The 118,141-nt window shown below is 31.3% G+C and overlaps 10 protein-coding genes across 16 annotated transcripts; 3 read left to right on the top strand and 7 right to left on the bottom strand.

Moving 5' to 3' along the window:
• Positions 1-8,203: 8,203 nt before the first annotated feature.
• On the top strand, positions 8,204-12,645 carry LOC107427145 (phosphatidylinositol N-acetylglucosaminyltransferase subunit A). Its single transcript, XM_048477372.2, has 9 exons — positions 8,204-8,591; positions 8,942-9,134; positions 9,459-10,031; positions 10,761-10,915; positions 11,051-11,141; positions 11,297-11,413; positions 11,511-11,614; positions 11,841-11,931; positions 12,052-12,645. Exons 2-9 carry the CDS (start codon positions 9,012-9,014, stop codon positions 12,106-12,108), a joined length of 1,311 nt encoding a protein of 436 aa, XP_048333329.2. The 5' UTR covers positions 8,204-8,591; positions 8,942-9,011; the 3' UTR covers positions 12,109-12,645.
• On the top strand, positions 12,493-13,546 carry LOC125421194 (uncharacterized). The gene has a single exon (XM_048469294.2). The coding sequence runs from the start codon at positions 12,493-12,495 to the stop codon at positions 13,393-13,395; it is 903 nt and encodes a 300-aa protein (XP_048325251.2). The 3' UTR covers positions 13,396-13,546.
• A 601-nt stretch (positions 13,547-14,147) lies between these two features.
• On the bottom strand, positions 14,148-17,853 carry LOC107427245 (leucine-rich repeat receptor-like protein kinase TDR). Its single transcript, XM_016037621.4, has 2 exons — positions 14,938-17,853; positions 14,148-14,591 (listed from the first exon to the last, which is right to left on the bottom strand). Exons 1-2 carry the CDS (start codon positions 17,486-17,488, stop codon positions 14,284-14,286), a joined length of 2,859 nt encoding a protein of 952 aa, XP_015893107.2. The 5' UTR covers positions 17,489-17,853; the 3' UTR covers positions 14,148-14,283.
• An 8,419-nt stretch (positions 17,854-26,272) lies between these two features.
• Positions 26,273-51,222, bottom strand: LOC107427222 (protein ENHANCED DISEASE RESISTANCE 2). 3 transcript variants are annotated; one of them, XM_025069956.3, is made up of 22 exons: positions 50,667-51,221; positions 49,302-49,376; positions 49,035-49,088; positions 48,025-48,090; positions 47,750-47,808; positions 46,754-46,830; positions 46,374-46,499; positions 45,307-45,341; positions 45,043-45,143; positions 44,895-44,966; positions 43,309-43,373; positions 42,281-42,352; positions 40,910-41,080; positions 40,133-40,329; positions 39,945-40,011; positions 34,114-34,289; positions 32,491-32,592; positions 31,112-31,159; positions 29,852-29,995; positions 29,661-29,756; positions 28,238-28,339; positions 26,273-26,553 (listed from the first exon to the last, which is right to left on the bottom strand). In XM_025069956.3, the coding sequence occupies exons 1-22, from the start codon at positions 50,889-50,891 to the stop codon at positions 26,461-26,463; spliced, it is 2,223 nt and encodes a 740-aa protein (XP_024925724.2). In that variant the 5' UTR covers positions 50,892-51,221; the 3' UTR covers positions 26,273-26,460. The 3 variants fall into 3 exon arrangements, with proteins under 3 accessions (XP_024925724.2, XP_015893082.2, XP_048328771.2); XM_016037596.4 differs by having other exon boundaries at positions 44,871-44,966; positions 50,667-51,219; XM_048472814.2 differs by lacking the exons at positions 26,273-26,553; positions 28,238-28,339 and having other exon boundaries at positions 29,852-29,945; positions 44,871-44,966; positions 50,667-51,222.
• A 1,895-nt stretch (positions 51,223-53,117) lies between these two features.
• LOC107427160 (uncharacterized) lies at positions 53,118-57,184 on the bottom strand. 2 transcript variants are annotated; one of them, XM_016037513.4, is made up of 4 exons: positions 56,997-57,184; positions 56,782-56,864; positions 56,183-56,612; positions 53,118-53,725 (listed from the first exon to the last, which is right to left on the bottom strand). In XM_016037513.4, exons 3-4 carry the CDS (start codon positions 56,363-56,365, stop codon positions 53,468-53,470), a joined length of 441 nt encoding a protein of 146 aa, XP_015892999.2. In that variant the 5' UTR covers positions 56,366-56,612; positions 56,782-56,864; positions 56,997-57,184; the 3' UTR covers positions 53,118-53,467. The 2 variants fall into 2 exon arrangements, with proteins under 2 accessions (XP_015892999.2, XP_048323433.2); XM_048467476.2 differs by having other exon boundaries at positions 56,782-56,880.
• A 12,224-nt stretch (positions 57,185-69,408) lies between these two features.
• LOC107427212 (uncharacterized) lies at positions 69,409-70,787 on the top strand. The gene has a single exon (XM_048474783.2). It carries the CDS (start codon positions 69,605-69,607, stop codon positions 70,235-70,237), a length of 633 nt encoding a protein of 210 aa, XP_048330740.2. The 5' UTR covers positions 69,409-69,604; the 3' UTR covers positions 70,238-70,787.
• Positions 70,440-75,557, bottom strand: LOC107427200 (sugar carrier protein A). 2 transcript variants are annotated; one of them, XM_016037564.4, is made up of 5 exons: positions 75,400-75,557; positions 74,896-75,097; positions 73,338-73,657; positions 72,554-73,180; positions 70,440-72,178 (listed from the first exon to the last, which is right to left on the bottom strand). In XM_016037564.4, exons 2-5 carry the CDS (start codon positions 75,038-75,040, stop codon positions 71,732-71,734), a joined length of 1,539 nt encoding a protein of 512 aa, XP_015893050.2. In that variant the 5' UTR covers positions 75,041-75,097; positions 75,400-75,557; the 3' UTR covers positions 70,440-71,731. The 2 variants fall into 2 exon arrangements, with proteins under 2 accessions (XP_015893050.2, XP_060674034.1); XM_060818051.1 differs by lacking the exon at positions 75,400-75,557 and having other exon boundaries at positions 74,896-75,393.
• A 6,836-nt stretch (positions 75,558-82,393) lies between these two features.
• LOC107427278 (adenylate kinase 5, chloroplastic) lies at positions 82,394-92,169 on the bottom strand. The gene is made up of 19 exons (XM_016037661.4): positions 91,842-92,169; positions 91,634-91,735; positions 90,488-90,616; positions 90,272-90,406; positions 89,514-89,660; positions 89,091-89,165; positions 88,895-88,988; positions 88,671-88,723; positions 88,420-88,548; positions 87,295-87,330; positions 87,100-87,180; positions 86,874-87,012; positions 85,634-85,713; positions 85,443-85,508; positions 84,323-84,352; positions 84,127-84,236; positions 83,360-83,497; positions 82,888-82,917; positions 82,394-82,814 (listed from the first exon to the last, which is right to left on the bottom strand). The coding sequence occupies exons 1-19, from the start codon at positions 92,043-92,045 to the stop codon at positions 82,790-82,792; spliced, it is 1,803 nt and encodes a 600-aa protein (XP_015893147.2). The 5' UTR covers positions 92,046-92,169; the 3' UTR covers positions 82,394-82,789.
• A 2,308-nt stretch (positions 92,170-94,477) lies between these two features.
• On the bottom strand, positions 94,478-97,231 carry LOC107427238 (transmembrane 9 superfamily member 11). Its single transcript, XM_016037614.4, has one exon. The coding sequence runs from the start codon at positions 96,805-96,807 to the stop codon at positions 94,834-94,836; it is 1,974 nt and encodes a 657-aa protein (XP_015893100.2). The 5' UTR covers positions 96,808-97,231; the 3' UTR covers positions 94,478-94,833.
• A 2,825-nt stretch (positions 97,232-100,056) lies between these two features.
• LOC107427271 (uncharacterized) lies at positions 100,057-105,470 on the bottom strand. Of its 3 annotated transcripts, none has more exons than XM_060818503.1 (8): positions 105,076-105,470; positions 104,524-104,665; positions 103,117-104,089; positions 102,562-102,653; positions 102,317-102,391; positions 101,633-101,694; positions 101,462-101,531; positions 100,057-101,102 (listed from the first exon to the last, which is right to left on the bottom strand). In XM_060818503.1, the coding sequence occupies exons 1-8, from the start codon at positions 105,267-105,269 to the stop codon at positions 100,323-100,325; spliced, it is 2,388 nt and encodes a 795-aa protein (XP_060674486.1). In that variant the 5' UTR covers positions 105,270-105,470; the 3' UTR covers positions 100,057-100,322. The 3 variants fall into 3 exon arrangements, with proteins under 3 accessions (XP_060674486.1, XP_060674489.1, XP_048333167.2); XM_060818506.1 differs by lacking the exon at positions 105,076-105,470 and adding an exon at positions 104,892-105,033 and having other exon boundaries at positions 104,524-104,667; XM_048477210.2 differs by lacking the exon at positions 104,524-104,665 and having other exon boundaries at positions 103,117-103,905; positions 105,077-105,470.
• Positions 105,471-118,141: the final 12,671 nt, after the last annotated feature.

Genomic DNA, 118,141 nt, shown 5'->3' on the forward strand with positions numbered 1-118,141 from the left:
GCTACCAATACCCAATCCAGTAGGGGAGGATATTTCCATGGATTTCATAGAAGGGTTGCCATGCACGAAAGGTAAAACAACTTTCTTGTTGGTGGTGGATCAACTTTCCAAGTATGCTCATTTTGTTTCTCTTTCTCATCCTTATACAGCTGCTTTTGTGGCACAAATTTTCTTTGATCATATTTTTAAGTTACATGGGATTCCTTGAACGATTTTTATGATCGTGATCCAACATTCACAAGTTTATTTTTGAAGGAATTATTTCATCTTAATGGTACTGACTTTAACTTCAGTTGTGCATATCATCCATAGACTGATGGGCAAAATGAGGTGGTGAACAAAACTTTAGAAATGTATTTAAGATGTTTAACCAGTTCACAACCGAAGAATTGGGTCAGATGGCCTTCTTGGGCTGAATATTATTATAACACTAGCTGGCATTCATCAATAAAGAGAGCTCCTTTTGAAGTTGTCTATGGACAAAAGCCTCCTATGCTGTTAACTTATCTTCTAGGAATAGCCAAAGTGGAAGCTATGGAACGAGAATTGCTAGAAAGGGATCAATTGTTTAAGGATTTAAAGAATAATTTAAAAGCAGCTCAAGCAAGGATGAAGAAATTCTATGATGCTCATCATCTAGAAAAAGGATTTGATGTTGGTGATTAGGTTTATCTTAAATTGCAGCCATATCACCAAACTTCTATTGCTTTGAGGAAGAATGCCAAAATAGCTGCTAGATATTTTGGACCATTCAAAGTGCTTCAAAGAATTGTTTCAGTTGCTTACAAGCTGGAAATGCCACCAGGATCAAGAATACATCCAGTTTTTCTTATGCGTCAGCAAAAAAAGAAATTAGGTGACAAGGTTATGGTACATCCTCAATTATCGTTAGTACAAGATGGAGACAATCACTTGATGCCCAGGGCACAAGCAATTTTGGATCATCGTTTGCGCAAGAAAAGACAAGAAGTTTTGGTTCACTGGCAAGGTCTTTCTCTAGTTGAAGCAACATGGGAAGATTTTGATTCCTTGAAACTTCAATTTCCATATTATATCCTTGGGGACAAGGATGCTTTTTAAGAGGGAAGGATTGTTATGGAGCCATAAAAGACTTAGTCTTTAGGAGATCTAGTCAGAGATCTAGTCAAAGTGAGTTGTTAGCTAGTCTAATTTGTCAGTTGCATATTTTTAGCATTTATTGTTCCTACTTTTTGGTAGTCGTTTTCCTACTTTTTAGCTATAGATTGTTGAACCACTTGTATTTAAGTTAGACCCTAGATTGAAATAAAGGTAGGAAATAATTCATATTACTATTTTTGAATAGTTGGAGGCCTTGTTCCCTCGAAATAACCACAACAAAGTTTGTTTTTTTTTTTTCTTAGTTTTCCTTAAAATCTATTTCACTATCCCAATCGCACGACCTCAAGTTTTTGAAAACAAATTTGGCTAATTTTTTATTTTTTTTTTCTCTTCATTGAATATAAAACACAACTCCAGTAATCAAAATTAGCAACGAAATAGCAATTCCAATAGAAAAATTTCATCGAACTCGTGGCCGCCAACAAAAAAATAAATGTCCAGTTTTTTTTTTTGTTTTTGTTTTTATTCCGTAAATCCTTCTTGTCTTTTTTTTTTCTTTTTTTTGTGTTCAAGCCAAAAGAACAAGCTTTATAAAACTAAAGAAATCCCAATCGCATCAAACTTCAATGAAAATAGACCAATCCGTTGACCTCAAGTGTTTGAAAACTAATTCGGCTAATTTTGTTTTTCTCTTCACTAAATATAAAACACAACTCCAGTAACAAAAATTAGCAACCAAATAGCAATTCCAATAGAAAAATTTCACCAAACCCGTGGCCTCCAACAAAAAAATAAATGTGCAGTTTTTTTTTTTTTTTTAAAATTCTGCAAACCCTTCTTCTTCTTCTTCTTTTTGAGTTCAAGCAAAAAGAACATGCTTTATCAAGCAAAGACTGGGACTGTACCATGTGCTGGGAGCCTCTCTCTCTCAAATTCAAAAATTCAATTTTGCATCCAATTTCTCTTCAATCTTTCTTTTAAATTCAATCTCTCTCCCCATCTAAGTTTTTTTTTTATTTGTGCATGGAACTTAAGAGGTTGATCAAAAATGCTATTTCCAATTTGGATTATGTATTTTGAATATTGAGACTACTTTTTCTTCTAAGATTAGGATTTTGGGGATTTTCCATAAGAGAAAGTTCAATCTATGCCCAATCGATTCATCACTTAAAAGCCGAGGAGAAGAAGAAAACAAAGAACGCCATCTTTTCCAAGCCTTAGAATATTGTCCTAAACAAAGCTGACAAATGGAGTCGGCAGATCATGCATAAAATGATCAAAAAGTCACTCAGATTCCTAGCATCAACTCCTAGACCCCAACAACTAGATGAACAAGCTCATATGCGAGAAATCCAAGGGTTGAAAGGCATGCTAAGGAGAACTTGAGGATAGAGGTGATGATGGCAAAGGATGGAGGAGATTCGGTACGAGATGAGGAGAGCAGTGAAGAGCAGAAAAGTTGATGATGGTCTTGAAGGAACACAAAGAGGAGAAAAAGACAAAAAATGACATAGTTTAGGGAAGGAGAAAGAGATAGAGAAAGAGAACCTATTTTTTTCTATAATTTTTTAAAATCGGTTAAAAGGAAGAAGAAGAAGATAGAGGAAGAAGATAAAGATAAAATGTTGATTATAACCCTGACTTAATAGTGCATATTCATTTCACTTAACAACCAAAGCTAGACAAAATATAGATTAAGGAGTATGATGCAAAATATATGTGAGTTTAGGGTGTATAGATAGTGAATGTTAAATTCAGAGTGCAATTTGCAAATCTCCTGTAATTTTAAGGGGCATCACTGTAAAAAAAACCTTAAAAATAAATTATTGATCTAATGAAAACATAATATTTAAAGTTACTTAGGTTTCCAAATGAAAAAAACAAATAAATAAAGTTACTAGATTATCATTTTGAGTGTAAAATAGTATTGTTGAGATGAATACAATTAAATGAACTGATTTAATCATCTCATCAACATTATCCTCAACATTGAAAACTTTTCTTTTCTTATATTTCAATTGTGCACTATGAGTTGATACTTGAGATAGGTTCTCAGAAATACCATTTTGTCTAGATAATCATCCATGCAATCAAAGTTCTCCAAAGCGACTTCATTTTGCGACAATAATTGATGGATATCTTCAATAATTTCATAATCATCACCAATTCTAGTTTCCCACCATTTATGTTTACTTTTTGCACTTTCTACAACATCACCTATTGCCCTATGTTTTGGAAAAAGCTCAACCAATTTCTTATAATTAACAATAGATGCATTTAGTCATTTTTTAAAATTAGGATTTGCTTATTTGGATAAAATAAAACAATTAAATCAGTTACATAAAACAATACACAAATATAAAATTATATGTTGCAATACAATATATATATATATATATATATAGAGTAAACTTATAAAAATACCTTTAACAAAATCTCCCAAACTTCAGGCCTAATAGTCCAAATGTTTGTCTCTAGGTTCCAAGCAAAGCCACTTAAACCTCCCTTGTGGAAGAAGTCATAACATTCATTAAAATTAGTTTTAAAACCTTTTAGACAATTTTTCACTTTATCCTTACTAATATCCAATCCAAGTTTTTAACACACTTCTACAAGAATATTTTCATTTGCCTTTGATATAAAATTTCTATCAATCTTATTTCATTTGATATGTTATGTATGCAATGCATCAATAAGATGATCACCATTTGTGGTGTCCATAAAAATCTATCCCTTTTAGTTGTATCATTATTATCTGTTTTCTTTCCCATTGGTGATCACCTTAATACCTTAAAAATAATTCCAAACAAAACAAAATAAAACAAAAAAAATTTAAATATGATACTATAATTATGTAGGCTCCTATATACTAAAAACAATTGATGACTGAGTGTTGGCTGGATAATTAGGCTTAGTTGAACTTACTATAATTTGAAAACATTTTTTTATGTACACCAAAAGCCCTCTCAATTGCATTGCACAGTGATGCATGATGAAGGTTGAATAACTCTCGAGGATTTTCTAGTAGATGTGAAGAATACTCTTTGAAATGATAATGAATTCCTCTATATGGTACGCTAAGTCCACTATTTAACATGTGTCCAACATCAACTAGATAGTATTTTTCTATTAAAAAAAACCAGAATTACTATATAGTACTTTTTCCAATTGTATAACAAAGCTTTATCTTAAATTTTCCAATTAAAATATACCACTAGGAATTATCAATTTATCTTCTCTTGTTAGTGCATTTTCCATAATCCTTGAATAAGATGTAATCCCTTCCCATCCAGATAATACATATGTAAACCTCAAGTCAAATGAACATGCAACTAAAACATTCAAAACTAAGTAACCTTTCTACCATGGTACCTTTGTGCAACCTCTTTTGAAACTTTTACACCAAAATATGTTCCATCAATTGCCCTAACACAATTCTATCATATTAGTAAATATAATAGTGTATATAGAAATAGATTTAAATATAGATTTATTAAAAAGCTAAATATATGTACCATGAAATATGGAAAGAATCTATAGCTACTTTTTACTTATGGAGAAACTTGCAATTTAGTAAGTTGACAAAGAAATTGTTCTTCTAAAGAAATAATTGAATGCAAAACTCTCTAAAAATAACAATTAATGGTTTCACTGAAGTAGTAAAAGAAAAAAGATATGGTGCGATTCTTCATGTTATGTGATAATATGTAAAGAAATTTAGCAACTTGTTATTCAATTGTCACCAATTTCATATGTTAAAGGCCACCATATTCTTCTAGAATTTTATATACATTTTTAAATGCTTCGGGCCCATACAAATAATGTTTTAACATATTTCATTAGTTTGAAGTTGGTTCATTAGTTTATTACATACTTTCTGTTTATAAATCTTTGATTATTTAATTGGTCAAGCTACATGTTTTCTACGTTCACGAATTAACCAATGAAAAATAATACATATTACTTGTACAGAATCTAATTGATGGCTTCACTTCCATATTTACAATAAAATCTTCTTTTGCCTATTTTCTTGATCATCCATCTACCTATGAAAATTTGCCTAATATTATACTAGCATCTTTTTGACATTTTAAGCTATTGAAAAAAAGTATGTGTTAAACTAAATTGTGCTTAAATATTAATATTATATCGTCATTGAGTAATATAATATTATATATATATATATATATATATATATATATATATATATATGTATATATATCATACATAGAAGTTAAGGTAATGTCGATACAAAAACTGATCTATTATGAACATTTGAAGACACTACAATTTGCTTTGAGTAAAGCACGCGTTGATGCAATGTGATCATCCAAGTTCACAACCTTCCTTACTCTATACAAAAAAATAAAAAATAAAAAAATTGTTAGCACATGGATCAATTATGAGAAAATACACAAAGTAGAATAGGCAACATAATCAAATTTATAACACTTAATGCACCCTAAATAAGTAAATTATACCAATAGATGATTCTGCTAAAATGATAAGTCTCCATGGTCAATAAATTTTTATTTGATATTTTATTTAAATTGTTCAACTTTACTTTGTTTAAATTTACTAATATAAATTAAAACCCTAGTTTTAATAGGTTTTATAAACAACATTTTAAAGATCAACTTTCATAGAAAAGCTAACTTAACAACCTCATGGAAAATGTAACATCTTAGAACCTTTTATGAATGGCTTAAATTCAATGTGGCAATTAAACATATACATCACTGAAAATTATAGCAAACTCTTTCATTCTATAGATCGTGGAGCATCGTTACTGAACATATATGTGTACCAAAACTCACGCATAAAACATAATCAAATAACACAAAAATAGATTTTCAAATGAAAATTTTGATTAGGATAAATAATCTTTTGCAGATACTAGTATTCCAAATTTCCAATAATGTAATAACCAAGCACAATGACATTTTAATAATTTGTGAAAAAAAATAATTTAAAAAGAGCACTACAATGAAAAGATAAAGTTGCATTACAAATTATATATATATATATATATACATATATATTATATTTCTTTCTTAAATTTGGTTATCAGGGGCAATGTGGTTTATCCCCTTATTTCAAATGATCTTCTGTGATAGAATAAAGTCATATATATATATATATATATATATATATATATATACTTCTTTCTCAAGTTTGGTTATCAAAGGTTCAAATGCATGACAAAAAATAATATCTCAAGTTTAGTTATCAAAGGTTCAAATGCATGACAAAAAATAATAATAATAATAATAAAAGCTAAATACCCATGACCCAATCATCCAGCAAGCCATTGCCAATTATCCATAGATTTCAAAGCAAGTGATAAGCTATCAATATTACAGCTCTCATGCCGCCAACCATCTAAACTTTCAAAAGCAAGTGATAAATATAGCTATCAATATTGTTCATACCATTTATTATCTAAAAATATTTAAACGTATATAAAAGATTTCTTGATGAATGAAAAGGAATTTTAAAAATAAGTGGTATGTAAAAGATTATATTTCAAAGAATGAAAAAAGATAGATAATTCATGTATCAATAAAGAACGAAAAACAATACCTAGTGCTAAACAAGGATGTGGAAACTAGGTTAACTGGCTTTGATTTTGGACGGCAAGATCAAGAACGGATTGTTTTATAGTTTTGGGTGATTTAATAATTAGCTTACATATAAAAATAAAGGTTAGGATATAGAAGGTAATAAATATTGTTACATAATAGAAATAACAGTGATTTTATGGTGTTTAAAAAAATTATTAAAATCTATTCCTTTCCATCCGTTTTGAGTCAGTTTTGAGTGGAAAACAATACACGTAAAAATGAAAGAGCCAATTTCTCTCCTTTCCTTCATTTTCTTCTCCTTTCCTTCCCTTCTATTCCTTCAATCCAAACATAGAGTTAGATCTCGTTTGGCGACCTGTATTAGGTCGTATTAAGAGATTTTATTATATTATTTTATCCAATAGTATTTGGTAATGCAAATGGCTGACTAATGTAATAAATATCCTTATCATTTTTCAATAAGGTCCATAATGGATAACTAATACATCTCAAATGGTTGGTGTTAAATTATATAAAGCTTCCACACAAGAGAAAAGCCGAAGCACTTTCGGGCCATTATGATTTGATGTAAGATATCTTAATGTTGATCGGCAATGACATAAGCAATTAAGACAATGGAGACATAGGCATCGGCTGTTGTGTTAATGGTGGAATTGGTGTAAAAGGTTCCAATAAGTAGGGGAAGTGAGTTTCAAAATGGGGTTTTCAAGCCGTTTTGTATAAAATTGTAGATCAGATTTGAGTATTTATTTATTATTTATTTTTTTTTGTTTGGAGATTTGGATTGGATTATTGCAAGAATAATAACCGAGTTATTTGAATTGGTGGTGACAAGCGTGATACGCGATTGACATGGTCCTTTTTTTTTATTTTATTTTAGGTAAAAATAGGCTTTGCAAAGATTTTCTTTCTTGTACATCCATAGCTAGATCTCAACTCCCTTAGCTTCTGTAACATGGAATCTCTTCTATTCAAGTGACCTTCCTTTCAAATGAAGCTTTGCAAGATAGAGAAACTTCGGTCACCGAATTCCTTATGAAGCTTTTTATTTTTATTTATTTATTTATTTATTTTGGTAAAGTCCCTTCGCATGAAGCTTAGCAAGATAAAAACTTCAACTATTGAATATCTTATAAAACTTTTTTTTTTTTTTTTGGCCTTTTTGGTTGCCAAAGTCCAACACCATGAAATTATCATCAAACTTTACCCAAAAAATAAGGAAGTATTAATAAAAGCTATATGAATAATAAATAGGACAGAAATAATAATAATAATAATTTTATTGTAATAATAAAATATATAAATTTGGATATCATTAAATATGGATATGTTTATTTTAATACAAATATAATATGATGCATCACAATATCAGACATTATATATAGTATTAAAATATACAAATCATTTGAATACAATGAATTCTAATCTATACAATATTATATATCAAATACGAGACCATATATTTTTATATTATTTTTATTTTTTTTAACATATTTATGGTAGGTTTTTTTAGTTGTTGCTTGGAATGATTAAAAACAAAAAGAAAAAAACCGTCCCATACGATGCTTTGGAAAGTTTTGTATAGTCTTACCTTTCCATTTGTGCCAAAAGTGTTAATTATGGAAATAAAATATAAAACACAAAATCATTGAATCTTCATGTGGTAGTTCGCATAGCATCACTACCTCTCACCTTGGCCGTTGATCCAAATTAATCCAGCGGCCTCACCATCTCCGGCCGTCTTCTCTGCTTGTCCAGCCACTGTAGATAATACTTCAGCCTTTTTGTTCACCAATTCAGCGACAGCAAAGCTGATTGATAACCAGAGCCTTCCCTTACCTCCTCACCTGCATCGACACCTAATCTCCCAATTCTACTTCTCAAACCCTTTTACTTGATTAACCCTCCTCCGTCTTTTACTTGAAGGTATTTTCTTTGTTTGTTTGTTTGTGTTATTTTTATTTTATAGGATTGAATGTAGTATGTAGTATGATCTTTATAGAAATTAATGCAGTAGAATTTGGTAAAAGCCATTGATTGCACCACCTGTCCCGGTTAATTTTCAATTGTTGTATTCATCACAATGCAGTGTCCTTCCTCTGTATTGTTTGTTGCAGTTTTCCAGTTTTTGACTGTTTGTGTGTGTTTGGATCCACGAAACTTAGGATTGACCTTTATTTCTGAGATGGGTTTTCCTCCTTTACATTTTGGTAACAAGAAACTTGGGATTTATTTAAAACTAACTGACTATTATTTGTTGTTTTCTTGAAAACCAGATAACTAGAGCTAAGATTTAATGGAAAAGTTGTAAACAAAACTCTGTTTGAAGGCTGTTGGGATAATCTAATGGGTGACCAGAAGAAAAGGCATAGAATTCTGATGGTCTCGGATTTTTTCTACCCCAACTTTGGTGGCGTGGAAAATCACATCTACTATCTCTCTCAATGCCTGCTGAAGCTTGGTCACAAGGTCTGAGAATAGACAAGATCTTTCAGTTTGTTTACGTGCTGAGTGCTTTTATTCTGTTTTAAGTATACAAGTAATTTGTCTGTGTATTTGCACACATTCTTGTGTATATGATATAGCCACTTGTTTGTAGGTTAGTGCGTTGAAAGAATAATTTTGGACTTGCTTACTGTCTTTTCCATTTTTTATTGCTTTGCTATGAAAACCAAGTGGATGTGCCAGCTTGCTGTTTATGTAGTAATAGGTGCCTCATGATCAGGTTGAGGTCCCCGTAAAGGTTTTCAAGAAGATGATATTTATGGACCTAATATCTGTTGGATTGTTCAGGTGGTAGTTATGACTCATGCTTATGGAACTCGTTCTGGGGTGAGATATATGACTGGTGGACTGAAAGTTTACTACTTACCATGGAAACCCTTCCTTATGCAGAATACATTACCAACTTTCTATGGGACTCTACCGATTATTAGGACTATCCTTATTCGAGAAAAGATATCGTTGGTACATGGGCATCAGGCTTTCTCAACACTTTGTCATGAAGCTTTGATGCATGCTCGAACTATGGGGTATAAGGTTGTGTTTACTGATCATTCACTCTATGGTTTTGCTGATGTGGGGAGCATCCACATGAACAAGGTATTGCAGTTTACTTTAGCGGATGTAAGTCAGGCCATCTGTGTCTCTCATACAAGTAAAGAAAACACAGTGCTACGATCAGGTTTGCCACCAGAAAAGGTTTTTGTAATACCTAATGCTGTTGATACAGCAATGTTCAAGCCTGCTCCACTGAGACCAAGTGGTAATGAAATTATTATCATCGTTATAAGTAGATTGGTTTACCGGAAGGGTGCGGATCTGCTGGTTGAAGTTATTCCAGAAGTCTGCCGTCTATATCCCAATGTGAGTTATGAAGCACCATATTGCTTATGCAATTTTGATTGACACTCGTTGGCATGTAGTGTATGTTTGGTTATCTTCCTTGATGTGGAATCAGAATGAACTATGCTTTTAATCCATTGCAAATCATGTTTGGAGGTCATATGTTGTATGTCATTAAATGTTTTTAAGCTATAGGATGGTAATTCTAAGGTAGCAGCCTCTATTACATTGTATTAAAGTTACATGAGGTAAGGTACCAAAATTTATTTGAACAAGAAAGCGAGGAAGTCTGAAAGTTAGGTATGGATATAAGAAAATTGATACTCTAAATTGATTTCTTCCATTTTATTGATTAATCAGGTATTATATTCTTGTGGATGTATGACTTATTGTTAGAGATTTGTTTACTTGTTGCAACATGCTCTGTTTGCAATTTAGCTTTTGCTTCTATGTTTCTATTTGTCTAGTTGAATATTTTATGATATTCTGATTATTTAGTGAAAATATTGCATTTCTTAAGGTTTTCAAACTGCTTATGGTGGACGTTGATATTTGTCAAGGATATTAATGTATATATCATGATGTTCTCTTGATATATTCATATCTTTCAGTGATAGCATGTATATAGCCTAATGAAGATGCTCTCCTTGTTACTAAAGAAAAGAATGATTCAGGATACTTTAATTTATTAACATCATGGGATGTGATAATTTTCATGGCTTCTCATCTCATTCAGAAATGTATGATAAGGTTCGTTTCATTGTTGGGGGAGATGGACCTAAACGTGTGCGGTTAGAAGAGATGAGGGAGAAACATTCTCTTCAAGATCGAGTTGAAATGTTGGGTGCTGTACCACATGCCCTAGTGCGATCTGTCCTTATTTCTGGCCATATATTCTTAAACAGGTACTTAAATATGGGATACATTATAATTTTGTTTGTTGTAATCTCAAATGCATACATGAATGATTTCTTTTGTACCAAGACACGGTTGTTTTAGGGTTTTCATTTCTGTTGGATCCTGTTTATTGCCTGTTGCAGTTCTTTAACAGAGGCCTTTTGCATAGCCATATTAGAGGCTGCTAGTTGTGGATTATTGACAGTTAGTACACGCGTAGGAGGTGTCCCAGAGGTGTGTAATATGAAACATTCTCCTCTTAGCTTGTTAACAATGTAAATTTGCTTCTTTACGTTCAACTTTGTGGAAATTACATGTTTCTTAAAATAACCTAACATCCAGGAATGTCCTTACATAGTTTATATAGCTAATCCCCTGACTGGCTGTAGGTTCTACCAGATGATATGATTGTACTAGCTAAACCAGATCCTGGTGATATGGTACAAGCAATCAAGAAGGCAATATCTATACTTCCCAAGATTGATCCGCAAATCATGCACAACCGTGTGAGTATATTTTATGGTATAAACAAATCTTTATGAATGTGTCAACTACTTGAACATTGGTTAGTTATGCTCTCTTTGATTCTATAATTGCTTCTAGATGAAAGAACTCTACAATTGGCATGATGTTGCCCGAAGGACAGAGATTGTGTATGATCGTGCTTTGAAATGCTCAAATCAAAATCTTCTAGAACGACTTTCACGGTAGGCTATTGAAAGTTAGATGCTCAAATAGATGTCTGTTATGGGAACCAGCTCTTGTATATGGATTTTTATTATGATCACTACCTGTACTTAAAAACAAAATAATCTAGACAGCATCTTATTTCCTTTATTTCATAATACCCTTGGTCACATAAACTTCCTGATACATTTATCTTGATGCTAGAGGAGTTTGGAAAAGTTGCTAATTACATAGAATATGGAATAGGTACCTTTCATGTGGAGCATGGGCAGGGAAGCTTTTTTGCTTGGTTATGATCATTGATTTTTTGCTGTGGCGTCTACTGCAAATATGGCAGGTAGTTCTATATATATATATATATATATATATATATGTATATATATGTATGTATGTATACTGACTTTCAATATCTACTTATTTTTGCCCAACTAATCTCTCCTTTGAAAATCCCCATTAGCCTGCAGGGAATATAGAAGAGGTGCCTGATTTTACTATATCCCATGATCAAGACTAAGGAATCTTGAAGCATTCAATCATAAACAAAAGCTTTAACTGATATGTTTCATCTTCCAAGTGCTCATGATTTTTCTTTTTTTCTTTTTTTTCTCTTTTTCTTATTTCTAGTTCTGTAAATTTTTTTTAATTCTTCTTTTTTGTGTATTATTTATTTTTTTTATATATTTCTTTTTGTGTTTGTAATGAATTGTAATCCAAGATAGGACAGTGAATGAAAATGGAATTTCTCAAAAGTTTGAGATCCAGGATTTTCTATGTATTTAAGTCCAATTAAAATTAAATAAAAAAATATTTTTTAAAATAATATAAAAAAATGAAAGTTTTAAATAATTAATATATCATGTAGTAATGATGGTAAGCAAAGTCTCCCACGGACACAACCATGCGGATGAGCTCCATAAACATGGCGGCCATGCATGAACCACCGGCTCTGGCCCACTCCACCAAGCCAATGGTGGCATTCACGACGCCTCCCAACTACGCCACCAGGCTTTCCAACCTCCTCTCCCTCAATGGCTTCGTCCCACTCTCTTCCCCAACTCTCGTCGTCGAGCCCACTCCCTCCACCATCTCCGCTCTCAAACCCTACCTCTCTCCCCACTCCCTCCGCCATTTCTCCGCCATTGCCTTCACTTCCCGGACCTCAATCACCGCGCTTTGTCACGCCATCACTGCTATCGAAGAACCTCCTCTGTCCCCTTCCGGCGATGCATTTACCATCGCTGCACTGGGCAAGGACTCGGAGCTCATCGACAGCGACTTCGTGGCTAAACTGTGCTCGAATTCGAACCGGATTAGAATCCTGGTCCCTCCGAAGGCCACGCCGAGCGGCCTTGTGAAGGCTCTAGGAGAGGGGATTGGCCGGAGGGTTCTGTGTCCGATACCGGTGGTGGTGGGGCTGGAAGAGCCTCCGGTGGTTCCGGATTTTCTGAGGGAGCTGGAGTCAAACGGTTGGGTTCCGGTTAGAGTGAATGCGTACGAGACACGGTGGGCGGGGGAAGAGTGTGCGAAGGAAGTGGTGCAGAGATTGGAGGAGGGAGAGTTGGACGCCATAGTGTTCACCAGCACAGCTGAGGTGGAGGGGCTGTTGAAGGGCTTGAAGCAATTCAGACTGGATTGGAAGACGGTGAAGCAGAGGTGGCCAGAACTGGTAGTGGCGGCTCATGGTCCTGTGACGGCGGCCGGAGCGGAGAGGCTCGGTGTTGGAGTTGAATTGGTGAGTGATAGGTTTGATAGCTTTGAGGGTGTTGTTAAGGCTCTTGGTTTGAAGTTCAACTCCAGTTGAAATGGTTTAGTTGTATTTGGTTGTTCAAACTCTGTTGAATTGTCAACAGAATGTATATTTTGTGATCATAATGTTGCAAAGAATGACAAATTCTTTATTCATTTTGTAGAACCAAGTTCTATTTTATTGGATTTCGCTTTGTAATTCTTTCTGCACACTTTGCAGCTAGTTTTCTGAATCAGTTTTGGGAGCTTTTTTGTGAATTTGACAATGATTCAGAACATGGGTCAAATAGTAAGCAGAAGTTAGAGCAGCTAATGATCTGTTTTAAATTGCTATGTTTTTTATTCCTACAATTACCATTAATTTTCTAGTGGTATTTAAAAGAGGTTTTAGTACCCAATTTCTGTTACATGACTTGGGTATTCATGGAAATATGGAATGGACTGCATCTCAATAATCTCTTCTGGAGTTTGCTATTTTTTCTTGTAAACCTGATTCATTTGATTATTTTTTAGTACAGTAATGATTTTTCGATCTCGACTTTGATTTTTCATGGGTGAAGGTAGGACTTTTCTGAAAGCTGTTAGGGACTGGAAAGTGATTCAGATATGGTGCAGGAAATAAGCTCCTAATCACTGTAAAAGCTTTTGCTTCAAACAGAGTTTTTTATTTTTTCTTGCAGCCATTAAATTTCCTACTGGATTTAAAATACACAAACTTACGTGGAACAAGTATAAAACAGAACAATTATAAAATATGACATAAACAAAGCTATTAAACAAATTAACTACAAAATTACCCCAAAAAAAAAAAACAAATCAACTACAAACAACCAGTGTTATAAGTTAACTATTTGCTGTATATGTTATGCCTCCGTATATATATATATATATATATAGCAATGTGCAGCCAAAATCAAAGCCCTGCTGCTTCAAAAAGTTTCAGTTACTTTCTTTGTGGCTTTAACCCTGATAGAAGTTTCAATGCATCTTCCATGGTTGGCCTATCATATGACCTGCTTTGAGTACAAAGAAAAGCAACTTCAAGTACTAGTTTGATCTCCTCCTGCACTGAATTGCTAGAACCTACTTCATTCTCACTGTAAATATCTGTCAAAAGAACTTCCTTTGGCTTGCCCTGCACACTTGCCCCTGCATTTGTCAACCTGCCGTTCGTTAGAATTTCCAGTATGATCTCCCCAAAGCTGTATATATCCATGCATAGCTCCTCCTTTATGGCACTGCTGAATTCACCTGATAAAAGAAATTGAAACGAATTTATAGAAATTATTTCTGATTCTCCAAAAAAGACTAGGAAGGAAAGCTCAAATTATTTTTTTCCCAAGTATTACTGCACTTCCACTGTAGGCAAAAGAGACGAATTATTTCTGTGGTTTAGATAACAGAACTAATTTTCTATTTTTGCTTTGTATTAAAATCTTGGTGATTTTTTAAGGAATTCTCTATACTTTGGCAATAGAACTATTGATGGGAAAACTTAATTTGTCTATTTGAGATTAAGAAAGAGAAGTTTTGAGAGTAAAGCACCTACTGATATTTGTATATTAAGTTCATGAAGGAACATAATTGTTAACCGTACCTGTTTCTCTCTTGGAAGATGAAGCTGGTAATGAGCCCTCTAGCAGATATTTGAATCCAAATTCTGCTAAATGGGGTTCCATATTTTCATCAAAGACTATGTTGCTTGATTTCAAATCTCCATGTGGAATTGCAGGATAGCAGTCATGGTGAAGGAAGCATAATCCCCTTGCAATGCCCATCACAATTTTGTATTTGGCTGCCCATTCCCTTCTCATTCCAATCCTCTCAGACAGACTTCCATTGGGCAGATAATCATACAAGAGATAAGCCAGATGCTTGTTGTAGCAAAGTCCCAGTAATCTTGCCAAGTTCTTATGCCTAACATTTCCTATTTGGGTAATAAATTCTGACATATCCCTCATCTTCTTCGCTTCCCATTCGATCTTCTTCACTGAAACTGTTATTCCTGTAGGCAGAACTGCTTTGCATACTGAACCCGATGGTGATGGCATGGCATCCACTGATTCTGTAGAACTGAAGCTCCTCAAAACATCATTCACTGTAAATCGAGGAAGTCCACTATAGGAGATCATATTCCATTGACCTTGCTTGGCTCTTCGAAAATAAAACACGGCCAGTATGGACAATGCTGTGAACATGACCACACCGGCACACAGTAGAACAACCCATATAAGCTTCCCAGTGCCTTTGCTTCCAAATATTGCTATTGAACCAGAACATGATTGCAGAGGTGAACCACATAGCTTTGGATTTCCAGTAAATGCACTGCTACCCATTGTTTTAAATAACCTTTCAGAGGGAATTGAACCAGAGATATCATTGAAGGACACATTCAGAAGTTGTAAGCTTGAAGAATATCTGAACTTTGCTGGTATTGGTCCACTAAAACTATTGTGGGACAAGTCTATGACACCAAGAGCAGGAAGACTTGCAAGCTCTTCAGGTATCTGACCTGATAAATTGTTGTTTGCTAAAGCAATACTCTCAAGACTTTGGCATTTGGAAATACTTATTGGTAGAGCTCCAAATAAATTGTTCATGCTCAGTTCAATCACAGAAATGGATTTACATACTTGGAATGGAGGAAGTGGGCCCGAGATACCACAAGAAGATGCTGAAAAATTCTGAAGAAGTGGCGAAGTCCATGTTTTTGCTGGAATTATCCCACCTAACTGTGGATTACCAGAGATGTTAAAGTATTGAAGATTGTAAGCTTGAGATAAATCTGATGGGATCCCTCCGGTAAACTGATTCCTGGATAGGTCGACATATGTGATATCAGGAAGATGACTAAATTTTAAGGGGATCTCACCTGAGAACGAGTTATCTTCGAGTCTAAGACGAACAAGTGAAGAACAATTTGAGAGAGATGGAGAAAGACCACCAGTAAAGTTATTAGAAAACAGGATCAACTTAAACAGCATACCGTTTACACAGATATCTGGTGGAATTTTGCCAACGAAAGTGTTTGTGGAAACATCCACCCATTTGAGTTTGGAGTTCCTGCCCAAGCCCTCTGGTAGCATCCCATTGAAGTAGTTGTTCCATATTAGAAGAGTTTCCAGAGATGGAAGCTCTGCAATTCCTTGAGGAACCGTGCCATTCATGTTGTTGTACATAAGACTCAACAGTCTCAGATTTTTCAACTCTGAAAAGCTGTCAGGGATTGGCCCAGAGATTAGGTTGTCAGAAAGATCCAAGCTTGCAAGACTCCCAATTCTGCCAAAATCTTCTGGTATGAACCCAGTGAGCTGGTTTCTGAAGAGAAACAGTGACTCAAGCTTGGTGAGATTGCTGAGTTCCTTTGGTATTGAGCCAGAGAGGTTTGCATCAGCAATATCAAGATACTGAAGCTCGCTCATGTTGCCCAATTGCCAAGGAATGCTTCCCTGGTAAGAGTTGTAGCCAATCTCCATGTGTGTGATTGTTTTGAGCTTCCCCAGTTCTGATGGTATGCTTCCACTAAGTAAATTCCCAGCAAGATGAAGGAACTCAAGGCTCTTAAAAGAACCATATTCTGATGGGATTGGTCCCCTGAAATAACTCCCAGCTAAATTGAGAACCTTAAGCTTTTCAAGCTGTGAAAAATCTACAGGCAATGGACCTGAAAAGCTGTTGCTGAAAGCATCAAGCACAACCAGGTTGTGAAGTCCAGAGGCACCAGCAGGGAAGTGGCCAGAAAAATTGTTTCTGCTAATATCCAAGGTTCTAAGACTGCTGAGGTTGAAAATTCCCAAAGGAATCTGACCAGAGAATGAGTTGTAACTCAGGTTGAGATCAACAAGCTCAGTAAAGGCATTGAACTGCTTCCCAGACATTGCACCACCAAGATTCTTCATGGACAAGTCTAAACCGATGACACTGGTAGAATTTAGATTACAAGTGACACCAGACCAAGAACAAGCATAGATTTTCCCAGATGGGTTTGCTCCAGAAGGCACAGACCAGTCACTCAGACTTTCTTGATCATCTATAAACTCAGATTTTAAGCTCAGAAGGGCTTCTGAGTAGATATCAACTGCAGAAACCGCTAGAAAGAAAATTGAAGCAGCAAGAAGTTGAGAGTACAAACAATGGAAAATCTCCATTGGAACTTGCAGCGAAGAAAGAGGGACAATTTAGAGACACCCAGGTTAAGAAAATTGTGTCAGATTATAACAAGGTGTATAATTGTTTTGCTGACTGAGGCCATGCATGGGGACTAGGGAAATGGTGCACAAAAGGAGGGGGAATGAGTGTTCATGATTAGTTGATATGAGAATACTATTGGGTTGCTTTTGGGAGCAAGAAGGGTCCTTTGTGTGTTTGTTTATTTGGATGGTGTTGGCCATTAGGGAATAAAGTTTTCACATCAAAGAGCATCTTTTCCTTCTTTTTTTCCTTTTGAGAATCCAATAACCTAGCTGCTGTGGCTAAATTTTTGAATTGGAATTTGGACAGTGTGTGGGACATAAACCAAAATCATCAATATCCATGTTTATGTTATACAAATAATAAAGGTGTCTTGTGTGGTCACTTTCGGTTTGATGGGTTAAAGCAAATTGCTGAATTTCAAGGTGGCTTGTTTTTGTCACAAATATAAACATGCATATAATATAATATAATATAATATAATATATATATATAAATAATATAATATAATTTTGCTAATGTAGGCAAGGTCCTCTACTGAGCTGTGGACAAAATTGAAGAGGCTAAGAAAGAATGGAAATTTTTTCTTCCAAATTCTCACAATGTGGAGAGGCATGTATAGTCCACCAATTACGGAAGACTTCACACGTACCCATCTTACGATGAGCATCTAAATTCACGTAATAAAATTATATCTATATATATATACTATGAATATATGCTTATAAATTTTGCTGGGGATATATATAAATGCGTGTATATATAGAAAATTAAATGATAATAGTTATGTGGAAGTGCTCTTAACTGTTTTCTTTCGAGTTTTAAGTAAGTCCTCATTAAGTTAAACCTTTTGTAATAATCATGGTGCATAATGGTTTTGCATTAAAAATAATGTGAAGGGAATCTTAAGTCATGATTATGGTACCAGTGAAAAGATCAGGTTAGTATACCATGGAGAATAGAGGCATTGTGTTAATCATGACATTCATTCCTTTTTGCTGTTTCCTTCCTATACTGCAACAAAAATTTCTTAAGTAGGCTTACATAATACGTTCAAAGAGCATAGAGAAGAAAATATAATATATATATATATAAGTTTTTCTAAACTGGTTTTAGCTGTCAGTCACATAATGATGTTGAATTGGATTACCTTGCTACTCAAATTTTACATTCTCTCTTATAAATTTACTAGAAGCTGAAGAAATATTCCTAACAGAAAAGAATTAAGCTGAAGAAATTCATAATAAGGAGGAAAAAAAAAAAAAAAAAAAAGAATTAAGCCCTGTTTATAAGATGCTATTACTGGCTTTTCAAACTCAAAAGCAATGTTTTAAAAGTGTTTGGACAGCTTTCTAAAAAATGTAGAGACATTCTTATTTTGTAAGCAAATTAAATAAAGGTAAATTATAAGGACAAAATTAGGCGTTTGTGGGGGATTCAATTAGCTTATGAAATGACAGAAGCAGGTGCAGAGAAGGTAAAGGGAAAAAGACAAGACGTATTGATAAAAAAGAAGTCGCCTTTATCTCTATCATATATGATGAGCAGAGCCTTTTGTGTCCCTGAAGGACCTAAAATCTTGACCATAGCAGTGATTCCTTACCTTAGTTCGTGGGTTTCTTTTTTTTCTTTTTTTTTTTTTTTTTTTTACTTTTATTTATTTATTTATTTATTTATGTTCTTTTGGGAAGAAGAGGAAGGTGAGCTTGCTGTACAAGATTTCACCTTTTTTGGTCATTTCATCTTTTATTTCACACTTGTCTCCATTTCTTTCGGTTGAAGTGGATTGTGTTCATCAACAAGTCACTTTTTATGTGCTTAGTTAATCCTCATCAGTCACCATATACTTCAAAGTGCTTCAAGGTAATGAATATATACTCTTTATCTGATCCTTACTGCTATTTTGATTTTTCTTTTTTTCCTTTTTTCTTCTTTAAAATATGGTTTTCAATTGAATTTTTATTATTTATTTGAATGATTTATAATGAATTGGAACACTAGTTGAAGGACCTTGGAAATAGATTTTTGTCAGGGCAATCAAAATTGGACTGTCAAGTTTGTACATGGTGTATTTTAAACTTTTAATGACCTACATTTCATCTATATAGGATTATAATACATGCTTTATTTTTCATGGCTCAAAAATACTATTGAATTAGGAACATCATGTTACGATGCAATAATATTCATTGTGCTACTATAAATCATAAGACTCAAAGCTATGACAAGGTCATGACAAAGACTTCTCCTAACATGGATGAACATACTAAAAATGTTGGTAATATTTCTAGGAATTATATTGTTTCACAAACCGATCCAAAAAAATTTATTAAAAGGGATATTGAATTTGACAAAGAAAAAGAAAAGGCAACAAAATGCTCTTCGACATGTTAAAGACCTGTGCCTTTTATTTTGAAATTAACAGACACCACTTATGTTTTAGACAATTAACGGTCATATACATGCTTCTAATGTGATGATAGCTAGTTAAACATGTTGAAGGAAAAAGGAAAAATATGGAAAAAGCAAAAAAGGAGAGGAAAGTTTATTTGTCCAATGCAAAGAGGATTGAAGGAGAGAAAGGGTTGTAAGGAGGAGGAAAAAGGAAAGTGAAAAAAGGGGGTTGCATGAAAGTGACTTTTCAGTGTTTCCTTGTTCATATTGATCCATCCCTGGTTTTAGATTCACAAACTTTTACCAAATTTCTAACCAACCAAAACAGTACTGACCAAGAAAAAAACTTCTTAGACATTGATGCAGACTTGGGCAATGCTTACCAAGGATTTTCAAAGATTTTAATTCCAGAAATTACCACTCAACTTGTACCATATTTTCAAGGGGAAATACCATTTACCTCCTATGAGACTTGCTATAATTACACATGGACCAATTACCCCAAAATAATAATAATAATAATAATAATAATTACACATAGACCTCAGTAAATTGTTTTTCATCACTTACATTTCCCCTCGACTATCCATGTTAGTCAAAATAACGGTCAAAGGGTATAATAACATAGTTTCATTTTGAGTAATATCATTGATTTGCTTTGCGGTTTATTATAATACACAGACCTTAGCAAAATTGTTTTTGATCACTTACTTTCCTTGCACAAATTTTTCAAGGGTTTAGGGGATATGTTTTTTTATGATGGATTTGTTTGTTGCACATATTCCAAACCCTTTTCTACTATTGTTTAATTACACCCTTCAACTAAAAATATTAGCAGAAATTCTTGGATACACACAGTATACCAAGTTGTATTACATGAGGATGCATATAGCCAACAAAGAAGTTCCATGTGTCTCACCTAATCCCATTAATTTAATAAAAAATCCACCTTCTTCTCTTCTTCTTCTTCTTCTTTTTTTTTTTTTCAATAATTTAATTTAAGCGGTATTAACAAAAAAACAGTATTCTTTTCTTTCCAAAAAACTAAACTCTACATTCAAGTCATGATTCTCCTCTTTCAATATTCTTTTAAATAATCAAACTTTTTTGTCTATCTTTCTTTGACAAATAAATTTATGCTTTTATATGTTTTATTTACCAAACTAAAAATGAAATTTAATAAATCTTCAAACATATTTACAAATCTGATTCTCATGTTCATAAAGAAACGAGGAACAAAGAAAAAGAGCACAATTTGAAAACACTAAACAACAGTGGGCATTGAAAAAGAATTAATAAAAACCGATCTGAAATTCATTAACAACCCTAGACTCCAAAATAATCTTCATCCAGTTGGTGATTGGTTTGGAGGAGAGTAGTTCTCTACTTTTTCTACTATCGAGGAGAACAAAAAGTGAGAGGAAAGAAGATAAAAGAAAAAATAAAATAAAATAAAACAAATATAGGTGGAGTATACATGTGGAGAGGCTGGGGTGGATTATTTTAAATGACTTCTCACATAGAAATTAGAACCTTAAAATTGCTCCCTTCCACTACCAAAAATGATCAATGACTCGTAATCTTCCATTTTAAAAGAAGTGGAAACATTAAAAAAAAAAAATGAATAAATTGGATAAATAACCTGAGAGGTACGTGATTAAAAATAATTTTATTAAAATCTATATGAAATTATGGCAAATCTTGGAGGAGACCAATGATATCTTTCTATTTTCCAAATCCATTGCCTTTAAACTTGAGGAATATATTCACACTCGAACTTTTTGAGCTGTATAAAATAGATATAAATAGACCATGATAATGACTAATGGCTAGTGATAAAACCAGCTTTTTATATAGTACTACTAATGCTTATTATGCCCTTTTCCCTTATTTGGTAGCTTCACAAATGAAGCTTACATGCATGCTTTGGAAACCTGACATGCATCGACCCCCTCTATCAAAATCTTCTTTTTTTAAATATATATATATTTTTATAAATTTATGGAAGTTGGATACATTAGACAAGTCATTAGCAGTATATATGGCAGTGAAAAGTAATGGTATTTATAGCATACAGAAGTAGACAAAAGAAGCTTGTCCTTTTATTAGTACCAGTGCAGACCAACGAAGAAAGGTTATTAATTTATGGGTTCTTCTGCTTCTTTTTTTTTTTTTTAATAAAAATAAGAATTATGGTTCCCCAGCTAAATTGTAAAACTTGGGCCACATTTTCATATGCAAGTGTGGTTTTAGGTTTTATGAGAAACAGAACAAGTTATGGTTTTAATCCCTCTTAATTCAATTTTGGTTTTAATCATCACGTGAATGGGAACCTGTTCTGCTCTATTTTCTGATTCAGAGGATTCCCGTGAGTCTTATTTAAATTAATACACTGAGGATGAGGACGGACACCTTCTACACTCAAAGCCAATGTCAGACGAACACTTGCATATTTTAACATCTCGTGACCCTATATAAATAATTAAAATTCCAATTTTTTTTTTTTAAAATCTTATAAAATCTACCAATGGAAAATAAATAAATAAATAAAATTATGACTTATTTTCATTCCTAAAAAAAAAAAAAAAAAAAAAATTACACTTCTCAACTGTTGCACATTTTGCATTTTGTATCTCTAGCTAAACTAGAAAAACTCTCACATTTATCCTTCCAAGCTATTGGATTTTCGTTTGTTAAGTGCAATCATGCATTTCTGACATAGGAATATGAAGAAAATTAATCAACCAAACACAGCTCATCTAATTTTATTTAGAAATCATTTTCTTATACTTTTTATTATATTTCCGTGCTATCCATAATTTTGTCAAATTTATTAGTGAAAATTGCATAATTAAACTAACCTAATATTATAAAAAAAAAATTAAAAAAAAGAACATAGTTTTGAAGGTAATAGAAGAATTTTTGTAGTTTGGAAAATAAAGTGCACCAGTATGGTAGTTCGGAAGATAAAGTGCTTTCAAACTCTATAAAATAAATAAGTTCAATGTCCTTATATTATTCTTGGTTTTTTTTTTTTTTTCTATGATTATTTTTGCTTCCAATTTTAATTTTTTTTTTGATAGTTTTCTATTATCTTTAATTGTATTTTTTTAACCAAAAAGATAATGATCGTTGGACTTTATAGTTTTATTATCAAGATTTATTCTTTTATTAATTATTAGATTATTTCAATAAATATGATTTGAAAATGCATTAGTAGTCTAAATGGTTACATATGAGATTTGTATTGCCTTTATAATATCAATGATTCATTAGACCCATTTAAATTTCTAATTCTTTTTTTAAGATCTTTTAAAGACTAATAAAAAATAATCCTTATGATTTTATCATCAAATCCACAATGTAAATTTAAGTATATATATCATAAGAATTCTCAAGTTAGGACTATCATAAAAAAAAAAAAAAAAATTATCATAGCCTTCTATAATGGCCTTTGGTGATTTAATTAAAAATGTATTTACGATTTAATAAATTATTGATATACTTTTAAACCTTAACAATTTAAAAAGTAATAATAAAAATAATAACTAAATTTAGTTATATCAATATACTATAAAATATTTAGATTAGAATGCATTAATAATTGTTATGATTAAAAATTAAAAATCTAAATGAGATATAATGATGTTAAGCACTTTTCATATACATATATTTTATTTAATAGCTTCATAAGAAGTGTTGTCATTTCCATCGGTCTTTTGCTTCATTAATCAATAAAAACTATAGGATGATATACATGTAACATTGCAACTACCCGTCACATATATCACCCTTGATCAATCACTTTATACCTTGGGATTGGGGAATGAAGAGTGGGGTTATATGTAAAAGTTGTAGGGTTTGATTTGAAAACCTGGTTCCGAAATATTACTGTGATTATTATTATTATTATTATTTTGCCTAATTAATTGGATAAATTTTAAACTTTAAACAGACAATCATTCCCGAATACAATGAAGAAAAAATAGTAAAGAATTTCAAAGTAATTTCCGAAACACAGTTGTAAAATGACCGCACGCCTACCCATGTGGGCGTGAGCTCGATCAGAAAAAACACATCTTTTTAGGAAAAGAAATAAACTTGAACTGGATTCCCATTACAGTCAAAAGAGAATTGAAAGTAGCTAATGGTTGTTTTCTTCTTTTTTTTTTTTTTTTGCCTTTGTTTTTTTGGCTTAAAAAAGGTAATCTTTGATTTGATATCACACTAATCTAAACATTATATAGAAAGTAAAATTATTCAAGCAAAATAAAAAATATATATATATATATAGAAAGTACAATTAGAAATATTTAACTATATTATATAAGATAAACGTTTATGTTCTATTCTTTTTAAGAAATGTGGGGATCACCAATCAAAAAGACTATTTTAGTTTAGATGGATTAAGATAATGCTGTGAATAATTTTTATTTTGAAGGATAATTTGGACCTTTTTGGGTCAATACCTAGAAGGGTGTAACATTTAGTCAAAATTATTAGTGGTGCACAAAATGAGCCAAATTAGGTTTAAGAGTTCTATAAACAAAGACATCAATCATGGAGCAACATATATAAACAATAAAGCAAAGATTTGAAATTGGGTGGAGTTAGTAAAGTGATTGAAAAAAGGGGACCCTCTTCATTTCCTTCTCTTGATAATAGACGATTCTATCAGATTTACTGTTTTTTATATGCTTTTTTTTTTTTTAATCAAGAAAGGACTATATATTACAACAACAACTTGGCCACAAAATGCATGATTGAATGTTTAATTATGCTTTGTTTTTTATGTTTGTCTCAAAATATCCGAAACAAAAATTATATATCAATTTAAAAAAAAAAAGAAAAAAAGAAAAAGAAAGAAAGGTAGCACAACCAATCGGTGATTAAAATAAGTTCTTAAGAAGAGCCTATATAAGTTATGAAATTAAAAAACATAGTAGCACAAATATATGAGATCATTGCCTGGTTTTTTAATATTAAAGTGGGGATCCAAAGTCTGGACCTTTAATAAAGAAATCAGTGGTTGTCATTACGAATTTCATAACATATTAGCATATAAACTATGGGATTGTAGCCTAGGTTTTCGGATATTGAAGTAGAGGAGGATTCATAGTCTGAACCTTTGTTAGAGAAAATAGTAGAAATTAGTGGTTGTCACTTGTCATCAGGATGTCCCTACAGGGACATTGTTTTATTATTTTTGGTTATAATTTAAAATAATTTTCTTATCTTGTCTTTCAAACCCTATAACAATAATTTTCTTATGTCAAACTCTAAAACCTCTCAAATATAAATGTCAAAATTTACCAACTAATTCAAATATCATTTGATTGGATTATCACTCGACCATTATTATATAGTTAAATTTCATTATTATATGGTTAAACAAAATATGGATACATCAAGGTTATTTTCAGAAGTCACAGGAAATTTCTGACCTCTTGACAACAATAAAAGAATATAAAAGCCTACAATGATACTGTCGATAAGAATATTACCATAAATGGAACCTTAAAAAGGCAGTGTTCAATTTATTTTTATTTTTGTTTTTTTGGTAAAACAAAAAGAAGTGTTTTCAAGGATCGATTGAAGAAATAAGTAGCTGTCTTAAATGTCACTGAAAGCTTAAAATGCATCATCAAGGTTATCACAAAGCTTAATTATAAAAACTATGGGCATGCTTGTTCGTTAGTCAGCAATAATGGGATAAAACAATTATCTATTAAAAGCTGTGTAAAGAAGATGACGATCCAAACCTTTTGTTTTTTTTTTTTTTTTCATAATAATAATAATAATAATAATCTTACCAATGCCCTCTTTCTCTTCAATCTTTACTTTCTATTTTCAGGAAAGGACTTCCATGTGGAGCAGCTAGATTATGAAAATGGAAAAAGACATATTATCTACCATGCTGCTAATTTCAAGAGGCAACTACCAAATTCTACGTACTAGATGCTCAAGGCCAACCATCTATGACCTTTTGCTTCCTTTATGTTGCATACTCAGAAAATGGAAAAATAAAAAAACAAGAAAATAATAATAAATTTAAATTGCTTATTACGAAATTCTGCTAGTGTTTCTCTGCTAAAGTAAATACTACAAAATGCAACTTATCCAAGTTAATCAAAATCCAAGAGTATAACCCACTTTAATACAAGCAAATCAAGATTTGACATTATTATTATAAAAAAATAAAAAAAAATAAAAATAGAATAAGCCTCAAATCCCACCTCACTTCTACCTACCTTCTTGAGATGATGAAGCAAATTTAAATCCAAGGACGAACCCATGCTTGATTCTCGCACAATGTTAGAGATACAAGTTGAATAATCAAACAAGAATTTTGGAGAGGAAAAAAAGAGAGGCTTTTTTATCATATATATAACTTGTAACATGCATGTCACATCCATCAATGAAAACCTTACAATCTATATTAGACCGTTGAAAATCATTGGAATATATGGACCCATTCACAGGTGGCTACTGTAACCAAGACAAAGAAAATTTCTATACGAGGTTAAAAACAACTTCAAACCTTGAATTGTACAGCCAAATCAGGCTTAACACGACTTAATCGGACTGTCCCAAGAATGTATTCGGGCAACTCTGCCTCTTCCTTTGCCTGCATCACAATAGGTATTAACATTTTCTGGTAAACTATATGCACATATAATTATATATATATATATATATATATTGCGGTGACTAATTAGGAAATCCAACTCAAAGGGGAGAATGAATTGAGAGAATTTGAAAATGCACACTGCTACAAAAATTAGGAATATGTGAAGCTTCTCGCGTATTTTACTTTCTTTTAAAAGATCAAAGAGATAAAAGATCAAAGAGAGGAAAATGAGAGCTTAACATCTTGCTGTATATTATATAACTACCAAACTAACTCCTGCTTAAAGGATTTAATAAAAAGGAGAAAAAAAATAGACCGATGAGGATAAACCACATAAAATTTGGAAATGCACACTTCTACAATAATTTCGAATATACGCATGCAATACACCAACCTTGTAAACAATTCTTAGTTGAGTTTCTAACCATCAGGCCACAAATGGATTTTTCAAATAATAGGGCCCATATTGAGATTGCTACAAAATTGGTGGCACACTAGTGTTGTTAACCCTCTTTGAGAAACTCAAATGTAATGCGGTGATCTTTGTGCCAAATCCTTGATCCTTTTCCTAAAAGCCTAAACTATTGGGAAGAGGCAACATTAGATACGTAAATCATGCAAAGGCATAGGCATAGTCAAGAGCGTACAAAGTGTGTTACCCAAAAAATAAAATAAAATAAAATTGGCATTAGAGTAAAAAGAGGCTAGAATAATTTGTAAAGGGTGTGCTTCCAAGCAGACAAAAATGCTGGTGGATCCTTTGGACTGGTCCCAAGAAGACACATGCAAGTTGCAGAGGGTGCACTTAAGTACTACTGATAAAACATCAAGGTGTAAAAGAATCCCACAAGGAGCTTGGTGAAATGTATAGTTTGATATCACACAAGAACTAACCCTTAATATGGTATGTGAGCTTAATGTTGCCTCTTCCAAACAACCCAAGCTTTTGGAATGAATATTAAGGGCATTATTTCAACCTGAGGCATTTCTTCTTCATAAGTGGTGGTCTTTAGCTCAGCTCATTAGCAGAGGCTTGCTACCAAATCTTTAAAAAAGCAAACGAATGCTTTTTGATCGTTAACAAAAGAGAATGAGTGAGATGAGCGAGAGTATTTGCTTTTCCCAAGCAAATGCTCTCTTTAAATGTAGAAGGTGATACACTTGCTGTTCTTTTTTACCGCGCGCAAGAGGAGTAATTTTAAAATTACATGGGAATTTGGACAAATTATGCTCCTCTGCACTTCTTAACAATTTAGACTTGTGGAGTTGATGGTAACTTCAACAAAGGAAAAAGAAAGGAAAACGAAAGACTGCAAGAGCACTGTATTACTAGCTTAAAGAAATATATTAAATTATATGAAGGAAACACAGGAACATATGTATATATAATATATAACCAACCTCGAGAAAAGAAAACATTATGGTGAATATGCAACAATTACATACTATTTCATGTATACAACAACATTTTTGATATAAGACTGAACACTTGAGAGTTATGACTTTTAATCTAATCAAATAAGCAGTCAAATATGGCTGTTTCATAAATTGTGAAAGAACTGAAACATCTATCACTGGTTTGTCAGTAAGAAGCACTTGCAACTAGAAGTCCACGCCCAAACAAGAGTAAATGTTGAAAAAAGAATAGATACATTTCAATAACATGTAGAAAGAAACAAACCTCTATCAAAATTGCCAGGTCAACTACTATGCTTGTGACATATCCCAAGACAAGGCCAATAACACCTCTTGCAACAGATGACGATCCAATATCCACATTGATCTGCAAAATTTAGGACTGGGATGTAATTAAGCATTTTAAGGGAAAAAAATCAAGTAGGCAGCAGATCAAGCATAACTATGCTGACTAGCAATTAGAAATTATGGATAAAAATTAGGCAGGAAATACATCTCTTGGCCTAACATTTCTCATCTTATCTGCGATATTTTTGCATAATTGACTAAACATACATGCTCAAGAGGTCAACTAATGAAAAAGCAAATGACTAATACCAAAACCACACCAGATTAGGATTTCACATCCAGCATCTTAAGCTGAGTGCAACACAAGTGAAAATATTATAGACACCACAAACTCAAGATATGCATCACTTACATCCTAATTTCCAAAAGCCTGCAATATTAATAGTTTTTCTCCATTAAATTGTAATAGCGATTTTTTTTTTTTTTTTTTTTTTTTTTTTTGGGTTAAAGAAAATTTATTTTTACAGTCCCCAACAAAAATAACAAAATTCAATGTCTTTCTAAGATTTCATATTAATACTACATAAACAAACAAGCAAAAAGACTTGATTCTTTTTTAACGTCTCAAAAATAACTCGATGATAATAAAAGTGTTAAGTGAACATTAATATAAAGTCGCCCCACCTTATGAATAGCTTAAGCTTTTGGGAACAATAGTATTTGAACATTTTATCAAAGCTAGAGATCTAAAATGTCATGGATTTAAAGCTATCAAGCAAATAAAAAAACACATGTAAGGCCTCGTTTGAGCCCAAAAGAGAACCAACCTACAGGTGAGACAAAGTGTTAAGGAATATATAAATATAAAATTTGTCCACCTCCCAAAAGCTTAAGTTTTGGAATAGTGGTAATTCAACATAACATCAAACCCATAGATCTATCAATGTCGTTCAAAAAACAATAAGGCCCAGTTTGAGCCAAGATGGTCTGACCTACAGATGAGGAGTTGTCTTAAGAAAATATAAATATAAACTTGACCAACCTCCTAATAACTAGCTTAAGCTTTTGGAAATACAGTAGCATATGAACAAAGAATAATACATTGCATCATAGAAGATCCTCCAAATCATGTCTTAAAAGAACTCTTAAAATTCCTATTTAAAATTAATAAGAATAAGCAGTTTAATTGACATAACAACCAAAAAGCTGCAAGAATAGAGAGAGACAGAGAGACAGAGAGACAGAGAGACAGAGAGACAGAGATGATGGAAGAAAGGAGAGGATGGCAATTGAAAATTGACTGTTTTCCATTCTAATTGCCAATTCTCTTAGTTTTACACAAAACATACATTGAAACACACTTAAATTTCCCTAATATCATACTATTTGAGATACCATACCTCCAGAAAATTGTCTTGTCTGAGGTAGTTGCAAGTTACAGCTTTCCCAAGCAGGCAAGCTTTTGATCCAACAGCACGCTTGACCATCCAATATCCCTGTAGCATTAATTAACCAATAGCAACTTAATGTCAATAGGGGGAAAAAGCTACTAGCCACACTGCTCTGCATTTAAACTGTAGAAATACCATACCTCAACAATACTTGGAATTAGTTTGAATCTTGAATCTCGATACAAGTCACTTCCATTGACGAATTTTGCCAACAAAGAATCTGGATTTAAAGGTCTGTCCGCAGCATAGTAAAGGATCAAATTGTAATTTGGCTTAGCTGGAACCTGATATGATAACCAGACAAATTCTGACCACCATAAAATGCTAACAAGAAATCATGTTACTAAGAAAATCCTAAGATATAACATAGTTAAAATTTTCTCAGTGCCATTCACGAGAAAAATGTTTAGAGGGCATAGCTGTTCAAACACTTGTTTCATGTTTCAACCCTACATCTCTTGCTATTCCCAAAACCTATTATTATGAAGCAGATAGCGGAACATTAAATTACTTCATATGATGTGTCAAGTGTGTTGTGTTTGTGTTAACTTGACATGCGCGTTGGTGTCCACTTCCTAATGTTGAACTTTTGGCTTTAGCAGTAACTTTACATGATATCAAAACATCAATTGTCTGTCTAATTTTGTGTTTAAATCCTAGTGATCTTGCTTTCCATCCCATTATTAGACACTTTCTATCTCTGAGGATATGTTTGGCCCACTATGTTCCGTTATCGGATAGACATGCATGTAGAAGGATGTAAACTGTGTTAAATATGTTGCATTGTGTTGACTTGATTTACACAGTTGTGTTCACTTCCAATTAAACTTTGGGATTAACAGTAGCCTAATACCCTTGAAATTTAATTCAGTCATCTGTTAGGTTTAGGAACATTTTTGCTCAACAATGGAGGCATCCTCATAATTAGCTTTGACAGAACTCTGCAGCAATCAATTGTGAAAATTATAACACAATTACAAAAGTAATCTGCTTATATATGTTGCATTGTGTTGACTTGATTTACACAGTTGTGTTCACTTCCAATTAAACTTTGGGATTAACAGTAGCCTAATACCCTTGAAATTTAATTCAGTCATCTGTTAGGTTTAGGAGCATTTTTGCTCAACAATGGAGGCATCCTAATAATTAGCTTTGACAGAACTCTGCAGCAATCAATTGTGAAAATTATAACACAATTACAAAAGTAATCTGCTTATACTTTATTAAACAGGAAGACTAATTCCCAGTTAATATTCTGATGATTGTTATGATACTAATATATATACATATATATAAAGTTGACCCACTTCGCAAGAATTTAAACCATTTGGGAATACCGGTAGTTTAACAATGGTAACATATTTCACATGAAATGAGATTAAGGCAACTAATGGACATACCATGAGATTAATGACAAGCATGAATGGAAGCCTCTTCCCTGCTTCAGACTAAAATTAAGAAGTGGTTAGACACATAATAAAAATGATTGAGAACTTAAAAACTTAATCATGAAGAGGAACATGCCATATTTTTAGACATCATTTGTAATATTGTTAAACATACATCATTTGTAATATTGTTAAACATAACTAGGGATGCACACAGATAACACGCACACAAATTTTCTTTTAACTTCCAAAGGACCAAATTTTTTTTATTTTTAAAGTAGGTACAAAATTGAAAAGATTAAGAAGTCCTCTGAATATTTATTAAACATAAAAGAAGACTTCAATCCATCATAAAATTCAACACTTAAGAGAACCAAAAAATAATAATAACAAAAAGAGAGTAAAGAGGAGATAGGTGATTATAACCAAAAAAATGCCAAGTAACTCCTTAGCATAATCTATTCAGAACTAACACCATACACTAAGATTTAAATACGAAATGCACTTCTATGAACTGACCATGTTACAAGCACTCAGGTATAGGTATGAGTGTCAGATTCCAGTTTCAGGTGGACGAATTAGTTCATCTCTACACAAGGTCTTAGCTGGAAAGAATACACATTATGGATGCCAGAACTTGGACATGGCATATATACAATAATAATATAAAAGTAGAATTTTATGTTACTAATTTAGTTATTTTTGATAGATTTGTTATCCAGCATATATACAATAATAATATAAAAGTAGAATTTTATGTTATCTAATTTAGTTATTTTTGATAGATTTGTTATCCAACTTATATATATGCCTTGTAAAAGTAGACAACAATAGAACTATTTTTGCATGTATATGTTACATCTAAAATTGTATGAAACAAAGGTTCATTTCAGAATTGTGCTTGGCGTGAATAACTAAGCACAAAATGGGTCATTAATATGACTTCTGCCGCCAAGAGAAGGCCAATTATGACTGAGGGAGTTATCAGCCACACCAAGATCACTATCTAAATAAATATAAGCATTTTTTCCCCCTCCTTTAGAACCGGCTATGGAGTTCAAAACAAAATTTACCTCACACATTAGAAAATCAAAAGAATAAGAAGAATGCACCTTCTGATCTCTATTGTGCTCTATCATAATGAAAAGGTTTACTACTCATGTTTAATGTAGAAAAGCAAAATAAGGGTCATGATATACCAATGTCACCTAGGAAATTAAATCCAGATGGTAATCCAAACCATCAAACACTACTGTAGAATGTTTAATTAATAGGAGCTCAGTTTGCAATATTGTACATCATAGAAAAGATATCTGTAAAATTTAAATGTCACATTTTACCATATCATATTATCTTCAGGAAATTTATGAAGATGATATAAGCAGTTCTACCTGAACAATACACTTAGGATGGAGTGCAATGCTATCTATGCATCTATCAGCTTTTAACCAATCAACTGCCAGGAGCTTGAGAAGGGAATCTCCTCCCGTTACCTGAAAAGGTCACAAGTATTAACTAAATATCCAAGAAATTGTACATACAATAATAGAGACTTAATAGAGGACTAAATGTCAATAGTTTGTATGTATGCAATGGAAAAGAATGGAACAACAAAAAAATTAAGGGAAACCAAAGTAAAAGAAACCACAAGGTTCTGACTGTTCTGATATAAATTTTTAATGTGTCCTTAGATACTAAGAATGACTTCTATCCACCAAAACATCTTCAATTTTCTTTTACTAGACCATACTAGTCATAAGAGGATGGATGGCATTAGGAAATTTCTAGATTAAAAATTCAGCAAACATAAAATTAACTACAAGGGTACATATCAAATTAACTAGAAGGTTACACATGACTACAATAACAAGCAATCAACTCCATATCCTATATATTGCCTATGGCCCAGATTTAGACAAAACTAACAAAACTCAACCTATTAAATTACAAGAAGGAATATAAAAACTATAACTCAGAATTCAGAATCAGGATTAAGAATCAGTTTTCATCCCCAAGCATAAAAGTAGAAAGGAATGAAACATGATGGGTTGATCTTGAATGGAAAACTCACTTTTTGCCTTCAGATTACTAGAAACAGTTGTATCCTCTAGTACAAATTACATAGCATACCAGGAAACAGCTTTAGGCTCATCCTCTGATTAATCTTACTTTCTCAAAGTAGAATTAACTAGTTTATGCTAAAATAGTATCTCCACAAGTAGAAATTTTTATCTTAATTGAAGGACAGTTTGCAACTATGCTTGTCAAATTCAGAAGGAGATATGACGAGAGAGCTCTAACCACCATTATCGCTTGACAATGACATGGACAAAAAACAAGATTAAAATCTCTTAGGAAAAAATGAAAGAAAAATTTAAGGTAAAGGTTAGTAAAGCAGTATTAAAACCATTGTTGTCTTCACTCTATTTTTTCATAATAAAACAGACAGCAAGGGTTTCACTGTCTCTTTTCTAATGTTGTTTGGACTGCCTTTAATCTCTAAAGTGAAAGCGTTAGAAAAGAAAACAAATCATTCATCTAGTGTTAGTCCTTGAACCTGAAAACTTTTTGTGTTTCTTTTCCCCTAATCTTCCACTTGAGAGTTTTATGCATGATAGCATGTAGATTATTAACAAGTACAGAACAGTTTGCAGATCACAATCATGATGACTTCTTTGTGCATATGCTTGGAAAGGAATTAGCCAAGTCTTTTTATCAGCTGAAGCATTCACTGCATGAGATTTAAACTACTTTTTTGGGTTCTTTACATTTGGGTGGCCAATGACATAACGATCTACCTAAATACCAGGATATGTGGTGTCTTCAAACCTCTAATTTTTGTTCTCTCTTATTTGATTCTTGAAGCTTTCAAATTTTTACTCACAATGGAGGAATGAAAATGAGTATAAGCATGTAAAATTATATAATACTTAAAATATTTACATAGATGAACATGGCCGTCTATGCAAGTAAGAACAATTTTGGAAAAAAAAATAAAAAAATGTAACACCCACCTTTGAATGGTCTTTTAGGTAATTCTTTCCTCTGATCATAAATCCCTTACCACTTGGTGCAGTCCAGCAGTTCACGTCAGTCTCATCCTTTCCTTTGTGTAGGGAACCATTGAACTGGCTTGAATCAATTACTATAGGATTTGCATGTGGATCCAATTCCTTATTTGCATCTGGTGCTGAAACACAGAAGGACAAAGTAATAACATACTATTAGTGTTGGAAGATTCTGTACATATGTGTTTGATTATGTGTTTTTTTTTTTAGGTAGTTATGAGCTGTACAGATATTTAGGAATCAGTTTTATTTTATTTTATTTATATTCAGAATTAAGGGGATTTATTACCTATTATGTATCCTAGAAAAGGTTATAAAACCTAATGTACAGAAACATAATAAAATATCCCATTATTCACATGGGATATTCACATTTTTCTGTTTCTATTTTATATGGTATCAGAGCAGGTTAAACCTATCTGTGAAAAAGTGCGGCGGCGTGAACAGTACCCTCGTAAACAGTAATCTTACGTGAACAGTAACCCAGCGTAAACAGTATCCTCGCGTAAACAGTACTTTCTGCGTTTCTGCACTAAAAATGTCCAAAATCACATCCAATTTTCAGCCCCAATCTTCTCAATCTGAGCCTCAGATTGCCCGGAATTTACCTGAAAATCACCCTTTTCAGATCACTACAATCCGACTAAATGGTGACAATTTTCTCCGGTGGTCACAATCTGTTCGCATGTATATCAGAGGAAGAGGAAAAATTGACTATATCACAGGAAACACAAAGAAGCCCGATGTGAATGATCCAGCCTATGCTATTTGGGATGCTGAAAACTCCATGGTAATGACATGGTTGGTTAATTCTATGGCTGAAGAGATAGGGGCAATTATCTCTGCTATTCTACAGCCAAGGAATTATGGGATAATGTCTCACAGATGTACTCAGATTTAGAGAATCAATCCCAAGTTTACGAATTAACTCTACAACTTGGAGATATTCGCCAAGGTGAGGACTCTGTGACTAAATATTTTAATTCTCTTAAGAGAATTTGGCAGGACCTGGATTTATTCAACGATTATGAGTGGAAGTCACCTGATGACTGCAATTACTACAAGAAGATGGTGAATGTTGGCCGAGTCTTCAAGTTTCTTGCAGGTTTAAATGTTGAATTTGATGAGGTTCGTGGCCGGGTTATTGGCAGGAACCCTTTGCCCCCAATTGGTGAGGTATTTGCAGAAGTACGTAGAGAAGAGAGCCGGAGACAAGTGATGCTCATGAAGAATACTGCAAGTACAACCGGACTTGTGGAAGGATCAGCCCTAATTATATCCGAAGCCCAAGTCAGTCGAAAGTCATTCCAAAATCAGCGGGTTGGAGACAAGTATAACCTACGCTGTGATTACTGTGGGAAACCTCGCCATACTCGAGAGAATTGCTACAAGTTGCACGGTAGACCACCCATTGGAAGGATGAGCAAATCTGGTGAACAGCGTTTACCCTTAGCAAACGAGGCAGAATCATCTGAACAACTAGATCATCTTCTTAAACTTCTAAAATCTTATTCGTCACCTAATACTCCTGTCGGGTCTATGGCACAAACAGGTAGCAATTCTTTGGCACTCTCAGTTCTAGGAAAATCATATCCTTGGATCATAGATTCAGGGGCCTCTGATCATATGACAAGTTACTCTAACCTGTTCAGTTCCTATTATCCTTGTTCTGGTATTGAAAAAGTGAGAATAGCTGATGGTAGTTTGTCATCTATTACAGGAAAGGGAAACATTAAAATTTCTGAAAAAATTACTCTAAAATCTGTTTTACATGTTCCAAAACTTGCCTGCAATCTTCTTTCTGTCAACAAACTATCTAAAGATACTAATTGCTCCATTCTCTTCTTTCCTTCCATTTGTATTTTTCAGGACCAGAACTGATGGTAGTTTGTCATCTATTACAGGAAAGGGAAACATTAAAATTTCTGAAAAAATTACTCTAAAATCTGTTTTACATGTTCCAAAACTTGCCTGCAATCTTCTTTCTGTCAACAAACTATCTAAAGATACTAATTGCTCCATTCTCTTCTTTCCTTCCATTTGTATTTTTCAGGACCAGAACTCGGGGAAGATGATTGGAACTGCTAGAGAGATAAATGGGCTCTACTACTTTGATGAAACCGCTACTGTAATAAAAAAGTTCATGGCCTAAGTAGTACTAGTTCAAACCCTGTCTATGATCAAGTTATATTATGGCATAAAAGATTAGGACATCCTAGTTTTCCATATCTTAAATATTTATTTCCTAAATTATTTAAAGGAATTGATTGTTCGAAACTTCATTGTGAGTCTTGTCATTTGGCTAAAGATCATCGAGTTTCATTTCCAATAAAATCTTATCTTGCTTCAAAACCATTTTATTTGTTTCATAGTGATTGTTTGGGGTCCTTCTAAGGTTACTACACTTTCTGGCTAAAAATGGTTTGTAACTTTTATTGATGACCATACAAGGGTGTGTTGGGTTTACTTGTTGGCAAAGAAATCAGAGGTTGAACAAAGATTTAAAGAATTTTTCCTAATGATTGAAAATCAATTTCAAACCAAGATTGGTATTTTAAGATCAGATAATGAGACTGAATACTTTAATAAATATTTAGGAGCATTTCTGACCCAAAAAGGTATTATTCATCAATCAACTTGTCGTGATACACCACAACAGAATGGAATTACTGAAAGAAAAAATAGACACCTTCTTGAGGTAGCTAGAGCCATCATGTTTTCTATGAATGTACCTAAATATCTATGGGGAAATGCAATCCTAACTGCTTGTTATCTAATAAATAGAATGCCATCTAAAGTTTTCAAATATGGAAACACCTTTACAGATTCTGAAAAACTTTTTTCCCACATCTCGGATAACTGTAGATCTTCCTTTAAAAGTGCTTGGTTGTGTTTGTTATGTGTATATACCAAATGTTTTTCGCTCTAAACTAGATCCTAAAGCTGAAAAATGTGTTTTCCTTGGTTATGCGTCTAATAAAAAAGGATACAAATGCTTTAATCCAGTTACACAAAAGTTTTTTGAGAGTATGGATGTACACTTTGTTGAGGACCAACTTTTCTTTCAAAAAAATTCTCTTCAGGGGGAGAACATAACAAAGGAAGATAATTTTTGGGAAAGTTTACCTATTCCAGAAAAATTTATACCTTTAATTATTTCTGATAAGCAAATACCAGAAACAATTGCTGAAAGAATGGAACCGAGTGATAGTACCCTTAATCTAAATTTGCCAGATATTACATTATCAAAAACAGAGGGAGAAATACTACAAACAGATAACAATTCTCATCCTGAACTTCAGTTTTATACCAGGAAGAGGTTTCATAAAGGTACTACTGTTCCAATTGTTCCTCTAGCAGAAGTCCAATCCAATTTGCCGAGTGAAGGTCCTATAACTCAAAGTAAGCCTTCTTCTACTCATATTCCATCTCTTTCTAATAATTTGCCTAATCCATCATCCTCAGATCTTGATCTCCCAATTGCATTAAGAAAAGGTATCCGAGCTTGTACAAAACATCCTATTGCAAAATACTTGTCATATGAAAGATTATCACATACTCATAAAGCATTTGTGTCTAGGATTTCTAATCTGTATGTGCCAAGAACTGTTCAGGAAGCATTAGATGATTCGAAGTGGAGGTTAGCTGTGATGGAAGAGATGAATGCTCTCGAGAAAAATAATACGTGGAGTATCACTGATCTACCTCATGACAAGAAAACAATTGGGTGCAAATGGATGTTTACAGTGAAGCGCAAAGCTGATGGAAGTGTGGAAAGATACAAAGCAAGACTCGTAGCAAAAGGATTTACCCAAACTCATGGTATAGACTACCAAGAAACTTTTGCTCCTGTTGCTAAAATTAACTCCATCAGAATACTTCTTTCTCTTGCAGTAAATTTCAATTGGCCACTTCGTCAGTTTGATGTCAAAAATGCTTTCTTGAACGGAGACCTAAAGAAAGAAATATATATGGACCTACCACCCGGATTTGAAGAAAGTCTTGGAAGAGGCAAAGTTTGCAGTTTAAAAAAATCCTTATATGGGTTGAAACAATCACCAAGAGCTTGGTTTGAACGATTTGGGGATGTAGTAAGGAGGCACGGATTCTCACAAAGCCAAGCTGATCATACTTTATTTTTCAAGCACTCCACCGAGAGTAAGATAGAGGTTCTGATAGTGTGTGTAGATGATATTATAATAATTGGAAATGATCTGTTCGAGATTAACAAGCTGAAGAATAAGCTTGAGGTTGAACTTGACATTAAAGACCTCGGAAAGCTTAGGTATTTTCTAGGGATGGAGTTTGCAAGGTCCAAGGAGGGAATTTTCATCAACCAACGAAAATACATTCTTGATTTGCTCAAAGAAACAGGGATGACAGGTTGTAAAGTTACAGAAACTCCAATAGACCCAAATGTGAAGCTAAATGCAGCAACAACACTGAGGTGGTTGATCGAGAACACTATCAAAGATTAGTGGGAAGGCTAATCTATCTATCGCACACAAGACCTGATATAGCTTTTGCAGTAAGTGTAGTAAGCCAATTTATGCATTCACCTGGATCTACTCATTTTGAAGCTGTGTTCAGGATTTTGAGATATCTAAAAGGAACTCCGGGAAAAAGACTTTTGTTCAAAAATAGGGGTCATCTCCAAGTTGAAGCCTACACAGATGCAGATTGGGCAGGTGATATAAATGATAGAAGATCTACCTCAGGCTACTGCACTTTGATAGGAGGGAATTTGGTCACTTGGAGAAGCAAAAAACAGAATGTTGTAACAAGGAGTAGTGCAGAGGCAGAATTCCACTCCGTTGCACATACCTTTTGTGAAGTGTTATGGATCAAAAGACTCCTAGAAGAGTTGAAGATTCCTACACCAGCACCTATTAAAGTCTACTGTGATAACAAGGCAGCTATTTCCATAGCTCATAATCCAGTTCTACACGATAGAACAAAACATGTAGAAGTGGATAAACATTTCATCAAGGAGAAGATAGACAGCAGTGTGATATGTATGTCTTACATACCCACCATGAGCCAAGCAGCGGATGTTCTTACCAAAGGACTTCCTAGAGGGCAGTATGAGAACTTAGTTAGCAAGCTTGCCATGAGTGATATATTCATGCCAGCTTGAGGGGGAGTGTTGGAAGATTCTCTACATATGTGTTTGATTATGTGTTTTTTTTTTTTTAGGTAGTTATGAGCTGTACAGATATTTAAGAATCAGTTTTATTTTATTTTATTTATATTTAGAATTAAGGGGATTTATTACCTATTATGTATCCTAGAAAAGGTTATAAAACCTAATGTACAGAAGCATAATAAAATATCCCATTATTCACATTTTTCTGTTTCTATTTTATAATTAGATTTGAGCATCAGAGGTAATGAAATAAAATAAATAATAAACTTCTCATTTTCTCACCAGGATAATATCTAGTTACATGCTATGTTAAAATAAAAATAGCGTAAAGTTTATGTTAAAAAATTAAAATAAATAAATAAATAAATAAACCTTGTTAGTTACCAACCACTCACAATTAGGAAGTGGACCTAATCATGTATATGAAGCCACATATAAGGGCCAAAAAACACTCTTGAATTCTCCTCCTCGTGTGCAAGCAACAAAGAATTAGAAACTATTGTGGATCTTACATGTGTAGCACAAATAAATGAAATTCAAACAACTTGTTTCTAAAGGACCATTGATGGTGACAATGGAAAATGCGACAACAGTTCAGTGCATAGTTAGAAGAACGGAATAATTAGCAAACCTGAAGTTTTCTTCAGAGCCAAGCTTGAGATGGCCCACGAAACATTCTTCAGCTTCACCCTAGCATCCTAATTAACAATGGGGATAGGTATTAAATTTTGAAATTCCACAACAAGAATGCTACAAAAAGGCAAGCTGTATTACTTAGACACTCTCTACTGAGTTACAGAAAAAAATAAGGGAGATAACCTTCTTGTCTGTTACTTCATTTTCGTCACTATCTTCCTCTTCTGATGATGAATCTGTAGCATCAAAGAATTGATCCTGCACTTCTGCATCCTCATATTCTCCATTGGAAACAGAAACTTCAGAGACTTTTGAATGGACAACTGTAGCGGCAGATTCAAATTTGAGTGGAGGGTTTGCTGCAATGAATTCCTTAAGTCCTGAAAATTAATGACAAGGAATCATAAATGTCTCTGGAATAGAGGTTTACAAAATAAATAAATTTGGGAAAATTTGCTCTGATACCAATTTTGGCATTGGAAGGCACTCTCATACCAAGTTTTACTGCTTGCACTCTACCATTTTTTAAGGCAAAGCTCAAGGAAACAGTATGTTCTAAATTCCAAAAAGTTGAAGTAAGGATCGAATACTTATCCATCAAAAATTGCAGAACACTCAACCTTGAAGGCCAAGGATAGATGGAGATTGAGGGATTAAGATATACAGACGGGCAAAGTTCATGGAGATAGAAAGAAGGCAACTACTTTAATGGTGAATAAATAGCCAGTTTCACATATTGGTTTCAAGAGTTGATTGGCTTTCATGAGACCTGCTTGTTGCTTGATTTACTCGCAAATTAACACAATATAGGATAGCAGAAACTAGATTGATGGTGAACTTATAAATAGTTTTGAAAGTAGGATGGTTTTATTGTTGATAAAGCTTTAATTTGACAGTTTGTCAATTGGTTTAGTTGTGAATGAAAGAGAAGCATGAAGAAATGAATAGTTAATTCCTCACCTGCCACTTGGCACAATAATGCATAAGGCACACTCTTTTCAAACTTTGAGCAGTGATTTTTCTTCCATCTAAACCAGCCTGCTGAATGTATCTCTAGCGTTTGTGTCACAACACACCTTGGAGTATGTGAACCCATTGATGTGTTCAAATCTCTGATTTCCCAAGTTGATGCTAAAATGCAAATTAGAAATATTAAAATGAAAAACTCAGTGAGGGCTCATCTGCATTGTTTAAATTCAAGGAGATGCTCAATTTTCATTAGTGAAAAAGATATCAAGAATAAAAGATTTATGTAGTACTACATAAAATAATCTGAATGATAAAGGTACCAAGGTAAGCATGTCATCCTAGCAATGGAAAACAAACATACTAATTGTTTGATTACGTTTCTGGTATTAGATTTCGCATTTTTTTTTACCCCTCTTTTTCCTTCTCTTAAAGCTTTGTACTTTAGTGGTTTAAAATTAAGCTTTTAATTCTAATGATGGTTGGACTTCTCACCTAATTATAAGCTTGAAGAAAAAAATCAGAAACCTAAAGTTGAAAATATTTCAAATCATTTTAAACACCTATTATAATACATAAATATACAGTAATTCCCTTATCCAAGACATTTTTTATTCAGTATTATCTGGACAATATCACACCAGATGTGAAGCTGCGTTATACAAAAATTTACACACCATGCCAAATCTAGTGTGGCATTGTCCTGGACAATCTGGTCAAGAAATTTCTAGATTAGAGAAATTGTGTATATATCAACCATTCTCCCATAAGGACATCCTGGATCTGGTGGGATGTATACCCGCACCGCAAAACCATCAAGACGTCCTAATAGGAGAATGGCTATATATGTTTATATACATATAGTTCTAGTCTCCCAGATGATGGAGCCCAAAATAACCTTGGCCACACATGTCATGCAATAAGTTGCAAGACGTTGTGTTGCCCAAGATATCCTAGGCTCCATTGCCAGTAGAATATTTCCCTATATATATATATATGTCAAATTTTGATTTGTTGGGAACTTATTGACATGGTTGTCACTTGCGCAACTAGGCTTTTAGTTTGAATTATTCATTGATGTGGCACACTTAACACTTAAGCACATTCTCATCTTACGTTGGGAATACATTCCCAACAGAAACATAACTCTCTCTCTCTACACATCAATATATAAATATATATACTTACAATATGAATAAATTATAAACTAAGGTAACAATTTATTATTCATATATAATTATTGAAAAATAATTCTGCAAAAAATTAAAAACCAAAAACATTAACATTACTAAAAGAATTCATGGTTGCTGGTTAAAGAATCTGCGGTTAAGAAAGTTTCGCATTTGAGCAAATGAAATTTCTTACGATTAATTTTGGTACGGCGATATCCAGATCTCGGAGGCTTCTTCTTATGTATGGCCGGAAATTGCAAGATTGCTGCATGAATAGTAGCATAGCATATATCAAACAGCATACTAGGGAAAACAGGTTGTTTTCTTGTAACGAAATACAACAAAAAGGTTCTTTACCAAAAAATATACAACAAAGGTTCATATTGCTTTGGGCAACTGGCATTAGAAATCCTTATGTTAAACATTTTGTAAAGTGTGTAAGACTTCATAAGAAACAATAAAGAACCAATTAACTGCCGCCACATGAGTAATATACATTATGTCGTGAACTAAAACCAGTAAAAAGCACTACATTGTCTTTCACTCACATTTTCAAAATGCATCGTATTACATCATAAATCATTAAAGTGATATGTAATTTGTCTCACAGAAGCATTTTAAATACAGCACCATATTACATATATTATTTACTCAAAACCAACTGACTTGCAGAAAGCTACCATATCTAGGATATTTAAAAAAAAAAAAAAATGAAAATGTTGAATATTTTAAAGAATATCTATTAGACTCAGTAACTACTCATTACCATCATTTTCTCACTTTTTACTTCTTTTCCCCTTCTCATATTTTCGTGGTACATGTGCTACAAATGAAACCCATAAACACGGGGACCAAGTAAACAATTAGGCTCTAATATGGATTTAAGTTACCATTACCCCCAAAAGGGACCAAGTAAACAATTAGGCTCTGATAAAGAATTTACCATTACTCCCAAAAGCTTAAATTGTGATGAAGTGAGCCAAACATGCAAATCAATCTAACATATTAGGCACTTAAAACTTTATGCTTAAGTTAATTTGGGAAAATTTTCTCGCTCATTAGAGGATTTCTCATCCTCTGATTTGCAGGTTTAACTTTTATTAGTTAAAATTTAAATATCAAATAAAAACATATATCTTATTGTGCAAAAAATTTTCATTAATAAGACGATAAAGAACAAGCAATTCCAGCAAATTTATAACAATAATCATATTCTCTTACTATATGTTCCATCTTGTCCACGAAACCATTGCCTAGAGAAGACAAAATCTCTTTTGGATTGCCACCTGTAAAACATATTATAGCGACTGGAATAACAGTGCACTAAGAAAACAAAAGGAATAAAGACCAACTTTACAATGCAAATAACAATTATCATGAACTAATGTGTAGTGAATTGAAAGACTGATGAATATAATTATTACCAAAAAAACTTAGCATTAAGCTACCATCAATTCTAAAAGCTTAAGTTGTTAAAAAGTAGACCAACACACATTGAACACTTTGTCTCACTTATAGACCCATCCAATAACCAATATAAATCAGGTTTTACACACATCAAACAACACATTACCATAAATAAGGCTGCCAAAAATTGACTAGAAGACCAAATAGACAACCTTGGCTTTATTACCATGTTAAGGCACAGTCAAACACAAAATCATAACATTTTATGACAATATTATATACTAGGTAGCAGTGGTAGATGCACATGTTTAAAAATAGATACACATGTTTTAACTTTTTAGCAAACCCTACATTAGTTTTGTCAACTAAAAATATATCCTAAACAAACATAATAAGGAATTTCTTCTTCAATATGCCTACCACCCAGAAATTCCATCCACCAAAATTTTCAAAAATACAAATCTAGAGCCACTTCAGGGTGTAAGCCTTGCATGGATTTGAAAAAGTTGATAAGTTTTTTAATTCATTGAACCTTTCATATGGAGTAAAAATTGTTCATCTATGCATCACCCTTCACAGGCAACAGAAAGTATATTTTGAGAGGATTGAATAAAATTTTACTTGGATAAGTGATAAAATAATTTTCAAAAACTACTTTTGTAGCTATTCAAAATTTAATTAGTTTTTTTTTTTTTTTTAAGTTATAATATTCATATTTCAAAGCATCATGATCAAATATTAACTTAAGTTGGTTTTCTTTATATTAATTTTTAAATGAATAACATTTTGCTAATGAAAATTTAAAATATAAAATACTGTAGCATAGAAAATAAATTGGATTGATTAAAAATATGTAAAAATAGCAAATAAACTCTCTAAATAAGTAAAATAGTTCTAAACAGTTTATTTTATTATTACTTAAAATATGTGTTTATACAGATTTCTTCAAATAAAAGAATTTCAGAAGGGAAATGAAGATGTAGGGAAGGGGGAGAACAGGCAAGTTACCCCCCTTGGGCCCTCTGTATATACGCCCATGCCTTTTAACAAATAAAAAACAAGATAAGGATAAACCTAATGCAAATTATCAAAGTGCAACCATAAAACACTTATATACAGTGCTTCAGTTGTCTGAAACAATGGATTAAGCAGTAAGGTACAATGAAAATGGAGCTAAAGATGAGTATGAACAGCTCTCCTCCTTTTCCCAGTGGTACATATGAAATAATCTGACATGCAAAGCAACTCTAAATTGACAAGAAAGAAACAAGAGTGTCAAAAAAATGACAACTACATAGCACATATTTGTACAACCATTTGACAGATTATTCATTTAACTAAACTCATAGACATGCAACCATTTCTAATAGAATTACCGAGTAACGTATTTAGGATCATACGTCCCATAGACAACATCATAGTGCCCATCACAAGGATCTACCATCTCCAAATCACCAGTCAGCATATCCCACCTGTGAAAACAAGATTATTAGAGAATTTAAAGTTGTTTGACCATTTAACCATTTAACCATTCTGAAGTTGACTTACTCATATCTCTGATGTCGTTCAAGGCTTAAAAGCACTTCAAAAGTAGTGTCTGCACTTGCATCCACAACACTAACAGCCTTCACAAGAACACCTTTACCAATCTGAACAGTGAATTGTTAATACTGCAGGATCTTGGACTCATGTAACATTTCGTAAAAAGCTATAATTTTAATTGGTAGAAAAGGGAAAATATTTGAAATTTTTCAGCAGGAAATTTCACATTTTAGATAATACATCAAATTCAAAGTAGTCTGCGATGGATACCTGGGACTCAGCAACATCTTCAAAGATTCTAACACCTGCAAGATTAAAAAGGATAAGTACTAGAAAACCCTAAGCAATATGTCTTAGCATACAGCTAGGCACAAGAGTTTTCCAGTCTTGTCACATGTTCATTGAGGACCAGTATCAAAGCCCTTATAGTGAATCGCTCTAGTTATTCATTACATCCTGGATTACTTATTACAACTCCTTCATCCATAGTTTCAAATAAATGACCTCTCTGCGCCCTGCTCCAACTTACCCTCTCCATTCCCTGCTCCAACCTACCATACAGACATGCATGCTTTCAACAGCTAACATCAAGTCTGGACAAATCTTCCCATATAGAAATTGATGCTAAATCTTTTTTCAATCCCCGTTTGGAAATTGAAAGATCATTTATTATGACCTGCTTGAGACCTCTAATAATCTTAGGACTGTAGGTCTCTTCACACACACACCACACCCCCCCAAAAAAACAACAACACATGACATGAAATGAAAACTTTCAAATCATCAAATTTGAAACACTTCTGTAAAACCTCCTAAATTAGAGAAAAGAAAAGTCAACTTAAGATTATCTTAAAATTATAGATCTACAACATTTTCTAAAAGATATCATAGGACAACTATATTTTATCCAAACATAACAGAAAGCAAGAAAAACAAATGATAGATTAAACAGCATCAAATTAGATATAGATTCTAAAACCTTTTCCACATATTATTTTCACCCAAAAAAGAATCACCACAAAAAAAAAAAAAAAAAAAAAAAAAATTAATATGAATATATCTAATATTACTAACTTCAAATTAATTTGGCAAACTTATGAACCTTGGAAGAGAGCCAGAGCCACCCCCCGTCTTGACAATGTAATATGACAGTTTGAGCATTATAGTCAATCCTATAAGATGAGGCATCATCTTGTAAACCATTTGACACCGTTATTCGTAATTAATAGTACCATGCTCAACAACAGAATGAAAGATAAAACAAAAACAATAGAAACACTCATACCATTAAGAGCAGAGGCAATAGATATTTTCATAGTCAAGATCAAGAAAAATACCATTTATTGTTTGAACACATTTCCACTCATGTGCCTCAGTTGCATCACTAACGTCCCTCTCATAGTACCTATCTGACTGAGCATTAGCAACCACGTTTGTGACATGGCGCAAAAGGGACTCTGGGCCTGTAACAGGAATGAGAATATCTTACTAGATGTAGATTTTAGGGAAACAATGTTTTTAAGTCCTGGAATGTAAAATTTTACCTTTATGATGCATTCAATTTTACAAATTGTACATATGTAAGGATGAGTGCCAATAGGTATAAGCAAGCACCAAACATATGTAAATGGAAAAAGTTATCAACATAAGCATAAGTAGGGACCTTGACAATACATCCAAGATAACTTCATGGTCAAATATGTACATGCTGTCTTACCTTGCCCAATTCTTATAAGTTTCTTCAACCCATATGCATAGCGCCTTACTCTAGGTCGATGTCTATCCAGATTGATCCTTCCAATGAAAATTTTCAAGACTTGTTAGACATTATAGTTGCTCAATGTGCCATTGATGTAGGACAGATAGGGAAAGAAAGAAAATAGAAAAGAAATAGATAGGATCCTAGTATCACACTAGAATGATTTTAGGAATCACTCCCAAATCCTTAGGCATCACACCTAAGTTTGTTTTGCATCACACAAAACCAGAGAAAATAATCTCATAAAATTCTTGTAATATTGATTAACTTTTCCAAGAATTACAAAGAACCCTATTTATATTAAAAATCATCTAATAACATTAGGAAACTAAAATAATAGGAAACCTAGTTAAATAAGGAAACTAATAACATTAAGAAACTGAAAATAATAGGAAACCTAATTAAATAATAAAATACTCTAATTAAAAATAGGAAACTAAATTAATCTACTAAAATCCTTGAAGATCCCAAATAAGCCCATCTTGTCCTAGATCATGCCAAATTAATGTTTGGGCCTTAGAATCTGTTTTTCCTCTTCTCTGATAAGTTTTCAGAGGTTGTTTCCATCTTGCATCAGCCATCCTTCAAACTACACTCAATGAAGAGAATTTAACCAAGCAGATGAAATGAAAAATTTATTACCCCAGCATAAAAAAATTTAAAAAAATAAAAATAAAAATAAAATTAATTCAGAGGTCAGTACCAAAATCAAAATTTCGCATCTGAGTAGAGTTTCATAATTATATTTAAATTGAATTCAGCAGACTTTGCAGATCATTTCTCAATATACACATTGGTTTTTCGGAAAAGACCACCAAATCATTTAATTGTATTTTCCCCTCAAACCTCAATAACATGGTTCAGAGACTGTTACATTAAATGAGCAAAGAAGTTTTACTGGTTGAGTTACCAAAGCATGTAAAATAATATCATAAATTAAGGTAAACAGCATACTCAGCCTCCATGTTCAATTTGGTTCTGGTGCCACCTCCTCTTTGAAGCTCATACTCAGCCTGACACACAGGTTCCAAGTATATTATATTAATTAAAAACTAGGAAAATTTTGTAATAGATATTTGCAGCAATACATATTTACCAATTTAAAAACAAAGTTCCAATTTTATATCACAAGAGCCTTAAAATAGTTAACTTAGGATTGCAAAAATAAATTCCCTCAAAGAAAGCATTTCTAGGGTTTCATAATTTTCTCAGTAAAAAATATCCTGTACCTGTTGCTTGGCCTGATCAAATGCTTCCATCCATTTCCGTGCTTCTCCGGCCGTACCACAAGCAATCTTTAGAAAACAACCAATTGTGAATAATCTCATTAATTGAACCAAAATGGAATATGAACTTCAAAAGAGAGCCAATATCATGTGGACTGTCCATCCAGTTGGACAAACTAGAATGTTTCACCCATTCCATTCATTGAAGGTGCAAAATATCATGTAACTATAGATTCTACAGCTCCTTCCTTTTCTTATATGACAAAAGTTTGTCTTTTTAAAAGACACCAAAAGGGGGCTTAACTCGAGTTACCAAGAACAAATAAGCACAGAAAAATTATAAAAACTAATAAAATAGTACAATCCAAAATGGGTTAAAGGAAGAGGTGGAACAAATAAAGGCTCAAAAAGAAATGCATCCCCAATAAGGAATCTCGGTCATAGAATGGTTCACTTCCTCAATATTCCTACTATATCTTCCCCTCCAAGTTAAGGGCAAAAGTCCACTTCTAATGCTTATCATATCGATATAATTATCCTGCAGCTTAGCAAATTCTTAATACACTAGATAAATCATATTGTAGCTTGCAGTATAACAGGCTATCCATGTTTCAAGGTTCATTCCACATTTGTTGACATACAGGAAGAACATTTGTGAACAGACAGCTCAACCCAAGCCCAAAAAATAGAAGATATGCAAATAAGTTGTACTGCAGTATAGAGGCTAAAAGTACTCTCTTTATAGGTTGAGCTTTACGTGCCTTGTATTTTTCCCAAACTACTAGAGTTGTAATATTAGCCTTCACTAAAAAAATAATCAAACAAAAGAAAAATGAAAATAATAGTAACCAAAATTCTAAAATAAAGTCTATAAAGAACAACTTTTCTTATCTTGAAATCCTAAGATGACAGATAATATACAAAGCAAAAAATGGTTTTCCATATGCAATAGAATGAAGAATTAATACTCTAGCTATACCTACCCAACAAAAGAATTTGAAACTATAACTTACCTCTCCCCTTTTTGTTTCATCCAAACGATTGTAGAATCGTAGAACGTATAAATCCTACAAGGAATATGTTAAAAAAGCTTTAGCTTTTGTTATCTCCTCAAGAACATAAGACCATATACACAATTTGCATCAATTTTAAGAATACAAATCGTAGCAAAATACAAAGAAATATCGAACAATAATCTGGTGCATCCTCACAAGAACCAAAAAACAAGCTTAGACATCTACTAAAAGGTAGAGATGATAGTAAATTTACAAGGGGCTTACACTAATGTTGAACCTTCGACGTCCTAGCTCTTCCACCATAAATGTGGGCCCGATAACACCTCTCCTGATAGGATCCTGGCCAGAAAAATATGAACTAAAAGTAAATATTCATTGAAAGTCAAACTTAAGGAAAAACCATATGTTGTATAACACAGTAAGAGGAATAGAGAGAAGACAGAAACCCTTAGAACAACAAAAACATCAAATCTAACACGCTTAAAATGTAAAATAACATAATGTCCCCAAAAAAGAATGCCATGTTCATTTAGTCCAAAATATACCCAAGATGTCTATGGTAAACATTATGAAGTCAATTGAGGAATCTTAGATATGTATGCCCCAATATGTACCCAAGTGCTTCAAAGACGTTTCACCCAAAAAAAAAAAAAAAAAAAAAAAAAGTGCATCAAAGACGTGCAGTATGCTTTGTAACTTGTAACTTTATTCACCCAAATCAACCCTAAACTAAATGAGACTCATCTATAGTCTATTGCGAACCCACATAATACTTGGATCACCAAAATCTATAATACAGGGGAAGAAAAAACAGAATACTTCTTACCCTGCTACATCAATTACTTACTAAAATTAAATCACACAAAGAACTTACAAGGAAATTAAGTAGATATCATAACTGTCACCTTCTTAAACTCTCCACTTGAGAATAATAGAAATGAGAGAAAGTGAAATAATAACATAACATACATATCCATTTGGACAACAACATTGCTAGAGATACCAGAATTATTTACCAAATGACATGGCAAAATGATGTGGCGACACTTAAAGCTTCCATTGGATTTCACTTATTCAGTCTTAGGGGTTTCACAAATCCATATTTAGTATATGAATTTTCAAACCACTAATATATGGCTACATTATATTTGCCACATCATTTGGTAAATAAATGTTTTGCTAATCAAATCCTCATATGTCTTCTCGTATCCAATTGCAACATTTTACATGTACAAGCAATCCATCTTTTCTTTTCTTTTTTTCTTTTTTTAATTCAGTGCTTCAACACATTTCCCTCGTGATTTATGCTTCCAAAATGATACGTAAAAAAAAAAAAAAAAAAAAAAAAAAAAAAAAAAAAATTCACTTTTTCTTTTCCTAAACCGGAAAATTCCTTTGCGATTCCATTTTTCAACCCCCAAAAAATAAACAAATAAATAACACTCATCTCAACTCTCGCATTCAATACGTTTCGATTGGAATTATCAATTTCCCAAATGACAAAATATCAAACACACATTCATTCATGTTCATCCATATTTATTATATGAATGCATGAGCTAACAAACATCAAAACAGGGGAAACAAAATGGAGTAAAAGCGCTGAAAAAACGGAGGACGTTAGCTTACAATGCCAGGATTCTCATGAGGATCGCGCTTGTACATCTCGACGTACTTGCCTCGAATGAATAGGAATCGGAGGTGACAGAAATCATGCCCAATGGAATTCACGCCCAAATGGTAAACCCATCCAAAATATTCAAATATATTTCTCTCATCTCCTCCTCCTCCTCCGCTGTTCTGCGACCCCTCCGATCTCTCGCTCCCTCCCTTCTTCAACGACGCCGCTTCCATTGTCGTAGATTACTATATTATTATTATTAGAATAATAATCTCCCACCTCCTATCTCTGGATTCAAAGCTCTTACTTCAATCTCCGCCCCCAAAAAAAAAAAAAAAAAAAAAAAAATTAAATGAATACAGAGAGACAGAGACAAGAGGCAGATGAAGAAAGGGAAGGGGGAGGATGGAGACTCTGCTCCAACATTCAAGCCCTTTTTCTTCTTCTTTTTTTTTTTTTTTTTTTTTTTTTGGTCTATTTTTGGTTAGTGTTTCTCCATCGTTTTTCTTTTTTTCTTTTTTTTTTTTTTTAACTTCCAACCGGGAAAGTTGGTCGACGCAGATTGAGATCTGAATCGTACACGTTGTCTTATATCCCAATGATTTTGCCTATCTCCTCTTTTTTTTTATTTTTTAGGGAGTATTTATTTTTACTTGTTTTTGGGTCATTGGTTTTGGGGTCAACATGCAAATGGCCTTCGCAACGTCCACGTAAGTAACATTTCGGACAACGAAAGAAAGAAATTAAAAAAATAAAAAAATTGGGACAAGGTGGTAGTTAAAAGTACACTGCCATAATTCAAATAGTCCAAATACCTTCTTAGATTCGTCGCCACGTGGTGGAATGTTGCGTCAGCATGGCCCATTGGCGATTTTCAGGCTTGGAGAATGGGAATATGGTGACCCATCCATCATCATGATACAGAAAGTTTTTGTGCCTCGATTTTATTCGTCTTTTTTGCACATTTTGATTAAATTCTTTGGATTTTTTTTTTTTTTTTGGGGTTAATTTTTTTATTAAAGGACCAAAAAAGCTCTAGAAGACAAAACTTATTTATCATTGGATAAGTTATTCTTTTTCTTTTGATTTTTAAAGGCCCAAAACTAATTTCCATATCTGGTTGAAAAACCCGTACCATACAAAGTGTTAGGCCTGCAGTTATTTGAAAGTAAATTTTCAAAAACAAATATAAAAAATAAAAAATAAACCAAAAAATTTGTTTTGAATTTTATTCAAAAACTCTAATTATGAAAGAACAATTTGTTTAAAGAACTATCCTATTTGATCCGTTGAGTTTCTTCGCGTTGTTCCACCATGTATTTCCAAACCATGTTAAATTTGATTCTGTAAAACGGCAGAAAACTGTCCAACTTAATTTCATAAAACAATTTCTTTTTAATTATTTTGCAAACCATTTCCAGAAATACAACTCAAAAAAAAAAAAAAAAAAGTCAACAATAGGCCCATAATTTTTTTTCCATGGATATCAAAGGTTTTCAGAAAGATGTACATACGATGGTCACAGTGATTTTAAAAGGGTGGTAAGAACATGAAGAACAAAACTTTATCGAAGCTTCTTCGGTAATATAAAAGCCAGCTTTTATGGATTAAGGAGAACAAACCCAACTTGATTGCGAGCCCCAAAATTTTTAAAAAAAAAAAAAAAAAAAAAGAGAGAGAGGTGGAGAGAGAGAGACAGCAAACCCAAATTTCGATCTCATGGTTGATGCTAAGATACCCATCCAAGGGAAAAAAAAAAAAAAAAGTAAAATAAAATAAATAATGAACAAAATCCATTCAGAATTAAATCTATCATCCAGTAATGAGAAAACATTTCATCAAAAACCTAAAAAGAAATGTGAAAACATTATCAATTAGTGCGTTTATGGGCCAACTGGACATTCTCTATACCTGAAGTTCTCATACCTTCCTTCTACCTTAGCCCTTCCAACTTAAATTATCGTTTTCCATTATTTTAGTTCCACTTCTAAGCTTTTGTTTGTTCCAAACCACAAATTATGGGTAATAATAGCTACCTTTCATCATGTTGAACATTGAAATCAACTCTCTTTGAAGCAAATAAATAAATGAATAAATAAAAAAACCAACTTTCTACCCGTATTAAATTTTCATGGTCATATCACCTTAAACAGTGCCTTTTTTCTCTGCCCCACTTTTGTTCAGTGGGCATGTGGAACAGTGTTTCCACAGCACTTTTGCACCCTTCATAACTGGTAATGAGAAAGAAAGCTTTTGACCAAACAAAATGAATGAACCTTAATTGACTGGTAGATAAATATTATAGCTCTCATAAAGTATATATTGTACTCAATCAAAACCAATGAATACAAACTCTAGAACTTGCCCAATTCATAAGATATTTTAGTTAACCGTAATTGACTGGTAGATAAATATTATAGCTCTCATAAAGTATATATTGTAATCAATCAAAACCAATGAATACAAACTCTAGAACTTGCCCAATTCATAAGATATTTTAGTTGTTTTGTAATGAGGAGATGAAATAAAATTGGAATTCCAAGAACTTTTCTCACGTATACCCACAAAATTATCCTAAAAACAAATGGACAAAGCTCATCTTTTGTTTCTGTTAACTGGCTAAGAAATAAAGGAGTCTAGATCCATCATTCAGGTAACAGCTCTAAAAGAATGATGTACTAATTCACTAAAATTCCATACCACTTATCGTCACCTAATACTGTGACAGAACATACAAGCAATCCAACAACATAGTAAATACCAACAGATGAAACCTGATGCAAAACAAACAGCTATGACAGAATAACTGTCAAGTCTGTTTTCCTTCTTGATCCGAATCATATTCGTCGTCATCATCATCATCATCCTCATTAAAATTAAATATGCTGCTTCGAGGTAATCTACTGAGTTCATTTCTAGAATCCTCTTCACTAAGAAAGTCCAACCCAAATTTTACATCACGGTGTTTAACAAGAAGCCATCGCAGCAAACGATCTTCCTTGTTCAGGTAATGCAGCTCTTTGTTGATGTTGGGCGTAGCCATCATAGTCATCTGCATAAGTTGGCCCTATACCATATACAAACAAAACAAAAATGTGTTTCATTTACTCAATTAAAGGAAAGTTCCAATCAGCTCATAAGAAACATAGACTCTGTAAGAAACTGAAGGACAACACAAATGAAATAGGGATGAGAAGACCAAACATCCAATGTGAAATGATCATTTTATGAGACATTGAAACTCCCTATTATCATATTGTTTTCCCTTACAAGTTACATATACATACAATACACGTACATAAATATGCGTGCATAATGTCTAAAGGAAAAAAGGACAAAAGAAGAAGCATGTATGGTTTTTTTACATATTTAACCGCAAAAGTAAACATATAATATATGTATATATATATGTATGTATGTCTGTATATACTTTAAGGGTAGCATGCATTAAGTATCACATAAAACAGTGAATATATCTATTGCCAGGAACAGGTTATATCTTCTTTAAATGCTAATCACAGAAGTGTTATCATAACGTAATGAATAAGAAATTTCTTCAAACTACCTACCACACAAAGCCAAATGCACCCATAAGAACCAATATTCTTGAATTTCAAATATAATATTCAACTAATGTTTTACCAGCAACAAGAACAAACTACCAAATGTCAGCAATTTCTCCATGCAAAATGTTTCTTTCATGCTTATGTTTCATCTTTATGAATGTAATCTATAAAATCTAACAATGCATGAGCATCATGAAATTATACTCCATATGCTTTATCAATTTGGAATTTGTGACAAATTTCAAAGCTCTCTAGAAGTATATTTCTGCCTTCTCCATATTCAATCTGCAACAACATTGATTTTCATAAGAAAGTACAATTTGTCAATTTGCCATGGAGGGTTAAGCTCCATTTCAAAATATGTTCAATTTCATTTTTCAAATTTGCCTCTCAATGCAGAAGCATGAAATATGACTAGTTGACCACAGACCATAATTTCCTCTTAAATTCAGTTTAGACAATAATTTTAAAACAACAAAGAGCCCAAACAAGATCATATGAAAAAACCTCATGGGATCACCCTTGGAACAAACCTAAGAATTGTCAAAGGATTAAGAATATCTGAATTAACAGAGCGAGATACTTTCCTCAAATTCATATGTACTAATTTCATTTTATCATTATATATTCTTAATCATTACTTTATGATTAAGGTGTTTGAAATTTTGAAAGCTTTAAAAGTAGGGAGCAGAGTTCGCATAAAAGTCAGATAAGAGAATTCATGAATATTAAAGTTGGTACTTTCTATAAATCTTGAAAATGGTCCAACCCATGAACATCAAATAGTCAGCAAAAAATATCCATCCACGATCTGAACAGAATTACAAAGACTTGGATCATTATTTCTCATTTACAATTTTTCTTTTACCCTTCTTTGGGCTTCAACATCAACATGAATTTCAACTTCCAGAGAAACTATAGATGGAAAAAATTAACAGTGGTTTTGAGTCCCCATGAATGCCCACTCCTGAAGGAACAGCTATAGATGTTGAATTTGTGGGCAGAGATGAGTATAGGACAGCTACAGAAGTTAAATTAGTAGAAGGAACGTTCAAGATGCCAAGAAAGGTATTGGCATGGATGGGGAACAAGAATTTGGGTAAGGATGGAGAAGGTCTAACTTGCTTTCCATGTCCCATTGCCATTCCTAAGCACAATGTTATAAACCTAATTGAAAGAATGACAATATAATCTCAACTTCTTTGATTGTTACCCATCTCTATCACAATCTAAACAATGACAGTTGCTTTTCCTTTTATTAAATATCAATAATTGTTCATACTCTTGAAATATATCTCAAGAAACCAACTTTTAGAGCCACATAAAATGAAATCATTAGCACAAGAACTTCTGCAAGAATGCAAGTTTCAATCAAAGCATCATCTCCATTTGACATTGTAGCAACAAATTGCAACAACTTCCAACTATCTATGATAGTTCAAGGAACATAGATTTTTGGTGGGTTTATATACATACATACATATATAACACAATAATATAATTCAACGCCATTCCTTAGAATTTTCGCTTCTTGCTTCCATTAGAAATTCAGAGTCTTACTATAAAAAGCTAAAAAAAGCAGCGTATTGGAAAATACAAATTTTCAGGATGTGGGATTGGTTTTTGCACATTCCTTATGCCTCTTTTTCACTGACTAATAATAACCCATTTTAAGATATTTCTCTATCAAATTATTGCATGTTGCAATAGAAGATGACAAATCTAACATGACCATAATCTTCTTCATATCATCACCAATCAAATAAAAATTGCAAATGTAAAGCGCATTAAAAAAAAAACTTTATCCCCTATTTTGTAACAAGGCTGGCATAAAGAGAAAAGTAAAAGCAAAAGAAAATGTTTAAATATCCCATGGAAAGCCAGAACGAAATCTGAAGCGGCAAAGTAGAGAGAAGTATCAACTGGAATGAAAGAAAAATTTTGTAAAAAGGACTAACCTGATAATATCTTCCATCAAGTTTCTTGATACCGTAACCCAACTGAACTTGTCCAAAGGACTTAATCTCGGTGAGAACTCCATTTCGTTTGTAAACATGTTTGCCTACTCTGGATGCTAACTCGATCATGGACTCCTTCCTCACATGGGGTTTCAGCAGAAGCATACAATCATATAGCGGCATTTTTCTTCTTTCTTCTTCTTCTTCCACAGTCTAATAATTCCACTCAGAAATATACATATATATATATATATATATATATAAGAGGGTCAGCGATTAGAAGCAAAACGGAGAACAATGATTAATAAAACGACTGTCTACTTCATCTTCAGAGCGGTTTTAAGCTGGGCTCTCGAGCCGGTGGTCGGCGGTTCGTCCTGGGCACGCGTCAGTATCTGTTCTCTAGTGTAGGTTTTGTTTTGGGCTTCCGCTAAAAAGAATAAGAAAAAAAAGATAATTAAAAAAAAAAAAAATATATATATATATATATAGAGACAGGACAGGACTGCCATAGAGTGACACAGTCCTCATAACAACGAGCCGTTTTGTTGAGACATCCACTAATCAAAAACGCACCGTTTAAAAAAATAAATAAATACCGTTGAATCCTTCTTTCCTCTTTTCTGTCTTCCTTCCCTCGTATTGTGTCAGTCAAGAGGGACTTAGTTTGTCCCTGTATCCTCTTAAAAACCACAAAACTAACCCAATATTAAGGATTCAATTTTTCATTTTCTAAGCAATCAAACAACAAGCTCAATATAATCATTTAAAAACAAAAATAAAATAAAAAAAGAACAAACGAGAAATCACATACCAATGGTGGCGAGTGTGCAGTGGCTGAGAGTGAAAAGTGGTGGCGAGCTGGTGGGTTAAGCTTTCTGCACTTCAAATTTTAGGGATTTTACGAAGGAATGTGGAGAGAGGAAGGTCTTAAGCTTTCTGCACTTAGGGATTTTATTAAGGAAGGAAAACAGGAAAGAGGAAGAGGAAGGAAGGATTCAACATTATTTTTCTCTTTTTTTTCTTTTTTTTATTTAATGAGTGTTTAAAAACGTTTTTCCCTTTTTTTTAAAAAAACGGCGCGTTTTGATTGATTAGTGGATGTCTCAACAAAACGGCCGTGAGGGTGTGCTTTTTCGTGCTTAACGCCAACCCGCTTCGTCATAGCAGTCTGTATGTATAGATATATATATATTTTTTTATATTTTGCCCAAATTATTCTATTAAAAGCCCTGGTAGGTATAACTGTTCCCATAAATTTGCTTTAATTTTTTTTTTTTTTTTTTTTACTTGTCAATTTGCCATTACCCCTAATTTCTCTGCTTTTTAGCCGAAAGAATAGAAACTTTTGTATTATGTTCGTCTAGAAGTAATTTCTAAAAATTACCTTAATTGATTTTTCAAGAATAATTTAATTGATTTTTTTTAATAATCATCAAACGGGTAATTTTAGAATCATCAAAAATTATATTTTTCAATCAAACATTATATGTAGTATTTTTATTTATTTGGATATGATTTTAGCATTTTCAAAATCATTACAAAAGGATCCAAAGAAAAATTTATATCAATAACAAAATAATTTTGGTCCCACTTTTCATCTAATTCCATTTGGATCTTTAAAATTAATTTTTTTATATTGATATTCTTGTTCTCAAAAATCCTATAAATTGATCCAATTCGGTTAAAACGGATGAAAACCATTAAATATAAATTATGTGCAGTGCATGTGACCTCTAAATATGATTTTTTTGCTTTATTTTTTAAATTTCTTTAATTTAAAAATTTTCAAAAAAATTAAGATTTCAAAAAATAACATATGTTCAAAAAAATTAAAAAGTCTAAAAAAATTCCAATTGCACGATAAAAATTACTAGATGTTCAAAAAAAATTTGAGATCGTAAAAAAACTACTAGATGGTTAAAAACAATTCAGGTGTCTAGAAAATACTAAATATTAAAAAAAATTATGAGAGCCTAAAAAATATCAAATGTTAAAAAAAAAAAAAAAACTAAGAACCAAAAAAATCAAATAATAAAACAATTTTGAGAGTACAATAAAAATATCATACGGTAAAAAAATTCTAAGTTCTTCAAAAAAATATCAAATATTTAAAAAAATTTGAGAGATCAAAAAAATAACATTTAGAAAAAATTTTTAAAAACATGATAAAAAAATATCAGATATTTAAAAAATACTTTAAGAACTCGATAAAAATATTATATATTCAAATAATTCTGAAAGCACAAAAAAAAAATCAGATGGTTAAAAAAATATTTTGATTACCTAAAAAAAATTGGAGAATCCAAAAAAATACTTTATACCCAAAAGCATATTAGATGGTTAAAAAATTTTGAGAACATAATAAAAATATCTTATGATAAATAAATTTTGAGATCTAAAAAAATACTAAAAGGTTAAAAAAACTTTTGAATGCCCAAAAAAAAAAATAACAGATAGTAAAGAAAAATTCCTTAAGTTCGATAAAAATACTAAATATTTTATGGATTTTCAGAATTTTTTTAAACATCCGATTTTTATAACTCTCATAATTTTTTTTACCACTTAATATTTTTTCTGGCACTCGAAATTTTTCTAACCAATTGATTTTTGTTAGGCTCTCAGAAATTTTTTTTGAATATATGGTATTTTTCAAGTTTTTCGAAATAATTTTTACCATATGATATTTTTTTAAACACTGTGAATTTTTTTAACCATCTGATTTTTTTTAGCTCTCAAATTTTTTTTAAAACATTTTGTATTTTTTTCAATCTCTAAAAATTTTTTTTACTATCTGATTTTTTTAGGCACTCAAAATTTTTTTAATCACTTGGTATTTTCTTGAGCTCTCAATTTTTTTTTTTGAATATCTGATATTTCTTTTGATCTCGCTGATTTTTTTATTGAACATCTAATATTTTTTTGGGTTTTTAGAATTGTTTTAAACATTTGGTATTATTTTGAACTCTCAAAAAATTTTTTATTATTTAATATTATTTTCTCCGAGTTTTCAAATTTTTTTTGAACACCTGGTACTTTTTATTATGCACTCGGAAATTCTTTTACCATCTAGTATTTCTTTGGGCTCTTGGATTTTTTTTTAACATCTGATTTTTTTTTTAATTTTTTTTTTTTTGAATTCTCAATTTTTTTGAATTTTTTAAATGGAAAAATCTGAAAAATAAATTTTTAAAAAAAATCATATTTAGGAGTCACATGCACCACACATAACTCGTATTTGATGGTTCCATCAATTTTAATTAGGTTAGACTAATTTATAAGAATTTTAAAAACAAAGGTATCAATGTGATAACATTAATTTTAGAGCCTCCAAAAACAAATTAAATTATTTTAGAAGGTATTAAAGTGTAACTATCCTTAAAGAATATCTTTAGTGATGCCGCATAATTAATTCCTAGGGAGAAAAAGGCAAAACCTAACCAAGTTCTCTTTGTGCAACTGAATTTTTGTTTGGTATTTTTTATTTTTTTTTTATATATATTGAAGGTTGGAAAATTCATATTTGGATCAATAAAAGATATACGGACAAAGAGAACAATTTTAAATTGTATGGAGTTGTGTTACCAAATAACTTAAATATGTTTGATATTTCCAACCTGAACATTTTTTAAAATGTTGAATGGTTTGAGCCAAACATGCTTTGAATGTTCAATTATACGATATTTAATGGTGCAAGGAGGAATTTTAATCATGCAAATAGAAGCTCACTCTTCATCTTTTTTTTCTTTTTTCTTTTTTTTAAACAAAAATTTTAAATGATATCTTCAAATAATAAGGTTTCTTTTATTTTGTAGTTCAATTTATCATGTTATTCACCTTTTTCTCCTTCAGCTTAAAAATATTGATAACATCATTTATATTATAAATTTTTATATAATTTTGAAAAATAAAATATTTTTTAAATGGTATTCCGCTAATGGTTTGAGATATATCGAAAATATATTAAAATACTTTAAAAACACAAAATAGAAACTTAAAATAATTAAATTCTCATTTTTGAAAGGAAAATTATTGAACCTATTTTAGCATTTTTTTTTTTTTAAATGTTTGGTTATGGGTACATAGTCAATTTTTTTTTTCTATTTTTTTTAATTATATTGAAAGTAGAGGAGTTCAACATAGGTATATTGAAGGTAGCGCTTTTGCTATTAGGTTTTCCTTATGGATTTTTTTATTTTTTCCATTTTAGAAAAAGGGATTTAAGCTTATTATTATTATTATATGTTTATAAGGTGAGTCTATTGATAAAACCATTGATACTATAATCCTATAGGTCCTGGGTTACGTAATTATTTTTTAAACAAATGTAATAAAAGTTCAAATCTCAAAGAAAAATAAAATGGTATCCACCATTATCTCTAGAGTTTGTGGTTTGACCGTTAATTTCGATTAACTAATTTGTTTAGTATATATCTTTGAAGATAGACTAGTAGTAAAGTAATTATTTCTCGAACAAATATGCTAAAAGTTCAAATCTCTACCACTCATATATAAGGGAAAATTTCCTTAAAAAAATATAAGAGAAAAAACAATCAGTTAAGTATAATAAAAGAGTGGATGACTTTAAGATTTTATTTGAAAAGTATTAAAATTAGTAAGAATTTGATATTCTTTGGTAAAATAAATTTCTCATGTGTTCGGACGATTTTAATTAGGATCCATTTGGATAAGAGTAAAGTTTATGAAAATCTAATCTCCTTGAAAAAAATAATAATATTTTTTTGCTTAGATATTTATTTTGAGATGAAAATGTGTAAAACCAAAGAATTAGATTCATAACTCTATAGAAAAATTGTTACCATCCATAAAAGTATTATTTTAAAAATTCAAGAAAAAATAGTTTTAGAATTATTTTAGAATTACTGGTTGGTCCTTTTTAGGGGTGGTATTTTAGAATTATTTTCTCTCCACTTGTACCATTAAAATCATTACAATCATTTTATAAAGATTTGGAATCCCTATAATTTGATTTCTTAGTTTTCTTAGCATAATTCTTTTTAAATTTACTTATCTATTTAAAAATTTATTTATCCATATTTAAATTATATAAAAATAAATCAATCAATAATATATTAATACATGTCTTTTAATAAATATTTTTATGGACATTTTGGTACCTAATGGACTACTATTTTATTTTGCATCCCAACCTTTAAAAATTTCCATGTTGTTATTATTTTTCTCTAATTTTGGTTAGCATTCAAAATTTGGATGATAACACCCACATTGCATGTACAAATTAGGTTAGGATCCTCTCTTCATTTAAACTTTATTTAAGAGCATCTCTAATGGTTTTTTTTCTTGCTAGATTCTTTTTGCTACATTAGAAAAATAGACAAATATTCAAAAAAAAAAAAAAAAAAAAGAAGAAGAAGAAGAAAACTTCAATAGATCTATCTAAACACCTTATTAAGCTGATATGCTAAAAAAATTAAATGCAATCAAAATGATACCTTTTTTTTGAAGATTCTGTCAGACATTATAAAATTTCTATAAAAGTAAAACTTTTCCTTAAAAATTCAGTTTTTTTCAAAAATGAAAAAAACTTAATAAAATATATATAATTAATTAATATCCGTAAATAGTCTTATATACATTGTCATTGAACATTAATTTTAAAATTAATTGTATATTTATCCCAACTAGATTTAAATGAGGTTAATTTTTATGTTACATAGACAACAATTCACATTGAATATTGGAGATGTTTTCCAAAAAAATATTTGATGACATATGTCAATTAACAATTGTGTGGTTTGATGAAATAATTCAAATAGTAAGAAACAACTCTTGACATTCAACATGCAATCAATCATGTTTGTCAGCATTTTCACACCCCACTCAATAGAATTTTCAAGCAATTAAATGTATGTTAAGATATGTTTTTGGAATCATAGACTATGGTTTATGTTTTTTAAAGCTAAGTTCAAATTTATTTCAAAGATGCTCTGATGCTGACTTGGCTGGTTGTCTTTTAACAAGAAGAAGTACCACTAGTTTCTGCATTTATTTTGAAGCTAACTTAATCTGCTGGTCTTCCAAAAAGCAATCCATCATTGCTCGTTCAAGTACAGAAGCCGAATATAGAGTCATGGCCTCCAGTGCAGCTGAACTCACATGGATTTCATACTTGTTGCAAGAAATTGGATTCTTTTATACAAAACTAATCAAATTGTACTGTGACAATATAAGTGCTTTTCATCTTACAATCAATCTTCTTTTCCATAATAGAACCTAACACATCTAGTTAGACTATCACTTTGTTAGAGAGAAGGTTGCATCAGGAGATTTAAAACACTCAGTATTTATCATCTGCTCACCAAGTTGCAAATTTATTTACAAAACCTCTCAATTGTCTTCAATTTGTTCATTTTCGAGACAAACTAAGAGTTCATAATATGCCACTTGTCGGTTTAAGGGGGGGATGATAAGCTAAAAGCATCATGTCTTAAGCTATGTCATCACATTCAAGCCAATCCATCAGGTATAAAGACCAGCAAGAAGTTGTTATAGATAAGGCATCTCCGAGTGATAAAAGGCATTTTCAAGTGATAAAGTTGTGAGTGATAAGGCATCCCCTAGTGATAAAGCTGCCAATGCTAAGGTTGATGTAGCCATGAGTGCTAAGGTTGATATAACAAAGTGATCATTTTGTATAACTAATATTTATCTCTATACAGTACAAATAATGTTGTAAATGTTACCTTTAATATATATGTTGTGTATACTTATAAATGATAAGCTAGATGCATCATGTCTTAAAGCCATATATCATCACACTCAAGCTAATCTATCAAGTATAAAGCCTAGCAAGAAGTTGTTATAGATAAGGCATCTTCAAGTGATAAAGCTATGAGTGCTAAGGTTGATATAGCCATGAATGCTAAGGTTAATGTAACAAAGAGATCATTTTGCATAACTAATATGTTTCTGTTATATGTATAAATAATGTTGTAAAGGTTACCTTTAATATACAAGTTAAGTATACATCTTTTGTCATTTTGATATAAGATTTATTTCCTACTATTTCAATTATTTTATCATGGTATCAGAGCTAGAAAAAGCTTCAAAGCTCAACTTGAATGTAGCTTCTGAAGTTGAGCCAAAATTAACTACCTAATCATTTCATCAATATTCTAATTTAATATCCTTATCAATGTTCTAGTTTGATATCCTTAAAACTTGATTCTTCAAATTACTTATTGTGGAAATTGAAAGTGCTTCCCTTAATTCGATATTTAGGAATTCTACATTATATATTTGATGATGAATGTCCATTAGAGGAGCTTCAAGTCGAAACTAGTAGAAGCAATGTAAGCAGTAGAGTTCACAATCCAAATTATCTATTGTGGATCAATAACGATGGTCTTTTTTATAATTTGGCTTTTTAGAACAATGACGGTTGATGTACTCAGCTTTACCTTTAGCCTGAATATAACTTTCCACGTTTGGCACACCATTGAAAAGCATGTATTGCCATCCATGAAGGAAAAGGAAATTTATGTAACTGATCGTCTCATGGGATTGAAGAAAGGATCAGTGTCTTTAGATGAGTACCTTAAAACTTTTAACTTTATTTATTATAATCTGTGTACAATTGGACAAGCCAGTTAATGATTTGGGCAAGTGTTTTCCTTTATCTAGAGGATTAGGGCATAAATATCAAGATTTCAGATTGGCTTTACTGTCAAAACTCCCATATCCAACGTTCACACAATTTGTTCTCTCTTTGAAAAGTCATGAATAGATTCTAAGGAATTTTTCAGAAGAAAAAAAAAGGATATTAACCAAGATTATGTGTTTGTTGGCAAGAGAGGCCACGGAATAGGAAAAGGGCATGGTGGCAGGTTCAATTCCAGTGGATGTGGTTTTGGTCTTGCAAATTATTCTATCCAAGGTTGTGGTGGCTCTAGTTACCTAGTACAGGATCAAGGAGGCTCCTTTCCACGCAATACAGCCACTACACCACCTTCAAACATTACTTAGAATTTGAGACCTCCTCAAAAGGAAGTAGTTGTATGCCAAATATGTGATAGACCTTATCACACTGCTCTTGACTATTGGAATATATATGATGTTATAGACGAAGCTAATGGATTTAACGAAGCCAACGCTATTTAAAAAAGGGATATTGGCAACTAAGCACCTTAAACTTTATTGAGTTTCTTAGCAGACTCTGTAGCCACTGCTCACATGACTAATGACACAGGTACTTTGTCAAACTCTAAACCTATAAAGGTATTGATGTTATATATGTGGGTAATGGAAAATCTTTGCCAATTTCTCATATTGGAAACACTATAATTAAAACTTGACAGAAAAACATCTCTTGAAAAAAATCTTTTGGTAGCTCCAAATGTGACAAAGAACCTTCTTTTAGACAGTAAATTGACTGATGATAATGCCTGTAGTGTGGAATTCATCCATTCTGGTTTTTTGATTAAGGATCTCAACAACCAATTAATAGGCAAGGGGCATAGATAAAATGGACTATATGCTCTAGATGATGAAATAATTGAAATTGTAAGAAACAAGTCTTCTATTGAACTGACAAATTAAAGGTAACCTTTACAACATTATTTATGCATTATAGCAGATACATATTAGTTATACAAAATGATCACTTTGTTACATCAACCTTAGCATTTATGGCTACATCAACATCAGCACTCGCGGTTTTATCACTTGGGGATGTCTTATCACTCATGGCTTTATCACTTGAAGATGCCTTTTATACTTCGAGATGCCTTATCTATATCAACTTCTTGCTTGTCTTTATACTTAATGGATTGGCTTGATGACATGGTTTTAGGACATGATGCTTCTAGCTAAGTTATACGATGAGGGTTTTGCTTGAGTTGATACCATGTAAGCATTGGATAGCAAGGATGTGTGACTGAATATCTCAAATGTATGCGATCGAATATTTTTAGATACATATATCTCAAACGTTTTCAAAAATATGTGAGTGGACATATCAAGTGTGTCTAAAAGTACATGACAGTGCATCTTTAAAAACGTTGATAATTTTAATGTTGAAAACTCCAATGTTAAATCTTTCCATTGCCCAAAACCATTATGAACAAAAAGAAAATTCTGTGGTGTTTCTGTAACTATCAATTTCATCTAAAAGCATCCTGATTCATTATCTAATTTAACTATCAGTTTCTGTGGAATAGTGTTTGATTTGTGGAAAAAAAGAAAAAGAAAAAGTATTCTAGCTTAGTTGGGATTGTATAAATTATGGGTATTTTACGCATTAAGAATACTAAGAATATTGTATATAGTTATTTTATATATTTTAATGATAGTACATAAAGAATGGTATCGTACAAAGTTTTATTATAATTGTGAAAACTTCTCTAACTAATTAATAGATAGAACAATTGAGTTTCTTTCTTTTTTTTTTTTTTTTTTTTTAAGACTTATGAATCTTGATACAGAAAATATTTGTTGGATCTTTTTTTTACCATAGTATTAATATTCATTGATATGAAATTTTAAAAAATTAAAATAGAAAAAAAAAAGTAAAACAAATATCCAACCGCTAAAATTTTTATTGTATTCAACTAAATTTTCTGTTAGAAATATGTTGTTGGAGTTAGGAAGAAAACTCAAGCGAAATTTAATAAAATCAAATATAGAGAATCCCAATGAATTAAAACAAATCTTCTAAAAGTTTGAAATTCATAAGGTTAAAAGAGAAAGAAAAATAAAATAAAATAATAGAATAAACCTTCATTTGGCAGGAGAGATGAAAAATAGAAAAGATGGAAGAGGAGTAAGGGAAGTAAAAATGAAAGGATGAAAAAGTTTATATTTATACCTCCTTCTGTTTGATTTTATATGAAGGATACGAAAATAACTTTTCGTAATATAGAAGGGAAAAATGAAAAGGAAGAAAATTTTGATTGTTAAATCAATTTAATCATTATTATTTTTATTATTTTTACGTAGGCTTCGTTTTAACTAATATATATTTTTATAAATCGGGTGTTCTTAATTTTCTCAAATTCTTTTTTTCTTACATAAGTTGGATATTCTTAATTTTACATTTTATATAAAATCATATTTTTATAAAACAAACGCCTTCAATTTATATTTTTTATAAATCAAATATTTTTATTTTTACTTGGTGCTGTTTTACCAATGACCTGGACATACAATATTTTAGGAAAAAAAAAACACAGAAGATATAATTAAAAAATGAAAAGAAAACTAAAATGATTTGAGTATAAAAAAATAAGAAAATAAAACAAAAATGGAAATACTTGCTAAAAAATAAAAAAGCATGAGTAAAAAGAAAAAACTTAAGTTGAAAATAAAGGAAATGAATAAAAAAAAAAAAAAAGGGAGTCAAATGAATATGTCTTGAAACACAAAACGTAAGGAAAATAAAAGGAATACCATATGAAAGATTTGTGTTAAAAAATGATTTTTTTTGAGTTTTTTTTTTTTTCTTTTAAGACTTGCTAAAAACTAAAATAAGGAAAATGAAGAAAGATGATTGATATGAAGGGAAAAAAAATATAGAAATCGAAAACAAATAGATTTTTTGAGTATACATAAAAGTGTAAAATACAATGTAAGGGGAAAAAAAAAAAAAAAGGGAGGAAATAAAGAAAAAATAATGAAAAATGAAAATGTATGTATATATAGGAAAAAACAAGGGAAACTTTCCTTCTAAAAACCCTTCCAATTTAGAAAGCATTGGTTAGGATGAAAAGTTTCCATCCAACTTTTTATCCTTCCCATTTTCTTCGCAAACCAAACAACCTTAACATTTTCTTTCCTTCCACTTTTTTATCTTCTTAATTCGCTAGGTGTTAAATATCATTAGATTATGTAAATAGAAAAATAAATAAGTAGATATAGTAGCTGAAGCATGGTATCAAATTTTAAAATATTTAGATAAAGCTTACATAAATAGAGGATTATAATTTGTATAAATCATATCTTCTCAAGAAGACTTTGGGAAGAAAAATAACTTAAAAATGAAAGATATATAGAATCAGATTCAAATTAAGATAATCTGATGATTTTAACATTATATTTTCTATTTTTAATTTTTTAATTACATTAATAGTTAAAATTTAAAATTTAAAATACGGTTAAATATAAATTTCATAATATATTAAAATCTTATTTAAAAAAAAAACTTTATCAAGATCTAATAATGTACAAATATAATTTTAAATGTAAATCTTTAATATAATAAAAAAAAATTTAAAAAAATTTCAACATTAATTCTGATATAATGGATTTAATATATAGATATACATATACATAATTGTATAGTAAAAGAGATATCAAATCATTTTACCAATTTTTTTTTATTAATCACATGATAAATGATGGATAGTATTATATTGGCTATTATTGAAATTATTTTGTTCATATTTAAGTTATATTTTTTTTAAACTAATAATTATTAACACATTATTTGCCATACTTTTATTGATAATAATTTGATGATTGTAACATTTCTGATAATTAAAATCTATGATACTTATTGTTCTATTGTAATAAAAAGACGCCCTATTTGTTGTTACATGGATTTTTCGTGTTATTATTAATTCTATCAATTTCATCTGTTTTTAGTTGATTTTCTACGAAAATATCTTTGATCAGACTCTGTAACTTGTACATATGGGTCCAAATGTTGAATAGTGTTAAACACTTATACCAAGCATCCGTTTTTATCCGACATAGATGCAAATGGAGATTCCCTACAAAAGAAAGTTCTGCGGGTTTGGGTATTTTTTTTTTTTTAATTTTATTTTATTTTATGGGAAGAAAATATTGGGCCACGAGGCCCAATATTAGTTTTAATATTTTTTATATTGACAATCTTACCCTTATCTCCAATACGCATATATTTAATAAAAAAATATTTTAATAGGAACTAATTAGTTTCTCCCGAACTTAGTTACCAAAAAAAAAAAAAAAAAATGATTCCTCTCAAAATTTTATCATGAACCAAATGAGCCCCAAAAGTTCTAAAAATTTAGGATACAAAAGTGAAAAAAATTGCATAGTTTGTATAGATCTATTATTGGGGGTTTTGGAATGCAAAATATATTTAACCATTATGGTTATTTTATCAATATTTAATATTTTCTATTCAGAGGATTTGAACTCTTTCTTTGGAACAACATAAAAGCTGTTAAATAAGTCAAGCAATTTGAGCTTGCGTTGAAAGCTCATATTTCTAGTTAAAAAAAAAAAAGAAAAAAGAAAAAAAACTCATATTCCATTTTATTTCTAGTAGACGGTTATGCTTTTCAACAATACTATCTTATATATTAGATAGATTGGGAGAAAGGATAATATTTTTATATATGTAGGAAAATTTGCAACAATATTTCTAAATATAGCATTTAATTTTCTTGATACATCTTTTCTAGTCACGAAAGCTTTATGACCCATTCAAAATACAAATTGAGATTTATACTTTTTTATCCTCAAACTAAATATTTTTCTTCAATTTTTAAAAACTATAATTTAATCAAATTATCCTATATTAAAATCTGACCCAAAAAAAATCCTATATTTTTTTTTTAATTTTTGTTTTTTTGAAACATGTCCGAGCATATAAAAATCTAACATTTTGTTATACCAAAAAAAATAAAAAAAAATTCTTACATTTTGTCTATTTTTTTGGCAAGATCATCATGAATACATGACTATAATAATGTGATAAAACGTGAAAATTCAAGTCGAAACTCGCGGATTCTTTATTTGGGTATTGCCATGGGTTTCCTCGGACCATCCGACATGACAGAAGCGGTTTTACACCCAAGTCCCTTAAAGAAAGTCGGTTGATCTTATGCCACGTGTCGATAAGATCAAAACAATCCAACCTTTCACATCGCGACGCGTGGTTCCCTCTCTTTCACGGCAACCAATCAAGCCTTTTTTTTTTTTTTTTCTTTTGTTTTTTCCCCATCACACACAGAATCTCAGCCGTCGACTTCACATCCACATCCTCATCACCGCCTTGCAATCAATACCTAACTTCAGGGACACAAACCGTAAACATATTCCAAAACCCAAGTCTACAACTCAAACCTCCTCAGCTAACCCGGTCAATCATCCAACCAAATCGTCCCGTGACCTTCTTAAATCACCCGTAGGTAACCGACTAGATAACCTCTAAAGGCGGTTATTCTAGATCCCAAAGCTCTTCTATTTTTCTTTGCAGAGTTTTGAAGCATTTGATTTTCTCTATAAATAGCCGCTACTTCATCGATCTGGATTTCATACCAAGATCTGGAAGAATATAATTCGGCGTCCGTACACGCAATTCTCATTTTTCTTTTTCTTTTCCGGGAAAAAAAATTTGTTTTTTCTTTTTATTGTTTTTCCTCTGATTTTTTTGTTCCTTTGAGAGGAAAAAGAATGGGCACGGCGATTCTACGATCTCAGGACTGCTTGCAGTCTCGGTTTCAACACGAAACCCTAATCCTAAGCCATTCCGTCAGATCGCGCCGGAAACCTAGTTATTCTTACCCGACTAGCACTGGCGATGCCTCAAAAGGCGGTGATGTTTCGCAGTCCCGACGGCGAAAGCGGAGCCCGGTTGGGTTGCAATCCAGTCCGCCACAACAACAACTAGATCGTGAACGTAATCGGTTTGCAGATCGGTCTATGGAGGCGAGGGTTCCGGCGAAGAATCTCGTTATGGGCCAGGTTAAGATCCTGAAGCGCGGTGAGACGTTGAGCGTGAGCCCTGTGAAGAATAATAATCGAGGAGGTGGACTCTCGGGTGAGAATAATAGGAAGCCGAGGGCGAAAAGCGAGGAGGATTTGGATTTGGTGTTGGGATCGACGGATCGTTTGGGTCCTGACCCGGAAATGGTGCAGAAACAGATTAGGGTTGCCGAATTCAAGGTTGTGGATGGGGTTTATGCCGGATCGGCGGCTTTTTATTCTTCGCCGCCACCGAGCTCGGTTCCGCTGCCGGCTTTTCTAGGCAAGAACGGCGCCGCGACCAGCGATTTACGTCGGATTTTGGGGCTCGATCTGGATTGATAACGGGCTCGAAGAGTCAACGAAATGGAAAAATGGAACTTTATCGGTTTAGCATCTGTGCTTTTTGATCTTTGATCGAAACAGGGGAATTGAATGCTCCGCTGTCGCTGCCTTGTTGTTTTTCGCTCTCTCTATTATCTTCCTTTATTTTTTCAAGGGGAAGATTATTGAGTGCTAGCAGATTAAATTTCTTTTTAGTTTCTTTAAAATTTAGGGTTTTTTTTTTTTTCCCTTTATATTTTTTTTTTGGGGGTTAAATTTCCAGAAGAATGAAGAATGAAGAAAAAGAAGAAGAAGAATAGAAAGCTTAGGGTTGTGTATATTCTTGTAGCCTAATGTGGGGTTGATGTAGCGGCAATTAAAGGAGATGTATGTGTGGGTTGATTTTTACATGGGAAGTTGGATTTGATTATTTAGATTTCTACATGTACGCACTTAGTGTTTGGAGATGGTTTCGTATTCTAATCAGTTTTAAGCACTGTACTTTGTTTTTTTTTTTTTTTTTAATTACATTTTACTGGAATAAAAGCCTAGATTACCATTTCTTTTCTGTTCTTTTGGTCTGTACAATAATTAAATTTTGATGTATATATGCTTGATTTATTTATTCTTGGAGTACACCTTCCATTTGAATATGATGTATTCATAATTGGCTATTTAGCTAGGTTATAGGATTTTTCAAGCACTAGGGGATCATTTTTTCTCGGTCACATTGTTTTAAACAGGTCAGGCTTTGTGGCTTCTTTCTACTGTGCCCGCTGAGATAAGAACCATTTTTTTTTTTTTACCTCCGTTTGTTTGTTATGGTGTGGTATGAGAAATGGACTTCTAGAGGTTCCAGATACATGTTTGAAATGATTATGGTTCCATGACCTTGTGGCTTTGAATATGTTTGTTGCTCATAATGAAAACAGTTTACTCTTGAGGACACTGCTTCTCTTGCTATTCTGGTAGGAGTTTTTTGGAATTTTTTTTTCTGTACTGACTTTATAACTTGCTCTTTATCATACTTAGAAACATAGAGGCATGCATTGATGCTAGTGTTGTTGGAGGGTGCTGATATTCTGTTGGTTACACTAGATTTGCTTATTCTAGGCCAGGCCATCGAAGACAACCAATGTTTGTCTGCAGCTAGGCTTTGATGGCCTGCTGGGAGCCACTGTGGTTAAATTGATGCCCTCCATGCTTGTCCATTGCAATTCTTGTTCTTATTATTGGTCGGTTAATTTACTGATTCAAATAAACGTCACGGGTATATAAGTTTGCCGAGTATAACCTACATTACAGCCGAGTATAACCTACATTACACAAATGTGGGCTAATCCAGACTGAAATTTTGCTTGAACAAAAGATATTTTCTACATCATGATTCTACTAGGAAATCAAGGGAACTGAATGAAACGTTAAAAATGCTGCTTGTATTACATTGCTGCTTGTTATATAATGCTAGACTGAATTTTCGAAATCGTTCTGCACATTCTATCGTCAACGGGGTCAATTGCTTTGCGTCCAGTTACTCTCATCTTCTGGATATTCAGGCACTATCCTCTTCCAGAACCAGTGCTGTCTCCATACAAATTTCATCTCTTCAATTGGTATCCCTTTGGTTTCAGGCAGGAACACATAGACAAAGATGGTCATGACAGTGATCCAGCCGGCAAAGAAGAGGAAGATTCCAAACTTGAACGCACAGAGGAGGGAAAGGAAAGACTGAGCAATGATGAAGGTGAAAAGAAGGTTCACAGCCACTGTAATGCTTTGTCCAGCTGATCGGATCTCTAAAGGAAAAATCTCACTTGGCACAGTCCAGCCAAGGGGACCCCATGACCATCCAAAGGCTACAACGAAGAGGCAAATCACCACCACCACCAATATGGAGTAGCCTTTTGATAGTGTCTGGTTATCGCCGAACTTGATCCCCAAGATTATGGCAACTATGATCTGTATCACATTTACAATAAAGAAAAATTGATTAGGAATACATGTACTACTTTTTTACTCTGTTCTTATGTCTAAATAAAGCAAAGAACTAAACTCATTCTCACTTTTTAATTGGGTCATCTAACCAGATTTAACTTGGGAGGAGTGGGTGATTTATGCGTGATTTCCCATATGCTCACATTGATTATTTGTCATTTTCTTGGTATGATGGTTTTGAAGCAGATAAAAATACTAGGTGAGAGTGCAGATGGCTGTTCAGTACACTATAAGCAACACAAACATGATAGCACTTGGTATTATCAGCATTGCATTGGAGTGTTTCTTTCCTATAAGAACCATAGCATTCTATTTCTCATGAACTAGGTGAAAATTTACCTGGCATGTAATCATTTGTATTCCACCGCTAATAAGCAAAAATCTACGGCCCAGTTTATCGACAGTAGCAATCGATATCAGTGTAGATGAACAAAGAACCGCACCAGTTAAAGCTGAGGAATAGAGGGAAGCATTTCCACCGAATCCCATAGTTTGAAATAACACTGGAGCATAGAAGAGAATAGAGTTTATGCCTGTGAGGATCTGGAAAGTTGGCATGAAGATTGCCATAACCAGTTCCGGTCTGTTCTTTTTCTCAAGAATGTTTCTGAAAGGATGCTTAATTGCATTGGCAATTTCACTTGCATCTAACATGTCTGCAAACTCCGCATTTACATCTCCAGTTCCTCTAAGTCTTTCCAGAACTTTTCTGCCTCTCTCTTTTAAACCCCTTTCAATTAAGCTGTTGGGTGTTTCAGGAAGAAGTATTCCCCCCACTGTCATCAACAAGGCTGGTGCTGCAGCCAATCCCAGAGAGAGCCTCCACCCCCACTTTTCGAGATGCTGGGTTCCGAAGTTGATCATGTTTGCAGTGAAGATTCCTAGGGTAGTAGCTAACTGAAACATCATATTCAAGCCACCTCTAAGATGTGTTGGTGCCATCTCTGATAAATATAGTGGAACTGCCTTTATAACAATCAGGAGAAACAGAAAATTAGGTTACTGGGAAGATCAAGAAAATTAAGGAGGAGTTCTTAATACATATGTGATACTGATTTTGTAGCCAAAAAAATGTTAGTAAGTGTAAACAGTATTTCTGATGACAAGCAAAATCTTGTTATACCTGATTTCCAAATCCAATCCCAACACCAAGCATGATCCTACCCAGTAGAAGCATTGCCATATTGACTGCTGCTGCATTTAGAGTTGCTCCAACCAGGAAACTGACTCCACCGCAAATTATGCTACCCCGACGACCATATTTTCTCGTAACAGGAGAAGCGACCAAAGATGATATCAAACCAGCAAGATACAAAGAGGAAGTAAATGCTGCAAGCCCTTGGTTGTTATACTTGCAATAATTGTTTTCATGTGCATGCTTCTTGTTTTTGTAAACTGTGTAGAAGAATTTCTCAAGAAATCCATCCATAGATGTCACACCTCCTGTTAATAAGTAATCCATGAGCAAATTTGATAGTAAAAGTCCTGGTTTTTTCATGATTCGGTATGTTGATTGATTTGTTCATCCATACTAACATATAAAGTACAGAACTCTCTGGATCCATGACTATAGAACTTAGTAACCATCTGATAAGAATGAGTAACATTATGTTCGCCTAATTATTAGTAAATGGGTTGTCATAATTTCATAGATTTCCTCACTGTTTCATCAGGGTTTTTTATTTCTTTGATTGGTGAAACCTAATGATCTCACTTTGCCCACCCCCAGTCATGAAACGATACTTGTTCAAGAGTACTGTGTATTCTAGTGTTGAACATTTTTTTGGTCATTTTTATTTGATTTACGTGATTTTTGTACAACATGATCATTTTGGTGAGCTTATAATAGTCTCTTACTAGTCTCTTCCTTTTGATTTGCAGTGATGGACAAAATTTACTCACATGTTTCTGAATTCACTGAAGAGAAACAGAGGAAATTTTTATATGAAACAAAAAAAAAAAAAAAAAAAAAAAACAGCTTTTTTTTTTTTTAAATTATTTTATTTTATTTTCTGGCCTAAGGGCAATTTGAGGATCTAACTCTCATGGTACACCAATGGCACAGGGACTCTGGGTGAGATTTTCTAATGAATTTCTTATCAGAAATGCAGAAAAAACTAAAGAAATGGAAGAGAGGATAATGAAGATGAAAAACCATTGTTTGGCATGAGATCCACGGAATTGATATTATTGGTTTTGAAATTGTTTTGAAAACTGAATTGCATTACATGACTCAATTATTTATTCACAGGAAGAAAAAATATGAAAATCTGAATAAGTAAATCCCTTTTTCTTCTTTTATTACCTATGAAAAAACAAAAAATAAAAAAAATCCCTTTATCTTTTCAAGTTGCCCCTGAAAATAAATGACACAGTTCTTACCAAAACATTGTTTTGTAACCTCAATATGGTCGACTGTAATACAAGAAGTCCAACAACCCTCCTTCTTGTTCTAAACCAAAAAGATCATCAAGAGGTGTTTAATTCTATTTCTTTTTGTTCATTAATTATACAGCACCAACTTTTAATATTGATCATTACTTGTTGACTCAAAACAAGAAAAAAGTTCCATTACTTTTCAGTGAGAAACCCAGATCTAACTATTGATTCACGGTCCAATTCTCTAATCAGAATCAGAATTTGGTCAGATATCCTGTTAAGAGGGGGAAAAAAAAATGTACCTGAAATTCCAATATCATAGCCAAAAAGTGAACCACCAACAGCAGCAACAATGCATGCTATGACAACATAGGAGGTGACCTTCCCTTTGTACTGCTGTGCTCTTTCTGTGCCCTTACCTGCCGGAGCAAGACTCCCTCCGGCCATCTCCAAAAAACAGAGAGAAAGATTTGATTTTCTTCCTCCTTAAACCTCACCACTTATCTGAGATAACAGAGAAAACAGAAAACCACTTCACACTTGTGGATTGGATATCAAGCTAAGAACACTCATCTGGGGTTTTTATTCTACTCCACAGTTGACCAAAACGGCATGATGAAAAATGCCACTTTGTTCTAACAGATGGACTGAAAACAATGCGTTTTGTCTATAACTTGGAAAAAAGAAATCAACAACTCTCTCACTGATGTCTTTATTCGTTTTGGAAAAAGAATTAAAAATTTGGATATAGAAAATCTTCGTCAAAAAAATTAATTCTTTCTTTATAAGCAAAGCACAATCTTTACCTGGTGCAACGGCTATACGGATTAGAAGAAGAATGCTAATCTGGGGTGTTTCATTTATTTCCTCATTTTGAAGCTTTGGATAAGGAGAACGTGCTTCACGGTGTGTACACATATGAGTTTTTTTTTTGTTTTTGTTTTTTGGACTTATTTGCACAGTATCTAATTTGTATACCCAAAATATTATTTTTATTATTTTGTTTTTCGAACAATACTGCAAACCTACATGTGAAATCATTTTTTTAAATGATTGCTTAAAATGTTTAATTTTAAATTTTAAATAAAAAATAATAAAATTAAATATTTTAATTAAAATTTAACAATATAAAATTCGTGATTATGATGATAACAAATAGTAAATTTATTATTATTATTAATTTTTTTTTAATTGAAATGTCATTTTTAGATTGATAAGGGCAATAATGTACATCCAATTCAAAGTAGACAGGCTTGAGAAGGCACATTTAAGTTGAAAACTCGATGGAGAAAATTTTGTACACTCTTTCAAGCTAATTGGACAAGCAGTTCATTTTTTCTACCCTTTCCAGAAGTGAGATAATATAATTTATATTTGTATTTATTAGCCTATATCTTTATTCTATAAATGTGGAAAGAGAGAGTGAGAGTGAGATGTGCTATTTGATTATTTGTAGTTGATAATGAGTCTTCAGAAATTTCCCTGGTCTTATGTTTGAGGTGTAATCTCCACTTGCTTCGTGTTCAATGACCTTTCCCACGTGTCCGTTTGTTATCTTTTCTAAGATTCTTAAAAACACTCTCTTTCTTGTTTGGATTTGAATGAGCCTAGTCGGAAGTCGGCTTTGATCTACCAAATGTGTACAATTCGTAACCACATACACAAAAAGCTACATTGTCAAATCTCTTTATGAATTGCTTTTCTTAGTGAAATGATGGTTTATGAAAAACGAAGAGAGTTTATTTTGATTTCTGCAACCTCCAACTTGAGAAAAATGTTTGAAAACGCCTATATCACATCATTCATACAAAATTATGCATAAATACAATGTAAATTGAATATTACCAAAAAAATAATAAATACAATACAAACTTGAAAGGATCTATGTTGATGTGCAATATTAAAATTAAACATAAGATCTTATTATTAAATCATTATTAAATATTGATTGCAAATGGTTTATTATACTATCATTGCCATACTAAAATATAATATACATATACTTTTTATTGTTTCTAATGGCACATCTTCAAAAATATCAATTGATGCTTAACATTTTTTCAAAATTTTGATATAAAAATGTGATTGATAAAGATATAATATATAATTAAGATAAAAATTTGATATAACAATGTCATTAAATAAAATATGGATTTGTCAATGCTAATTTTTAACATATACTATTGAAAAGATAATGTTAAAATTTACTATTGATATTGATGTTTATGATTGAAGAACGCGTATTACTATCAAAATTTAAAAATGACAATTACAAAATAATATTTACCATTAAAATATGCTTAAAAATGTTTTTTTATTTTTAATTAATTATTTATTTTTTTATCATCTAGAAGGTTATACTAAAGTCAGTAAAATTTTTATTATTTCTTGTTTCTTGAAATGGTTGGGAACTTAGACCCATGGAAGGATGTTGCCATATTGTTATTATTTTCTTCAACTCCATTTATTGGGGCTAGGAAATTAAATGTGACGCAAACAAGTTCCTAGAAAGAGGCAAAATCTAGAAGGAAAAGTTGGTTTTCTTGCAATTGAATCACTGGTAATCAGTTAAACAAATTTCAAAACCAAGGACAATTTCTGTTGCACATATTTTAAAAAATAGTATTATTATATTATTATTATTTTATCCCATAAGATATAAATCATTTAAATAAAATTATTAAATGCATAAAAAATAGAATTTTTTTTATAATAATAAGTAGATTTTAATTATGAGAAGGTACCATTTTGAAAAATAATGATTTTTTAGTGTTTTTTATGAATTGATGAAAGAGATTAAAGAGTGTGGAAAAAAAATAAAATTATTGACTGTTGAATAACTTTGGAATAGTGTAGTATATGCATCAAGTTGGTCTATTGACCATAATAGCACTCCATTGAAATTCAATAATAAATAATATTAAAAATCATGTGATCATAAATTTGAATTTGATCTGTTCTATCCAAATTTTCTTATTTTTTGATAGCTTTTAGAAAAATTTTACGTAGGTTAATCCATTAAATATCATTCTTGAAAACTATAAAAGACAGAGATCGTAAGGAAGTAATTAATTATTCCACCACCCCCAAAAAAAAAAGAAAACAGGAAGTAATTAATATTTTCTTAGCAAATTGGAGATGCAGTGCAGCTCAAAGTGGGTATCATTTGACCCTCTCAGTTGGTACATTATTATTATTTTTTAAATGGAATATTAATATTTTATTATATAACTATAAATCTCATTAATCTATTACATAATACATCTGGCTAAAGAATTTTTGGTACTTTGATTGGAACTTAAAATGCTATTAAATTATAAACAAAGTTTTGGACTGTGGCTGTATTGATCATGCTGCTTTGTTTCTGACTTTTGGTTTATGTTATTCTTTAACACGCTCGGATTTATATATTAATATTTTGAAAATGATTTGCGATAATATATATACTGATTTTGGTGTTATAAAAACACAACTTGCAAGGAGAAATACTATTGTAAGTCAATTCTATTTCATGATTTTTAATGTGTAGGAAAAAGATAATACTTCACTGTAAATCAGTTCTATTTCTATTTCATGATTTCATTATAAATTTGAGCAGTATTATTGTATTTCAAAAAGTAAAAAGGATTTTCCTACCTATTATTTGGTAATGTGCTGGTTTTTGATTATTGGTTTTTTTTTTTCCTATTTAATTATAAGTTATTTGCTTATTTGAAACAAGGTTCGAAATTTCAGTATTGATGGAAATATCGAACGTTCAAAATATAAATATTTTTATGGAAATATCGGAAAGTATCGAATATCGATAATAATTTATAAAAAATAATAAAAATCTATTTTAAAAAATAAAAATTTTTGTTGAAATTTTAGTATAAACTTATTTAAACAATCAATTATCAAATTGGTTATAAAACTTGCAAAAATATTGGATAGATATTATATTTCTCTTAATCAATTTAATTTATAGTAAGCAGAAACGGACATAAATAAACTATTATTGATAAAAATATATAAAAATAATATATTTGATAAATTGTTTATTTTACAATTATATTATAATTCATAAATATCATCTCAATACTTGTAGAAATTTTAGATAATTGAAAATTATTATCTTTCTCGTTTTCATTTTGAGATGTGAAATGTGAACAGTAATTATTAAAATATGCATCTTCTTAATAATGTTTCATATAATTATTAATATGTCAACCATAAAGATCTTGTATCTTTAATGTTTAATGTTTAATATAATATATTTTATCATTTTTTTTTATCTACTTAATGTTATTAGTTTAAATGCTATCAATATCAATTCTACATAATATTATATTTTTATGTTATTATTTTGTGTTATTATTTTTTATTTTTATATAATCAATTATTAACGTGTAATTATGAGATTCTACTGAATTCATCTTATACAAAATGTATAGCAAGTAAATATATATTTAATCAATAAATAAAATTTATGAAAGCTATTAAATTCAATTCACTTTATTTTATTTATATCATTAAATACTTAAAAAATAATTAAAATGTAAAAAAAAAGAACTATCACTAAAATTAATTTGTTAAAATAATTTACTAAACAGCAATAATATTTTTAAATTTTTTATAAAAAAATTTCATAGATATTTTGAAAATTTGCATGGAAATTTTTGAAAATTTACATGGAAATTTTTGAAATTTTATTGGATATTATGGATTTTTTAATCAAATTGTTAAGAATTTGATGTAGATATTTAGAGGGAAATTTCCACATAAATTTTGATAAAATTTCAAAAATTTCAATGGATATTATAAAAATTCTATACATTTCCATTTGAAACCTAAATTTTATTTCAACCCTCTAAAAATATGAAAATTTCAATAAAATTCGGATATTTTGATTTCAAGTGCTTATCAATGTTATTTAATAATAAATAAAAATTGTTTAAGTATCTCAAATAGCTATAAATTTTGAAAGACAAAAATAATGAACAAATAGAAAAACATAAACATCAAACTAAAAACCATTTCAAACAATTTTCTTATTTGATATTATTTTTCCTCTTTTAAATTTTTAGTTAATTAAAACATCTAATTAAAATTAATACTAACAAGTAAATAAATTGCATAGAATTAGGTAGAAACAACTTAAAATCAACGGTTGCCCGAAAGAACACTAATGTCTATATTTATGCTTTTCTATATATATTTTTTCAAATATTAAACATATATATATATATATATATATATATATATATATATGATAAATAACACTATCATCAAGACAAGAAGACAAAAAAAAAAAAAAAAGTTTATAAAAATGAGCCTCGTTTTGGAAACAATACAAAATGGTTTTCATTTGTTTTTTTCTTTTCTTTAAGCATATAGATAGATTAGAAGCCTAACTATCATTTTTAGCTATACATAATTTATGTAAAGCCTTAAAAAAATTGAAAAAGGAAAACAAAAAAAGTAAACATTACAAAACATAAACCAAGGGTAAATGTTTAATTCTTTGATTTCAAAAACCGCAAACTACGCAACCAAAAACTGGGATCTGGAAGCAACTGCTATTAATTATCGAATTTTCTGATTCACATTTTCTTTTTCTTTTTGGGGGACAAATTAAAGATGAAGATGACATAGAAAGTTAGTGGATACTTACTCATACAATCTTCCATATCAAGGTGAATCAGGAATATGGATTTTCTTCATTACCAAAAAGGACTGGATTTACTTTGCTTAAGAAGATATTATGAATAAGTAGTAATCCTAATTCACTTTATTCACAAAAAAAATAAAAATAAAAATAAAAATGTAATCCTAATTCACTTTAATATTGAGGATTTTATCAGTAGTTCATATACTTTTCCAATGTTATATCAAATGGGTATTAACAGTATAGGCTTTTTCCCCACTTAGTGTGGGGCTGGATTTCCAAAAACAATTACTCAGGATGTGACACAACCTTTATCTGATAGTACATGGTACATAATGAGTGCAGGAGGCTAGCTTGTATAGTCACTTATCCATTATGACTCCACCTTTTGTAAACTTTTGGATTTTTGATATTCTGGTCTCTTTCATACAGACTGGTACATTGCTTCTATAAGCTCCAAGTGTCCAATCAATATGCTATTATTGTTTGCTTTTTGCCATAAATATATAGATGAGATAATGTTCTACAAACCTAGGCATTTCTCCTGAATTTTTGACCTGTTTGAATCAAGATAGAAGCCACTGGGATTCTGCTTGATCCTGGCCTTTTCTGGCCTTGCTTTTGATTTCTAATGAAAACCCATTATTCAGCACAAAACAAAAAAAGAAAAAAGAAAAAAAAAAGAGAAAGGCATATCTACGATAGATCCCTATGGTAATGCTATTTGATACACAAATACAAAAAAAAAAAAAAACATGTGGAATTTTCTGTTTTCACCCAAAAAAAGGAAAATTAAATTTGTGTGAGATAAACACGAAATTGAGATCTTAGACATTCCAAAATTTCCCTGGAGTATCTAGACCAATTCTAAAACTTGGAATTTACAATTCTTGCAGATCAAGTTATGGTTAAAACTATATAACATTTTTTAGTATAACATGCAAGAACTGTCAAAAAGGAATTGAAACAAATAATTGGAATGCGAAACTGTCGTATGGATATGGGTTTAAACTATTAGTTTTAAAGGGTTTTGTTTATTTATTATTTATTATTATTATTATTTTTTTATTTGGCCCTAAAATGTCAGTTTCTACTTGACATGGCATCGTGACAGGATATCATATAAAAAGATAATTTACCAATAGAAATATTTCCACCGCAATAGGAGATGGTTTCGGACCTCTTACTTTACTTATTGCACTCGTAGAAACCAAATAGCCCAGACAAAATATATATTTATATATATATCATAAAAAAAAATTCATTGACATTTGAATATTAGTAAATGAAATGATATTTTCTAGAGGGATATTTCACTAGATAAATATATATAATTTTTCTCAGTTTCTAATTGATCATTCTATTCACTAATGCCACTATGTTCCAAATGTTAATTTCCATTTAACATGTTCTTATACGTCGACTAGGATATCTTATTTCAAAAGTTTGATTTAGTCCAACTTTCCCTTATCATTCTTACATTTGATTCCATTAAAAAGATATGAGGCACACCACAAATTTAAAATGTCTGTCAACTCAAATGGCTTAGTCAGATAAGTCACCATTAACAGAATCTATAACGTATCTAAAGTGAACCAGAAATACCCTTCATAAGAATTTGCATATCACAATCCCAAAATAATTTCTTACTACTCCAAATAATATCTAATTTCTCTTGATATTACCTTCCAACCACACTGCTATTATTATATGGTTTACCTCAAGCAAGATCAATATCATATTATCATTCACCCCCCAAAAAAAAAATAAAAAAAATTATCATGTTAACATCTAACCCAAAAAATAAAAAATAAAAAATAAAAAATAAAAAATAATCATATTACCATCTAACTCATGAGAAATGTAGCAAGGTCTTTCCTAAGGTATAAATTTAGGACTTTGGGTTCCAAAAGAAATTTTAAGTTTAAGCATGAAGAAAGTAGCCCAACTACATATATCAAGCTAACAAATTATACATATAAACACTTTCTCTTATGTGTAGGCCCATTTAGAGAGGAAGAAGAAGTCGTGCCTTAAAAGTGCCAAACATACAAATGGGGACACCAAGATTTGAATTTAAAACCTCACGGTCATCAAGGTTTTGATACCAAATCAAATCATCCTCTATCCTAAAAGTTTAAACTAATCGGAAGTGATTTAAGAAGCTAGTAAATTGCACATATCAACTCTCACTATTACATGAATATTCAAGTGATGATAACAGTAAATGATATCTGGCAGATATCAACTTTGTTGGTTTTACTTTTCCATTTCGTTCTTTCTACTTGCAACTATTGGACAGCAGCTATACAGTTTTTTTCAACTTAGTCTCTTTGTGCTTGTAAATTGTACGAACTACCCACAAGTTTTAAGAAGCATATATTGTGAGATCTAATAAGAGTACCAAAAGATTCCTAAAATAATATGCTTCCATGGATCGGTTGGTGTTGAAAATTTTTACTGACGAAAGGCATTAAGAAAAGCATAGTTTTTCGCACTACAGTTGAAACTTGAATATGAGGCAGGCTATGTCTGGCATTGCTTTCTTTTCAGAGTATTCCACTCAAGAATCCCCTACAAGAATACAAGTTAAAACAAAATCAAGATATGATCAGTTGCACATGATACAAAGGTTTGTGTTTCTTACCAAATGCCAGAGGCTTTCTTGCTTTCTTCTCTGCATATGTAGAGAGAAATGTAATGATTCAGTTAGGATAAATGCTGGTTCTTAAAAGTATAGAAGAAAAAGAAATAAAGGTAACTCCCCTAAAAGACCAATTACTTCAATAGTTGGATCAACAATCAGAATTACAACTTAGTAGATCTATCAAACAAATAAATAATTCCACTGAACCCAAATTCATAACTATTTTGAAACTATTTGGTATATTTATTTGAGATTGGAGAAGTTTACTGATATTATAATTTCTTAAGTTTACAAGTTATCAAAATGAAGTAATTTTTCATTGGCTTCAAACTGTAATTGAGTTCTATAGATATAGGTATTTATTTCAACTTTTATACCAAGAAACAAATTTTTTCAAACTGAACTTAATCCAAGTGTTTATTTTTACTTTGTATTTGTAGAAAATGAAACTATATCCATTAAATGTGGTTACCTAGTCTTTCCTAGGAAAGCATTGTTGACTTCATCAGAATTTGGCATTTGAGGAAATGTTGCCAAGATAACGTACTTCTCCTTCCCGGAAGGTTCATCCACCCTCTTGTACAATTCATAACGGTATGGATAAGCCATCCTGAAATGGGATGTTAGAAGTGAGAATGCTACAAATGTAACCTGAAGTGATATCTCCAAATAATAACATCTTGCAGGAGATAATTATCGCATCCATTCCTTCTTTATTGTTTTCTATATAATGTTATATCTTTTAATAAAAATTGAAAAGAGAAACCTGAGATGCTGATAGAAGGGAAAATAATGGATACAGATGGAAATCTAAAACTGGATTTATTTTCAATTATAGAGAACATGCCGAAAGTATCTCCCTTATATGTCTTGGGAAATTCTTTTAAATATTTCCAATCCTTAGGATCCAGCTTAGTATGGAGAATTCTTATGGCATGATGATTGAATAGGTGTTTGACTGGTTCACAGATTATCAAATGTATCCAGATTGATCTACTGTATAATGTAGTGTATAAACAAACAAGCTTGATATTTATATTGGTTATGTTAACAGCATTTCTAGCCTAGGTTTCACTTTTCCAGCAATTTGAGGACAAGGATACATCCAAAGTATTGCATCCTCTGATTTGTCTTCTTTTTCCTTTCAGAACTTCGACAAAATATTTCATGGATGGAACAAGCAAGATCAGATGTTTGGTAGAAATAAATTGGTTGTGTAGAAAGTTATCAAGAGCTTACCTGAGAGCACCCATGATCGGATACTGGGTTCCGGCATAATAGAGAAGTCGAAAGTTATAGCAACTTTCGAATGATGCAGCATACTCCAATCTCTTTTCACGACCCATTGTCTTAAAAACAAATAATAATAAATAAACAAACAAGAAACTGATGTGTCTATGTCTCATTCTTTTGAACTCATTGGATCTTTACTTACTTGCATAATTCCACTGGAACCAGGTAGATCCTGAGTTTTGAAGAAAATTCATCATATATAAGTCACAGCAAAGTAATTATTATGAAAAAGGTTGCTGGAGGCATGAAGTAGCAAAACCATAATCCCATAGCAGATATCTTTGACAAACTAATTAAAAGAAAAGAAATAATCTTTACTTCAACTTGTATTTTCTAATTAAATATCCTTAATCTTTTAATCAAACCCCTAATGTTGATTTGTACAATCGTTGTCAAAACCACTTAAGTGTCTTAAATAATCTGTGCTCACCACAAATATTGTAGAATAGAAAAGTTATGAGTAACTTTAATAATTTTTAACAAAATTTATGCCTCTAGTAGGAGTTTTAGTGTGGTATTTGTCCAACTGTTGGATTTGTTTGTTTCGTAAGGCTTTCCCACTTGCTTGGAGTGTCCAGTGTTGCAGGTAAAGTGAAGATTCCAAGTAACATAGATAGCTCCTAGTTTTTTTTTTTTTTTTTTTTTTTTTTTCAAATATTGATAAGGGACAAAAGTAAACTAAAATGTAATATAATAGGATAGATTTTATTTTTGCCTAAGAGAAAATGATTGGTAAGATAAATGATGTCAGTGTTGTATGACTCGTATTACTATAAAACACCAGATATGTGCCTAAAACTTATGAAGTTTAACTAACGAAAGGTTAATTGACACGAACAACAACAGTGCAGGAAGTTGATACCATCCCCAAGGTGCAGGAAGTTGATTATGTAATCAATCAGATTTCCAATCAACCATCAGATTTCCTTAGCAATGCCTCATAATTTTTAATTATGCAGAAAAGATGGAAAATTACATTCCCTCTTTCTTATGAGGAAAGATAAGAGGAAATGGAAAGTCAATTTGCAACTTACGTCTCACTTGTCCAGAGGAATTTTTTAAGCCAAAATGCTAATTTTATGATTAGTGCTCCATACATAATAGCTCTTTCTGAGAAACTATCCTATAATATATAGCAAGTTAGACAATGCCACATAATTGTAAGAAAGGAAGTTTATGAAGTTCCCATATGATTTTCTTTAGATCAAGCATGGAGTTCATTTTGTTATCTACACATGAATTGCAGCAAATAGGAACTGAACCTTGAGACGTGGATTGACAAGAACGACTGGCCGGTTCCCAGCAGCATCAGTCATTGCTTTTAGGTCCTGTATATCAGAAAGGCTTTTAGATCCATAAGGCTCTTGGAAATGAAAGGTAATCACAAATGCATGTTATGTAATTGTGATCTTTTAAGTATTATGAGGCTCATATTCTGGTCCAAGCTACTCACATCGATGATACAATTTCCTACAGCATTTTGAGGAGCCACTAAAATAAACAAGTCATCTTGCTCTTCTACTTCTTTGGCACCTGCACTTGGAAAATGTATAATTGAGGGCAAGGAGTATCATCATAATTAAACTTTCAACCAAGCTACTAGGAAATGAAATTATATTTATAGGTGAACTCCAATTCTTCCATAAACTCCAGGTTGAGGGCAAGGAGTATCATCATACTCCAATCAAACTTTCAACCTAGCTACTTGGAAATGAAATTATATTTATAGGGAACTCCAATTCTTCTATAAACTCCAGGTACCAACAACACCATTGCCAAAGTAGGGAAGTAGAAATTTACATTCGATCATATCATATAATTAAAATTCGATATTTTAGTTTATGATGTGTCTTTAAAGCATAGTTGGGCCTACTTCCTATCAAATAAGCCTTTTTGGTTGATGGAAACTTAAAAGCTGTAAAATTAGTTCCTGTGATATTTACATGCTTAATATTACGAATTTCCTTGTTTCTATGCATCAGATTAATGTGTACTTGTACTAGAAAGTTCTAAAAATCCAAGTTTTGACTAAAGAGCCTACAAACTAAAAGGAGCTACATGGTCAGTCACTTACCAATTAAGAATACTGTACAAGAAACTTAGACATGCTTCAGAAAGAAAAATGCTTTGGGATGTATCTAGTATGGATGTCTTTACAGATATCATGTTATTGTACAGAGTATACAGTGGATAACTATGAAACATCCATGATAAAAAACTTGTAATAGAAATTAAGAAAGAAAGGGAAAAGAGATACTTATTTGCAAATTCAGATTTATATCACTAGTACCACTGTTTTTTCAAGTGTTGACTTCTTAATAACTTACTCTGAAGAAGATCAAGTAAATCTTTAACAGTCAAAGTTGATGATGTTTGTTCACAAATTAACTTCAGTGGTATGACATGATATATGAACAAGGAATAGAAACTAGAGATGGAGACTTGACCAAGGAAATGTGCAACTGTGAATCTCTGTGTTACTTTTTTGGCTCAGAGAACAAACATAATCGAATTGTTGTCTAATAGTTCATCTGATAAGGTAGACTTTTCTTCATTAACAGCTAGTGTCAATGTCAAAGGCACCAATCATGAGTTCCATGAGACACATCACCATCATACAGGCTCTATCCAAAATGTTCCAAGGGCATGATATGAAATCATATGTATTATGAACTCTTAAGATTTTTCTGTACCTATAGATCCAATGTTGATAAAAGTCCCCCTAGCACCATAGTCACCCCAGTCCATAAACTCTAAGATCTTTCGAGTACCAGCGAGCTGCAATGGCATGCCAGCAAGCGCACCTTCCCCCATCGATCCTTGAACGCAAACCTGCAGAGGGGAAAATGGATTGGATGAGTAAAATATTTAGATTTCATAGCCACTAACTAACAACTGTGAGACGAATGATTAAATTACCTTGACACGTTTTCCATCATCAGCAAACGAAAGAGCAATATTTCGAACAAGTTCCATTAAGGTACCTATTCGATAAACATCCTGTGCATAGTAAGATATAGTTAATTTCTTTAAAAGAAGGTAGTTAGGGGGGGGGGGGGGGGGGGGGGGGGGGTGTGAAAAAAAAAAAAGAAAAAAAGAAGAAGAATCGAATACCATTTCTGGGTTCAGCTCTGGGATATTAATCTCCACCTGTCAATATGGAATCAGGAAATTAATCCAAATTCATAAAGCCTCAAGAGAAACAATTTTGCCCAAAAAACAAAGCATTGTACAGAAAAGACAAAAGAAAACATTAAACATTTCTGGTGTAACTACAACATAGCATTGGTAGTGCAAGCAAAGGAGCAGCTTCTCTCTCACTCTTCTATTGTATTAGTTGCTAAAGAGACAAAGATATAATCCTCATTTTTCAGTAGTCAGGAGGTACATTACATATTCAGACACCTACACAATATACAAGTGCCCCCACAAAATCACTGAATTTTTCTGAACAACAAAAATTTATCCGTTTGCTGTCTGGCACAAAGTGGTCTGTCTGTCCTACATCATCATGCCTTTCTGAGGCTTTCACTCATTATGAAGTTCAAATTAGTTATAAGAAGCAACCTAGTTATAAGAAGCAACCTTAATAATCTGATAAAAATACCGCATAGGCATTAACAACCACCTGTTCACAATGGAAAAAAAGGCAGCATTTCGGCACACTGACTATTTGCTGTCGACAACAATTATTAAAACTAAGAGCACCATAAACTGAATATGCAATAATGCTTACCGTTAGGGGACCTAAACTGAAAATATGAGTTTCCCTAATTTGAATATAGCACCCGAAAGTGCAGTCTCAAAGTGAAAAACTCGGTCAAGGACTTTATAAAAGTAATCAAGTACAACAGCAAGCAATATCTTAACACAAGTTACTATGTCATGTGGTTAATTTTTATGACCATATCACCTTTCTTCATCTAGTAAGTGTGTTTTTAATCTTCTGTGAACTCTGTTTGATTTGTACACAACAAACCAAATCAATATACACCTATGATAGAGCAAACAAGAATTAGCCAAACACATATTACTGAAATTAAGCAATAGTGGACATCAACAAATTCTTACCTAAATTCCATTTATTATGTTTAAATGAATGGAATACCTCTCGGATTTCCATCAAAGAACCACCACAATTCTAAAATTAGGTACTGCTGAACAGTAATCTATTTATGTTCCGCTATTACTATAGACTCCTAGCTAAGAGAACCAAATGCAGAATAGGTGATATCAAACCTTTAAGCGAGTTCTTCCATCTTCTATAGCTCTTTTTGTGGCTTGTAACACATCACTATAGAAATATTTTCTAATTTCTCTAGAATGAGGAATGTTATTCAATCTTGTAGGAATTCCCCTCCAGTTATCCTGTAAAAGGCTAAAGCAAAATAAGAAAACAAACATGAAAATTATTTACCACAATTATGTAATGCAAACCTGATACAAACAACAAATGTTAAATTCATTCTACACAAGGAAAAACAATATACCAGACTGGAAGATGACTGATTCAAGAGGCTCCCACTTTCAAGTATTGATTTCCCTGTAAAAGAATGAACATATAAAAAAGAACTTGGCAAATGACATAAAATAAAGTTCATTTACGAAGTTCTTAAATCTTGAAACAAAGTTTACAAAAATCATGTTAAGGGTAATAACTGTTTAGTTTAGGCCAACGTTTGTTGATGTGTCTCCAATCCAGAAAAGGAGGTACCTAATTTTGCTGGTTTCTCTTTATCCTTCTGCACTTGAGATAGCAAAGAGTCTATTTCTTTGAAAACTACTTCTTTTGGACGGTTTCCATCAACCTGTGCTCTCCAAAAATAATTTAAAAAATAAAAGTTATTTAAACAAATTCATATAATAATGAGAGATATAAAAATGATAGCAGTGTCTCAATATCGAGATACCCTTCTCAATAGCTTTGAGTAAGTGGAGATGACTGCTTCGACATTTTTTTTGTATATTTCAAGACGTGACTTCACCTACAAAGAAATTTACAAAAAATGTCAGAAGTCAAATGCAGGAACAAAGAGTTCACAGGTACAATTAACAAGAGTAAGCTGATATTTCTAAATAAATAATAGTTTGGAGAACTTAGAGGATGTTATATCTTAAAATAAGGATATTCAACAGTGTAATATGGACTGCAATTCAACAGCAAAGCCTATGGGGTTGACTTGCATCAGGGAATACTACTTCTATGTAAAATGCCATGTTGAATTGTTTTCATATAGGTTATTCTACAATATCCAAACAACATGCATATAGAGGAAAAATTTTTCAACTAATATAGATAATTGTGAGTGTAACCCTGTGATGCGAAATCATACCTTTTCCTCAGTATCATCAGGCCGAGTAACAAGTCTTGCTTTAATCTCCTCAGTGTCTGGAGGGAAATTTTTCAGGTGATAAATCTTCCCCGTTACTGGGTCTAACCTTCTTCCTATGCATCTGTCGATTAGAGTTTCATCAGGGACCTGATAATGAAAAAGTTAATACGTACAAAAGGATCAACATATGCAATTAAAATTTGTCTTAAAGTAACTTTGTTGAAATTTGAAAATATCATAAACAAAAGATGAAAAAAGTAGAAAAATTAAATTATGCTTCATCATCAACCAAAATTATCATGAATGCCAAAAACTACTCCGCTCTTTCCCTCTCTGTCATTATTATTATTATTTATTTATTTAATTTTTTGCTTGAAATTAACTCCTATTTCTAGAAATGAAAATTTCATTATCTCTCGATAACCACAAATGCAAAATAATTTCTGTCAAACTATGTCTTTCATGTTGGACAAAACCGTAGTATGAAATAAATCAAAACAAGGAATTCTGTCTCTAATAATTATGACGGTTCACGTGAAATGACACAGCTTCCAAGATAACAAATTTTACACTAGTTTTGCATAAAGAATATGAAATTATGTTTTTTGTGTAAGAGTTCTATGGTGGTTAATATCTTATAGTAGCTATGCAGATCCAAGAAGTTCAAAATATTCATGGGTTTATGGGCAAACAAGATCAGATCATTTTTAGCAAAATACAAAAGCAGCTACAACATAACCAAATGTGCAGAATCACACATCTAACACAATATAAACGTCTGGCTTGATATTCAGTTCCTCCAAACTCTGTGCTTGGGTGAAAGTTCGTGGATACCCATCTAGAAGCCACCCTTTTTCTTTTGCATCTGCACGTGATAATCTTGTTGTGACCATCTACAAACAAAACAGTTGCATTATGAACTATGTAACAAAAAACACATCATGTAAGGTTGTCACTCTAAATTGGTGACACACCGCTGTCACAATTTCATCAGGCACCAGACGACCCGCATTCATGTACTCTTTTGCTTTATTCCCAATTTCTGTCCCAGATGACACTTCAGCTCGTAGAAGATCTCCTGTTGATATGTGCACTAATCCAAACTGAAGAACCAAGAGAAAGCAGTTAAGGATGCTTATATAAATGATAATCAGTTAATTTAAAAAATTTGAGGCCTAAAAGTAAACTAATTTAGGAAAACCAGACAAAAAGAAATTCAGTTTTAGATCAAAAGAAATGTTCATAGCTCTTTACACCATAATACAGCTTAAAAAATTACATCGCATAACTAAGCCAACAAGCAGCCAAAAGTAGCTACTGTTATCATAAAACTTCAGAGAATTAATTGACAACCACAGCCTAAATCCTGGAATTTTGACTTCCTGTAACCATCTAGCCCTAAACTTTTTACACTTCGGAGACAGATATTTGCATTTTGTTTTTTCATAAGAGTCAGATAGAGCCACAAAATCAGACTATTGTGCTCATAACAAATATGTTTATGAAAGAAAGAAATGTATAAAGATTGATTTATGGAATGAAGTTCCAAATGTGTAACTAGTGACAAATTTCTAACTTTAAGGAAGTCTTCATAGGCTGCAACCACTTCAACTAGAATGTTATATGTGTGTGCGTGTACAATGTATATATTTACATATACATCCATGTAGTTGTGTATAATGTTCCTGTCCATATATCCAGATGTATACAATAAACATAATAACAAACTAATAAATTGAAAATGAACAGTCTAGGAACAGACTAAGAATTATAGTTCAGACCCAATCTACAAATCAAAAACAAATTTCTCAGATTCATTAGAAAATAGCCTATGTTGCAACCAAAGATGCCAAGATAGAAAATCTAGATGCCAATTTCTCAACCCGAATCCAAAACTTAATTGAACATAAAAACGTAACCACAAGCAAACAGTTGCAAAATCAAACCAAAAAATAAAAAATAAAAAATAAAAATAGTAATTCCAGTGTATAATGTTTTCAAGATGTTAACTTGGTTTCATGGATTATCACAGATAGTCATATATAGTAATCTACCTAATAACTTCACATGGTTGTCTATACAATTCATATAATATATATACACACACAAAATTTGACCACCTTCTGAACAATCAACTCGCATTGAGTTCCTTTGCCTGAAGCTGGTGCACCCGATATCATCACCTTCAGTGGCTCAGTTACTGAACAATTGACCTTCAAACCCTGCCCCAAGTCAAAATAGAAAAGAAGATAAACAACCACGGATATCGATATAAAAGAAAACCCACAAACACAAACTTAATGCCATACGCTTTTTCAGGTAACTAACCTTTGATCTATAGCAAACACTCAAATGGGTATTATTTCCATAGACACGGAAAGAGCAACGCCAGTGAGAAGATGGTTGAGCAGATAGAACGCAGGAAGAAGAAGAGGCCAGGGACGGGTAAAGAGAGAATGGGGAGAGAGGAGAGAGTGAGGGAGCAGAAGAGACATTGGCGGAGTGTAAAGGAGAGAGTGAAGCGGGCACCATATTATGTACGGAGAGAGAGAGTTTTGAAGCAGAAAGGAAGTGTAGGAGAATAGGAAGGAATGTAAGGGCAAACACCAAAAAGGTTTAAGTGGCTGACACTAACGGATAAACGGACACCATAGATATTCTTTCACTTTAACTGACTGAGTAACAAAAGCATCTCCTTAAGGGTCTGTCCATTCTATTTAAAAATTCTTTATCACGTCGTATAAAAAAAACGAGGTCTTAAAATATTTTCTTCCATAATTTTATGGATTAGTTTTGTGAAGCTTATACGATAATAAAATAAATAGAAATTATAAAAAATATTATTTATTATTGAAAATTCTGTTAAATAGATTGAATTAGTATTTTATTAATTTTTATTAAAAAAAAAACTTCTAAATAGATTTTTGATTTTTTTAATTTGATATAATTTTAAAATAAAAAATTATATATTAGTATTTTAGGATATTTTAAACAGAATCAATTGAAAAGAAATGGTTTAAAATATTATCTATTAAATAAAAAAAATATCATATAAATATGAATATTTTTCAAAATCAATATCACATAGATTCTAATAAAAAAAATTATTAGAGATGCTCTAATACTACACATGGGCATTGTCAAAATCAAATTTTTAATACTGGGTGAAGTCTTTGCTTGGCTTCAAACAGAGTTATGTTCGGCGTATTTTATCCTTTGCTCAAAGACTCCTACAAATTGTAAAATTCCAATAAAATATTCGAAATGGATGTTGGATTTCATATGGTATTTTCCTCGCAATTTCATTTTTTTAAAATTCTTTAAAGTATTAAAATTCATTATTTTTAAAAATCATTTAAAATCAATGATATTTTAAATATTTTTATATCTTAAAAAATTTTTATAAAATTTTAATTGAACAAATATAAATTTTAATGAATTTTTATGGAATTTATATGAATTGAATATCCATTCAAATTAAATATTTCTCAATTTTTAATTCTTTTAAATTTGAATACACTCTTTTTCGTTTTCACGTACAAATACACTATATACCACTTACTCCCGTGTATGGCAAAATGATATGCTGAATTTTAAGATTATAGAAAATAATAATGTAATGCAACTAGGGCTTCACTTCTTTTGATATGTGAATTTAAAATTGGTTGCTAGACTCGCAATAAAATAATAACATGATGCTCTCAAGATTGGACCAGGTTTGTTTTTCTCCTCCCTCTTTTTTCAGTGTGGAGACCCAACTCAACAAGGAGCTTTTTTATCCTAACTGTCATGGGATATAGCTTCTATAATTCTCAACTCCAAGGTCCTTTTTTTTTTTTTTTTTAAATTAACCAAAAAAAAAAAAAAAAAAAAAAAACCTTGAAGCCCTTTCTTTATTTGCAACTAAAGAAAAATTTTGAATTTCAGAAGTCTTAAAGCAATGCCTTATGCATTAGGATTGCTGACGTTGCCATTCTGAGAGAGTTTTGCTTATTATTATTATTATTATTATTATTTTTTTTTTGGTAACTGAAAGAAATTGTCGATTTCATAAGTCTTGAAGCAATGTTTTATACAATGGAAATACTGATATTGGCATTCTGAGAGAGTTTCCTTATGCATTGCCATTTGATCCACGTTCTCATGAAATTGTAGTTTCACACACATTACACTTTGTGCATTAAATGATAGTGATAGAAAACATAGAGCACTGAATACCATATAATGATTGATAGACTTATCATTTTCCTTGAAATTTTTTAGCTTTTAAAGGAAAACGAGAAAACCCATGTTCACTATGAAAATATTAATCCGAGAATATGCATCTCACAAGACCCTTGAGGGGCGCCTTAGCACAAGATGCACTTGAAAAGCTTAGGTGAAACAAGCATGTCAGGCTAAGGAATTTAAATAGGAAAACTGCAAACCTTATCATGCCTTTAAGCTTAAAATCAAATACTAGGAAAGACATGAATTTCAAACGAAAACTGAAAGTTAAAATAAGAGCAACATATATAATAGCTTGCAACAGCCAGAAAAGAGTAGTCACAGAGTAACAAAATCAAATCGTTATTTTTATACATAGTTAAATTCTTGCAATCATACACAATATGAGTGTGTTTATATGTACTATCCAGATCATAAGGATGTTATTTTCAAATGCTTGAAGAAGGAATGGTCTTGCCCGATATCAACAGATTTTATTTTATTTTATCAAACTGAGGACCATTCCTTAATTCAGTGGATACTTATCGATGCTAAAGAACCAACTTCACATAATTTTACTGCAGGACAATGCATATCTGATCTATTGCGAGCATTTTTTCGGTGCAGTGTGCGTCTGCTAATGGTTGTGGAAGAACTTCATCAAGTTCAAAACTATACAACAAATTCTCATAATTTCCAGATTTTTGCTTATTTTTAGCTACTCAAAGTGAATAATCAACGTAAAAACAAAATGAAAATTTGACAATCCGAAGAAATTCTTTAATATCGCTGACATGTGAAACATAAGCAATTCAAAGTTGCACAAATAATAAAAAATACCTATCATCAACTATATAATGCCTGCCTTTCTGCTGGCACTTGGCAGAATGGAATGCAATACTTCAGTATCAAACTATAACGCCGTGATGTTCATCTACTAAAGAATTTAGCAAAACTTAAAAAGTTATTTGTTATTACATTGACTAAGTTCCCTACCAAAATAAAGTTGAAGAAAAGTAAACATGATATGATAGAACTTCTCTACTGTAGCATTTCTTTCTCCAATGATTGATCACCACCTCTTCAGAGCTCCAAACTTTGCAGGAAAATGTCTTCAGTCCAGCTTCACAGAAGAGAACAGGTAGTGCACAAACCAGAAGGAAGAAAGGAACCCAACTGTGCCTGTTGCAAGCATGATTGCTACAACCATGAAGAGTGAATATCCCAAGTACAGAGTAGCAGAAACAGGTCCACTCAAACTCTTCAGATCGAATATGAGATAATTTATGGAGTACAGGAAAATGTATATGGCAACTGAACCAGAGGCGAAGAAGGATTTCCACCACCATTTCCAGTCCTCCACACATAGATGCATGTAGGTTAGAACTAGAGACACTTCGGCACAAACCACAATAAGAAGGACCAATACAATAAAGAGAAAACCGAAAACATAATAGACTCGGCCCATCCAAATGCTAGACATGATAAAGAAAAGCTCAATGAATAGGGTACCAAATGGGAGGGTGCCAGCCCCAAGAACTAACAACCAGGATGGATATTTCTGTGCTGGTATTTCCCTAGGAATTTGGTTGGTTCTAACTGGGTATTCAATATGAGGTGCCTTAGCCCCAAGGTATCCTCCAATAAGGGTAAGAGGGACAGAAATGCAGAACCAGAGCAAAATCAGAATAATATATAGAGAAATTGGAATGGCTCCTGTACTGTGACTACCCCACAATAGGAAATTCAGAGTGGTTAGAATCAAAAAGGCAATTCCAGGGAAGAAACAGGCAACCCGCCATGAGACTGAAACCCATCCTTTGTAATCTCCGCAGCCAATTGTTCTCCAAAGACGGACTGCAACATATCCAGCTGCAACACCAAGAATCATATAGAAAAATAGCATACCTGTAACAAGTGTCCCACGAGAAGCAGGTGACATGAAACCAAGAGCAGCAAACAAGATTGTGACCACTGCCATCCCAAGAATCTGAACCCCATCACCCACCATTATACATAGGAGGTCAGCATTGGATGGAGCACGGAAAACATCCCCTACAACAAGCTTCCAACCAGACAACTCCTCATTCATCTGTGCTTGAGCCTCCTTGTCAAGCTCCTCATAACGGGTCAGATCCCGACGAACAGTCCTCAAAAAGATCACAAGGACAATACCAGCAAGGAATGTGATCACCATCAAAGAATTGAGGATTGAGAACCAATGGACTTTGGATCCCTCCATCTTCAAATAAGCATCCCACCTTGATGGCCACTTGATGTCTCTCTCCTCAAACTCGACCTCATAAGTGAACACAACCGGCTGGCCTTCATTGATCGGCATTCCCACAGTGGTTGGATCACATTTGATAGCAGATGGATACTTATCATACATTTTCAAGTTCTTTGTCGAGTCAGCATTGTGCATGACACTGCAAGGCACCACCTCAAACCCCACAACCATATAACCAGGAACTTCTGATCCCGATTTTCCTATCGTTGGGATGACCTCTGCTGCATCACCAGTGCCCATCACACGTGCCACATTGGCTTCCTCATACTTATTGACAAGAACATTAAACTTCAAATGGTTAAAGATGTAGTAAGCATCCTTAACCTTAATTCCAACTGGATATCCAGTCCACCGCAAGGTGTAACCTTCCTTCTTGGTATATCGAATCGCAGGTAAATTATCAAGAATCAGATTGACCTGGTACATCTCATCAATCCTCTCCTTCAAGATCTTAAGATGGTCGCCTGACAACTTATCCGTTTGACACAGAAAGATCTCCGATTCATTGACGTGCATTTTAAACCGGTAGGGTGAGTTCTCAATCCGATCTCCCATTAGAAGCTCACCAAGATTCTCAGCACTGTCCTTAACACCCTCTTGGGGCTTGCAAAAGGGTAAACTATAATAGCTAAAGGGCATTTCAGTGTCTATGGAAGTCAGAGAATTCACTTTCACAGATAAAGGGTCACCGACAGCGTACTTGTGGGGGTAACTACCAGGAAGGTAAAACCCATAACATGATTGAAAAATCAAGCAAATGGTCAAGACCCAGATCCCAAATCGATGAAAGGAATCCATTTTTGAAAGGTTTGTGTGGTATTTATGACAGATCTGGGAGACCCAGATCACAAAACAAGTGAAAGAAACCAAAAATGCAATGCTACGTCTATACGGGTTTTCGAATTTCAATTTAGATTCATATACCAAACCCCCAAGAGATATAAAACAGTCAAAGCATTAAAGAAAAAAAAGCCAGAAACACGCAGACAAAAAGCAAAGAATTCGTTTTTTTTAAAAGAAAGTACGGATCTAACTGACCTCTAACGAGAAATGAGATATCTAGAACTGAGACAATATGTCTCAGGGTAGCACAGGTTTTTTGCACCAAAGCAGAGATCTTCGAGCTCTGGGAATCTGTAGGTTTGGGTTTCGGAGATGAGAGAGAGAGGATTGAAAATGGGAGGCACGAGTGGTGATATATAATGGATGGGTTTTCTTCTGGAGAGTGCCACCGTATCGACCAGCTTTATTATTTATTTATTTATTTTTTTTAATTTTATTTTAATGACCCTAACAAATGCTCAATTACCAAACTTGACTTCAGTGTCAATTTTCTTATTTATTTATTTTATTTTTCAGTTAATAAATTGTCGTTTTCGTAATTTGCTATTTTTGCAATGCAGCCAACGTTGGATCTGGACTTTATTATCAAAACAAACGTTGGATCTGGAATTAATTTAGAATTATTTTATAATCCAAAAAAAAAGAAAAAAAAAAAAGAAAAGAAAAGGTTTAGATGCACTAGACTTTTAGGTGTAACCCAATTCAGACGACCACATAGACTCTAGGGTGTGCTCAACCCCAATAAAAAATATATATATATTCATATTAATATTAATATTAAATTGAAACTATAAAAGGAGAGGGGGGGAAAAAGAAAAAAAAGAGAAGAGTTAGAAAAATAGAAGAAGGAAAAACGGATATTAAAAAAAATAAATATCTTTGTAATTTACATGTAATATTTTTTATTTTTTTATCTTAAATTTGAGAAAAATAAGTTCCAAAATGGCTTGTTAGAAGCAATAAAAAATAAAAATGTGGAGAGTTGAGATTATAAACTTTATCAAATTAAAATAAGTTTTGTATTAAAATTAGTAATTTTTAGTCGCATCTACTGTGTTGATTGATCTTAAATGACGATTTAGAACTAGAAGATATTTTACTAGAAGATATTTTTTTGCAATTTGGTTTACTTAGTTAATATTTTATTACTATAATCATAATGGATATAAAAATTCAAAGTTGATTTGGATGTTATAATTTGATTTTTTCTTTTGTTATGCCTAATTTATATTTGCTTTTTTTACTTTTATTCTTTAAAGTTAATATATTATAATAATATATATTGATAGATAAAATTCACTATATCTCTTTCTAAATAGATATATTTTCACTTTACATTTTTATTTAGATTGATTTATTATTTTTATTTTATACAAGCCATCCTATCCTGGTTATGTCAATTCAAGTACCCAACGCCAAGTAGCTTAAAGGACTACCAAATCGAAAATTTTATTATGAAGGTATATTACACTGTATATTTTTTTAAAAATTTTTTTTATTACAATTGGATATTTTTATATTTATATTTTTATAACTTCATGAAAGTATTTGATTATAATTAAAAGAAATTTTGAATGTATGCAGTGTAATATATCCTTATTATTATCATTATAATAGTGATTTATTTATTTTCTTAAAAAAAAAAAGAGATTTATAAGAATATTATCAAAATTTTAAAGTATGAATTACATCCCGTTAAGGGGGGAAAAAAAAAAGAAATGAAAGAAAAAAACATAAGCATTTTACTAATTTATTTAGCAAATAAAATGAGTAACTACCAAATCATTTAATTTATTTAGCAAATAAAATGAGTAACTACCAAATCATTTGATATAAAATTTTAAAGCAATTTTAAATGGATACAATATCTACTTTTGAAAATTATTGATATACATATTGATATAATTGCTAGACATTTAATTAATTGTTCAAAATAATCAATTTTATGTTAAAAAAAGAAAATATATTAGACCCTATGTTTGAAGGATTACTACACTTTGCCAACAATGTTTAGCTGTAGCTTTCTTAATGGAAACAAAAAGAAGAAGGTGGAAATAATGATAATATTTTATGCTTTTTTTCAATTATATTATTTTCATTACCCCTATTTGATATTGGATCTGTATTAGCCAATGATACATGTGGATCTGCGTCTTATAACATTAAAAAACAAAAAAAAAAAATGATATGTATATATTCTTAACTATTATAATAAAGTTCATCCCAAAAAAAAAAAAAAAAAAAAGAAAAAAAAGGAACTATTATGATAAAGACCCACCCATGTTATACCTTAGAATTGGATTTAACTTTGAGGTGATCAAAGTCGCCAAAAGTTTTTTCAAAGGAGTAGAAATCAACCAAACGATTAAAAAAAAAAAAAAATTTAATTGCATTGAAGATCATGAAAGTCATTGGGTGAAAGGAGTTGACTTCCACAATCAAATTTTGGTGATTTATTGAATCAGTTTATTACACAAAGGAGAATCAAATTTTGGTGGTTTATTGAATCAGTTTATTACACAAAGGAGATGGGGATTATTACATAATGTTTAATTTGGAAATTTGCCATTAACTCTCCTTTCTTTTTATTTGTTTCTTACTAGTTTCTAATTTCTAAATATGATGGAAATTTTTTTTTTTTCTTCCCGTGAACTTTTAACTTCCAATCATTATCCAAAATTACAATTGCTTTACTGGTCAATGCAGCCATGAACTTCTCTTTATTCTTCATCTTCTTCCTTTTCTCTTTTTCTCTCTCTTTTTGGGTTTAAATTTCAATTGAAGCTTGACAAATACACCAAATGAACCCTGATGAAGAAAGATTACCAGAGCCAAGAAAAAAATGTTTAATGGGGGAACCATTGGTGATTGAGTAGTGATGGCATCACCAACCAGTGTTTATCACGTTTCTTTCCCCAATTTTTTTTTTCTTGTTGTTGACATTTCCACTTGCCATTCCCATAAATATCCCATTAACTACAAGTCCTACCCCAATAGTATCACTCATAATCTTATATTCACAAGTTTAAGCCAATTTGACATTTACACATATCTTACCCTTCAATTCTTTCCATTTCAAAGGTCCTCATAGATAATGAAAAATTGAGAGAGCGCACCCAATGAAAAAAGGAACTATAAATGTTACTTTTTCTACAACAAAAAATAGACAAAATAGAAATAGATAAAAAGGGCATAGGCAGAACATAAACATAATCATATAATAAATCTGATTGAAGAAAGCTGGGAAGAATAATAACAGATAAACAGTCCCCTTGAGAACAACTAGTGGCAAAACACTATTATCTTAGACAATGATTCTGAGTTAGAATCGCCAATTCCCATACTTAAAATAATAATAATAATAATAATAATACATATATCTTATAACTTTATGATGAATGTGTAAATTAAAGTACATAATTTGGCAAATCTAATGGTTAGCTGAGAAATTCAATAAGGTTATATAACTCTTAACCTTCAGCACCCAATCCTCTTGATTTTGGTAGCCTGACAGCAACCAGAGGGTTGGCCCTGCCTTGTGAATCTTTCCCTAACCCCATGCCTTCAACAAATCCCATCTTTGCCATCATCTTTGATCCAAACCCTTTAGTATGCTTTTCAAAAGCTCCAATTTTTTGACCTGGGTCACTTCTAGTCCTCTTGGTATGCTTTTCAAAAGCTCCAATTGTTTGAGATTTGTTTCTTACTGGGTTACTCCTTGTCCCATTGTCAGCAGCATCGGAGAACTCCACCCCTAATCCAAGTGATTTAGGCCGTTTGATTACTTCAATGGGCTGTGCGATACCTTGACCTTCTATTCCTAAACCACCACCTTCAACAAATCCCATTTTAGCCATCATTTTTGATCCAAAACCCTTAGTATGCACCTCAAATGCACCAATATCTGCTGGTCCAGCAGAATTATCATTTTTACAACCAGAATCCATCTCTACTGAATCAACAGTCATGATCTTAACAGTTTCTTGCATGACACCACTAGATACAAATGAGACGGGTTGATTAGCATATGAATCCTTCTTCCCAGTCTTTTTAAACTCATTGACTCTGCCACTGCCACGGCGGCTTGTTGAGATCTTTGATGTCTTTCTTGGGGCAGATTCAAGTCCGGAAGGGCTAAGACCACTCCCTTTTACGAATTTCTTAGACCTCTTCTTATCTGCACTGTCTGATTTTATATTTGAGCTCTCAGCCACAGCAAAATCAGCATCTTCCATGCCAGCTCCTAACAGCTGAAATAAGTTAAATAACCATTATGTTATGCTGCAGTTGCAATGGAGGCTTAAACACATTTTCAAACTCTTCAGAGCATGGTCCAAAAGGCAATGAGAGACAAATACATACAGAAATACTTACCAAACAGGAGAACTTAAAATAATGTATTGCATCCCATGGCATGCAATATATAAATTGTGACAGAGGCTTATGCACATTTTAAAACTCTTCAGAGCATGGTCCAAAAGGCAATTAGAGACAAACACAAACAGAAATACTTACCAAACAAGAGCACCTTGAAATAATGTATTGCATCCCATAGCATGCAATATATAAATTAATAAATGCAATGTAAATGGAAATAGAGAATTCAAACCTTTTCCAAACGAAGTCTATCACCAGATGATGGCATGCAGGTATGTGGTGTCCGTGTTACTGTTACAAAACTGGAAAGAGAAGTTGCCAGCTAGTTTATGTATTGATCTATTGGTTGACTTGTATATAAAAAAAATAAAAAAAATAAAAAAAAATAAAAAAAAAACTATACCTTTTCTTGCCAGAACCTTGAATGCCACTTCGCAAGCGATATATTCCTGCCAATCGCCGTACCTAAAATGAATAAGACAAGTTTTTAGTAATGAAAAGTTCAAAACATGATACTTTGATATCTTAAAGCACGTCAAAGCAGAAACATTGTAGGCACAAAATTGTCACATATGTTACAGAATATACACAGAACCTCACTACCATACACAATGTTGTTTATGCGGAAGATCTACTACTGAAAATCAAAAGAACATATTTTAAATATCTCACAAATAACCAAAATGCCAGATTCCTGTAATCCCCTAACTAACCTAACGATACAATTTCACTTTAGATATAAAAAAAAAGAGCTTCATTTGGTAGGCCACGAATGGCTTCTTTCAATGAAATTGAAATGAATTCGCACTATAAAGTTATTTATAACAATGCATTAAGTTACTTTCCAAAATTAAGCACACCACTTTGTAACATAAATAAACCCATTTTACTTATACATAGACAAGTTAGCTTGCCTTTAACTCTTTAACACAACAAAACACCTCCAAACACAGACTTCTCAAGTTAGGATTCTAACTAGCCGTAAAGTTCAGCGTCATTCATGACATTAAGCATGGGGAAGACTGAAATTGACAGGGAAAGAGAAGTTACAAAGTACAATATAATATAAACAGAAAAATCTCCTTACCTGAGAACAATCTTTGGAGTGCATAGGTTGAAACGAGTATATATCTTTTTCTTCCAAAACGACCTGTTCTAATTTCTAAAATTCAAAACACTAAAGCTGTAAGCTTTTGTAAAGAATCAGATATAGACAATCAGTTCAGACAACTTAAAATATTCCTAACTTTATACAGGAGGATCATAACTAAATGCATGCTACACATACACAATTAAACAAACATAAACAAATATCCTCAAATCAGCTCTTACTAAGTTTATTTCCTCAAGATCAACACCTCGGTGCAGCATTCTCTCCCTCCGCTTCTTGGCAATAGATTCTTTTCGATGTTTCTTCTTTTCACCTAAGAAGCAAGAGAATTAGAAGAATAAATAATATAGTCAACCAAGAAAAGGTAATTCAGGAAAAGAAAGCCATATATGACACATAAAAAGACAGTCATTTAATCAGATGAGAATTAAATGAACAAATATTCAAAGCCATATATGACACATAAAAAGACAGTCATTTAATCAGATAAGAATTAAATGAACAAATATTCCAAGTCAGTCATTACAATGGATATTTGAAAGCAATTACTTTGATGTGAACTAGAGAGAAGTCTAAATAAACTCTAGGTAGAATGGGATGGAAGAGTACACTCATCTCCATCTCCAACTAAACAACTAAGCATAAATTTGGGTGCCACAAACTACATCCCATTTAACCAAACAAGACTTGAAGACCCCGGGCATGGTAACCAAGAAAATATACGCAAGCAAAATTATAAAGTTATAAAGACAAATAGTATCTAAGAAACCTTATACCAGGAAAACGTCTGGAAGTTTTACTCCTATAAGCCTCTGAAGGCCAAGATTGAGGAAAACGGGCAACATGCTTCTTTTTTGGATGAACAGCTCTTGGATCCTTTACAAGTGTAAGATCATCCATTGCCAAAGACCAAGAATCCACTGTAGACACCTTGTATTTTTGCCTTGGATGGGCCTTCTTCATTCCATACTCCCTAGATGCTTCTTGAAGTGTGACTCCACCCAATTTCTCCAAGGTGTCATCATAATCAGTGCTTGAAGAAGTATCATCGTCTGACTCATCAAATTCCTGCTCAACCAACCATTTTGCTTTCAAAATGTTGTGGCTCCCACCAATTCCTTCTATATAGTCTTCTGCAACCTGGTCATCAACATCCAAATCACTGTCAGACATGTCTTCAGAGTCATCACTTTCAGATGATCCAGATGTTCCTCCTTGCCCAGAAGACTCCGAGCTTTCTCCATCCACCATTTCCTCTTCTTCATCTTCATCTCCATCTTCATCACTTTCCTCATCAGATATATCTTGAGTGTACAACTTCATGCCTCCAATTGACACGAAACCAGAATTTTTCTTTGGAGACACCGTTATTGCTGGTAAATCTTCAGTGACATTGACACCTAATTCATGATTGCTTCTCTCCTCTGTATTCATTTCCTTCTCAGAGGAGGATGAGTCAAAACATGACTCTTCTTGTTCTTTCATTTGCTCTGCGGAAGCTTCAACACCACTTGAAGTCCCCTCAAGTTTGTCAGAGAATCCCAATCCTCTATGAGAGCTGTCACCTAAGATTAAATTTGAACCATAATCATAAGTAATTTCCACATCATTGGGCCTAGAAGATGGTGTTTTGTCAACATAAGCAAAAATCTGGGCCTCCTTGGAATCAACTAAAACAAAAGGTCGCGACTCATCAAAATTATTATTTTTATCATTTCTCTCAACATGTGATCCTGGATGCAAACCCCCCTGTCAAAAAGTCAAGACAAATCCATCAAAATGAGCCATGACAAACATTTCTAGTTTATCATCACAAAGTTCCTGTTGTGTGGCTAAATTGATCGGTGCTTCTGCAAACATTTTCGCAAAGGAAAAAGAAATTAGAAGTGACATATAATATTCTATCCAATCAGTCGAGGAATTACACCCACTTGCTTCATGCATCACTTCACAAGCCCATAGGTCTATAGGAAATGAAATTTCATGGAATTGTGATTTGCTGTCAGAACTTTAAATATAGGAAGTAACAGCTAAGTTTCTAGTGAATAATATTGGCTCCAACAACAAAATCAAAAGTCTTACTAAATCGGTTCAACTTACACCAGTATAAAAAACGGTTAGTGTGGTTCAAAACATTGCTGTAACTTGTATAAATGGTCAATTTTATTTGAGAGATATGACACCTGAAGATCAACGGAAGGGTATCGATAACCAAAATGGTTTTCACTGGAGTTTCGAGGCGCATTTTTAGAAGTACAAGCCGCTATTTTTCGATCAAAGCTTCTAGATTTAGACCCAGATTCCTTATTCACACCGGGTTTTTTTTCCTGCAATTCAGAAGCATAAGGAAATTCAAAACAAAAGTATAAAATAAAACGAAAAATTGATTATAGGCCCATCATCTGATGCCCAAAATTTTTGGTAGCTTGGAAAATGCAGGAAACCAGTGGAAAAGTGAAACTTTGCACCATCAGAGATCGTTAACAAGGAAATAAGCCTTTAATCCAAGTCCATTCACCCCCGAAAAAACATAAAGTTCTTGCCTTCTTACCCAAACAAAGTTATACAATATTAATATCAGTGAAGCCCAATAAAAACATCCATTTTTTGCTGTCGATTTCATCCATTTTCTCAGCGACCAAACAGACAGTTACAAAATTAGCGAATTGTTCATGGCGAAAGTGCCAGAAATATACGCAACAAAGAAGAAGAAGAAGAAGTAGAAAGCAGAATAACCTTGAGTTTTGGTGGTGGGCGTGGAGTTCCAATCAGATAAAAGACCTCCTTCCACAAACAGAGCCCCTTTAACGGATGAAGATGGCGATGGGTTTGAACCTCTTCTTTTGCCTTTGCTCTTGCTGTTACTGTTGCTTTTGCGGCTGCTATTGGTGCTGGGTCCTCTCCTTCCTTTCCTTCTTCCTTCTCCCATGGCTGTGCTTTCAACTCCCTTTGTCTTCTTCAGAATCAACTCCTCCTACGGTCCTCCTCCACCTTCTCCACCTCCCCTTCAACACGGCTATAGTGATTCATCTTCGCGGTTGCATCAGGACCGTTCACTATTTTAGGGTGAACGGTCCTGATTCATCTGGAGTATTATATTTTATTTTTTTATTTTCTCTTTTGTTCCTTTTTTTTTTTTTTTTTTTTTTAAAGAAAAAATTAATAGACGAAATAATCCATTCGAATCCAGAGACTGCCTTCCCGAAATAATAATAATAATAAGTTTTCTTACACTTATTAATCAATAAAAAATAATACCTTTTTTTTTTTTTTCTCTTCTAAGAATGTAAATTTTATCAAAAATTTATATATATATATATATATATATATATATATTATATATATATATATATTTAAAAAGAAATTATAATGCGATCCGTTTGCATATAAATTTGTATTAAAATCGACATTTAAAAAAAAAATATATCAATTTTACTATATATAAATTAATTTTTATTTTTAAAAAAATATCCGTTTTTATAGGATGCCGATGAACCACTTCATAATCTTTTTCTATATGGTTATGCCTATGTTTCAAGCCGTTCGATGTTTTAGTGGTGCTAAATTTATCCCTCTTGATCAATTACAAAAGCTGTTAGCTCTTTTTGGACTCATGAAATAACAGTAATTAGCATTACAACCTAAAATAAATTAATTTTATAATTAACTACATTCTGATATTTTAATTTATGCAGTTTTGCAATTTAAATATTTAATTTTTAAAAACAACAATTTAAATATTTAATTTTTCAACATTTGTCGTAAATAGACCTTAGTTTTGATAAACAAATTACTAATGTTCCATCTAGAACTCGTTTTCATAATAGAATTGAAAACAATAAAGTGCATGAGGAAAGAGGAAAAAGCAGCCACATGAAACCGTTATCAATTTATATTACCAAATTAAGAATTTAACTAATCTGCTGCAAATTGAAAAGTTGGAAGCTTGAATGGCTACTTTCAAAAATTAAAAAAAACAAACCATAAATTTTAAAAATTAAAAATATTAAAATACAATTAATCCTAAATTTTATGCTATGATCATGTATAAAATTTTTTTCTAGTATTTGACTTCCAACTACTTTCAATATACATAGGATCAAGTACAGATCATTTATTAGAACTTGATCAATACCAATAAGTTAGCACTAATATTTAAAAAATCGATATCGATAGAAATATAAAAAGTTTGAAATATGAAAATTTTCATAGATATATCGGAAAATATCGAATATTAATAAGAAATTATAAAAAATGATAGAAATTTGTTTTAAAAAATGAAAATTTTTATTGAAACTTTAGAATTAATTAATTTAATCCATCAATAATCAAATTGATTATAAAACTTGCTAAAATATTGAATGAATGTTATATTTTTCTTAGTGATTTGATTTATAATTAGCATTAATGACCATAAATAAATTATTATTAATAAAAATATGTCAAAAATACATATATGATAAAATTATTTATTAACTAAAATATATAAAACAATTATTAAATTACTTTATAATTTATAAATCTTATCAATAAAAAATTATAAAAAATGATAAAAATTTGTTTTAAAAAATGGAAATTTTTATTAAAACTTTAGAATTAATTTATTTTATCCATAAATTATCAAATTGATTATAAAACTTGCTAAAATATTGAATAAATATTATATTTTTCTTAATGAATTGATTTATAACGAGCATTAATGATCATAGATGAATTATTATTAATAAAAATATATAAAAAATACATATATGATAAAATTATTTATTAAATAAAATATATAAAACAATTATTACAATTATATTATAGTTTATAAATGTCATCTTAATACCACATAGAATTTCTGGATGGTTGAAAATCATCGATTTCTTCCTCATTTTGATTTTGAGATGGTACCCATGAGTTATTACTTGATGACATTCCATAAATATCCATTAAATAAGAATTATGAAAATGACTTCCAAACCATATAGATCCAAAATTCATAGAAATCGAATATTCTTCTTGTTATAATATCTCCATTATATATTTCTCTTTATGTATATAGTCTTTTTCAACAGTACTGAATCTTTAACTTGCATCTTTACTCTCATGATATTCATCTTATATTGCATGTGTGTAATATTGTTCATCAGTAAATGGACTTAATACAACTTCTTTGACTTGGTGATTCCCTTTGGCCACTATCTTTTCTAACTTTTTCAAAAATGTAAAAAAAAAAAAAAAAAAAAAAAAGGCTTGTGAATTGCCAGGAATTTTTTTTTATTTTTCAAACAAACATTATTATTTCACATGTATATATTTCATCATCTATTTACCCACATTTGTAAAAAAGATATTCCTGACAATAAAATTTGCCGAGTTAAAAAATATAATTTACAATCTTTGTATTTTTACTTTATCGATATTCAATAAGTAGAACTTATTAATGTTATTTAATTCAATTCATTCTATTTTGCTTATATCACTAAATGTCTAAAAAGCAATTAAAGAGTAAAAAAATTATCAATGAAGTTAATTTGATAATTGTTTTACTAAATATCAATACTATTTATGAATTTTTAAAAAAAAATTAAAAAATTCACTAAAATTTCATGGAAATTTCAGAAATTTTCATAGAAATTATAAATTTTTTAACCAAATCGTTAAGGATTTGATGTGTATATTTTACGGAAATTTCCATGGATACTTTAGTGAAATTTAAAAAATTTCAATGGATATTATGGAAATTCTATTCATTTACATTTCAAATTTAAATTTTATTTCGACTCCTTTAAAAAATAGAAATATCGAAGAAATTTCGAGATAATATTAGATATTTTAAACCTTGGTTACCACATGTTACATATCCTAACTATTCCTGAATGTATGGTTCTGACCATATTGTATATTTATATATATATATATATAAGTTTAATGCACGTTCTTACTACTAAGTGCCTGTCATAATTTTTATTTTTTTTGGTTAATCATAATTTGAATAATTATTCAAAGTGACATATGAATAAGTAAAAGGTCATTTATCAAAATAATAATAACAATGAGTAAAAGGTAGCTAAGCTACAGCTTTAGATTAAATTAAAGTAATATTATTCTTGACTCGCGCTCTACTAATGAATTTTTGGAATTTTTTTTTTCTAACAAAAGAATGACTTTGTGTTTTTGACATTAAAATGCTAGCCCTTCCTCTGAATCATAAGTTCTTATATGTAATTCTTCTATAATAAAAGTTTAAATGGTTTGACGTGATATGTCATTAGTATAATATTATCAGTTGGATTTTAAAATATATAAACTGCTTGTTATATATTATATATTTTGATCAGGATTCTTTCCTCAACTAAGTTTTATTTAAGCTTTTGAGTATTAGATGATATACATCAATTCAATAGTTGTATGGTTAAGATAAAATTGTTTATATTTTATTAGAAATTTATAATGAATAAAAAATTATTTAACATTATGATTCTTAATGGAAAATTACAAATTACAATGGTTTATTATCAACTGTTATGATGTTTTTCAGGTGTATATATATATATTCCTAATTAATATGTCTTTTGAAAATCATTATGTCTTCCCTTGCATTATTGTATCTGTTGTCGTATCTTCTTATAAATTATTATGTCCCATCTTGATATCCTTATGAAATCTATAAATAACATATAAAATTATTGTTGAAGGTATTTAAAACAATTAAATAAGTGTTATAGAGAGAATTCAAAACTTTGTCTGATTCATTTGGAGTGCTATGTTTTTATAGAGAAAATTCAAAACTTTGTCTGATTCATTTAGAGTGCTATTATTCAAAAGAGTGATCGTAATACCTTGGGAGACAATTGTTGTAAAACTATAAGTACCATAGCAGAGCAAATATTGTTTTAAGAAAAGTCCAACTTTTGTCTCGATCAATATATAAAGATCAAATTTTCAAAAAATTTAATTCTAGCACAATACTTGTAAGTTATTCTTATTATTTAATATATTAATATACATAGATATATTCATATTTATATTTATTTTGTATATATATACATACACGTTTTGTATGTCCTGTGATTGTTAATTTCCTAACAAACTAAAGACAATATAAATATTAATAAATAAATTTGATAAATTTTCTCTTCCAAAACTTTGGGTTTTCGTAATTCTACGAAGTTTTTATATACAGATATCTATTTTGTAAAGTTTCTAAAGTTTATCCGTATTTACATACCTATCTTCTTTATTGCTTCTTTAATTATTTATGTTTGCTTATACAAATACATATAAATAAATAAATAAATAAATAAATATATATATATATATAGAAGTTCTATATATATATATACATAGATACATATATTTCGAATTTTTGTAGTTATTAAATAATATTCGATGTATAACTATTTCAGTGTTTATTATATGTGTATATATACATATTTCATTACATATTTACCCAAGTGATTACTATATTTTATAGACAAAGTATATTTACTTATATTACAATAAATATTATAGTGGAAATTAAATATTTTATATTTACATCTTAGATTTATCAAATATTTATATTCTTGCACTGTTTGCATATTTTTAATTTTGTTTTATAGACAAAATTATTTGTTTAGTTTAATTATTGCTTAATTAGTAATTATTTGGTAATATATATATATATATATTATATAGATTGGCATCTGGTGCATCTTTACCTGTTGCTATTTTGTCTACATCCTTAGATCAAGCTGAGAAATCTGAAAAATTTGGTGATTCTGATTTTAAAAAACAGCAAGAAAAAGTATTATTTTATCTCAGTACTTTAAACTTAACCAAATTTCTCACTATGATTGCTCATGTTCTTAATGAAAATGAGACTAATGCTCAAACAATAGCTACAGTGGATGTAAGGCAACATTCCGACTTTCTACGTAAAAATTATATCCTTAATGGTTTAAGTTACGTACTATATAATGCATATGGTAGTGTTAAAACTGCAAAAAAATTATGGCAATCTTTGGAGAAAAATATAAAACAGAAGATGCCGGAATGAAGAAATTTGTTGTTAATACTTTTTTATTTTTTTTGGATTTTAAAATGGTTGATTCAAAGAGTGTCATAAATCAAGTCCAAGAGCTCCAACTCATTTTTCGTGAAATACATGCTGAAAAAATGTAATTAGTAGTCTCTCCAAGTGGTTATGGTAAGTGGAAAATTGCCACCATTTTGGATGGATATAAAAAATTATTTAAAACATAAACATAAAGAGATAGGCTTGAGAACTTAATTGTAAGATTGAAAATAGAAGAAGATAATCAAATTTCTAAAAATAAAAGTAGAAATCCAACGGAAAGTAAGGTAAGTGTAGTAGAACAAGGCATAAGACCAACAATAATAAGGAAAATGAAATTTGAAAATCAGAATTTGAAAATCAAAATTTCAATGGAGGGTCTAATGACAATGAACTTAAAGGTTTAATGGCAAATGTTTTGTATGTGATAAGTCAGAGCATCGTGCAAAGGTTTGTCATAACAGTAAAATCCAAGAGAACAAAAAGAGGAAAACCATTTATGCTAATATCACTGAAATTGAAAATCTTTCCAATGATTGGCAATGAGATGAATCTTTTTGTTATTTTTTTTGAACCCAACTTGTTAAGGAATCCGAGTTCATGGTGGTTGGACATTGGGGCTACTCGCCATATATGTTCTGAAACGAATATGTTCACCACTTATCAAACTCCAAGTCATGAAGAAAAACAACTTTTAATGGGGAATTCTTCTACTTTTAAAGTTGAAGGAAAAGAAAAGGTTATACTTAATATGATATCAGGAAAGGAAGTTACCCTCACAAATGTGCCTGCATGTTCTTTACATTTGCAAAAATCTCATTACTTAGTTAAAATGGCTTTAAGTTGGTCTTTAAGTTTGATAAATTTAAACTTTCTAAAGGGGATATGTAAATGGGCAAAGGTTATTGGAATGAGGGGTTCTTTAAACTTAATATAATGACTGTGATGCCTACTCTTAATAACAATAATAATAATGCAATTTTTTTTTGCTTATTTGATTGAGTCTTTTAATATTTGGTACAGTACATTAGGACATGTTAGTTATATTACTATGAAGAGATCAATTAATTTAAATCTAATACCAAATTTTGATATTAATTTATATTATAAATGTGAAACATGTGTTGAATCTAAATTAACAAAGGCACATTTTCATACCATTGATAGATATACTCAATCTTTAGATTTAACTCATAGTAATATATATGATTTAAAATTTATGCAAATAAAAGGTGGTATCATATTCATTGATGATTGTACACGTTATTGTTATGTGTACTTATTGAGATCCAAAGATAAGGCTTTGAAAGCATTTAAATTTTATAAAAATGAAGTTGAAAATCAACTTAGCAAAAAGATTAAGGTGTTAAGAAGCGATAAAAGTGGTGAATATGATACTCCTTTTGATTTGTTTTGTTTTGAACATGGAATTATTCACCAAGCCATTGCTCCATAGTCACCCTAATCTAATAGTGTTCTAGAATGCAAAAACAAAACTTTAAAAGAGATGATGAATGCTTGGTTTACCTTAAAATATGTGGGGGGAAGCATTGCTTTTTGCAAATTTGCTTCTTAAAAAAATACCTCATAAGAAAACTAATATAATGCCTTATGAGTTGTAGAAAGGTAGAAAACCTATCTATAAATACTTAAAAGTGTGGAGGTGTCTTGATAAAATAATAATACCTAATTATAAGAGAAATAATATAGGACCTAAAACTGTTGATTGTATATTTATTGGATATGCAGTTAATAGTAATGCTTATAAGTTCCTTGTGCATAAGTCTGAAATCTATGATATTCATGTTAATACAATTATTAAATCTAGAAATACATAATTTTATAAAGATGTACTTCCTTATAAAATGGCACATGATCCAAGTTCTTCAGGAAGAACTTATGATGAGAATGAAAATCAAAAGGATTTGGACAGTGAGCCAAGATGCAACAAAATAATGAAAATTTCAAAATCTTTGGTTTCAAAATTTTTAACTTACATATTAGAAACTAACCAAAGAATTTTGAAAAAGCTACGTCTACACCCGAAGCTCCTTATTAGAAGAAGCAATTAATAGTGAAATTGAATCCATCATACAAAACCACACATGGGAATTAGCAAATCTTCCACCTGGAAGTAAACTTTTAAGTTACAAGTGGATCTTTAAGAAAAATATGAAAGCTAATATAGATAAATTGATAAATATAAGGCTAGATTAGTAGAAAAGGGCTATGAACAAAAAGAAGGTATAGAATATTTACCAATTATGAGAATTACATCTATTCCAATATTAATTGCTATTATTGCACTAAAGAATTTAGATATACATCAAATGGATGTAAAAGTGACATTCTTGAATGGTGAATTAGATGAAGAGATTTACATGGAACAACATGAAGGATTTGTAGCTCTTAGAAATCAAAATAAAGTTTGCAAACTTGTAAAATAATTATATGGTTTAAAATAAGCTCCAAAACAATAGCATGAAAAGTTTGACAATGTAATGAAGTCAAAAGTAGATCGGCATATAAGAATATTTGTCCATCTGTGATGGAAATTATATTAGTAGGAATATAAGCCGAAACATCTCCCGATTGGGTTTAAAATAAATGAATATGATAAACGTGTTTATGAGAAATACACTAAATATGGTTATGTCATTTGTATGTCTTTATATATATGATGTGCTCATCATTGCTAGCACTATAAAAATAATTTAAGCTATTAAGAAGATTTTGATTAATAAATTTGATATGAAAGATTTGGGTATCGTAGATGTTATTCTAGGAATTAAAATTTCTAGAACACAATATCGTTTTATTCTATCTCAAAAATACTATATTCAAAAATTGCTTTATAAGTTTGATGGAGACAATGACTGTATTTCAAAAACACCATGGGAATGGTGTATCACAATTAGAATATTCTCAAATTATTGATAGTTTAATATATGTTATGAGTCATACTAGACCAGATATAGCTTACTCAGTTAGCAAATTGAGTAGGTACATAAGTAATCTTAATAAAGATCACTGGACAGTAATAATTAGAGTTTTTAAATGTCTAAGGCATACCATAGATTATGAATTATATTACATAAGACAAACTACTGTACTTGAGGGATATAGTAATGCTAATTAGATATCTGACTCAAATGATTCAAGATCCACAAATGGATATGTTTTTATGCTTGGAGGTGCAATTGTATCTAGGAAATCTTCCAAGCAGACTTGTATTGCAAGGTCCATAATGGAACCTAAATTTATTGATTTAGATAAAATTGGAGAAGAAGTGGAATGGCTTCAACATTTCCTAGAGGATATTCTAAGATGGTCAAAACCTCTACATGCTATTTGCATACATTCTGATTGTCAATCCACTTTTGAAAAGGGCATAAGCCAAAATTATAATGCTAAATCTCAACATATACATTGAAGACATAATATTGTAAAACAGTTGCTCTCAAATGGAATACTATTTGTAGGTTATGTAAAATTTAAGGATAATCTTGCGAATTCGCTTACTAAAGGTTTAAAAAAATAGCAAGTTTACTATTTATCGAGGGGAATGTGATTAAAACCATAATTTAAAGTTGTCTTGATCGCAACTTTACCTAGTTAACTAAAGATCCTAAGATCTAGGTTCAAAGGGACAACCGAATCTTCATTAACTCTAAAAAATAGTAAGATTTGTATAAGTTTATCCATTTCTTGATAATTATTTTGCCTGTAATGTGTGTAAGGATAAGCATTGGTTTTAATGATTCTTATACTTTGGAAATCCAAATGGAGATTTTACAGGAAACTTTTAATAGGAAGCCACCTATGTGAGCGTGAAGGGACCACTTCTATGAGAATTTTTAGAGGCTAAAATTCTCTAGAGCACTTTTGAAAAACCAGGAATGCTCAATGCTAAAATGAACACAACCAAAAGAAATAACAATGTTTACAAGGTTGCTTGTGTGAATTCTACTATCGTGGTTTACAACAATTGCTAAAAGTTCAATATATCATGTTCACTTATTAGCTTGTAAATCAGATAGTTTGTCATTAAGAAAGATTCAAAGTTAAAAGTTATCTTTCCCTGAGCAATTACTTTTTGAGTGAATTCTCTCTAAACGTGTTAATTTTTATTTATGAGGGGATTGTTAGAAATTTATAATGAACAAAAAATTATTTATGGAACATTATAACTGTTGATGGAAAGTTACAACTTACAATGATTTATTATTAACAGTTGTGATGTTTTCCACGTATGTATGTATATTTCTATCAATGAGTCTTTTGAAAATCATTGTATCTTCCCTTAAATCATTGTATATGTTTGCCATATCTTCTTCTGATCATTGTGTCTCTTCTTGATATCCTTATGAAGTCTATAAATACCATATGAGATTATTGTTGAAGGCATTAAAAATGATTAAACAAATGAGTGTATAGAGAATTCAAAACTTTGTATGTTCATTGTTGTTTGTTATATGATTCGGTGTTCTTTGAATTTGGAGTGCTACTATTTAAAAAAGTGATCGTTGTATTCCAAAAGACAATCCTATAAAACTATAAACACCATAGTAGAGCGAATATTATTTTAAAGAAAGAGAGTTGAACTCTTACCTCAAGCAATATATAAAGATAAAAATTTTAGAAATTTTAATTCTAACACACTACATGTGCGTTCTTCTTCCGTATCACATAATAATTATTCTAATTGTTTGATATATTAATATACATCGATATATTCATATTTATATTTTTTTTGTAGATAGTTATATATATATACACGTTTTGATTTCCTGTAATTGTTAATTTCCTAACATATTTTGGTTTTTCATTAACTTTCAAATAAGGCTCTTTTGCTACAATTTTCGTAATTATATATATTTATGACTTGAACTGAATTAATATTTTTGAAATAATTAAAAACAATTAGTATATAAAACTTTTTTTTTATTTTCTCATTTTTTTTTTGTTTTTCTTGAATGAATATTTTTTTTGATCAAGTAAGGTTGACTTAGTTAGTAAACCACTCATATCGAAGTGAGATTATAAGTTTGAGATATCGAAGTCGGGGGCAAATTATTATAAATAATAAAAAAATTGAAAATCTTTAAAACCAAAAAAATAAAAGAATAAATCCTGGTCCTAAATTTGCTAGCCGCCATATATGATTGGATTTGCATATATAAAAAGAAAAAAAAAGAATAATAAATAAAAAAAGATAAATTTTCACCATTTATATAGTAGCTGCCACGTATCTCTTGATCTTCAAAAATTTAAATAAACCTTTGATGAAAAAAGGATATGATCTTGCACGGATATAAACAAAATTGCATGCGCGAAGTTTTGGCTTCGGTGACCTATTTCATTTTGGTAAAATTAATTAATCGAGATGAATAGAAAACTAGATTTAGTGCTTGTGGTAATAATATTAATGTATTTAAGTATGCAATTGATCATAAGTATTTGTTCCTTTTTTTTTTTTTTTTTTTGGTTTGGTGAATAGAATTGATCATAGATGTTGATAATTATGAGGAGGCAAATATTGAAAGCAGCAGTAGTAGATATGATCCACCCTGCTATTGCATTAGTTTTCTGTCGATATTTTTGGTGAAGGATTAGGTGTCACCGAACAATTAATCATTTCCGAGATTTTGCCTCATCTGAATGCAAAAATATCCAGGAAGGTATGAAGAGAAGCATCTTTGTCTACTTCATAAATATAAAGAATGTTTTAACAGGAGGCACAGCTAAAAATTATAAATGTTAATTGGTGGGTTTTTCCTGAATTGAACATGTTTTGGTAGTTTAGTTTCTAATTTCTTTTTCTACATTTTGATCTTTGAATTTCAAATTAACTTGTATAAATAGTTTTTAAACTGAATTTTTCTTACATAAATGATCCTTAAATTAATTATATTTTACAATTTACAGATTAAATTTTAAACAAAATTCGACTTTAAAGATCAAAAGGCCAAAATAATATGTTCGTGGACTAAAATGTGAAAACTGCTTGGGGTCAGAGGGGAACACGCCAATTATCCAATTATAAAAGCTATTGGAATTTTATATGCTGCTTAATTAATTCCTTTTAATTTGTATCCCATTCTTAAGCTTTTATGCTTTATTTAATTTGTTATTGTGCTTGTGCAAATACATGCAATATTAAGTACTATTTCTCTGATTATGCAATCAATTTATAACAATTATGTTATTTTTTTTTAATCTATATACCAACTATAAAAAATAATAAAGTTTTTTTTTTAAAAAAAAAACTCAATATTCCAAATTAATTTGGATAACTAATGTTGAAATTATTAGTATATAACTATATATAATGCAGAAATTTCAATAATAACTCCTGTATGTGATATATAGGCACTTATTTTTATTTTCTTACTTTCAAAAAACTATTAATGTGAGAAAAACTAATTAAACAAATGAAAAATAAATAAATAAACCCACTCTCTAATGTCCCATCTAACCAAACAACACTAAGAATCTAGCTCAATTTCTTTACCAAAAGCTGACTTCCCCTACTCATCACCAAAAAAAAATAATAATAATAATAAAATACAAAAAAAAAAAATGAGAAAATACTTCGCCCTCCTATTTTCCTAAAGCCCTCAAGATGGACAAGATATGTATATGCCTTCAATTCCATCCGATTGGTAATAGAGAATTTGGACAATTATGTGATATAAATCATACTTTCTTTCTTCTTTTTTCCTTTTTTTTTAATTATTAATTGTACTTTTAATATCTTGTATTTTAGGTAGAATGTAGATTACGCCTTCAAATTTGAAATTTTCCACATAGAACCTTAATTTGTAATTTATTTCACATCAATCTAATTTTCAAATATAGATAACTTTTTTTTTTTTTTATAAAATTCAGAAAATTGATTAGTTTTCTCAATTTAAAAACAAGATAAGAAAATAATTGATTGATTAATGATTATTGTAAAACTAGTTAATTTTTCAATTTTTAAATTTTCTACAAATTAATTGGGAATAGACTAATGTGAAACATATTATAAATTAAAGTTTCAATAAGGAATGTTTTAAATTCAAAGGCATAATATACAATCTGACCTAAATACTGTTCTAGAAGTGTAATTAACCATTTTTTTTTATTATTTTGAAAAATTCTATTTAGCATCACTGATGATTATTCACTAATGAGATTTACATGTCAAATGACAATTTAAATGATTATTATTAAATGATTTACTTCTAGAGTTTTAGGAAAAAAAAGGAATTAAATGCTAAAATTAAAATTTACCATGTAGATTGGTGATCGTTAATATTAATGATAAATAGCAAGACTTCTTTTTTCTCCTCTCATTTGACGATTATATAAATCATATATAATTTTAAACATGATAGATATAGTAATATAAATTTTGCTTGGAGAAAAAAATGTAGGGAAATTTGGCCCAATGCCCTTTTTAGAAGGGTCATAACGATATATACCCTTGCATTGATGAACTTTTTTGTTTTGCCCTTTAATATCCATTACACCCTTAAAAAATTTTAAAAGACCTCGGTGTCCTTTATTTTAGATCTAATACGAGGTTACCTTCTCGCTTGTGGTTATTTCTTCTTTGCTGCTTTAGAAATACTTGAATGGTGGATCGGAAGAATTTGGGATTTTAGCAAATGGGGGTTTTGTTTGGATTCTACTAGGATTTGTGAGTGTTTTTAAGTTTTTGACATTGCTCACCAAGGTTTCTTTTGAAAAATCTGCATTGAGGAGGTCGGATA

Source organism: Ziziphus jujuba, chromosome 1 (assembly GCF_031755915.1).
Source record: "Ziziphus jujuba cultivar Dongzao chromosome 1, ASM3175591v1".
NCBI lineage: Eukaryota > Viridiplantae > Streptophyta > Magnoliopsida > Rosales > Rhamnaceae > Ziziphus > Ziziphus jujuba.

Coding starts and splice junctions, on each gene's coding strand:
- LOC107427212 (XM_048474783.2), top strand. CDS start 69,605: ATGGGCACGGCGATTCTACGATCTCAGGACTGCTTGCAGTCTCGGTTT.
- LOC107427271 (XM_060818503.1), bottom strand. CDS start 105,269: ATGGGAGAAGGAAGAAGGAAAGGAAGGAGAGGACCCAGCACCAATAGC. Junction 104,666..105,075: donor CCCACCACCAAAACTCAAGG/TTATTCTGCTTT, acceptor TGAATTGCAGGA/AAAAAAACCCGGTGTGAATA. Junction 101,695..102,316: donor ACTCCAAAGATTGTTCTCAG/GTAAGGAGATTT, acceptor TATTCATTTTAG/GTACGGCGATTGGCAGGAAT.
- LOC125421194 (XM_048469294.2), top strand. CDS start 12,493: ATGCGGATGAGCTCCATAAACATGGCGGCCATGCATGAACCACCGGCT.
- LOC107427145 (XM_048477372.2), top strand. CDS start 9,012: ATGGGTGACCAGAAGAAAAGGCATAGAATTCTGATGGTCTCGGATTTT. Junction 9,135..9,458: donor TGCTGAAGCTTGGTCACAAG/GTCTGAGAATAG, acceptor TGGATTGTTCAG/GTGGTAGTTATGACTCATGC. Junction 11,142..11,296: donor GCGTAGGAGGTGTCCCAGAG/GTGTGTAATATG, acceptor GACTGGCTGTAG/GTTCTACCAGATGATATGAT.
- LOC107427200 (XM_016037564.4), bottom strand. CDS start 75,040: ATGGCCGGAGGGAGTCTTGCTCCGGCAGGTAAGGGCACAGAAAGAGCA. Junction 73,181..73,337: donor GGATTGGATTTGGAAATCAG/GTATAACAAGAT, acceptor ATTGTTATAAAG/GCAGTTCCACTATATTTATC. Junction 72,179..72,553: donor TACAAATGATTACATGCCAG/GTAAATTTTCAC, acceptor AATGTGATACAG/ATCATAGTTGCCATAATCTT.
- LOC107427278 (XM_016037661.4), bottom strand. CDS start 92,045: ATGGTGCCCGCTTCACTCTCTCCTTTACACTCCGCCAATGTCTCTTCT. Junction 88,724..88,894: donor AGAGAAACCAGCAAAATTAG/GTACCTCCTTTT, acceptor ATTCTTTTACAG/GGAAATCAATACTTGAAAGT. Junction 88,549..88,670: donor ATCAGTCATCTTCCAGTCTG/GTATATTGTTTT, acceptor AGCCTTTTACAG/GATAACTGGAGGGGAATTCC.
- LOC107427222 (XM_016037596.4), bottom strand. CDS start 50,891: ATGGAAGCGGCGTCGTTGAAGAAGGGAGGGAGCGAGAGATCGGAGGGG. Junction 49,089..49,301: donor GTCGAAGGTTCAACATTAGT/GTAAGCCCCTTG, acceptor TATTCCTTGTAG/GATTTATACGTTCTACGATT. Junction 40,012..40,132: donor ATGAAGTAACAGACAAGAAG/GTTATCTCCCTT, acceptor ATTGTTAATTAG/GATGCTAGGGTGAAGCTGAA.
- LOC107427160 (XM_016037513.4), bottom strand. CDS start 56,365: ATGCCGCTATATGATTGTATGCTTCTGCTGAAACCCCATGTGAGGAAG. Junction 53,726..56,182: donor TTGATGGAAGATATTATCAG/GTTAGTCCTTTT, acceptor TATATGGTATAG/GGCCAACTTATGCAGATGAC.
- LOC107427245 (XM_016037621.4), bottom strand. CDS start 17,488: ATGGAGATTTTCCATTGTTTGTACTCTCAACTTCTTGCTGCTTCAATT. Junction 14,592..14,937: donor ATCTTCCAAGAGAGAAACAG/GTACGGTTAACA, acceptor TTCTTTTATCAG/GTGAATTCAGCAGTGCCATA.
- LOC107427238 (XM_016037614.4), bottom strand. CDS start 96,807: ATGGATTCCTTTCATCGATTTGGGATCTGGGTCTTGACCATTTGCTTG.